This window comes from Heloderma suspectum, chromosome 5, assembly GCF_057233095.1.
Source record: "Heloderma suspectum isolate Gila_16-S chromosome 5, 16-S_ref, whole genome shotgun sequence".
Lineage (NCBI taxonomy): Eukaryota > Metazoa > Chordata > Lepidosauria > Squamata > Helodermatidae > Heloderma > Heloderma suspectum.
In genome coordinates this window covers 68239048-68363347 of record NC_139462.1, presented here as the reverse complement: position 1 = coordinate 68363347, position 124300 = coordinate 68239048, and the positions used below count along the sequence as shown (strand labels likewise).

Genomic DNA, 124300 nt, shown 5'->3' with positions numbered 1-124300 from the left:
ATTGGTGGCACCAAACTCCAAAACTCCGGACAACCTTTCCCAGTGGTCTCATGTAGATATTAAATAGCATGGGGGACAGAACAGAACCCTGAGGGACCCCACAAGCTAACAGCCACGGAGTTGAACAGGCATCCCCCAACACCACCTTCTGAGTTCACCCCATTAGGAAGGAATGGAGCCACTGTAAAACATACCTCCAAATCCCATCCCAGTGAGGCATCCCAGAAGAGTACCATGGTTGATGGCATCGAACACCACTGAGAGGTCCAGCAGGACTAACAGGGACACACTCCTCCTGTCCAGTTCCCGACGTAGGTCATCCACCAAGGTGACCAAAGCTGTCTCCATCCCATACCCAGGCCTGAAACCAGATTGAAATGGATCAATATAATCCGTTTCATCCAGGAACCCCTGGAGCTGGGAGGCCACCACATGCTCTAATACTTTGACTCAAAATGGTACGTTAGAGACTGGACAATAGTTATCTAGTATGGTGGGATTCAGGGAAGGCTTCTTCAACAGAGGTCTCACAACTGCCTCTTTTAAACATAATGGAACAACGCCTTGTTCCAGAGAGGCATTAACCACTCCCGTTGTCCACTCAGCCAGTCCTCCTCTGGCCTCTTTAATAAGCCAGGAGGGGCAAGGATCCAGCATACATGCTGTGGCTCTCACCGCTCCAAGGATCCTGTCCACATCCTCGGGCTGCACAAACTGAAAAGAATCCATCAACACTGAACAAGCAGGAGCCAAAGTGACATCCACAGGATCTGCATCAACTACAGCATCCAAGTCAGAATGGATCTGAGCAATTTTATCAGCGAAGTGCTGGGTAGATTGTTCACAGCGGGCTGTCGAGTGGTCAGAATTTTCATCACATGGGCCAGGATGTAGAAGGCCCCTGGCCACTCGAAACCACTCCGCTGGCCGGCTCCCTGCAGATGCAATTGGCAGAAACGAAAGACTTCTTTGCTGCCCTTGCTGCCATGGAGTAGGCTTTCAGATAAGCTCTAGCCCGTGTTCGATCGGACTCATTCCGAGTTTTCCGCCAACGTCGCTCTAGTCTCCGTCTCATTCATCGCCGCCAGTTCCCTAGAGAACCGGGGTGCTGGTCTGGCTCCACTCCGTGAAAGGGGGCGCTCAGGAGCAATTGTGTCCACTGCCGTAGCCATTTCCCTATTCCAGAGATCAGCCAGGGCTTCGGCAGAATTGCCTGCGGAGGCAGCAGGAAAATCCCCAAGAGCCATCAGGAAACCATCCGGATCCATCAGCCTGGGGCAGACCAACTAAATCTGTCCAACATAATCTCCATAGTCCTGATCTCCCTGTTTTCTCCCTCTAACACACACACACACACACACACACACACACACAGTGTCTGCAGCCCATCCCAACCCTGCTCTCTGCCCTGTGCAGTCCCCCCCCCCAGTCCCAATCTACCTGTATGTATGTGTGCAACCTCTGACCCACTGCCCATTGCCACGTGATGTGGCACTCGGGGGCAAAACAATTGCTCATCCCTGTTCTAAGGAATCTAATCCTAGTAGCTTCATGCATTTTACCACATTAGGAAGAGATTGTGTGAGTGTGACTCTCCTACTCCTTCAACAGCTAGAAAAGAAAACCTCGATGGGTAGTGTCCCATTGCTTATATCCATAATATAGTGAGCTTCTTGAAAATCCAGGCATTAATTGTTGGCTCTCACTCAAGTGCACATTTCCTGTACATAACCACAAGTAAGCAGCCATGAGCAATAAAATAAAATAAAATAAATGATATGCCTGGACTATCGCATGTAAAGGGGAATATATATATATATATGTATGTATGTATGTATGTATGTATGTATGTTGTTGTTCAGTCGTTCAGTCATGTCCGACTCTTCGTGATCCCATGGCCCATAGCACGCCAGGCCTTCCTGTCCTCCGCTCTCTCCCGGAGCATGCTCAAGTCCATATTCATTTCCTCGGTGATGCTATCTAGCCACCTCATCCTCTGTCATCCCCTTCTCCTTTTGCCTTCAGTTTTTCCCAGCATCAGGGTCTTTTCCAGTGACTTTTCTCTTCGCATGAGGTGGCCAAAATATTTGAGCTTCAGCTTCAGTATCTGTCCTTCCAAGGAGCAGTCAGGGTTGATTTCCTTTAGGATTGACTGATTTGACCTCCTTGCAGTCCAGGGGACTCCTAAGGGTCTTCTCCAGCACCACAGTTCGAAAGCATCAGTTCTTCGGTGCTCAGCCTTCCTTATAGTCCAGCTCTCACAGCCATACATTACTACTGGGAAAACCATAGCTTTGATTAGATGGACCTTTGTGGGCAAGGTGATGTCTCTGCTTCTTACTATGCTGTGTAGGTTTGCCATATCTTTCCTCCCAAGGAGCAAGCATCTTTTAATTTCATGGCTACATTACCGTCTGCGGTGATCTTGGAGCCCAAGAAAGTAAAATCTGTCACTGCTTCCATTTCTTCCCCTTCTATATGCCAGGAAGTGATGGGGCCAGATGCCATGATCTTCGTTTTTTTAATGTCGAGTTTCAAACCAGCTTTTGCACTCTCCTCTTTCACCCTCAACAAGAGGCTCTTGAGATCCTCTTCGCTTTCTGCCATTAGGGTGGTACCGTCTGCATATGTGAGGTTGTTGATAATTCTCCCGGCAATCTTAATTCCAACCTGTGATTCATCCAACCTGGCGTTTCTCATGATGTACTCTGCATATAAGTTAAATAAGCAGGGCGACAATATACAGCCTTGTCGTACTCCTTTCCCAATTTTGAACCACTCGGTTGTTCCATGTCTGGTTCTTACTGTTGCTTCTTGACCCTCGTACAGGTTTCTCAGGAGACAGGTAAGGTGGTCTGGTACCCCCATCTCTTTCAGAATTTGCCACAGTTTGTTATGATCCACACAATCAAAGGCTTTAGCATAGTCAATGAAGCAGAAATAGACGTTTTTCTGGAATTCTCTTGCTTTCTCCAGGATCCAGCGAATGTTGGCGATTTGATATCTAGTTCCTCTGCCTCTTCAAAACCCAGCTTGTACTTCCGGTAGTTCTCGGTTCGCATACTGCTGAAGCCTAGCTTGTAGGATTTTGAGCATCACCTTGCTGGCATGTGAAATGAGCGCAATTGTACAGTAGTTTGAATACTCTTTGGCGTTGCCCTTCTTTGGAATTGGAATGTAAACTGACCTTTTCTAGTCTTGTGGCCATTGTTGAGTGTTCCAAATGTGTTGGCATATTGAGTGCAGCACTTTAACAGCATCATCTTTTAGGATCTTAAATAGCTCAGCTGGAATACTGTCATCTCCACTAGCTTTGTTGTTAGTAATGCTTCCTAAGGCCCACTTGACTTCACTCTCTAGGATGTCCAGCTCAAGTTCAGTGACCGCACTATCATGGCTATCAGGGACATTCAGATCTTTCCTGGATAGCTCTTCTGTGTATTCTTTCCACCTCTTCTTCATCTCATCTGCTTCTGTTAGGTCCCTGCCTTCTTTGTCCTTTATCATGCCCGTCTTTGAACAAAACGTTCCCTTGAGATCTCCGATTTTCTTGAAGAGATCTCTAGTCTTTCCCATTCTGTTGTTTTCCTCGATTTCTTTGCATTGTTCATTTAAGAAGGCCTTCTTGTCTCTCCTTGCTATTCTCTGGAACTCTGCATTCAGTTGGATATATCTTCCCCTTTCTCCCTTGCTTTTTACTTCCCTTCTTTCCTCAGCTACTTGTAAAGCCTCATCAGACAGCCACTTGGCTTTCTTGCATTTCTTTTTCTTTGGGATGGATTGAGTTGCTGCCTTCTGAACAATGTTACGGACCTCCGTCCATAGTTCCTCAGGCACTCTGTCTAGCAGGTCTAATCCCTTCAATCTATTCCTCACCTCCACTGTATATTCATAAGGGATATGATTTAGGTCATACCTGAATGGTTTAGTGGTTTTCCCTATGTTCTTCAATTTCAGCCGAAATTTTGCAACAAGCAGCTCATGATCTGAGCCACAGTCAGCTCCAGGTCTTGTTTTTACTGACTGTATAGAGCTTCTCCATCTTTGGCTGCAAAGGACATAATCAATCTGATTTCGATATTGACCATTTGGTGATGTCCATGTGTAGAGTAACCTCTTGTGCTTTTGGAAAAGAGTGTTTGCTATGATCAGTGTGTTCTCTTGGCAAAACTCGATTAGCCTTTGTCCTGCTTCATTTTGTACACCAAGGCCATGCTTGCCTGTTATCCTGGTGATTTCTTGACTTCCTACTTTAGCATTCCAATCCCCCATGATGAAGAGGACATCTTTTTTTGGTGTTAGTTCTAGAAGGTGTTGTAGGTCTTCATAGAACCGATCAACCTCAGCTTCTTCAGCCTCAGTGGTTGGGGCATAGACTTGAATTACTGTGATGTTGAATGGTTTGCCTTGGATTTGTACTGAGATCATTCTGTCTCAGAATTTTTGAGATTGTACCCCAGTACTGCTTTTCCCACCCTTTTGTTGACTATGAGTGCTACTCCATTTCTTCTAAGGGATTCTTGCCCACAGTAGTAGATATGATGGTCACCTGAATTAAATTCGCCCATGCTTGTCCATTTTAGTTCACTGATTCCCAAGATGTCGATGTTCAATCTTGCCATCTCATGTTTGACCACCTCCAGCTTACCTTGATTCATTGATCTGACATTCCAGGTTCCCAAACAATATTGTTCTTTACAGCATCGGATTTTCTTTTCACCACCAGACACATCCACAGCTGAGTGTCCTTTCGGCTTTGGCCCAGCTGCTTCACTCTTTCTGGCACTACTTGGAAATTCCCTCTGCTCTTCCCCAGTAGTATATTGGACACCTTCCGACCTGAGGGGCTCATCTTCCGGCATCATCTCTTTTAGCCTTGTGATACGTTCCATGGGGTTATCTTGGCAAGAATACTGGAGTGGGTTGCCATTTCCTTCTCCAGTGGACCACCTTTTGTCAGAACTCTCTGCCATGACCTGTCTGTCTTAGGTGGCCCTGCACAGCATAGCTTATGGCTTCACTGAGTTAGGCAAGCCCCTTCGCCACAACAAGGCAGTGATCCATGAAGGGGATCTCTCTCTCTCTCTCTCTCTCTCTCTCTATATATATATATATATATATATATTAATTATATATATATATATAATTAATATATATTAATTATATATATATAATTTTTTTTTAAAGGAATAGCCATGAGCAAACAGACACCTAACTTGCATCCAGGGTGCATTGGAGGGTCAAGGGCCTTTCCAAATGGACATCAGTGTCTGTCAGACTTCTTCAAAATGCTAACAGCAAAGTCCTTGTGTCTATTATCACCTTATTGAAAGTACTTTCCATCTTTCCATCTTTATTTATTTCTTGAGAGCCATTAACAGTGAAGTGAAAATTACATTGTACAATTTGCCTCCTACAAATCCATTTATCAGCACACTCGCTTATCTTCTGATGTTTTTTGCCACATTCTTTAAAATAAATTAATATCATTAAACCTAGCCATTCCATGATGTCTCTTTTCCTAACAGGGGCTACTTAAACATATCTGTTATCTTTGAAATTTGAATTGGAAGGAAGGAAAGAATATTTGAAATTATGTCCTGTCATAAAATATTAACATATATACGCAGTTAAGTTTAAATGCTTCCTGTGTTCCCAGAGTATTTTGTAATTTCCGCAGACACAGTGCCCTTTACACTTAACCTCCATTTGCAATTAATAGCCTGCTTGAAGCAAATGGGAAATCCAATAACTCAAGGTTAGGCAAATATGGATAACAGTTGATGCAATATTAATAATCCAATCAGAAAGTCATCCTCAGTGGGAGGAATAAAGTTCAAGGTTTTACAAATAACAAACTGATTTGTAGCAAAGAAAGACAGCAGCAGGACAATTTTTGAAATGGCACTCCTGACTTAACAACCAAAAATGTATCTACATGGCATGGCCTCAGTCCTTCAGAAAGGGAGACCTCTTTGTTGCCTAGCTGTAACTGCCATGATTACTGGCTCCAGCAGACACAGCCTCAGCACAGTGCTGTGTCTGCTGGAGCCACATTCTCCCCAGAGATCTCTCCTGAACATGGTTCCATATTCGATCCTCTCAAAGCAGAAAAATCCCTGAACACCATAAGCCTCAGAAGATCAATTTTCACTTTGCATTTTGAACTCAGATAGGTCAAATACAAAAACACATGGGCCTCTCACCAAACACCAGCATGCAGCTAAGGCATGGGTTACCACTGGCGAGGTCATTTTAAGTAATTATTTTCCCTTATTTCCTTTGGAGGTCCGTAGAGTGGGGCAGAGAAAATAACTAAGCAAGATGGAGAGATCTGAACTTCAAAGGAACAGGACATTTTAGGGTTGTGGTGTGTGAAACAAAGGGCATTGTTGCTGGACTTTGATATTTTGAAATAAAAGAGAATAGGGTATGTCCTAAATATTAAGTAAGCTATGGCTAGGGGTGTATGAACCCCACTCACCCGTCCGGTCTGGGGCATCTGCTGGGGAGGGAGAGGCAATCTGTCCTTCCCCCCAGAATCCTTCCGGGCTGGCTCTGCTCTGCGGCAAGTCCGCAGAGCCGGCAGCCGGGCCCGTCCGCAGCCGGACTTCCAGCTAGTGCCATGCAAATGGCGTCTGGCATAGTGGACACCATTTGCATCCCTGCCCTTGGCTGTGATAGGCTACGTAAATATTTACATAGCCAATCACAGCCAAGGGCAGGGACACAAATGGCGTCCGCTACACCGGATGCCTTTTGCATCCGCAGCCCGGCAGTGGATGGCTGCAGACGGCAGCGGATGGACCTGGACTGGCTGGCTCCAGGTAGGGTCCGTCCCTACCAGACTTCACGGGGTGGCGGGGGGAGCAGTCTGTTCCACCACAGACTCCGGGGATCCGGATTCTAAAGAATCCAGCCTCACTGGAGTCCGTGGCAGATTTCTCTGCCATCCCTAGCTATGGCTGGGTTGATATACAGTGGCAACAGCAGAAAGACAGAAAGCCCATACAGCTAGCTACACTACCTTAGGGACCAATCCTAGGCATGTTTAGATAGAAAAAGAGTCCTACAACTCCCAGCATTCCCTAGCCAGCCTTACCGGCTGGAGAATGCTGGGAGTTGTAGGCCTTTTTTTCTGTCTAGATATGCATAAGACTGCACCCTTAGTGTAAGTTCTCTTACCCATGGCAACTGCAGCATCTAGAGGGCTTTTACCACACATTTGCTGAAAAACTGCAGTAAATAATCATCTGTGCAGGCTCACAGTTCTACCAAGGTCTGGGCATCAGTGTAAAACAATTTCACAAATACCAGGTAAAGTGTTCAGTAGAATGAAGCATTCACTAATTCATGAGTTTAATCAACACTTTTTTTCCTCTGTTATTTGCCTCTATTACAAAACAGAGATCCAGTTTGCCAGTGGATAGCTACTGTGCTCCCTCTAGTGTTTTCCATAGAAATCAGCTTTAATGTTTTATTTACTTTCTGGGAATTTTCTAAAGCAAATCAAAAGGAAGCCAACTGGATCCATTAGATACAAAGTATGCAGAGCAAATAGCAAATATTGATTAAAGTAGATCTCACTCCGAAGTAACTCTGATGGACTATGACCATATTGACTATATTTGGGGTAGGGGCTTTAGGGGGTGAACAGTATAGCCCCTCTCCCCTTTCCACTCCATGTGTTTATTTTATGCATGGATGGGAATAAGGAAAGAGGACTTATGTGATCCCTGATTGGATGGGATTGCCAATGTGACTAGTCCAGGAAGCTCTGTCACCACTCTGAATTGGCCTCATTTGTTCTCAGTTACATTAGCATGAAGCCAAATGCAATTAGCATTATATCCACTACATGATATCTGATTGACTGTCATACATCTAGGAAGGTTCTAAATAAAGTTGGGGTGGTGGTGCAAAGGAGCACAATACAGTCCAGTACCCATGTATACAATGGCAGTGAACAGCTTTGAAAAACAGCAGTTGTTTTGCACATTTAAGGGGGTCTGAACAACAACAACAATGCCTCACTGGGTTCCCACATAAGGAACACTAGATTGCAGTTTAAGAGCCTTTTTGCAATGCTAAACTCCTACATCCATATGAACGATAATATTACTGACCGTAATGATAATAATGACCATAATACTGCATATGTATGACTATACCTATTTACACAACATAATCAAGGCTGCTGTCTCGTCCACCCCCAAACTCTGTGCATTCACACGGAGGTCTGGAGCCCACATACACACAGCTGTATGCCTGTAAGTTCCCTCCATATGCTCAGCCAATCGGACATACAGTTTGTTCATGCATAAGCTCTATTCTGACTTTCATAGGAATGCATGGAGGGCAGAAATGGGGGGGGCAGTGAGCATTCCTATCCCCAAGTCTCTATTGGACTGATATGTCACATGGGGCTCTCATGGAGAAAGATTGATATGAATCAGGTTGTAAACATGGGTGGTCTCTGTGATCATACTGTACTGTTTTCAGCAGCTGCAAATTCTGGGCAGTATCCTGTTGTGCCCGTGCACCAGTGGGAGCAGCCGCTTGCACAACAGGGAACAATTGGTTCTAAAGGCAACCTGGAATGAGTGGAAATGCTCATTTCCAGAACACGGCAGGTCAGTGGAGCTTGCAGAAGGGAGCTCCACTGACCTGTCCCGACCTGGATATGAGCATTTCTGGGGTTACTTTTAGAAATGATCATTTTCCACTGCACTAGAGGTCACTCCTGCTGGCACAACACCATCAGCAGCAGTGCAGCAGTCCTGTTGGATACTGCCCTTTGTATTCACAGAAATGGCTGCCAGCATGTGCAGCCCAGGTCACGCAAGCGTTTCTGCACATGATAGACAATAACATGGAGGAGTCGATCATGGTGGTCTGTTGTTAAAAGAGAGAAAACTATTTTTAAAACCCCACTGGCTGGTCTAGAGTGTCCAGTTGCACCTAAAATACCCCATTGCATCCTGGCCTGACACTTCAGGAATTGACATTTTTATGTCTTGATTAGTTTTCAATTCTAGTAACTCCCACTTTTATCTACCATGCTTTATGTATAGTTAAGCTCCTGCATTTGGTCCTGTTGTTTACTTTTTTAAAAAAAAAATGCTATGAGTATAGCAACAGAGGCAGGCAAATTGCCCCTTTGATGTGTATTTAATATAATCTCCACCCCTTCCCTTTTTTATAAAAGCATCAACAGCCAGTGTTCTGTAGCTGAATCTTCTAATACATGCCCAATGGAGAAGCTCAGAAAATTAAATGGATTTCATGGCAGAGGTAGGTAACAATAGCTATCATAATGCCTTGACTTTTCTTTTTATTTGTCATAAGTGGAACTGTTCTGGAACTGATGGTTCTGATTTTATTCATTTTCTACAGACAAATTGAAAAGGATGTATGAATCTTTTGAGCATACATTCAAAAGTATAAATAGACTACAGCTTCAGTCCTAGACACACTTCCATTGAGGTGCTCAGCAATACTCAGTGGAACTTACATCTGACTAATCATGCAGAGGACTGGGCTGTAGAAGCAGAAGCAAACAATGATGCAAGATATTGTACATTCAGTCAGCCTTCCCCAACTTGGTGCCCTCTAGATGGTTTGGACTTCAGCTCCCATCAGCCCCAGCCAACATGGCCAATGGTCAAAAACGGTGGGAGTTGTAGTCCAAAACAACTGGACTATAGACTGGGGGCACTAGGTTGGGGAAGTGTGCTTTAAATAACTAGAGTAATAGGAAAATGTATCTTAGTGCTACTTCTAGTAAGATTTTGATTCGTAAACGCTAACATGTATTATTACTGTTTTAAGTCAATCAAAACTGAAGACCATCATGAGACAATCTTCCACAAGGGTCACAGTTTGTTTGCACAACAAATGCTCAGTTGTTACTAATTTTTTGCATGGGGTCCAGATACCTTCTCTCAAGTCTGTGCTTCTTTTGTTCCTCATATATGCTTTAGAAACATGTGCCAAATATGTAAACGCTTGTAGCAATAGAAAGAAATTTGGCAACACTACATCTTGAGACAATTGTATTAAAGGGATAGTATCTTAGATTATACAGAATCCACCCTGAAGGATTCTTTTCCTTTGGTTTTGTAGGAAACATATTTGCCAATAATTTTTCTTCTTGTTAAATGTTAAGGATTGTTGGAAAAAGCCAGGCTCTATTTAACAAGGAAACCACTGCCATCTTTGGAAGAAAGGAAGAAGTACGATTATGAATTTGCAACTTCTACCTCATTCCACGGGGTTCACAATATTGTTCGTACAAAGAGCAAGACACATAAGACATTATGGATGTTAGTTGTCATGGGCTCCATTATCCTTGTTGCCTGGCAAATCTGCAATCGCTTCATCAATTATTTCAGCTGGCCCACCACAACATCGGTGGTAGTTCAATATGTGGAAAAAATTGAGTTTCCTGCTGTGACTTTTTGTAATCTGAACAGGTAAGGGACCCTTCATGTCCTTGTGCCATATTATCTTTTAGGATACAGAGAAAATGCATTACTCTTCCATACAATTTATGCAGTGAAATGTTATGGCCAGATAATCTGCACTGGGTCCCTTAATCTATTATTTTCATAAATTTTAAGAGCTGTCTTGGGACTATACCTAAGAATTCAAAGCTTACACTGCATTTCTGGTTTGTGCTGACAGGTTCCAAACCCAAGCTGTAGCTAACCTGAGCATCATTTTCTTCCTATGGAGCATAGTGTCTGGAGTTCTTCATTTGTTTGATATTGGTAACAAGTTTGGCCAGGAGCTAACCAATTTCCTTCATGGGAATCAAAATTTCAGCATTAAAGAATTTACAAGGAATAATGGCTTCTATCTCAACAACAGCACATTGCTGAATTGTGAATATTTTGGGAAGCCATGTTCTCCAAAGGTAATTTTTTTTGTTTTTTTGTGAACCGCCCAGAGAGCTTCGGCTATTGGGCAGTATAGAAATGAAATGAAAGAAAATAGAAATGAAAATGAAATAAAAATAATATTTTTGCTTTTATTGTAAGAGAAAATTTAGACATTGTGGTGTATAAGGGGCGGGGATGGGTCTGGAATAAACATTTAGAAGGATACTGGAACAATACAATACATCCATTATTCCATCTGGGGAGGGAAATGCATATGTGGTTCTCAAAATATGAAGTTTGAAGTAGAGCTGTGTGGAAATGGTCTCAAAATTTTCCACCGTATTTGTGGGCAGAGAGAAACTGGGGAAGCAATTTAACTAAACTGAAGTTGACTGAAGCTGGTGTTTTATCCTGAAAGTTTCACATTTTAAAATCTGTATATATATTTATAAATTTCTAAAGCTATATAAAAATAAAAAAATAATTTTTTAATCTATAAAATTTATAAACTTGATGCATTACTGGTGGTCATTTGTTTTGTTTTTGGCATGCTGTATTATGTGCATCGGATCGCCTGCATATCAGTTGATTCAGAATTCATTGAATTTTTCCAGGGATATAAGACATTCTCCAAAAGTTTATCTCAGGTAGGGCTCACAATTGGCAGGGGTTGTAGCCACCCCCCTCCCTAAAAAAAAAAACCATTAGAAAAAAAGAAGCTGTGCTACAACCCCTACCACCTTAATAAACAGTGTCCTTAATATGGGAAAAATAAATAGAAATGCTTCTAAAATTCTCCTTATTTGAATTTCTTCCCAAATTTAAGAGTTATTAATTATGTACCTTCTCCAAGAAAGTACCTTCTCCAAGAAAGAGGTATTCACAAGTAGGTGATAGTTGTCAAATACCATTGGTTCCAGAGTGGATTTCTTCAGGAGTGGTTGCACTACTGCCTCCTTAAGGGCAGCAGGAACCACCCCTTTAGAGATGCATTTTCCACTCCCTGGACCCACCAAGTCATATCCCACCCCCCACCCCAGCTAGTTCTTATTAGCAGGAGGGACAAAGATAGAGAGGGGCCATGGTCAGACACATCGCTGCAAGCACTTTGTCCATGCCATCAGGCCACAACAACTGAAACTGACCCCACAAAGTCAGATAGAGGGTGGATTAAAACTTTTAATAGAAATGCAAATGATCTTACAAAGAAGTATAGCCATTTAAACAGCTTGTGTGAAATAGGATCTCCATCGATGGAAATGCTTGACTATTTTCCTTATTCTTTTACTTCCTCCATGCTAATCCATCGCAAAGAAGAGTAAAACTTGAAATCCTCATTATCACCTCATTCACTTGCCAGAACGAGGAGGGACCATCAATTACTCTGGGGTTCTGGCAGATGACCTCATTGTTCCTGCTTTGGGAAAAAAAGTCCCAGAGCTGCACTCCCCTGTGTCCCTCCTCCACTACAGCACTGGCTACAATTGTCTGTGAGTACAAAAGTTCAATTTTCCATTTTCTTTTGTTTTCTTCATTGAAGGACTTTGAGCACGTCTTCACTGAATATGGAAACTGCTTTACTTTCAATCATATTAACATTCCCGCAAAAAGAAGAGTGAGCCTTTCTGGAAGGGGCTTGAGCTTGCTGTTTGATGTCAAACAGGTATACATATCACAATAAAGTGTGGCCTTTACCATCCAATTAAAATATTTCTGAAATGTGACCATGAAATCTTGATGGCAAAGAACAGAGCCTGTGAGTGACCATAATGCTACAAGGTCTTCTTTTCTTAAATTTGTCTCAAATCTTTACTATCCTCTCATATATAAAAATAGACTTGATCTTTGTCTTCACTCTCTCACTGGCTTCACTCACCAGAAAATGTCAGTGACTGTAGTGCAGGGCTGGGGAACAGATGTTTGTGGACTGCAACTCCCATCAGCCCTAGCCATCATAGCCAGTGGTGATGAATGAAGGGAGTTGCAGGCCAACAACATCTGGAGCATGACACATTCCCCACCTCTGCCATAGCACATAGCAAAGACTCTATTAGAAATTGTGATTTACATACATGGAATTGATTTAGGCCCTAAAAAGAAGTAAGGGACAAGATATAAGAGCTCCACTTAATTCCAACATTTGTAAATTGGGAACTTAGCAATAAAAGTGCAAGGGGATCAGCTGGTAACTAGAAATGTAACTAGTTTGGGGAAAATCTTAGTACAGCCAAGTACAACATATTCAGGCCTTCCTGACACTCTTCAAGATTGTGGAGAGGCTGGATGACCCACCTCCCGCTACTAGCAAGGGCTCCAGAATAGCACATGTTGGGCAGGAACAGTCAGTAGGTGATACTAGTGCCCCACCCTGCTGACTGTGGTGGCCAAGCAGGCTGGCACATGGGGCACAAGGGGAAGTTATGACTTGGCCATGCCTGTGGCAGGTATATGACTACCTGGACACCAGAAGTCTCACAAGAGGGAGCTTCCAAAGGACACATGCAAATTGCAGTGCTCTGTTTGAGCAAGACAAGGGTGGGAAGAAGCTGAGGAAGATTAGATCCACAGCCCAGCTAGCTGGTGGTAGAGAGGCCATGTGTCTTATTTTACAGTCCTCTATCTGAAGGGCTGTCCAGTCCAAATTCAGCGTAAAGATAAAGAACTATAAGGAGAGAGAACAAGGCCCTTGAAATTGTTCATCAGCAGTTAGCAGCTGAACAGCACACTGAGCAGCCACACAGGTCACTTGCCCATATTCTTTCTCATTATAGTGAGATGTATTGTTTTCCTAAGTTATGGTAATGTTTTATACATTTGTATCTGCATCTGCAATGTTTATACACACCTGTCCTCTTTCACTTAAATATTCCTGTTTAGGCTATGTGTTAAATCCCCCCTCCCACTTGTTGGGAACCAGACACGGAGAACAGAAGGGGGAGAGAAGCTCACCCGCCTTCTGCAGATAAGGTTCTGGTGACATGCTAAGAGGACCTGAAATCATGGACTGGACCCAGGCAGGCAAGATCCACCACAGGGCCCCTTATCAACGTTTTACAGTATATGGATGTTTGTGCAGTCTTGGGGTGATAACTCTAGAAAGCAGTGGGAAATGTTCTGCTGCTCCATCACAAATTCTGCTGCCGTGGGCAGGCAGCAGCTCAGGCACGAGGGCAAGAGACAAGGTTGGAAGCTGGTGCTGGCCTGAAGTGGGGGCATGGTCAGGACCCTGGACAGGTGCTGATTTGGAGACCAGCAGCTAAACAGCAGGACTAGAACTAAAGCAAGGAGATAAGTTACCTCAGCAATGGTCTGGAACAACTGCTAGGGCTTTAGAGTCTGCCCAAGAGAGTCACTCTGAAAGCTCCACCCCTCCACTAGAAACCCCTTCTGGTGCTTCATCTGGCCATCTTAAAGGGCACATGCCCTTTTATTCAGTTGTTGGCTTCTTCTAGGGGGAGAGATGTGGAGCAGTGGAGACTTGGTTGGGGCATGTCCTTCAGGGTCTTCCTGCTCCTTGGAGTCTGATGGTAGCAGTACTTTCCAAGGGTTCAGTGGATGGGTTGCATGAACTAGGGCAAAGCGCCGTACACAGGAAGGCCTGGGGAACAAGCCCGACTCCTTCTCAGTGTTGCTGCTCGATGACTCAACCTCTGGAGGTTCACAGTCTTGGGCCATGACAGCAGACAAACTTAAATATTCCTCTCGAACAATTGTATTTGTATTTGTATGACAAGCAGTTCAACTTCAATTAGCCTAGCAATCAAAGGAAATGTTTATTAAAATGTTTCTAGCGTGCTACCATTCAGCCACATGAAGGGGAAAAAATATTGTGGATAGATCCTTCTTAGCAAGATGTTTGGCTTTTGCTTTTGCCAAAACTCCTGACTGTCATAACCACAAGAAATGCTGCATTAATGTTATTTAGGCTGGCATATATGCTACTATCAGTAGGGGTAGGGTATCTGAACACAGCCCCTTCTTTCCTGCTTGAAAAAGCAAAATCAGAGACCTGGCATTTTCAGTTTTTGAGAGCCTTACCTGGAGCTCTTCTTGCTTTAAACAAAAAGTTCTATTTGTCACTTCTGAGTGAAAGGAGACAGAGATCCACTATTCCCCACCCCACCCCCAGGAGCAATGCAAAGATGACAGGAAAGGAAAAAAAAATCCTTGATAACACAAGGGCAACAACCTCTTTCTGTTCAGACTCTCTGCAGGGAAATCAATAGAAGTGTCTTTCAAGATGTGGCAGTCTTTCATGTTCACATTAGACTCACATCACCTCTTGTGACTTGGAAGAGCACTAAAAATCATGGCCTACATTCCCCCTTTCCCCTTCTCTTTCTATTTAATGATCCAGTAGTGAAATAGTTACATCTGAAGGCATGACATTTAGTCACCCCAAACCAAATTCAGTTTCTCTACAATAGGGGTGGTCAACTTGTGGCCTTCAGATGTTTGGGCCTACAACTTCCATCAGCCCTAGCCAGCATACCCAAAGGTGAGGGATAATGGGACTTGTAGAACAAAACATATGGAGAGCCACAAGTTGACCACCCTGTTCTACAACATAAGAAAACAAGAAAACCAACAAGACAACAATGGCTCAGACCACTGATTTCCACTTGGGATGGTGTTTCATATGACCTTCCATTCAAGTTGCTAATATGCTGAGAACAGTGTCATTTATCATGTTAGAATTCAAATATAAGGAAGTCTGAATTCTATGAAAGATTCTGTGTTTCTTTAAAGGCAGTCGCTCAACTGTTACTGTATTTCTAGATGTCACTTCTGATCACTTTAATGGTTAGGTCACCTAAGGCAAAAGCGATAAACACAGAGTCATGTGGCTGTCAGGCATTAAAGTTTTCTCCAGAAAGAACCAATATAGTCAACAATCACTCCTATGCCTCTCAGTTAAACATTTACCACACCCACAGAAGAGAGGTCAAAAGGAGAGGAGAGACAAATGACCTTCTATGATGGGTTGGTAGGGTACCTTTTAATAACAAAGGTAGCAGGTGGACAATGCGTGTTATCCTGGTTTTAAAAGGGAGCACTTTGCCCCTTAGGAAATGTGTTTTTTTCTATTAATGGTATGAAACAGGGTTCAAATTATGGATATAAGAAAGATTTGCAGCATCTATACCAATAATACAGAATTATCTATAGGAGAACTGAAATGAATATGGAGAAAACTGTATTTGCTTGGAAATATTTGAACGATATTCCCCATCACTAGGATATCCATCAACATTCCCATTTATGGATGCTGTTGAATTTAAGAATTGTGAGGAAAAATCAAGGAGCTAAGTTCTTTGAATCTGATAAATTAGTTGGTATTTAGTAGCATTTCTTAAAGCTCATCGACAAGGCTTACAATTTCAATTTTTACAGGTTTTGCTCAGAGTAAATTTCACAAGCAAAGCTGAACATTTATGAAATTCACAATTTTAATTTGCATTATGCAATGTAATTTGTACTATCAAATTTGAATTAGTATGAAATATTTTTTCAGCTTTACAGTGCAATCCTGTGCATGTCTACTCAGATGTAGTTCGACTTACTCAGAGATGTGTGTATACTGCAACCTTAATCTATGTTATCACTGGATGATGAGTAACATGAGTGGATTACAAAACAAAGACGCTGCATAAATAATTCCATTCTTTGCTTCATGTTAATTACCATTGTAGATAATTTTTCATCATGGCCATGATCAGTGGGACTGCTCCTTTGAAACTGAGCTGGGCTCGCACTGGCAGGGCTTTGTATGTCTTAGAGGCTGTAATGTTGGGCTCTCCAGAGTGGCCTATAGCACTGCCCTGAAAGGCTAACAATCCTATGTACAATTGAAAGAGTCCACTCGCGGGTTACCTTGGGTTGGATCCAGAGCAAGTTAGTTTGCACTTGTACTTAAATCAGTCATTGATTTCAATGGGCAGTATCCTATACTGCACCCATGCTAGCAGAATGGACCACTAGTGCAGCAGGAAATAGTCATTCCCGAAAAAACAGGAAATGAGCAGCAACACTCATTTCTGGAATGGTGCAGGTCAGCGGAACTCACAGAAGGGAGCTCTGCTGATCAGCAATGATCTGAAAACAAGGGTTTCCATTTGTTTCCATGCTTATTTCAGGAACCTCTTGTTCCTGTTGCGCTAGAAGCAGTATAGGATACTGCCCAATGGAAACTGGTACAACTAATTTGTATTGGGTCCAACCCATTGGGTACACATATGAATTATGAAAATGGGGGCAGGAGGGCGGGACTGGCCAAAGCATGTATTTTCATTCTAAATTGCACTGACTTTTATTTATTTATTTATTTATTATTAAATTTATTAATCACCCATCTGGCTGGTCACCCAGCCACTCTGGGCGATGTACAACATACAATAAAAACAGTTTAAAACAATAAAATTCTACAATAAAAACATTTTCTAAAATACCCTAACCCACCCCAAAGGCCTGCCTGAACAACAACGTTTTTAATGCACGACGGAAGCTCATTAAAGAGGGGGCATGACGGAGTTCCCTAGGGAGGGAGTTCCACAGAGTGGGGGCCACCACAGAAAAGGCCCTCTCCCTCGTCCCCACCAGTCTAGCTGTCCTGGCTGATGGGACAGAGAGAAGGCCATCCGAGGCTGATCTTGTTAAGCGGCCTGTCTGGTGCTGCTGGAGGCGCTCCTTAAGATAGGCTGGGCCGGAACCATATAGGGTTTTAAAGGTCAAAACCAACACCTTGAATTTGGCCCGGAAAACAATGGGTAACTGGTGCAACTCCTTCAGCACTGGAGTGATGTGATCTCACTGGCGGCTGCCTTTAATCAGGCGAGCTGCCGCTTTCTGTACCAGCTGCAGTTTCCGAACCGTCTTCAAGGGTAACCCCACGTAGAGCGCATTACAGTAGTCTAAACGAGAGGAGACCAGGGCATGTACTACCGATGGGAGCAGATGGTCGGGAAGGAAGGGACGCAGCCGCCGTATCAGATGGAGTTGATACAGCGCTGTCCGGCTCACAGCTGACACCTGAGCCTCCATGGACAGCTGGGAGTCCAAAATGACCCCCAGGCTGCAGAACTTCAGCAGAATACCCTGTAAAAGTGAGTTCAATGCTATAGTCCTATATACATTTACTTAGAACTAAATTGTACTGATTTCAAAGGAACTCCCGTCCACATAAAGATGCACAGAACCACAGTTGTTGTTTTATTGCCAGACTGATGTCTTTGTTTCTCTCATTGCAGCTGATATTGGTGGTCAATTTCAGTTTTTTGGTTGAACCAGTATGCTTATAATCATAGAGATGGTTGAATATATTTTCACCAACTTCTGTTGGATGTGTGTCTTCTCCTGAAAACACCAGAAGTGCCCAACTGGAATACATCAGATCACAGGTTGCCCACCCCTGCTCTACAACATAAGAAAGCAAGAAAACTAAAACAAGATAGCAATGGCTCAGGCCACTGATTTCCCTTGGGCTGATGTTTTATATAACTTTTCATTCAAGTTGCTTCCATGCTGAGCACAGTGTCATTTATAGTGTCACAGTTCAGATTTATGGAAGTCTGAATTCTATGAAAATTTCTGTGTTTCTTGGAAGATAGTCCCTCAACTGTAACTGTATTTCTAAATGCCTTCTCTGATCACTTCAATGGTTAGGTCACCTAAGGCAAAAAGCAATAAACACAGCTTGCGTGGCCATTAATCATTGATGTTTAACTCCAGAAAGGACCGATATAATCAACTATTATTCCTACCCCTCTCAGTTAATCATTTGCCACACCCACAGAGGGAAGGTTAAAAGGAGGAGACAAATGACCTTTTTATGATGGGTCAGTAGGGTACCTTTTAATAACAAAGGTAGTAGGTGGACAATGCGTGTTATCCTGGCTTTTAAAGGGAGCACTTTGCCCCTTAGGAAATGTGTTTTTCTTAGGGATGGCGGAGAATTCCACCACGGATTTCAGTGAGGCTGAATGCACTGGCATTCGGTCCCCCAAAATCCATGGCAGAATGGCCTGCCCCCCCTGCCCCCCCCTTGGATTCCCCCTGGGACAAGGCTTACCTGGGGCGGATGTTTCGGATGGCAGCGGCGGGTGTGGCGGTGGCAGCTGGTTTTGACCGGCTGCCGCAGCCGCCATTGCCATCTGCTCTTTGCCATGATAGGCTACGTAAGTATTTACGTAGCCTATCATGGCAAGCCAAGAAAAAAAACCCGCGTACGCAAATGGCGGCGGCTATGGCAGCCGCCATTTACATTCCCTTTTTTTCGCAGTTTTAGCCTACATAAATATTTACGTAGGCTATTATGGCAAAAAAAAAGGGCAAAGCAAATAGCCACTACACCATTTGCGTTGCCGTTTTTTTTCGCCGTAATAGCTTACGTAAATATTTACATAAGCTAAAACTGCGGAAAAAGGGGAACACAAATTGTGGCTGCCGTAGCTGCCATTTGCATACGTGGGTGTTTTTTTTTTCTTCTGGAAGGAAGGCTGCACAGCGGCCGGATTTCCGGCTGCAGGCGGCCCCGGCCAGTGGCTCTGTGGAATCTCTGCAGAGCGGAGCCGGCCAGAGAAGGATTTCGGTGCGAATTGCCTCATCGAAAAGGTAAGTGACTTTCATACATCCCTAGTTTTTCTATTCATGGTATGAAACAGGGCTCAAATTATGGAATCAGATTTATCTGTAGGAGAACTGAAATGAATGTGGAACAAACTGAATTTGTTTCATAAGGACAATTCAGAGTTCAGTGGGACTACTCTTTTGAAACAGACCTGGAATTTATCCCATCTGTTCTTCTGTATCTCTTTAATGCTTTTTTGTATTAGGACAAATTTACTGATGACCCTGCTTTTGGTTTTGTTGATGCCGGCATAACGTTTGCTATCCATTCACCAAAAGAACCTCCCCGATTTGATGGTTTAGGTGTATCTACACCAGTAGGGATGCATGCTCATGCTGCTATCCGACAGGTGAAGGTAAGCATTCATGTAAAGATATGAAGAAATAGGAGTAAACATATTTCTGTTTATTTAGAAATGATCCAGGAACCAATGTTCTCACCACTTGAGGCCACTAATCATCACCACCACCACTATCACCATCACCTCTACCAATCTATCAATTTATATGGCACCTTAAAATATTAGGCTGCAATCCTATGTTTCCTGGGAGGGTGTTCCAGGATCCATTGGATTTTTCAGAACTTATCCCCTGAGGATGGAGAGAGCAGTCCACCCTTGAATTCCCCCATACCAGCCTCTGTGGTAACAGAGCCCTTACCTCCCTGACAGTGTTGGAGCTCCAACAGTGGGAGAGGGGGAAAGGGGGAGGATCAGGGGTGTGGCATGGGCAGATCAGGAGACTCTCCACTCATGCCCCCAACATAGGGGGAGATTTATACCAGCCCTGGAGCTGGCATAAATAGAATCATAGAATCATAGAATAGTAGGGTTGGAAGGGGCCTACAAGGCCATCGAGTCCAACCCCCTGCTCAGTGCAGGAATCCAAGTCAGAGCATCCCTGACAGATGGCTGTCCAGCCTCGTCTTAAAGGCCTCCAGTGTGGGAGGCCTTCATTCATTTTTAACTGCCCAATAAGCCAAGTTCTCTGTTTTATGTGTTGTTAAATGAGTCAGGTATTCCCCCACACACACACTTTTTTTTAAAGGAAAATATCAACAGAAAATTTAGATTATGTTTTGGATTGTGTGCATATTTGCATCTACAGGTAAAGAATTGTGAGAAATGTAGCTTTCTCACATTATGTTGTTTCCACATATCATAGAATCATAGAATAGTAGGGTTGGAAGGGGCCCACAAGGCCATCAAGTCCAACCCCCTGCTCAATGCAGGAATCCAAGTCAGAGCATCCCCGACAAATGGCTGTCCAGCCTCGCCTTGAAGGCCTCCAGTGTGGGAGAGCCCACCACCTCCCCAGGTAATTGGTTCCATTGTCTTATTGCTCTGACACTCAGGAAGTTTTTCCTGATGTTCAGCTGGAATCTGGCTTCCTGTAACTTGAGCCCATTATTCCGTGTCCTGCACTCTGGGATGATCAAGAAGAGATCCTGGCCTTCTTCTCTGTGACAACCTTTCAAGTACTTGAAGAGTGCTATCCTATCTCCCCTCAGTCTTCTCTTCTCAAGGCTAAACATGCCCAGTTCTTTCAGTCTCTCTTCATAGGGCTTTGTTTCCAGTCCCCTGATCATCTTTGTTGCCCTCCTCTGAACCATCTCCAGTTTGTCTGCATCCTTCTTAAAGTGTGGTGCCCAGAACTGGACACAGTACTCCAGATGAGGCCTAACCAGTGCTGAGTAGAGGGGAACTAGTACTTCCTGGGATTTGGAAGCGATGCTTCTATTAATGCAGCCCAAAATAGCATTTGCCTTTTTTGCAGCCACATCACATTGTTGGCTCATATTCAGCTTGGGATCGACAACAATTCCAAGATCCTTCTCGCTCGTAGTGTGGTTGAGCCACGTATCCCCCATCTTGTAACTGTGCATTTGGTTTCTTTTTCCTAGGTGCAGAACTTGGCATTTGTCCCTATTAAATGCCATTCTGTTGTTTTCTGCCCAGCGCTCCAGTCTATCCAGATCACTTTGAATTTTGTTTCTGTCTTTCAAAGTATTAGCTATCCCGCCCAATTTTGTGTCATCTGCAAATTTGATCAGCATTCCCTGCACCTCCTCCTCCAAGTCATTAATAAAAATGTTGAAGAGCACTGGGCCCAGGACTGAGCCCTGCGGTACCCCACTCATTACCTCTCCCCAGCTTGAGAAGGTCCCAGTGATAAGCACTCTTTGAGTCCGATTCTGTAGCCAACTGTGGATCCACCGGATTGTTGTTTCATCTAGCCCACTTTTAGCTAGTTTGCTCATCAGGATATCATGGGGCACTTTGTCGAAAGCTTTGCTGAAGTCGAGGTATATGATGTCTACAGCACTCCCACGGTCTACAAGGGAGGTTACTTGATCAAAAAATGAGATCAGATTTGTCTGGCAGGACTTGTTTTTGACAAATCCATGTTGGCTTCGAGTAATCACGGCATTGTTGTCAAGGTGCTCCCAGATGGATTGCTTTATGATCTGCTCCAGAATTTTCCCAGGGATTGATGTCAGACTGACTGGTCTGTAGTTCCCAGGTTCCTCCTTTTTACCCTTTTTGAAGATAGGGACAATGTTAGCCCTCCTCCAGTCATCTGGCACTTCCCCCGTCCTCCATGATTTCTCAAAGAGAATAGACAGCGGTTCTGAGAGTTCTTCTGCCAGTTCCTTTATGACTCTAGGATGCAGTTCATCTGGCCCTGGAGATTTGAACTCATTCAAAGTAATGAGGTGTTCCTTGACCATATGCCTGTCGATCTCAAGCTGCAATCCTGCCCCTTCAGCCTGTACTTCGCCTTTGCCAGGGGGGTCATAGACCCTCTTTTGGGAGAAGACTGAGCCAAAGTAGGAATTGAGCACCTCTGCCTTTTCTTTGTCATCTGTTATCATTTTTCCATCCTTATTTAATAGCTGAACCACCATTTCTTTCCTCTGCCTTTTACTATGCACGTAGCTGAAGAAAGCCTTTTTGTTGTTTTTAACATCCCTTGCTAACCTCAGCTCATTCTCAGCTTTAGCCTTCCTGACGCCATCCCTGCAATTCTGTGCTATCTACCTGTACTCTTCCTTTGTTACTTGGCCTTATAATTTTACTCCCATTGCTGGCAGTGGGAAATTATCTAACCATCTATCCATCTGAACTACTGAGGAGGAAGTGGGAGGAAAAAACTTTCTCTTCTGCCCTGCTGGGTTCATGTGGGCAGGAATGTGGATGTGAGAGGCTCCAGCAGTGAAGTTCTCCACAGTGGCATATAGGATTGCCCTGTAGGTTGCAATTGAAAGTCCCATTGAAACAAAAGAGCTTGAGTGTGTAGGCTTAAGATCATATTTTTAATTATTCAATTTACATTATTAAATCAAATCCCTGACAATAGACAATTTTAAAATAAAGCTAAGAGGGGAAATGGCAAGGAGAAGAGGAGAGATGGGGAAAAACCAAAGAGTAAAAATCAGTTTGAGGTAGGATTCCTGTTCAGCTGTCTGTTCTAAGTGCAAAACTCCCATGCAGGGGTGCAGAACCTCTTTCAACCTAAGGGCCAAATTCCATCTCAGAGACGCTCTTGGGGGCCACATTCCAGTGATGGGTGGGTCTGGAGGAAAAAGTGGTGGGGCCAAAAAAAACCCAAATACCAGCATATTTTAGTTTAAAGGTCTTACTGCCAGTAACTGAGCCTTAGGAGAGGCATCTCACCCTTTTCGAATGGGTGAAAAACTGCCCCAAAGCCGCAAAACCACCAAATGACTTGGTGGATGAGGGAAATGGGGTGGGGACAGGAGAAGGGGAACTCTGGAGGGCCAGATTTGGCCCCCAGGCCTGAGGTTCTGCAATCCTGCTTAAGTGTATATCCAGAGCTTCCTACCCAGAATGGCTTTCCCATTTGTTTTAACAAAAGGAATCCACACATGCATTCAGTTGCACTTCTGAGCACACACCTTGAATCAGGACAGTTGTAATTATTCCAGAAGAAGAATGTGTTGTGGGTCAGGCTGTCTTCCAGGGGCTGACTCACCTGCAGCCCAACAAGAATGTCTGTTGAGAGGCTTTGCACTGATTTCAGTTTGGTTTGTAGTGCAAATGTTTGTTTTACAGCAGTCATTCTTGTGAGGTATTTTTGTTTTAAGAAAATGTTTGTTCAGTCTAAACTTGACCGTAGCAATGGCTGTCATTTTCTACAAATATCATGGGTCATCCACTTTCTTTCACTCAAGACAATTATCCAAGAACACCCTTGGGGAGAATGCAACCCAAACATCAAGCTTCAGCACCACAAGATCTATAGCACCTATGGATGTCTACAAGAGTGCAAGGCACAGCATATACAAAAGCAGTGTGGATGCCTGCCATTCATGTTACCAGGTATAACTTGTCAGATGCTGGACTTGCTTTACAATGGTGTCCAAAGACATCCAGTGAGATGGTAGGAATCACAGTTTGGGTAAAATCTGTTTTTACCCAAAAGACAGATTTTGGTAAACTTCAATCACTTCAAGACAGCCTTCCCAAACCTAGTGCTATGGCTGGCTGAGGGTCATGATCCAGGTTGAAGAAGGCTACTTTAGGCACCAGGACAGAAGCATAGATTTGGAAGGGACTTTAGAAATGATCTAGTCAAACCCCTGCTCAGTTAGGGCTCTGTACTGCATCCCTGACAGGTGGATATCCAGCCTCTGCTTAAATACCTCCAGCAAAGGAGAACTCACCACCTCCTGAGACAATCTATTCCACTGCTGGACAGCAACCACTGTGAGGAAGTTTCTCCTAACACTTAACTGAAATCTGCTTCCCTGCAATTTCCACCCATTCATTCTCTGGAGAAACAGAGAACAAGTTTGCTCCACCTTCTGCATGACAGCCCTTCGGGTGGATATATGAAGACTGTTATCATATGAACTGCCCACAGAGCTTTGCCTATTGGGGAAATAAAATGAATGAATGAATAAATAAATAAATAAATAAAGTAAGTCTCCTCTTAACCTTCTCCTCTTCAGGCTAAACATACCCAGCTCTTTAAACCATTCCTCATAGGACTTGGTTCCCAGATCACTCACCTTCCTGGTGGTTGCTCTTCTCTGGATGTGCTCCAGCTTGTCAATGCCCTTCTTAAAATGGGGTGCCCAGAAGTGATAAATTAACATGCAAATGCATGTTACATAAAATAGTAAATAAATAAATGATCAATACATAAAACAAATGATAAATAAAATGCAAATAAATTAAAATGCAAATAAATGCAAATAACTATTCTTCAAAATTGCAATATTTTGATTATCAAGATAGTTGCAGAAAGTTGCCCCCTTCCCATCCAATGTGCACTATTTCCCATATTCTTCTGAAGGGTCCCCAGCCCTCCAGAGCAGATTTGGGGGGCAAGGAGGGCTGCAGGGCAGAATTTCTGGAAATCATTTCCTCCCCATTGCACTGGTGGATGCCTTCCATCAGCAGAGACACACCAATGGCAAATCATCCTTAAGAAATAACACCATACAGAAATCACAGTTGAAGAAACCATTGCTTAGAATGGTGTTTCTACATGAAATATATCTATATAGCTCAGACTATATAGATATGTCAGAGAAATCTGCAATGAATTCAAATGAGATCAAATTTCTGTGAATCTGACTTGTGGATTTTGCATTGGGCCAGCTTTTTTCTGAATCACATGGACTCTGCAGCCTTGCAGACCTGTGTTGTTGTTTTTTACTTTGGGGGAGGGGATTTTCACAAGTGCAGAAATATACATTTGCAAATGAACAAAACTCTCATACAAAAAATGCAGTTCCTTCAATGAGTAGACGACAGAATGAAAGATGCCTGACAATCCATGCAACAGAGATGGAACAGATTTAACAAAATCAGTATATCCGTAGCTCAGACTCAGAGGAGATGTTTGATGAATTTTATGCTAGGTGGACATGGATATTCAAATCTTTTTGTTATGCCATACACTGTTTGTGGAAATACAAGTAATATTACCAAATACTTAGATTAATAGTTTTCTTACCAAATTAGTGAAGATAAGTGAAGAAGTAGACTCATATCTGTGTTTTTTATACCTTTGTCTTTCTTTTTCTCTCACTCACTAACCCCATCTTCCACATCCCTGTTGAAAAGGAAATGGCTCAGAATGTGACTTGGAAAAGTTTTACAACTGTGTGTCTCCTCTGTTGTGTGAGTAAAACCAAACAAAAGCAATCAGATGACTAGAGACCAATTTGTAGGCACCACTGAGGCATGACCACAGTTTCTACATGGTCAAGGCACGTGGGTGCAGCGGTAATGTCTGCAACTGGCAAGCAACCAGATGCATCCACTGGCTCATGTATTTAGCTCCTACACTGGTGTTTCTGAGCACTAGTGAGATGTGGAGCTCAAATGTAGCACAAGATTTCCCCAACTTGTGGGATCCCACAGCAGCATCTACAGCAAGACAAGAGTGTCAATCTGGATTAGGCTAGAAGTTAATCAGGGCCTGGTATGTCCTGCTGATGGGAACCAAGGTGGAATAAGTCTGGATAGATGCCTTCTGCAAGGACTTAATGCGGGGAGGAAGGGACTTGGTTTTCCAAACATACTTGCAATGCTCCTAGCTGAAAGCTACTATAATGCTAGATCAGCCTTCCCCAACCTAGTGCCTTCCAGATGTATCAAACTACAACTCCCATGACATGTGGGATAATGGCAGTTGTAGTCCAACACATCTGGAAGGTACCAGACTGGGGAAGGCTGCTCTATATGAACTATACATAAGTAACCCCAAGTGTATCTTTCTAAATGTATGGTTTCATCAATGTCATGGGTTGATTTTGATTTCAGAAGTTCCAAATACTCTAGAGAATTCAGTGAGAAAACTGGCACATTGTTCTACTAGAAATCACATGCTAAACTCTCCCTGTGATTTATCCCTTTCATTATGTAACGCTGCTGATATATATTCAGCTTTTCCCAAAATCCTGCAGTCAATAAAATTTCCTAGCCAAAGGATATGCTTTATTAAATCTGTGATTTGGGAAGATAAACCCAATCCTAATTTTTGTGTTACCATTCTTTGTGAAGGGGGGGGAAGCTAAAGTTGAATTTTCTTCTGAGCAGGCATTTATTTATGAAATTGTTTCCTGTTTTAGATAACATAGAAGTCATGGGATCATGTACAGTAGGAACACATAATTCTACTTGTCCAGTACCTTGTGAGGAAACAGCTTACCCAACCACCATTTCCTATTCAACATTTGCAAGTGAAAAGGCTTTGAAATTTCTTTCCACAAAGCTGAAGAAAAGTCCAGAATATATCAGGTACTTTTATTCATAATTGTTATGTGGTCAAACAATGGGCTGGTTCCAGATTCAATTATACTCAGAGCAGACCCATTGAAATTAAGTGGACTTAAGTTAATCATGACCAATTTCAATGGGTCTACTGTAAGTATAAATAAATCTGGAACCAACTCATTTTCACATGTATGTGAACAACCTTCATTACACTGACTGAAACCACTGACATTCAGGAGACGCTGGCTGCCATGTTGGTTCCTAAAGGACAGAAGATACAAAATAGATAGCAATACATGTTTAACTAGACCAATTTAGCTTGGTGTAAGATCACACTTATTCTTACACCAACCTAAGTAGCCCAATCAAAGGTATTTTGGTCTGTATAACATCTAAATTAAAGGTTTAATGTGGTATTCCCTAAGGGTGCAATCCTATGCATGTTTGATGAAAAAAAGTCCTACATCTCCCAGCATGCTGGAGCTGGCATGGGATGCTGGGAGTTGCAGGAATTTTTTTCTGTCTAAAAGTGCATAGGATTGCACCCTAAATATTCTACATTTGTAGAAAATATAATTACAATGCAATCCTTTACATGTTTACTCACTGTATTAGATGGGACTTACTCTCAGGTAAGTATGCATAGGATTCCAGTTTAAATTCACTAGACCAAATGTAAAGACACTGATTTACTTCCAGGAAATTGATTAGGAAATATTTGAAAATATCTCTAAGACATTTAAGCATACATGGCTATTTCATAAATCTGTGTTAATTTTCAACAAGAAAAGGGGCTCAAAATATTTATATGAGGCCTCAATTTGTTTATGGTTCTCCAGACAAAACATTTCAAGTGCTTTTGCTCTTGCCACATATTTCAAGCTTTTGAGCTCTTTCAAGAAATATCTCCAACACCTTTAATGCTAACAGACTTCTGACTCAGATCATTGCCTAAACAGTTATTCTAGTTTTATGACCAATTGCTTCTCCCTATAGAGCAGGGTTAGATAGCCAGTGGTGAGGGGTGCAGCTCAATGGTGACTTGTAGGCCAAAATACCTGAAGGGGCACAAGTCCCCTCCCCACTTGCTATAAAGCAGGGGTGCTGAACCTCTTTAAGCCTGAGGGCCAAATACCATTTCAGAGAAGCTCTCGGGGGCCGCATTCCAGTGGTGGGAAGGGCCAAAGGCAAAAGGGACAGGGCCAAAAAACACATTTTGACTTAACGCTCTCACTGCCAGTCATTAACCTTTAGGGGAGGCATCTCAATGTTTTAGAATGGGGAGAAGCCTGTACACAGTCTGGGAAACCACCAAATGATTGGTGATTGGGGGAAGGGGTGGGGCCATGGATAAAGTATCTGGCCATCTGTGGAACTTCAGAGGACCAGATTTGGTCCCTGGGCCTGGGGTTCTGCACTCCTGCTATAGAGAATCCTTTTCCATTTGCCTTTATTGAAAGCATGCAGCATTGGTGAATGCAAAAAGGAGAATGTCGTGTTCTTGTGCAAGCCCTTTTAATGGGAGGCAAAGGCTTCCAGTCGCTCTTGGGACAAGTACCTTCATATTTGAACAGAGGAGTGACTCAAGCAGGCTTACTTTAAAATGCACACACAGCTTATCGTTCATTATCTTTACACAGCAGATGGTAGCTGTGGTTAAGTCCATTCAGTACAGGAGCACACACTTTTTTCCCCCAGCACACACATTGCATTAGCTTTCTTGCTAAGCTAATGCAATCCTCCGCTTGAGCCAACCTTCCAATTTCAATTATACAGACTCACCAGTCTTGCCACAGGAATTTCCCAGGAATAGCCAGTTCATGGTTTCCAGTGGGCAGGCCCACGGGGGTGAGTGACTTAAGGTTTATCTTCTTCAGCTTCTGCTTCTTTCCGACCCAGTCCAGGCCTTCTTGTAAGCATAAACAGCTTGTGCTTATGAGCAATACATGTGGTTTGTGTTTAAGGTGCCACAAAGTTCTTTGTTGCTTAAAATATAATAAGCATCACTTTAAGCTTAAAGCACCACTTCTGTATAGATGATGATCACCCCTTAGATCAGGGGTGGTCAACTTGTGGCCCTCCAGATGTTTTGGCTCATAGCACCCCTCTCACCATCGACTATGCTGGCCAGGGATGATGAGAGTTGTAGACCAAAACATCTGGAGAGCTACAAGTTGACCACCCCTGCCTGAGATAATCTCAGTTATAATTGGAATGGGGTCTGAGTTAATCAACATTAACAGCAGTTTTATTACTGATCATGTTATATTTATCCTCTGGTGGCCAAATTACATGAGAAGTGGAAGATCTTATCTCCCAACATTTCTAATTTTGCTGTAAGGCAGTTGTGGCAGACTCCAGTTTTTATTAGAACGTGGGGAGAAGGTGGGGTTAACTCTTTCCCCCTGTGCCAAAACAGCCATGACTTTAAATCTGTGTCTAGCAGCTACATCTTTTTTGTTTTTATTTTTACTCTAGAGTAGATGTGGGACCTGATCCAGATCTTAAAAGCCCTCCTACCCACCATGCTAGGGTCTCAGTTCAGATCAGGGGCCCTGCAACTACTGTAGGGTAAACATCTTAAAAAGACATACCTGCTAGACACAAATCAGACCCCCAAACCTATTTGCTCTCCTGGGATGGGAATAGAGGCAATATGCAGGTAGCTATATATGTTTTCCTCACAGGGTCACATAGCAGCTTTAGTATGGGAGGATTTAGACTCTTAAAGTGATGGGAGGAAGGGTCCTGCAGAACCACTGCTCTGATCAAAATTGCAGCTGTTTTTTTAAGTAAGAATAGAAATGTCATGGATCTAGTGAAGTTTGGCTTTCATAACAACATTTTTATTTAGCTCCTTTGGACAATTGATTATTGTTCACAAATGGGGTGCTATCTAGCAATTTACTCAGTGAAGCATGGCAAAGTACAGGAAAATCTTTCTGTTCCCAAGTGATTAACCAATAGGAATCAAGCAAACATATTAATGCGTGTACATCATAAATTACATGATAGTGTCAACTCATTTTTCAAAAATGTAAAAGGGCAGACATAACTATTTACAACTATATTCCAAAGATGTATAATAGTAGCATCTCACTTATGTCAGGAAACCTAAACAAAGGGGTCCATTAGCATGGTTATTAAGGTAATTATAATCCAAAGTGTCCTGAAAGGAAAATGTCCTTGAAGAACAGAGTGGTCACATCAATTAATCCTTCATTTTCGGAGGTAGGTAAAAATTAGACAAGTTTGTGTTGTCTAACAGGGTTCAATAACTAATGTGTAATACTAAATTAAATTAAACATGGATAGGAATGGCTAAAGTGACATCAAATAATTAATAATGATGACAATGTAATTAAAGTGTCTATTATCCCTAGGAATAACCTGGTATATATTGACATAAAGTATCATGATTTGAATTACAAAATGACCCAACAGCAGAAGGCATTGAGTGTGTCTGAGTTGCTTGGTAAGTGATCGCCAATTAACGTTTTTTTTTAAGCCGCTTTTCTGGATCATGACAAAATTACTGAATGTCCTGCATCATGCTGATCCTCACTCTTCGTCAGATAAGCATAAGTTGGATCATGATGTCATGATGAAAGCCAGTGTAGTGTAGTGGTGAGAGTGATGGACTGGGAGCCAGGAGATCCGGGTTCTAGTCCCTACTTGGCCATGGAAGCTCACTGGGTGACTTTGGGCCAGTCACAGACTCTCAGCCCAACCTACCTCACAGGGTTGTTGTTGTGAGGATAAAACGGAGAGGAGGATAATGTAAGCTGCCTTGGGTTCCTTGCAAGAGGAAAAAAGGCGGGATATAAATGCAATAGATAGATAGATAGATAGATAGATAGATAGATAGATAGATAGATAGATAATGGAGGGAGCAACCCTATGGCCTCTAGTCAGTGGCTAGATGGCCATAGGATATGTGGGTTTCTGGGAACTGACCTTGGAGCCCGCGCTCCGAAGTCAGTTTCTGGAGAACTGACCTTCCCTCCCTTCCGGGCTGCCTTGCACCCTGCGCTCTGCACTTGGAAGAGGAGTGCAGAGCGGCCAAAATGGGATGTTCCAGAGGGCGTTCGAGGGCAGGGAAGGCAGAAATGCCAGTATGACACATATAATGTGTCATCCGGCAGCCTCCTCCCCCGCTCCGCCTTCCCATAGCTAGACAGCTGAAATTGGTTGTCTAGGCACAAATGAAGGCAGGAGAAGTGCGGAGGGAATGATCCCCTCCATGCTTCTCCTGCCCTGCACTGGATGGGCGGTCGCCTCCGAGTTCAGAGGCGGCCGCCTACCCCCATAGGATTGCACCCTTACTATATTATTGTTTCTATATAGTACATTTCCATTTGCTAATTAAAGAGTCAACTCATGTGTGTTAGCTTCGGTTGGGTCCAGAGCAAGTTAGTTGCACTTGGACTTAAATTTGTCACTGATTTCAGTGAGACCTGGGTGCCACTAACTTGCACTGGATCCAACCTATTGTGTACACATGTAAAGTATGAACACATAGAGGAAATGGCCGGCACATATTTTCATTCTAAATCATACATAGCACTGCATTCAGTGGAATACCCCATGCAAGTGACTTCAAGACTGAAGTCCAGCATCCCAGTCGCAAAGGGATTTCTTTCCAAGTAAAGATACATAGAATTACAGCTTTTTTAAAAAAAAAAAAATTGCCAGACTGATGCGTTTATTTCTTTCATTGCAGCTGATGTTGGTGGTCAACTTGGTTTATTTTGTGGAGCCAGTATGATTACAATCATAGAGATTGTTGAGTATGTTTTCACCAACTTATGTTGGATGTGTGTCTTTCTTTTACTGAAAGCACCAGAGATGCCAAACTGGAATACATCAGATCAGAATCAACAAACACACAAGAGAAGAATACAAGAATGTTAAGGGCTTGCAGAAAGAAAATGAAAGATGAACTGTTCTTGTCCGTAAATGACATTGATTTTTAAAGATTGTGCAGGGGAATGTAGCATTCAGTTCTCTTGCATCATTCCAAAGAGCAGTTACTAGAGAATGCAGATTTTTTATGGTGAATCAAGGATTTGCTCATCTTGGAAAGGTACTTCTGGAGGGGGTGGGGAGGGGGGAAGGTGAAGAACTGTGCAAATCAGGCCTCTAGTGCTTTGCATTGAGCACTAGCCTCAGCTGTTGTGCTACTTACATGGCAGAGGGACAGCGCATGCATTCACTCCTCTGACCATGCCTGGAGGGACACTGCCCAGAAAGTGAGTGAACTGGGCCACAGGGTGACCACAGTTGCAATCATCCCCACCAAATCTGGGACTAATAGGTGGTTTTGAAGTTGGAGGGCAGACACAAGGCCCACACCTTTTGTTTTAGACATGAATTACTACACTTTTTCTTGCATGAGCCTTGCCATTATCAGTGTAGATTGGTGCAATATATATAATTAAAAGTGGTTCTGCTTTCTTTTTTTTCCTGCCTCAGGACAGAAATACAAACAGATCAATATATGTATGCATGCAAAATAAATAAATAAATTCCAGGCACTTTGGTATACACAAAATTAATGAGAAGTATGGCATGCCATTTCAATGCATTTTCCCATTTATAACATTATATTACACTTCTAAATAAAATGATATTATATTTCATAAGTCCCACTAAAATCAACTGAACTTACTCCCAAGTATAGAACTGCAGCATTAGTGCTCTCCATAATCACTGTCAATCATTACTGTATTTGTACACTCTTTTGCACAATGGTTTTGGCAGGGAACTGTGTATTCCACTACATAACATCCACATTTCCAACTCATGACACTGCAGCATTAATTATGCAGCTGTGGTGGGCTCTGTTCAGTACCCTTCCAGTGCATGAATCGTATCAGGGACTAATTGCTTGAGTTCTCCATTCACCCTGCTCCATCTCCAGATTGTAGATTCAGAAACATTGCCATGTTTCAAGTGCATTTGATACCCAATTTCTTAAGCCTTGCTTGCTCAGACCAACCAGAGCAGTGTGTGTGTGTGTGTGTGTGTGTGTGTGTGTATGTAGGGACAGGGGATGGACAGATTTCCTGTTTCACATTTTTTCCCATTCTGCCTTTTTAAAATTGTGGTTCCTCCACTACAGAATCTCCCACCATCTTAGGTGGTACTCCATCAAGACATCTGAAAATATGCTTGATTTTGGCCATGCCAGTCTTTGAAGTAATGCATCACTATTAAGAACAGAACACATTTCTTCATGTAAACTAGATCTCACATGGGCTCACAATCATTTCAGTGGGCCTCAGGCATGCTGAATTTTCACTGTGTTGTGCTCCATGATATTTTTCCATCCTATCTCGTAGTCACAATTGTCTCCGTCTTTCCAAATTTTGGAGAGCTCACAGAGAAAATGGAGGGATGGTGGTGTTGTCTTAGAATTTTCCTAAACTTATTTTATTTATTATTAACATGTATGTACTGCCTCACCTGCTAAAAAGCCATCAGGGCAGTATACAACTATGTAAAACAATAAAACCTTGAAGCATTAAAAAGAACAAGAACATTAAAAACAGTTAAAACTACACATTGTGGAATGCCAAATTAAAAAGTTGAGTCTTTATATTCTTACTAAAGGCCAAGAGAATGGGGGCCAGTCATAGTTCTTGGGGGAGCATATTCCACAGTTTGGGGGCAATGCAGGGGAAAACCCTTTCACACATGTTCAATAAATGGGCTTCTGCAGGTAATGGCGACCTCAAAGGGGTCTCTCCTGCAAATCTCAATACCCCAATTAGTTGCTAGCAAGACAGGCGCCTCCCCCCCGCAATATCTGGGTCCTAAGCTATTTAAGACTTTAAAGATTAAAACCAACACCTGGAATTGTGCTTGGAAAGCAACTGGCAACTCACACAGGTCTTCCAGGACAGGTCTAATACGGTCCCGACATGGAGCTTGCTGCGTTTTTCTCTGCCCTCCCTCATAGCTGAATAGCTCATTACATCCAGTTTTGGAAGGCTTTAGTTGCCCTATTCCCCCTCACAGTGAGGGCAGCAAATCCACACAAAAAAAACCTTCCCAGGCAGAGTCATCCTATGGTGGTGGTGGGAGATACTGTGGCAGAGAAGCCACCATTGCCTAAGCCTTGCTGGCTCAAATCAAACCAGCCAGGGCAGAATGTGTGTGTCTCTGTGTGTGTTTCCTGTTCCTTAGATTTTCTAAGGGCGCAATCCTAAGGCCACTAGACAGTGACTAGACGGCCATAGGATTGTTTGGCTTCTGGGAACCAACTTCGGGGCCCGCACACTGAGGTCAGTTCCAGGAAAACAGCTTCCCTGCCCCCTCCCTCGCTGCCTTGTAGGTGGCGTGGATCATCCCTGGGCTCCGTGTTTGGATGAGCAGCATGGAGCGGGGCAAAAGGGGGCGTTCCTGGGGGCAGGGAGGGGAGTGTGGAAGTGCAGATATGCATCGTCCAGCCTCCCTGCCCCCTGATCTGAGGTCCCATAGTTAGACAGCCAAAATCAGCAATCTAGCTGCGAATGCAGGGTGGCCGGAGCACGGAGTAAAAGATCCCTTCCACGCTCTGCCCATCCTGCATTGGATAGGTGGTTGCCTCCAAGTCTGGAGGCGGCCACTTATCCCGATTCCCAACAGGATTGCGCCCTTAGTGTACAGAGACTGGGGTTGGGGGCAGGATCTCCAGGTCAACAGGTATTGCTTCAAAGCAGGTTTCGGCTCTAGGGTAGTCCTTTAAAAAAATAAATAATAGGAAAGGAATCCTTAAACCAAGTGCATAAATTACTTTAGATTTTATAAATTAATGATATTTTCAAAGGGAAAAAATAGGAGAGGGCTAACACATTTCACATGATGACAAGGCAGTTTTATTAAATATTTAAACATAGACACAATGGCGAGAGGGAAATATTTAACAAAAATATTGCTCTAGATTTGGGTATCACTCATTGCAATTCATCACCAGCAGATGTCCTGCTTACCTTTCTCTTTGTCCTGTAATATTTTCAGACAGAGAAAGCCAAAGCTGTCAGAATGATCTTTAAAACTTACAATATCCATGAATAGTTTCATTTGCTCACTGCTATGGGCCCAATCTAGTGGAGCCAAAGTTACACTGTTCAGCAAGGGAAGAGGGGGGAAATAAACCCACTCCCCTTTCTGAATGACTGATAGGCACAATTGCTACTTTTTGAAGAGGCCACAATCCTGCTGGCTGGACCTTAGAACGGAACCTGAACCATTCAAAGCACCTATTTGTGCCTGTGGTTTCTCATCCAGGGATCAGGTTGCATGTGTTGCAGTGGAAGACAAATGAGCTCATGAATAAATCCATAGGCTCTTAAAGCAAACACGCCCCACTGACTTTGGCAGAAGAGAGTTAAACACAGGCTTAACTCTTCCAATGAAACCAATGGGACTTGAAGTGCTTAACTTTGACTAGGGATTATTAGGAAAGAGATTAAAAATAAGTGATGGCCAGTATTGTAGTGCAGTGGTATAAATTGATGGTGCAGCCACATTGAAATGCTCACCTGGCTATTGCCCCATCTCAAAAAGGAGATTGGAGAGCTGGAAAAGGTGCAAAAATGCCATGAACAAAATGATCCAGTTGGAATATCTTCCTTGGAAGAAAGACCCAAAGCATCTGGGGCTTTTTAAGTTCAGAAAAAAGGCAATTAAGGAGGGACATGCCAGAAGCTTATACAATCATGCAGTCTGGAGAAAGTGGATAGAGAAAATTGTTTTCTCCCTCTCTCATCACACTAGAACTCATAATCACCCAGCAAAATGGATTGGCAGTAGATTTAGAACAAAGAAATGACCTCTTCATACAATGTGTGGAGACCAGGATTTCCTCATAACAAAGGTGCTTCAGTCCCTTGATCATTATTACACACTGGAATTCATGGGTTGGATTCAGTGCTGGCAGTTTGCCAGCAAAATGGAACCCACTGGCAGAATGGATTTCCCCACCTCCCAGCAGCCCCTCATGCATTCCCCCAATCTGCATCTGGAGCAGATTTGGGATGTGCAGGGGGGGGGAGGACTGCATGTGGGAGGAGAACAAGGTGAAGTCCACTTGCACAATGTTGGATTGAACCCCATGGAGCTCAGTGGTACAAAATATAGTAATAGTCACTACCTGAGATGGCTTCTTCATGGAGGATATGTCTGTCTGTGGCTGCTGTGTCATAACTGAAAAGAAATTCCATTCTCAGAGGCAGTATGCTGGGAAGGGGCAGCAACAGCAGGTGACTCTTGTCTTCGTGCCCTGCTTGTAGGCTTCCCAGAAGGATCTAGTTGGCCACTGTGGAAAGAGAATGCTGGAGTAGATGGAAACGTTGGTCCAGTCTAACATGGCTCTTCTTACATTGTAATTTTGAAAGCCTTAACTGGATAGTTTAAATGAGCAATAAAAACACATTAATGATTCAGAGTTGTCAGCATTTTTTTTGTAAATAAAGTTTTGGAGATCTCGTGCTCTGCTCTGTGGGTAGGTGATAAGTCATTTGTGTGTGCTATATTTCCCAGGGAAAAAAATCCCATTACACTAATTAAGTAGTCTCAGACTATTATATGTAATGATATACTGCAGTGTTTATTTAAACCGATTAAGACTAATGAATGAAAAAATTAATGGGTTCATCTTGTACTTCATAATTTTGTTAGACAGGAACACTGAAAGCTCTAGGGATGTCAGAGAATTCCGCCACAGATCTCGGTGAGGCCGAATGCCAGTGCATTCTGCCCCCCGAACTCCGTGGCGGAACGGCCTGCCACCCCCCGCCCCCCGCGGATCCCCTCCGGGACGAGACTTACCTGGGACGCATGTTCCAGATGGCGGCGGCTCCAGCAGCGGCTTCAGCAGAGGTGGCGGCGGCAGCGGGTCTTCCGACTGGCTGCCACCACCGTCGCCATTTGCAATCTTCCCCCCCCCATTCGTGATAGGCTACATAAAGACTTACATAGCCTATCACGTCTGGGTTAAAAAGAAAAAAAAACATGTACGCAAATGGTGGCGGCTACGGCCGCTGCCATTTGCGTTCTCTATTTTTGGTTGTCTTAGTCTATGTAAATATTTACGTAGACTAAGACGGTGAAAATAAAGGGGAATGCAAATAGGGTCTGCTACGCTACTTGCGTTCCCCCTTAGTTTCGCTGTCTTAGTCTATGTAAATATTTACGTAGACTAAGACAGCGAAAAATAAGGAACACAAATGGCGGTGGCCATAGCTGCCGCCATTTGCGTACGCATTGTTTTTTTAACCCAGACGTGATAGGCTACGTAAGCCTTTATGTAGCCTATCTCGGCTGAATATAGGGACGCAAAAGGCAACGGCTACGGCTGCCGCCATTTGCATCCCTGCTAGCCAGCGGCCGGATGTCCGGCTGCTGGCGGAGCTGGCCAGCGGCTCCGCGGAATCCCTGCAGAGCGGAGCCAGCTGGCCAGGATTCCAGGGGGAGGGACAGAGCGCCTCCCCCCCAGCAGAACCCAGCAGAGCCAGGTAAGTGGGGTTTCGTACATCCCTAGAAAGCTCCCTTATACTGAGTCAGATCCTGGGTCCATCTTGCCCAGTAATGTCAACACTAACTGGCAGCAGCGGCTTTCCGGGGTTTCAGCTTTCAGGCAGGTTTCTTTCCTAGCCTTACCTGGAAATGCCAAGGATTGGACTTGGGACCTTCCGCATGCAAAGCGGGTGCTTTACCACTGAGCTATGGCTCCTCCCTGATCTTTTCAGCTCATTCAAATATTATCACTTTTCTTTTTTAAAGGCAACCCTGAGGAAAACTACAGGCCTGCTTGCACATCAGTTTTAGCTGAGTTAATAACCTTTACTAAACTAAGGACTTTAAATCCCCGAAAGGTAAGTACCTTTCGTACATCCCTACTTTACACATCCAAGGGCATAAGGAGACAGTGGTGGCAATTACAGACATTCTTGGAGGGTACTGTTTATTTTGACCCATTTCAGTCTGGGTTCAGGCCTGGTATGGGACAGAGTTGGTTGCCCTGATGGATAACCTCTTGTAGGAGAGAGACAGAGAGAGTGCAACTCCGTTGATCCTGCTTGATCTTAGTGGCATTTGATACTGTTGATCGCAGAATTCTTTTGGATTGCCTCTCCGAGTTGGGAATTGGAGGCATGGTGCTGTGGTGGCTCTACTCCTAGTTGGAGGGATGGAGCCAGAAAGTAGCATTAGGGGACTGTGCCTTTGCTCCCTGGCAATTATGCTGTGCGGCGCCACGGGGTACCATCTCATCCCCCATGCTATTTAACATCTGTATGAAGCCATTGGCGGCAGTCATTCGAAGTTTTGGGACAAGGTGATGACACCCTGCTTTGTTTCTCTGTCACATCTGAATCTGGAGAGGCCATGCACATTCTGAACTGGGGCCTGGATGCAGTGATGGGTTGGATGAGGGCCAACAAACTGAGACTTGAATCCTGACAAAATGGAGACTCTATGGGTGGGTGGTTCCCACTTTGCCTGTTCTAGATGGGGTTGCACTCCCTCAAAAGAACAGGTATGTAGTTTGCGGGTGCTCCTGGACTCATCTTTCTCATTAGAAGCCCAAGTGGCTTCTGTGGTGAACGTCTATTACCAACTCAGGTTGGTATGTCAGCTATGCCCTTTCCTGAATAGACATAGCCTGGCTACTGTAGCCCATGCACTGGCAACCTCACGTTTAGATTACTGTAATGATCTTTATGTGGGGCTACCCTTGTACTTGGTCCAGAAGCTGCAGCTGGAGCAGAATTCAGCAGCCAATTTCCTGAGTGGAGCACCTGGCCTGCACATATTACACCGCTGCTGAAGCAACTGCCCTGGCTACCTATTAGCTACCGAGCCAAGTACAAGTTCTTGCTACTGGGATAAAAAGCCACGAACAGCTTGGGGCCAGATTGCCTTCCCCAATACAGACCTGTGAGATCGTTACGATCCCCGGAGCAGGTCTTGCTCACTGCAACATGGTCTGCAGATTGCCATCATGCAGCAATACAGAAGCGGGTCTTCTCCATGGTGGTACCGGTCTTATGGAATGACCTCCCCGCTGGTGCTTGGGAGGGGCCAACCGCAGCCTGCTTTAAGTGTCCATTGAGAAGAGCCATCTCTTCACCCAGGCCTTCCCTGTGTGAGTGTGCTGCCCAGTTTGTTACGTATGGGGTTGTTTTCGGTTTTAATGCTTTTATCAATGTTTTATATAGAAGTTTTAGTAATTATTATATATTTTAATTGTGTTTTAGTGTACATTATAATATATTTTAATGTATTCAACAATTTTGTAAACCCCTTAGAGATATTTTTTAAAATGTGATAAGTGGTATAAAAATCTATTAAATAAAAAAATAATAAAATGATTGCAGTTAATTGAAAAATGCTCAACAGCTGGCATAAATGGGGTCACAGACCTCCCTCTCATGCAGTCATTTGCCGTGTGTGTGGGTTTGCAAGCTGCACCGCTTAGCTGCCACCCCTAAACAGCAACCAGGAGTACTGACAGCAGAAAGGGGGCAGGCCAGGCACTACTGAGATGACATCACATTGCCACTGGAGACACCTGCACTGCCCACCTTGGCCCACCCTCTTTCCTCTGCAGCTTTCCAGTGGCAGCACTAATACAATCAAGCTCATTTCCCCTCGCCATCACCAGTGGTTGTGAGGCAGAGTTTCTTGCACCTCCATCTTTCTCCTCGAGAACAACAGTTCTACGACTGTTTATATCAGGGGTGGGCGACCTGTGGCTCTCCATGTGTTTTGGCCCACAACTCCCATCATCCCTCAGCATTGGTTATGCTGGCTAGGGCTGATGGAGGGGCACACACTGTGATGTAAACAGTAGAATTGTCTGGGTTTTTGCAGCGGGGGGGGGGGAGAGAATGATGGAGGTCACTTTTCTTCAGAGAATTATCTGTAAATGATCCAATGCAGTCAATGAGGTTGTGTGAATTAACAGCCAGAGCTTCCTTGTTCGTGTTGACAGGGATTCTCAGTTCAACACTCAGATCATTGTAAATCTCTGATGTGTTAACAAATTGCATTAATAACATCTTGCTCTTTAGATCCACATGAAGCTGCAGATACAGTGTATGGGTTTCACCGGTGCCATCACTTCATATACATACAAACTTTATATATAGTTTCCATTTTATGTACCATTGGCTATGCTGGCTAGGGCTGATGAGAGTTGTAGGCCAAAACATCTGGAGGGCCACAAGTTTCCCACCCCTGGTTTAAACAAAGCTGTCTGAGGTTCATAAAAGAAACCGTGGTGTGGGCGTTGGTTCTTGTGTTCTCAGATGGTGGTGTTTTCTTAAATTGGCATTTCCTATTTCCTGTTCTGTGGTTCTGATTATATATTAATGAGAGAGGCAGGGAGCAAGAGAGTTGCAATATCTTTAAACTCAGGGACAGTTCAAACATTCAGAATGGATTCCTTATCCAAGAGTTCCTATATAATGTCCAACCCAGATTATTCATCAACCTTTCTACATCTACCTGGAAGCATTTCTGATACCTTTAATTATGATAGCTGAAAAATACAGTGCTGTTACAATAACACAAAGAGCCACTGGAAAACTGTGGCTGTATCCTTGGACGGTCCAGGCAACACCCTACATTTTCCACATGAATGGATCCCAGGGATTATCAGAACATACAATGTGGAGATTTTGTATGATCAGATTGGCTCTCAACACTGGGTGATTCATATCTTGCTGCTGCTGTATGTACTACTGACAAACTATTTTAGAAACTGGCTGTTTTCAAACATGACCACCATCAGATTTCCCCACACAAAGGGAATCTTGATTTAGAATCAACTTTGAATTGGAGTACAGCGTTTTCTCCCCTTCATGGATCACTGCCTTGTTGTGGCGAAGGGGCTTGCGTAACTCATTGAAGCCATAAACTATGCCATGCAGGGCCACCCAAGACGGACAGGTCATGGTGGAGACTTCTGACAAAGTGTGGTCCAGTGGAGAAGGAAATGGCAACCCACTCCAGTATTCTTGCCAAGAAAACCCTTTTATCACAAGGCTAAAAGATATGATGCCGGAAGATGAGCCCCTCAGGTCGGAAGGTGTCCTATATACTACTGGGGAAGAGCAGAGGGTATTTCCAAGTAGCGCCAGAAAGAGTGAAGCGGCTGGGCCAAAGCCGAAAGGACACTCAGCTGTGGATGTGCCTGGTGGTGAAAAGAAAGTCCAATGCTGTAAAGAACAATATTGTTTAGGAACCTGGAATGTCAGATCAATAAATCAAGGTAAGCTGGAGGTGGTCAAACATGAGATGGCAAGATTGAACATTGACATCTTGGGAATCAGCGAACTAAAATGGACAAGCATGGGCGAATTTAAATCAGGTGACCATCATATCTACTACTGTGGGCAAGAATCTCTTAGAAGAAATGGAGTAGCACTCATAGTCAACAAAAGGGTGGGAAAAGCAGTACTGGGGTACAATCTCAAAAACGACAGAATGATCTCAGTACGAATCCAAGGCAAACGATTCAACATCACAGTAATTCAAGTCTATGCCCCAAAGAAGAAGAAGCTTCTGAGGCCGAAGAAGCTGAGGTTGATTGGTTCTATGAAGACCTCCAACACCTTCTAGAACTAACACCAAAAAAAGATGTCCTCTTCATCATAGGGGATTGGAATGCTAAAGTAGGAAGTCAAGAAATCACCAGGATAACAGGCAAGCATGGCCTTGGTGTACAAAATGAAGCAGGACAAAGGCTAATTGAGTTTTGCCAAGAGAACACGCTGATCATAGCAAACACTCTTTTCCAAAAGCACAAGAGGTTACTCTACACATGGACATCACCAGATGGTCAATATAGAAATCAGATTGATTATGTCCATTGCAGCCAAAGATGGAGAAGCTCTATACAGTCAGTAAAAACAAGACCTGGAGCTGACTAGGGATGGGGGAGAATTTCTCCCCGAAACTTTGGGGGGCCGAGTGCCAACGCATTCAGTCCTCTGAAGGTTGTTCGGGGAGAAATTCTCCACCCCCCCGACCCCCGACCCCCCCCCCCCCGGGATGGGACTTACCTTTCACGAATGTCCCTCCCGGCGGCGGGTCCTGGCGGCGGTTCGGCAGGTCTTCGTCAGGGGCGGGGGCGGCAGCCAGTCTTTTGACCGGCTGCCGCCGCCGCCATTACAAGAAAAGTGAAAAACAAAAACAAAAACGCCCCTGTGATAGGCTACGTAACGATTAACGTAGCCTATCACGGCTAGATTTGCAAAGTCAGCCGTGATAGGCTACGTTAATTGTCACGTAGCCTTTCACGGGTGAATTAAAAAAAAAAAAGTGCGTACGGCTAATGGCGGCCCCCATAGGGAGCCGCCATTCGCGTTCCTTATTTGGTCCCTGTAGTCTATGTAATCTTTACGTAGACTACAGCGACCAAATAAGGAACGCGAATTTACGTAGACTACGGCGAAAATAAGGGAACGCTATTTGCGTTGTCCTTATTTTCGCCGTAGTTTACGTAAATCTTTACGTAGACTACAGGGACCAAATAAGGAACGTGAATGGCGGCTCCCTGTAGGGGCCGCCATTTGCGTACGTGCTTTTTTTTTTTTTCAAAGTCACCCGTGATAGGCTACGTGACGATTAACGTAGCCTATCACGGCTGACTTTGCAGATCTAGCTGTGATAGGCTACGTTAATCGTTATGTAGCCTATCACAGGGGTGTTTTGTTTTTTTTCTTTTGAAGTTCGCGGCCGGGGAGACGGGGCGCTTCTCCCCGGCCTGAATTTCGGCCGGGCGAGGCAGGAAGCCTCCCCCCCGGCTTGAATTTCGGCCGGGCGAGGCGGGAAGCCTCCCCCCCCGGCCTGAACTTCGGAGGGAGCAGCGAAGCACCTTCCCCCCACCGCGAAGCAAGCTGTGAGACCAGGTAAGTGACTTTCGTACACTCCTAGAGCTGACTGTGGCTCAGATCATGAGCTTCTTGTTGCAAAATTTTGGCTTAAATTGAAGAACGTAGGGAAAACCACTAAACCATTCAGGTATGACCTAAATCATATCCCTTATGAATATACAGTGGAGGTGAGGGATAGATTTAAGGGATTAGACCTGATAGACAGAGTGCCTGAGGAACTATGGATGGAGGTCCATAACATTGTTCAGGAGGCAGCAACAAAATCCATCCCAAAGAAAAAGAAATGCAAGAAAGCAAAGTGGCTGTCTGAAGAGGCTTTACAAGTAGCTGAGGAAAGAAGGGAAGCGAAAAGCAAGGGAGAAAGGGGAAGATATATCCAACTGAATGCAGATTTCCAGAGAATAGCAAGGAGAGACAAGAAGGCCTTCTTAAATGAACAATGTAAAGAAATCAAAGAAAACAATAGAATGGGAAAGACTAGAGATCTCTTCAAGAAAATCGGAGATATCAAGGGAATATTTTGTGCAAAGATGGGCATGATAAAGTACAAAGAAGGCAGGGACCTAAGTCACCTAACAGAAGCAGATGAGATGAAGAAGAGGTGGAAAGAATACACAGAAGAACTATACAGGAAAGATCTTAATGTCCCTGATAGCCATGATAGTGCAGTCACTGAACTGGAGCCGGACATCCTAGAGAGTAAAGTCAAGTGGGCCTTAGGAAGCATTACTAACAACAAAGCTAGCGGAGATGACAGTATTCCAGCTGAGCTATTTAAAATCCTAAAAGATGATGCTGTTGAAGTGCTGCACTCAATATGCCAACAAATTTGGAACACTCAACAATGGCCACAAGACTGGAAAAGGTCAGTTTACATTCCAATTCCAAAGAAGGGCAATGCCAAAGAGTGTTCAAACTACCGTACAATTGTGCTCATTTCACATGCCAGCAAGGTGATGCTCAAAATCCTACAAACTAGGCTTCAGCAGCATGTGAACCGAGAACTACCAGAAGTACAAGCTGGGTTTTGAAGAGGCAGAGGAACTAGAGATCAAATCGCCAACATTCGTTGGATCATGGAGAAAGCAAGAGAATTCCAGAAAAACATCTATTTCTGCTTCATTGACTATGCTAAAGCCTTTGACTGTGTGGATCACAACAAACTGTGGCAAATTCTGAAAGAGATGGGAGTGCCAGACCACCTTACTTGTCCCCTGAGAAACCTGTACAAGGGCCAAGAAGCAACAGTAAGAACCAGTCATGGAACAACCAATTGGTTCAAAATTGGGAAAGGAGTACGGCAAGGCTGTATATTGTCGCCCTGCTTATTTAATTTATATGCAGAGTACATTATGAGAAATGCTGGGTTGGATGAATCACAGGTCGGAATTAAGGTTGCTGGGAGAATTATCAACAACCTCAGATACGCAGACGATACCACCCTAATGGCAGAAAGCGAAGAGGATCTCAGGAGCCTCTTGTTGAGGGTGAAAGTGGAGAGCAAAAGCTGGTTTGAAATTTAACATTAAGAAAACGAAGATCATGGGATCTGGCCCCATCACTTCCTGGCATATAGAAGGGGAAGAAATGGAAGCAGTGGCAGATTTTACTTTCTTGGACTCCAAGATCACTGCAGACGGTGACTGTAGCCATGAAATTAAAAGATGCTTGCTCCTTGGGAGGAAAGCTATGGCAAACCTAGACAGCATAGTAAGAAGCAGAGACATTTATTTATTTTTTCATTCATTCATTCATTCATTTCATTTCTATACCGCCCAATAGCCGAAGCTCTCTGGGCGGTTCACAAAAAACATCACCTTGCCGACAAAGGTTCGTATAATCAAAGCTATTGTTTTCCCAGTAGTAACATATGGCTGTGAGAGCTGGACTATAAGGAAGGCTGAGCACCGAAGAATCGATGCTTTCGAACTGTGGTGCTGGAGGAGACTCTTACAAGTCCCCTGGACTGCAAGGAGGTCAAATCAGTCCATCCTAAAGGAAATCAACCCTGACTGCTCATTGGAAGGACAGATACTGAAGCTGAAGCTCAAATACTTTGGCCACCTCATGCAAAGAGAAAACTCACTGGAAAAGACCCTGATGCTGGGAAAGATTGACGGCAAAAGGAGAAGGGGACGGCAGAGTATGAGATGGCCAGATAGCATCACCAATGCAATGAATATGGACTTGAGCACACTCTGGGAGAGAGCACAGGACAGGAAGGCCTGGCGTGCTATGGTCCATGGGGTCACGAAGAGTCGGACATGACTGAATGACTGAACAACAACAACACAGTGTTTTCTGTCTAAAGCGACAATTTTCCAAGAGGAAAAAGTTTACCAACCCCTGCTGTCCTCATAACTAATAAAAGTCTTGAAGTATGAAATGTTGATCACAAAGCATTTCATGCTGTCAGGATTCAGCCATGTTTAGAGGAATTTCATCTATTTGCCAATCACTGGGATTCTCGTTGATGCAGATGATTAATGCCTCTTAGCTATGACTGTTTTGGAGGCTCTGGTGTTGCGACTCCCTTTTGCTCTTTTAATCCTCTCCATTCACTTTCTTCCAAAACCCCTGTGTTTGCTCTGTCCCTCCCAAATGCTCTCACAATTCCAGAAGCAGTTTGTTCCTCCCCATTCTACTTATCCTAGGCTAAAACTTTTTCTTCCTCCCTCTCTTTCCCCTTCTCCATGGTCAGCTTCATACACACTCATACCTTGGTAGAAATTAAAACTGTTCTCTTTAAAGCGGCACACTTCCATCACACCTTTTAAAATACACACATACACACAATTTCCTATGTATCCCATTGCTCCTAGCTTTACTACTGATTTTTAAACATTATCTTTTAATCTTCTCAATGTTAATGTCATTTGGGTATATGGTTCTAATTCCCCTGATGTTTGATTTTAATTCATTAATAAAACAAAGAATTGCTTTCCAGGAGCTTATCTGTGGTATCTGACATTCGCAGCTTTTGGGGTATCAGGTTTTCCTAAACACCCAGAGTGCATTGCCAAAAGATCCTTCACATGTGTACTTTGTTTACATAATATGCACATTCATATTATGGTTGGGGACCCTCCAGAGCAAATTTGGGGCATGGGGGCTGCAGGGGAGAGGAGGGCAATGGGAGGTCCTGCTAGACAAGTGGAAGTGGAAGTCCACTCATACAACGCTGGATTTAACCTAGAGAGTGGAACAGGAAAATGGCACACACACACCCTGTAGAATCTACAGGCTTGTTTGGCTATGAATTAAAAATGCTTCGTGCTTTGGTGGCCACAAATGGGTAGTCATGTTGGTCAAATAGACCACTACCACCACCCCACACAAACTCAGCATATGTATCTACAAGTTTGTTAATATATTCCCACCATTTGGTGGATATCTTGCTAACTATAAATATGTTTCCTGTCATTTTATTTACTGGAAATACTGCAGTTCTAAAATATTTGCATGATTCAGATTTCACTGGAAGTGTCTGTGAGACTATTAGGGAATACTTATAAGAACACAGTGTTTGACTGTGGGTGACATTTCAACTGTTTTGAATTGTATCCTAAACTATACTACGTTCAGTTAAGAATACCAAGTTATACCACATCCTTGCCAGAAGCCACACATACAGAGAAAGTGAAAAAGCTGTTGAGGAGGGGGCAGGGTGAATTAACCATTCTCTTTGAGCAGGAACAAAACAGCAGTTTTTATTTCCCTTAACCTTACAGATATGCAGAACATGTTATCTGATTTTACTAATATCAGTCCTTTCCACTGTGATCAATGTTGTTGAATATCTACCAGAAAACAGGCAGCTGCTGGAGGAAGCTATTTAAAAATAACTTCCTACAGTTTCAGTGATGCCACAAGACAATCAGCAAAGAAGAGGTTTTTAAAAATTAGAACCCTGGCTGGATAATGCAGTGTAAATAGTAGGATGTTTAGCATACCATTCATCCACCTCTAAAAGAAGCAATTTTTGTTGAATTCATAATCAAGAGAGGTTTAAGCTGCAAGATGTATGAAGGAAATTCCAGAAAGCATAGAGACAGTGTGTTTATTAACATTTACCATATGTGATTTGGAAGATGGCACTGTTCCTCAAACTGAGCAAGAACCAATTTCAATTCTTATGGACTATTTTACTGCATTTCCTAAAGAGATATTTCTTTGCTCAGAACCACTTAGCTTCAGAGATAGAATTAAATCAGGCCTTATTCTCAGTCAGATGAGTGGTCCAGTTAGTTCAGTGTTGTCATTGGCAATGGCACTGCAGCTTTTCAGATAAGTCTTTCCCAACTCTACCTGGAGTTGTGAGAGTCTGAGCCTACAATCTTTTGTATGCAAAGCAGGCTACATTCCCTTCCAATCATTATTTGTGGATAATGGCATGTGAGATGTGTGACATGTTTCATATTAGTAACCTGTATGGCCTTGTTTTCCAACTAAGCTATATCTGGGACAATTAAGGACTGGATGGTAAAGGTGAGCACTCATCATGATACCATAAAACAAAAGGTCTTAACCTGTGGAGTATACCCCAGCTCTTAAACATTTAAGGCATCCTGACTTTCTATGTCAGTTTAGCTAACTCAAGAATTCACACAAACACAAGCAGTAGGGAAGGGTTCTTATTGTTCAGTATTCAAGTTTTTAAAAGCTTAATAGACTGGCATCCAAAGGGCTACAGACAAGCTTCTACCTGAGACTTTTCAAGGTTCCCTTCTCACAGAAGCTGTTTTGTTGTTGTTCAGTCATGTCCAACTCTTCATGACCCCATGGACCATAGCACGCCAGGCCTTCTTGTCCTGCACTCTCTCCTGGAGCATGCTCAAGTTCATATTCATTGCATCGGTGATGCTATCTAGCCATCTCATCCTCTGCTGTCCCCTTTTCCTTTTGCCTTCAGTCTTTCCCAGCATCAGGGTCTTTTCCAGAGAGTTTTCTCTTTGCATTAGGTGGCCAAAATATTTCAGCTTCAGCTTCAGTATCTGTCCTTCCAATGAGCAGTCAGGGTTGATTTCCTTTAGGATTGACTGATTTGACCTCCTTGCAGTCCAGGGGACTCATAAGAGTCTTCTCCAGCACCACAGTTCGAAAGCATCAATTCTTTGGCGCTCAGCCTTCCTTATAGTCCAGCTCTCACAGCCATACATTACTACTGGGAAAACCATAGCTTTGATTAGACAGACCTTTGTCGTCAAGGTGATGTCTCTGCTTCTTACTATGCTGTGTAGGTTTGCCATAGCTTTCTTCCCAAGGAGCAAGCGTCTTTTAATTTCATGGCTACAGTCACCGTCTGTGGTGATCTCGGAGCCCAAGAAAATAAAATCTGTCACTGCTTCCATTTCTTCCACTTCTATATGCCAGGAAGTGATGGGGCCAGATGCCATGATCTTCGTTTTTTTAATGTTGAGTTTCAAACCAGCTTTTGCACTCTCCTCTTTCACCCTCAACAAGAGGCTCTTGAGATCCTCTTCACTTTCTGCCATTAGGGTGGTATCGTCTGCATATCAGAGGTTGTTGATAATTCTCCCAGCAATCTTAATTCCGACCTGTGATTCATCCAACCCGGCGTTTCTCATGATGTACTCTGCATATAAGTTAAATAAGCAGGGTGACAATATGCAGCCTTGTCGTACTCCTTTCCCAATTTTGAACCAATCGGTTGTTCCATGTCTGGTTCTTACTGTTGCTTCTTGACCCTCGTACAGGTTTCTCAGGAGACAGGTAAGGTGGTCTGGTACCCCCATCTCTTTCAGAATTTGCCACAGTTTGTTGTGATCCACACAATCAAAGGCTTTAGCGTAGTCAATGAAGCAGAAATAGACATTTTTCTGGAATTCTCTTGCTTTCTCCATGATCCAGCGAAAGTTGGCGATTTGATCTCTAGTTCCTCTGCCTCTTCGAAACCCAGCTTGTACTTCCGGTAGTTCTCGGTTCACATACTGCTGAAGCCTAGCTTGTAGGATTTTGAGCATCACCTTGCTGGCATGTGAAATGAGAGCAATTGTGCGGTAGTTTGAACACTCTTTGGCGTTGCCCTTCTTTGGAATTGGAATGTAAACTGACCTTTTCCAGTCTTGCAGCCACTGTTGAGTGTTCCAAATGTGTTGGCATATGGAGTGCAGCACTTTAACAGCATCATCTTTTAGGATTTTAAATAGCTCAGCTGGAATACTGTCATCTCCGCTAGCATTGTTGTTACTAATGCTTCCTAAGGCCCACTTGACTTCACTCTCTAGGATGTTCGGCTCAAGTTCAAGAAGCTGTTTACATCGCCTGAAATGTTAGTTGTACCAGTATCATATGTGCCTTTTATTTTTTTTAAGGCTCACCACTTCAAAATAGCAGGACATTATTTTATGACAATTTTGCAGTGCAAAAAATGCATGCAAGAACTGGGTATTTCGGAACACCAATGCACATCACCTAACAATGACAAAACTATAATGATAGCTCAAATTGATCAGCTGGAGTGTGAGATGACAAGAGCCAGCATGCCTGATCCAATATGTTTTGATTTCCCCCCTTTCTATGTTGACCCTGGACTTTAAGTAGAGTGCCTCCGTGGTGTTGAGCTATTATATAACGTTATGGGATCAGGTAAATATTTCCCTATTTGGAAATGAACATTAAGAACTGGGAGATACTGTGGGGGGGGGTGTTTGTTTTGGGGTTGAGTCAGTAGTAAGCATTACAATCCTCTTCATTCCTCTACTTGTGCCTGGTATCTTCAGAACATCTGCTGTTGAACATATGGCTTAATGTGGTTTTTAATGTTTTTCCTTTAAAAGGAAATGACCTTTTAAAATAAAACGTAGTGGGTAAGTGCTATTACCAGCTTTCAGTATCAAGCTTCCCCTCTAAACTTAACTTGCATTTTCATATCAGCAAGTAATGATTCCTGCAGACTTGCATATCCTCCAATTAAATGTTTGTAAAAGATGACAAGCTATCCCCATTTCCTGTACCGCATATCATTTTTTAACCATTTCCGTTGTGTTAACCAAATACATGAAATCCCAGTGTCTTGACATCACACTTTATAAAACACGCGCACACATGCACACACCTGGAAGTAACCCATTATCTTTTATTTCATATTTATTTTCTAAAATTTATACCCCCCTCTTCAATTGTTAATCAGCATTCTCAAGGCAGCTATTGATGCGCCCAGAAGAAGCTACTTGTGAAATTTTGCAGAAATGCGGAAAGAAAATCCCCTTTTGATGCTGCTTCAGCTGAATAATGCTTACAAGCTGTAGTATCAGTGGAATGAGGTGGCTGCTGTTGGTGGGGGACGTGGTCGCTCCCTTTGGCTGTTCCTCCTGAGGTCTCCTTCCAGTCATTCCTGAGCTGGTGCTCTGGTGGCAATTCTTGTCTGTTGCTGGCCTGAGCTGGCTGGCTTGTTTCACGCAGACAAGTTCTCCTTATGCATTATAGACAGCATGCTGGGAAAGGACCCTTACTGAGCAAGCAGGCAGATAGGCAGCCAGCTCAGGCTATGCGCTCTAGCGGGTATTAACATACCTGTGTTACTTTGCTCCTGTGATGCATGCTGGACTGTGAGATGTTGGAGGACACAGACAGCCCAACATCCTCTGCTGCAGCAGGGGATGCTGTCCAATTGCCAGTGTTGGAGTAAGATTCAAATGCTTTTGTATATGGAATGGAGAGGCAACCATCTTGTTCTTTGCCTCAGCCAGCCATAGATCTTGGGCTGGCCCTGCGCACAACCCCATACAATAAGCAAGTCATTTCGGAGGATTTATTTTTTTATTGTGGCTAGGACATGATTGTTACAGATAGAACGATGCAGCTCCTATGGTGACCAGATAGCCCGGTTAGCATCCCAATTATGCCATGTTAGGATAATTATTCTAAGGTGTAATTAACCTGATTGCCAGTAGAGTTCTATGTACTAAGGAATAAGCCTCATTCAACAAACAATGATTTACTTCTAAGTAAAAATGCAGAGGATTGTGCCGTTACCCCTATTGATTTCCTGGTTCTCTCTGTTGTAAAAAAAGAAAGAAAAAATGTTCAGGATAGAGAGAGCTCTGGCCATCTCTTTTCCAAGAGTAATGTACTGACTGCAGGGGCACAGTCATAAGAAAATGTGTAAATTGGCTTGTAACACATACTAGGTGTGCCCCAATGTTAATGGAACCATGTTGGCCAAAAACCCCTTGGATAGCACGTACTTCAGGATTCCACATCATGTACCCACCATGTTCTGTCTCCAGTAGCCACCCATTTCTGTGCCATTCAAAGCCACAGCTTATTTCTTGATGGCAGCTACTGCTGGCATTAATCTGTTCTGTATTATTGGTGTGCTGTGCCAACAGTACATAATATGATATATGTATAGAAACCAATGTTATGTGTATGGCAGGTTGTTGTAGGTGTAGCAGATTGTAGGATTAGGTTATAGTAACATTTGGAATAGAAAACCCCATCCAGGCATAATTAAAAGTGGTGGGACATACCATGCAGGAATGGGGCCACACCAAGTAGCCACACCCATCAATATCACATCATGATGAAGCTCCTCCCATAGGTGTGCAGATGATGTACAGAGAGAGCACCTGCAGTGAGGAGGCCTTTCCACATACAGCTGTACGTGCATAAACTTCCCCCCAATTTGGAACCGTAATCATGCAGGGTTCCAAATCAATACAAATATGAACTTTATCCAATATGCTATATTGAATACAGCATGCAAATGATCATATCATTTCCCCCTTCAAACAGAAACTGAAGTGAAATCCTATGTCCCACTGTGTCCAATGGAATTTATTCCCAAACGTGGTTAGGCTTTCAGCCAAAATACAGAGCAAAGTAAAACGACGAAACTCAAATTTGTATTGTCATAGTGCATGTTATAAATGGAGGATGACTTTGAATGTTCTACTAAAGTGATGGAGGAGGAAGCTTCTCCTTCACTAGGAGAGACAGAAGCAGGAATGCAGAAAGCGTAGGTCATATGTATTTCCTTCATCCAAACCTAGCCTGAAACAAACTGGATATGATGCAGTGAAGGCTGGTAACTCTGATGTCAGTGGGCTGGTGACCTTGGATAGCTCCTTTAGAGTTCTGACTCATTCCGACTGAAACCTGGAACGGATTCACTGCCCCACTGACATCAGAGCCACCAGCTTCCACTGATATGATGTATACTCCCTTGCTGTCAATTGGTCCACATAATTCATCAGATTGCTTGGGTGCACGATCCACAGATTTCTGTCATTTGGACAGCATCTATTAAAACCTCAGGTCTACCTTATGCAAAAATGCACAGTCTACAGAGTTAGTAGTTTTGAGATAAAGCCCTGGGTTACAAAATACTTAAACATGCTAGACTGTATATGGAATAGTAGGGATAAAGTGTATTTATTATAACATTTCCAAAATTAAGATACAATTTTTCATTGGGAAAAAAACCCTTCCAAAGATCAGTGAGAAAGGGCCCATAATTTAAAAACCTTCCTTGTACACATAAAACATTTATACATATATTTTGTGTTGATTACATATCTATAAACTAGATACTGACAAATTTTATACATAACATTTATATTTATGTATATATACATATATGTACACATTTATATCTTATAAACAGATTTTTTTTAAAAAAAATGAATTGATGCATTTTTCTTACAATATATCTAAGCCAAACTCATTAGTTCTGACATGTTTAGAGTACAGGATAGATAATCAGAAGTTCATAAAAATACAAGTGCTGTTTACACAGCAGTTACATTTATACAGGTCTATATATATGAACACATTATGAATCTGGATAATCAAGTTTCTTCATAAAATGGTGGAACTTTTTGCTTCTTCCCCTAAGCAATTTTTTAAATTAGGATAAACAAAGGTTTTGTTTAATATGCATTTCACTTATGGAGAAATAGTAGAAAATGATATTTTTGCCCCTGAAATTCACCCCAGGCAGCATTCAGAACAGATTTTGGGATTCCTCTCAGGAGGAATTTGAAACAGATTTCCAGGGGATCTTATAAGAATCCACAGCAAATTTTGGTAATTCTTGCCACTACGGTACACATTGCTAGGCTTGGATAGAGGTCTCTGGTCACTGGCATGCTTCAATGTCATATGTGGTATGCCATGGACGACAGTTTAGAAATCTTATTTTCGCAGTGCGGCTTTGAGTACCCTACCACTACTGAGGTCATCCAGTGGGATAGGGCACATTTGCTTATTCTTGGATTCTTTATTTTTCAGCTATTTGATCCCCCTTCTTGTCTTGACGTGGATAGGGCCCTTTCAAATTGCATTCAGGGCACAGCCTTTGCCAATGCCTCTCTATAGGCCTAGCAAAGTCCAGCATGGTGGAGACCTGTGACCTGTGGACCTTCATAGGTCCCTTGGTTTTAGGATAAATCTAGTCAGAGGTCCAGAAATTTCCCATTATTCTGGCAATCAAAGTTGACCAAATTTTTCTTTGGAACTCCACACACACCCTACACATACATACACATCAACATTATGCATGATATAAAAAGTTGTCTGGCAACATATTATGCATGACTTTACCACTAGAAATCAGTAAGAGAAACAGGAGAGAATATTTAGGAGTAGAAACTGGCACATATTTCCCACTAACCTAGCATTAAACAACCTACTCTTCTCTTCCATTTAGAAAATGTACATGTTGCATCAGGCGACAGTCAATACACAGTAAAAGAACAACCAACAGTGCACTGAAGCTAGCTTCTAGAACAAACTGCAATATTTCACAACAGCAGATTGGAGGGAAGCAGATGGATTACTGTAATAAGCTTTACAGCAAAATGCCAAATCATTGTTATAAAAATATCTGTTCTCTGAGCTCATGGTTCTTGCTATCAATTAGAATGTCTTTCCTTGCAGAAACAATTTTGAGTCACACCACCATAAAGATCATGGTGATTAGTCACTAGAGATGGAGATGAAAAGCACATGTATGAAGCACTAGATTCCTTATGGTTAGCTAGACCACATGTGGCTTAATGTTCATCATTACGTTAGGCTTTAAGATACAGAAAGAGAGACAAAAGATCTTGGGATACACATAACCACAGCAGAAATACTATCATATCAAAAGCTGAGTGAACAAAAAGCAGCCAGAAGAGAGCCCAGGGAAGCCTGGTGAAAATGTTACTGTTCAGCACAGATCGAATGAGTAAATGGAAGAGGTACAACATGTAGCAACAGCAGTCACATCTAATTACTACCAGACTACATTAGTGGCAGGACACAGTGTTCCACTCTGTTCCTTGTCCTCTTGCGTTTTGCCCGGCTCAGTTAGCATCATGTGTTACTTCCTTGAAGGCATGCAAGAAAAGTTTGAAAAGTAAGGAGTTGAGCTTATGATAAGAATGTGCAATAAGCAAGAAATATTCTTATATGGGTGAATCGCAAAGACACAAAAAACTGTTTTGTGTTTAAGGATGCATGTCTTATTATTGCTAGATCATCATCAAACATTTTATATAACATGGTAGTATAAAGATGACATGAACCACATGGTTCAGCTAGGAGCCCATAGTTAGCACTGAGAGTTACTCTCCCCATTCCCATAAACCTGGAATTACTTACTCCACAGTAGTACTGTGAGATAAGATAAGGATTGTAAAGCTCTTTAAAGATATGGGATGCTATGTATTTTTAATTGTTTCAGGATGTTGACAAGAGAACTGAGAAAAACTATGAGTTATTCAGTGATGGTGGTGATCCTATCATTGTGTTTTTAAAGCAGTTTGAAAATGCCAAGCATGTAAAAGAGCCAAGATGTTGGGACCACAACTTAAAATTGCCAGACCAATAGGTAAATTCAGATTCTTTGAAAGAGGAAGTAGGAAAGTAGTGTACAGTGTCCATGCAATTCAGTCTAATATTGGTCCTTGGGAAGAATCTTTATTTAAATCAGAGTGCACTAATGTCAGAAGACAACACTGCAGCAGCCAAAACATGAGTATTGAAGAGTCAATACAGTTCCATTTCTGTACTGCATGGCCCAAAACCTCTTCTTGATTGTTCTTAACACTCCTGTGGGCTTATTACAAACATTTAACTCTCACCCTGATTTGCTGCAGCCTGCTGTAGAACATATACTGATAATATAATGTAGTACAGACTTGAGTGCTGTCTCAGTGGATGAGGGGTGTATTAACAAATTGAATTAATCCTAGTTCATAAAGCATGTATCAAAGCATTAGGACTCCATTTATTGATAAGACTTAGCTAATCTTTTTTAACCTTTCAATGTGATCTTTTGGATTTACCCCTTTCAAGAACGATGCCAGCATGAGAGCTATTTTGCAGCTTCCTGTATTTACTGAGCAATCCTATACATGTCTACTCAGAAGGAAGCCCCACTGAATCCCAAGTAAATGTGTATAGAATTGCAGCCTTACTATAGTATAATTTAGCTGAGAAAATATCTTTAAGATTCACCTGCCTACATACTCATCGTGTTTCTTGAAAATAAGGAGATCGTGGCTGAAAAAAAATGTTCATTTTTGAGGGCTGAGAGGTGCATCACCCACATAAAATTGCTACATTCCGAAAGCAATTAGTTAAGTGCACTTTGGTATAAATACTGTTATTAACAGAAATTTAAAATTTGTTTGTTAGAAGAACCTAAATATATTTGCCCATTGTAAACTCTGTTTATTAGAAACTATAATTAGTTTCTAATAAATTTGAAAGTAAGTAATTCGAAGTGAAGAGCTTTTAATGTTAGGGCTACGACAAATAGTGGCTTCTAATGCTATGTCAGGCCAAAGTGCAAATATGCTTTGGCAAATGAAGCTGTTTCTGAAAACAAACCTTACTAAAGAGAGGCAGTGTCTAGAGCCCACTGATTGCAGAGCTGTAATCAGTAAACAGAAGCAAGGCTGGAAGATTCAAATAGTATCTATTGTATGCTATGGCTACGCACAGACAAGACCTGGTCCAAACTATCATCGTTAGCAAAACAAGCCACAGTGGATGCGATTTGCATAATCACCTGCCTGGCTGCAGCTTGTCATCTCATCTGAACCTGGGCAGCATGGCTTATTTGAGGGGCAACAGCCCTCAAATAACCTAACATGACAATCCATGGTCAGGCAAGTGATTATGCAAATCGTACTGGGTACACGCCAGCACGCACTGCAGATTAAACAAGCCACCGTGGCTTCTTTAGCTGACGATAATCATGCAAACTGGCCCACTGTATAAATCCCAATTCTAGTACAGTAGGGAAAGAGTGTGAGATTAATATTTAATCACTTGGTACTCCCTCAAGGACTTCCTGAAATACACAAACTAGTATCTAAGAAATGCATAAACACCAGGGACAAATAACAGACAGTATTCTGTTCTCAAGATAGCAAATATATGATACAAAAATGTTTTTTAAATGGTTCCTTTTTGCTAAGGGACATTCAGTTTTGCAAGTAAAAATGGTCCTCATGGTTTAGACTGTTCATATATATGCCTTGTTTCTTTTTTTTTAACGGGCACTTTTTGATTGGTCATACCTCTGTCTCTGTGCTCTTTCTGGACAAAAACCAAACTTGCATTGGTTCTTTTTTACCCTTCATGGAAACAGGGCCTCTGTGTTCCAAGTGAAATTGTGGGTCTGAATTTTCTGGAGTCATCAGACATCTGCAATTAAAGACAAACTATTAACAAAAAAATGACATTTTTGCAAAGAGCATCATGGGCCAGACTTTCATGGGTTAGGAAACATCTTAAAGAGTCTATCACATCCAGAGTATTTGCAACTGATTGCATTTCACCACCACGACCACAACAGAATGCTGCTGTAGTATGCTTTGCCAGTATGCTTTCATCCAAACTCCATATATAAGGAGCTGTATTAAAATGAATGAAAGAATGAACTCATTGCTATAAAAAAACAGTTTAAAAGTTGTTACTTAGAAGTTAATATAATCAATCAGCAAACTCAATTTCTCACCTGTAAGTGTATTCAGAAACATTGATCTTCCCTTTCTCCCCAGTGGTTTCTGTTCTGCTTGTTAGATTAACAGTGTTTCCAAACAGACAATAACGGGGCATTCTTTGGCCAATGACACCTGTGACTACTTCTCCTGTGTGAATACCTATTGTTATCTTTTTTTATTTTAAAAATAGAAAATAAAATGTTACCACGTTGGTTAGGATTTAAATGCAGTGTATGTAGCATTGCAGTTCACAGCTTAGGCTGGTATAAACAAGCTAATAAACCATTCATTTCCTTACCCAGATGATTAATAAAACACATAACATTCAGCATATTTATTTTTATTTATTTAAAAAATTAGTATGAAGGCTTGAAAAACAACTGTTAGTTGAATTTATAAAACCAAACCAGAGGAAATGTAACATATTTTAATGGTAACTCTCCGATGGTCATTCATAAAACAATTATGCTCTCTCGATATATTAGGACAGCCCTTGCCCATTCAGCAGCTTAGACAGTTGCCTAAAAATGCTTAGGAGGGGGTCACAGAACAGAAAAGTAGGATTTTAAAAAATGGTAAATACACAAACTGGCCTTGTTCAAACCACAGTCTGCACAGATAAGTGGTCTCATGGCACTCTAGCCTAGCAAAATACTCTGTTTTAAAACAATGGCAAAAAAAATCACATGGAGATCATGGTCACTTGTTCCATCTTTTTTCAGAGTACCAAACATAGGGGAATATGGAAGCATGTTACCGTGCATAAAATTGCTTTTCCCCCACTACCAGTTTTGCAAATGTACCATCTCCATTTCAGGGACCATTTTATCCATATAGCCAACCAGGAATAATTATGTAAGTAGCGGGTAGATTGCTTACCATTTGCAGAAGTTAAATTTAGCCATTATAGCTATTTAACCAGTGCTTAAGTGGTGAATGAGCAAAGGGGTTCCCATAGAGACCAAGGCCTGGTTCACACATAACTAGAAGCCACAGTTGGTGAATGCAGGGCTTCTTGTAATGGCGGCAGCTGCCATTTTGAATATTCAAGCTGTAGCAGAGACACACCATAGCTTGTCATTACATGGGAACCAGGTGAGGGTGGGTTGTTGGGGTGGTTAACAAGCCACCTGCAACCGTAAAACTGCTCATGGGTTCTTAAACCACTCTAAAATTCACCCACAGTGGCTTCTTGTTACATGTGAACCAGGTCAGAGTATCCCATGAGAGAGGCTGGAGCAATGTTGTACTTGAGAACACGTGGTTTCCATAGGTAGCATCCCTTGGCCATTCACCTTTCTGCATCAGTGCCCAAGAATGGTTTTGTACGTTACTACAATCTTGCCCCTGTAGTTTAGACTTTACACATTTGCAAGTTAGCCCTGAGATATGTTGAGAAAATCTTTGGCTGAATTTTCATGATATAAAAACTCCCTGAGTTCCAGTAAAACATTATCAATTACTAACCTGTACAGACTCTCCATCAACTTGAACCTGTCCAGCTATTTCCATCATATCCAATGCTAAGTGGCAAATAGAACGTGCATGATGAATGCATGGCTCTGGCAAGCCACTTACTGTCATATACTTGTCTCCAACTGTCTCAACCTAACAAAATATGAATTTGGCAATTATTCTACTTTCTTCATTACAGAGAAACACTGGTATTAGGAACAATACCATTACTTGATCAGAAAAAAACTATTATTAATTATATGAAAAGTATATAAGGAACATATTAACCTGCGTCCCACCACAGGACATTTTCCTCAAAGCAAGAAATTCGTATAAACATTAAGAAAGAAGGATAATACAAAAACTTGTATTTCCACACTGGTACCAAGGGTTTAGAGGTAGGATGGTTAATGTAGAAGAAGAAGAGGGGCAGCAATAGAAAAAAAAACAACCACACATAGAAACGCTGAGGCAAAACCACAGACCAGTCCTTAGAAAATATAATTTACTGTGACATATGATATGTCCAGCACATTTAGAAAACAATCTTCTTCAGGGGAAAAGAAAATCTTGATCTATCCTATTCTGACAGCAACAGCTAAAACACTTCACTGGGAGAATATTAAAGCCACTGTTGCATCAATAACAAAGAAGTCAAAATCACACCTCTTTTAATGACCCACAACTAGAATGGCTGAAGGTGAGGGCCAAACTAACTGTTCTGGTCACCACACATAGTGAAGATATGCACAATAGTTTTCTTTACCTTCATGTAAACATGTGTCCCCCCAATTCCAATCAGGCCAACATGGTCCTGATACAAATCAGAGCTGCACCCACTTACACAAAAGGAAGAAAACTATCATGCATAGCTCCTCTATGAATGATTACCAGATGTTTAGTTTAGTCCTCAGAAAATGGCATGCACATGCACAAACACAGCTCCAGCAATCTGTTGCCTAAAGTGTGTGGCTTCATCTTGCTTCATGACAAGATCACCTTGGGGTTCTATTATAGTTCAATTATTTACAGCACTATTCCTTGTGGACAGGCCCACCAAAAACGTCTGTAAGCACTATGCATAGCTCATTAAGTTGAACCATCGGTGTGAAGTCAATGCCATTGTATGATTTACATCTGAATTCAGAGTGAGACTTCAATAAAATGTTTTGGAGTCAGACACCTTTTTTCTGGTTTTTGTAGCTGTAATTCATGCAGCTACTTTGCCTTCAGAAAACATTTATTTCAGTGTGATTTTTTTTCTTGCCAAGAATTAAGCCATATTATGTGTAGGAAATTCTAATATTCATAGAACTGAAATGAGATAATATAAATCTTATAAAGCTTTTCATAATTTATCATTAAAGAATATTGTTTCTACATTAATTTTCAATTAAAACAGGAATATCTATAACACAAAGTTCAGAAATGGTGCAGATTACCTTATAAACAAAGGGATTCCTCCGTGAATCAGTCAGAATATCAAATCTTGTGTAAAGATCGTTTAAGAGATTGACAATTTTCATGGCTCCCTCTCCAGAGGCGTGTTTACTGCAGAAGGCATTAAACCCAACAATGCCACTAAAAAGGATGGTCACATTATCATATCTCTTTGCTGGCACCGGACGCTTGTGTCTCAGCTCATTGGCCACAGATGGAGGAAGCACAGAATACAACAATCTACACAATATTGGGCAGTAAGAGTAAAAAAAGAAAAGAAGTGGAGAAAAGAAGAGCGAAAGAGTCATTTTTATTTCAGTGAAGTTCCCATATGAAAGGTGATTTTATATATTATGGGCTTCCAACAGTAACTGATTCAAGATATTAAGGGTGGACTTAATAATCTTAAAGAGCAGGCATTGGTTTTCATGAGAAAGGTTTCTAAAGTAACTGAAGGATAAAACAAGCACATCAATAGGTATGAGAAATGGTAAATTACTCCACTTGTTTAAATTATTAGCTCAGTATAGCTTGCCCCGGAATGAAAAAGAAGAAAAATACAGGGGAATGCATGGTTTACAACTTTAATAAACCATAATCAGCTTTTATTGAAAGGTTAGCATGGTCATCACAAGAAGTCCAGCTCACAACAATGACTAGGCAAGTATTCAATATTCAAACCGTGTCCTGTGACCAACAGAGCCTAGCAACCAGCAGCTGTCTGGAACAGTCCCCTCCCACTAGCAGCTTCTTTCATTGCCACCTCTGCTCTAAGAGAGACAAAAGGACAGCCGCAGCCTTTGAAGGGTATGGCCACAGGATAGAAAAAGGCCATGGAAACTACCACAGGCCTGCAGGCTCACAAAGAATTGCTTTAAGAAAGAGAGCCAAGTCTTTGCATTCAGTACAAGTAGGACGTGCAACAAAAAGTTGCAGTGTGAAGTGCTCCTGTTCAGGTTTCCAACCTCTCCATTCCATTCCCCTCCCCGCTGGGTTTACTGTCTCCTCACTCCAACAGTTAGCCAGCATTCCCTACCCACTGAGCATGCTCAGTCCTCACTGCGCTGCTTTTAGGATCCCCACCTTAGATTTTTTTAACTTCTGCAAACCTGGGGATTCTCCAAGCCTGCTAATACTTCCCTCTTGTGGATAGTACCATTTTGGCTACATAAGGATCAGCATTCAGAGGATGAGTTCGCTGTTGCTATATATGATATATTCAGTTCCTAGCTATAAAACTTGTTTTGCTGAGGTTCACTGTTACTGACAGTAGTTTATATAGTGATTTTGATATACAAACAACAATGAAGGCTCTGGCTAAATTGCTACAAGCAAGGAAGACCCATTAATGATGGAATTGGAAAACAGTATTCTAAGAAAAACAAATAACTTCCCATAACCATAGAGAATCCAAACAGAAGGTTTTAATCATCAAACTGTCTTGGCTTCTAATATATTCTTGTTTATTTAACTCTAGTTTAGGCCTTTAACTTTTGTATTACACTGATGACATTTCCTATCATTTTCAAATTCAAATAATGAGAACGTTGACAGAACAAGGCTCCCTGGATAATATATTATTTTCTTTGGTGCAACTTCACATGATATGCCTTATGATTTCTCCACTGATCTTAACTGGACATATTATGTATGCCAGGGATGCAGGACTGTTTTGAGGCGGGACCGGATTGCCCTCCACCCTGCAGCCCAGATGTCATTGGGAGCATGACCCTGACATCACCCCCTCCCTTTTTCCTTTCTTCTTTGTGCTTGAAGCCCAAGCCACTACGCATCCCTGCTGCTATCTCCAATTGGATAGGACTGGAATGCAGTCACTCTCCCCATCATGGGCGAATCCCACCATGCTGCCCCCGCCACCCCCCCGCCCAGTATCTCTGATTTCAGATAGCTGTGGGGGGGGGGGGTAAATGAGTGCCATCAGGGGAATCTCAGAACAGAGATAGCAGTGAGGATCTTCTGAAGGGATCCCTTCAGGGAGTGGGGCTTGGAGCCTAAACCCCTCCCCGCCTCCTGAGAGGAACCCCATCGGCCAGATTGGGGTGCTCTATGGGCCAGTTTAGGTCTGCGGACTGGAGGTCCTTGTACAGTATATGCACTTCTTGTGTGTATATACTCTGTAAATGAAGTAGCCTGAAGTAGCTTCAGTAAGACGTTGTCCTGGCATGCAGCACCTTATTGCACAACAGCTTCAGTCTGCAGCATCTCTGCCTATGGCCAGCTCTCTGGTTTGACACATGTGAAATAATTTTAAAGTATGAAATGGAAGTGTGCATGTTAAGAAAGACCAATCCCTTTGCTTACAAAAGGAGAGTGTTCTTGGGAAAAAAAGAGGTTGTCCTGAATCAATAACAATGCAGCAGTTATTATAAGTAAGGTCCTAAAATATACGACCACTTCTTTGCAATTTGGCCTTGAATGTAGACAAGCATGGGCCTGTACATCTTGCTGAATCTTTCCTACTCACACTGAAATCAGAAACGGTACTCCTGTTATATAATTTTATATGGAGGAAGCACTGTTAGCTGGCTTTAGCTATTTTTTTACTTCAACAAGAAAGATTAGATCTCCAGTGTCTGGTAGCCACCTGACTTCAACTGCATAACTCAAAATCAGAGGTGTTTGTGAACCATTAAAATACAGGACAGTAAGACTAAAAAATCCCCTCACTATTTTCTTATACAGTTTCTTGCTTAAAGTTGGAGATTAAGTCTTACGTGTCTGTCTTTTTCTTTTCATCTTCCAATGCTCTTAATGTGTGCTGAAGCCTGTCTGTTAGTATTTCCAACTCTTGTGTCAGCTTGTATTCCTCTCTGAACTGCTCTCCCAAAAGGACCAAGTCACGGGTAGCATCATGCAGTGGAATATCGCTCAGGTATAACCCTCTTCTGGTTAAGTCATCCAAATTCATCACACTATAATACAGAGAAACAATCAAAGGCAAGATGAGGAAGTGGTGAGATATGATTTGTCTTGCATGGACATAAAACACACTGATTACTTTGTAATTATTTTTTAATTGCCAAAACTAACAATGCTTTCCTACCTCCGTATTTAAATGCACTGAATATTCCACCTTTTCTGCCTTGCCAGCACAGGATAAGAGATAACTACAGATAAAGCTCTATACACAGCTTTATCTAAAACAATTGAAGTTACTACAAAAGTATGCACGATGTAATGTTATTGCGCTGTGGGTTTATCTGCTAGCCAAAGAAATTAGATGAGTTATTTATTTTATTTTTAATCCACCCAATACCAAACGTTCTCTGGGCAGATTACAAACAGTTAAAAGACTAAAGTGCCATACAAACAGATAAAATATAAAATACAATGCAAATATTTAAAAGAATAAAATATAATACAAAAAACCCAGCCCAGGAATAGCTACAGATATGTAAGAACAGCCATAAAAATCTATAACTAGGTTTCTAAACTGCCTGGGAGAAAAGAAAGGTATTTTCCAGGTGCCAGAAGGATAACGATGTAGGTGAACCTCTTTGGGGAAAGCATTCCATAAGTGGGGTGCCACAACTGAGAAGGCCCTCTCTTTTATAGCCACCTGCCTAGCTTCCTTTGGCAGGGGCACCCACAGAAGGTCCTCTTGAGATGACCTAAGGGTCCAAGCAGGTACATACAGGAGGAGACATTCCTTTAGATATGGAATGGGAGGCACACATCACTTCATGGTTTATTTTGTAATAGACATTATTGGGCAAAAAGGAAGCAAAGAGACACAGAGCAGAGGCAGCTCAATGTATCTAATAACTACCAGTTCTACTCTCAGTGGGCCTACACTATTACGATAAAAGGATCTTGTCCAAAAATGTTTAAATCGAATGGCCAAAGCAGGTGTGATTTAGGAGACCAATGACTGGGTCACCCATGAGAGCGGAGGTGATGGGGGAGGCAGTTTAACCATTTTCCTCATGCCATTTCCCCAATCTAAATCACTTCCTGAAGCTGCTATTTTTGCCCACTGTGAAAAAAAATATTTAGGGCACTGATATTTTTCCCTAACAATCATGCTAATAGCAGCTTGAGAAGGGGATTTAGATCAGGGAGGTGGTGAAGAGGGAAGGGTTAAATATCTCCTCACCAAGTACCGCTACTCTGATCAAAACTGGATCCCCTAATATGGCTACTTTAAAGTAAAACAAACACATGCAACCATTTGCGTCATGGCTCTTTGGGCCCGAAGATCGTAATACTAGTTTTTCTAACAATGCAACTGTAATATACACAAATCTTGTTTGCTTACCTTGGAGAACAAAGAAACAGAATGCTATCTGCTTCAGGCAAGTAGATCATTTGACCCTTGAGGCGTAAGCAGCTAATTTCTGTACCAGTTAATTCATCTTCACACTCCAGCTTTTCCACATCCAAGAGCCCTTCCTTGTAAAGATAAAAGTCATAACTGCAACTAAAGATGACATAGTCATATGTATGTGCCTTCCTTTGAACCCGCAAACCACTTTAATGCAATCTGCAATCAAATGTAGGTTTTATTTCTGTTTTTCCACCCATAGCCCAAACAGAAATGTGTCAAGAATGTGTTAAAGAAAGGTCTCTCTCTCTCTCTCTCTCTCTCAAAATAATGTCAAATGAGAGTCTATTGTTCATCCAAGTAAAGCATGATTATCCACTGAAAAATGGCAGATGAATAGCATTTAGGTTACCTTGCTCCTCAACACAAAGACCGTGTTGATATGTGAGAGGATTCCATGGAAACTAATATCAATATGAGGCCGAACCAATGAAAACACTGACAATAGGTTGCAGTATCCTGGCTGGAGCTGAACGATAAATAAAAAAGGCAAATTTCATTTTAAATATCTTAAATTATTTATGATCAGTAACTGACATAGTGATTCCGATTCCCTACCCTGTACTGATCAGCTGTGCTAATTTATCAGTACAATATTGGGGTGTATTTTTCCTCTTTTTGATACCAGATGTTAGTATTGCGGGGTGGGGGAGGATAATTTAGAAGTCAGACTTCGGTAACATAATGAAAATGCACAGCTTTTTTATTTGAAGACTGCATGTTTCAAAAGTATCCCAAAGGAAGTTGCACTATCATACCTGTTCCCCTCCTTCCAAAAGCCATTTTCTTCATTGCTCAGTTCTAATCCACACTATCAACAGTTAAATCAATTAATACAATCCAAAAACATATTTTCATTTGTAAATCTTTGCAGAAGGATATTTACTTTACATTGGGGTAAGGGCTGCTCACACTGTCCAAAATTTTGGGATGAAGGAAATAATGTGATGTTCACAGACATTTGAGCGTGAATTGGCCTTTCAGTATCCCCAAGCTCAATGTAGTCCTCTGTCATTTGGGGCTGCAATCCAGGCAGCACTCCCAAGAGTATAATGACCTATAAAAGTACATGACTGTGAGAATGGCCTAGTTCATAGAGTTCAAGTCTACACTGACTCAGGCCAGCACAGGCTAATTATACACTCAAATATACTCAAATGTACATAAGATTAGGTGTTTCACCAAGGGAAGTTGCTCTGTTGCACCATCTTGACATATGCAAGATGCATTCCACATGGCTAGTCATACAATATGTAAGAGAATTTTGTTCTGGTTCATTTGTGGGCAGAACTTGGCCCATCTGCATGCCTGGATGTGTGTGCATTTTGTGGGCGGAGCCCGCATATTCCCAGGCTTACAATGCTGGTTTGAGAAATGTGTACTGTAGAAAATGCTGCACTTTAAAATTTTGCATTTTTAGAAAATGCACATTTCCACACGTCAGTGGGGAAAAAGCAAGCATTTGAGTTCACACTTCAAAAAATGTGTGCCCAAATAAGCACTTTTTCCATTTGAGCAATAACAAAAGATTGCGATTGGGAAGGGAAACATGGTCGAGCTTCAAGGTGGAACATGGAGAACTACAACGAGCTTGAGTTTCACTGATTCTCCCATCCCTAGTCATAGGCCTCAAATATAGCTCAGAAAGGTCCCATTTGGGGCCACACTGGTGGGAGAGGAGGAGAATAGAAACCTTTCAGGAAAAGGAAAATTCTCACCTGTGGAAGGACTCTGTATATTGCATTGCCACACTGGGTGACAACTAGATCTCTATCAAATATAATGTGGAAAGGGAAAGCTTTGCAAAAAGTATAAGGACTGATTCGAGACTCTTGAGTACCATTCTCTTCAAATCTGTCCAGATCTTCATAAAAATCCTCTTCCTTAGACTCCTTCTCTTCAATTAAAAACTGAATATGGTCACACTCTTCATTTCTTTGTTGAACAACCTTACAATAAAAAAGAAAACATTGTCAACAATTGTTAAAAATTTGACCCTCTTTGACTTGTGTTATGGTTATTTTTCTTTAGCAGGGAGCAAGAGTTGCTGTTGAATTTCATAATTAATTCCAAATTTTGATGCTGGGTTTGAGGGGCCATTGACCACCAATCTATTCTGGACCATCTGAAGTCCATGGCTGGCCTGAAATATTTTTGAATTTGAAGTCTTAGCAGTGCTACATCCATTCAGAAGCCTCTATGCCCTGACATGAAGTGCTGACCTCACTGTCATGCAGGACAGCCTGAAAGCCTGAAAACATAGTGTAGTCTTCTGAAGCCTCATCAGACCCTCCACCATTTCCTTCTCAGATCAGGTGACCTGCCAGAGGCTTACAATCAGTGAGAAGATCCAATCTACAGCACAGAAGGCCATAAGATGACACACCAAGTGCAACCTGGCAACATGGCAGTTGTGGTTCCCATGAGGCTCAGGTGCTCTGGATACACCTTGAATGCACAGGAGAATTCAAGACCTCTTCCTCAGTGCATTGCACAAAGCAGTGTGTGGGTGGAGGCAGTGGGGAGGACCTGAATCATAGTCTGCATTAGAGTCTAAGGCCTCTAAATCAATGGCTCGCTACTAAGGCACAATTAGGGACAATATGGCATGTGTGAAGTAGATAGTCAGCATACAGGCCATACTAACCACTTCTGCCACTTATATTCATGCCCAAATCAGATTTCTCTCCTTGGACCCATACGGGAAATACCAATAACACTTGAATTAAGGATTCATGGGTGGCATTTACTTGATCTGGTTGAGCATACAGTTCCATTTATGATGTTGAGGCAACTGAATCTTTTTACTGCCATTCTTGCTTATCTAGCTCACTGTGGCCAGTTGTATATTTATTTACATTATTTATGCACCACAATTCAACAAAATTTCTAAGGATGTTTATGCAGAACAAGAAGCAGAACCAAGGCACTGAATCATATGGTGTCGTTCAACAGAAAAAGCCCATTGCAGCTAACTGCCATAAAGTCAATAAATACGCTCAATACAGTTCTGGAAAAGAAGAGGAGAGGGAGAATTCTCATAGATGGGAATATTGGTAGTGCTTCTTGAAATGCAATTCTTGCTTTTCATTTCATTTCATTTCTTATATTCCTATACCACCCCACAGCCGAAATTCTCTGGGTAGTTTACAAAAATTAAAAAATAAAATAAAATCAATTATATAAAGTATAAAACCATTCACATAATCACATAGAACAAACAGCACACACAACAACATATATCTAAAACAATTTAATGCAACCAGCCAGAGACAATAAAAGAAACTCATTATATGCTGCCAAATGCCTGAGCAAAGAGGGCAGTTTTAACCTGGTGCTGAAAAGATGACAGTGTTGGTGCCAGGCAGGCCTCATCAGAGAGATCATTCCATAAATGAGATTTGAATAAGAGTGTATTCAAAGAACTTTTGCAGAAGAGTGTAAAAAACAACCACACAGAAAATAAAAACTCTGGCGTGGATCTAAACATCTGCCTCAGGGGGCAGAAACCCTTCTGCTCATGCATGGAGGCTTTCAGATGTCCCCTTTTCCCTCGCTGCACCCCCCTCTTATGCTGCATCACACATTGCTGTGCAGGGCCTTTCAACGCCTTGGAGTAGCTTTGGAGGTAGTATGAGGGCTGCATAAAGGGGAAAAAATTAATGGCACCCTCTGATGTGCTTTGGGATGTGCAAGCAGATATTTGGATCTAAGCTAGAGGTACTTTTATTGTTGTGGCTATTGTGTCTATGACAGAAGACAGAAAGGCAGGACTTTTAGAAATTAACTGACAAGGCCAGTTCTAAAATTAAATGAACTAGTTTTCCTGTGGCTCACTGGTGCTTAATGAAGAGAATTGTCAAGATAACACATGTTCATTCACATTTTTCACATTAACAGGACTGCAGAAAACCATACAAATGATCTTTTGACATCTAAGATATCTACATAAAAAAAATCATCTTCTAATAGTGTTGATAAATCACCAAATAACGAGATATAACTGTCTTAAGAAAGCTCCAGCAGACTTCTTCTTTGGACTGTTACCTGATCAATAAAATCTTAGATAATTCACTACATTAACTTTTTGATCAAATGATCAAATGATTAAATCTGCATAGATTTTCATGTTAATAAAATGCTACTGAAGATATAAGCATACATTTCCAGTTTTTAGGCAATCATGCACATGTCACAGTACACAATTTCTTAGAAGAGACTATAAGAATAAAAGAAGGGGATATCAGGCATTATCAGTCCATATGCCCATGTACACCAGTTGCTGGGGAACCTGGGTTGAAAGGTGCTGTTGCATTCAAGTCCTACTTGTGGGTTTCCAGTGGGCAGCTGGACTAGGTGGACCCTTGGTCTGATCCAGCATGGCGCTTCTTATGTTCTTATGATACTTCTTCTAAAATGGTACCTACCACCCACAATTCTTAATTATTTTAAAAGAACAGTTTTTAATATTCTGCTGCACCTTCTGAATTGATCAAAAAGGGTTTTAATCTATTAATCCATCCAATTAATTGACTAAATGTTGAAGCCCTAATTATAATCAGAACAATACAAATTTCAACGGGGCTGAAATGTTTAGCCTGAAAAGTTACCAAATATTGCTTATTGCTGATAGATGAATTAAGCTCTCTTTCCAGAGAGAGTCTGGGCTATTTTTGTCTGTTTGTTTGGGCACCATCACAGGTTAATGCAGAAAATGCAATGAAAGACAACAAGCAGGCTACAAAACATGAACATTATAAAAGCCTCTGCAGAAAAACAGCAGCATCTTAACTCATGAAAATGTTGAGCCCGTTCAAAAGGCAACACTATTACACTATAGCAAGTCTTCACAGTTTGAGAAAACCCTTTTTCATTCAAGTGCTCTGCTAGTCTCCTAACCTCAACAGAATTAGTATGTGTCAATAATAGCACAGTTGCAACTGTAATTCACAGAAGTGACTTAGAGTTGAAACGAATACTGGACAGTGCCAAGGAGGGCAACTGTGATAAACTAGGAGAGGGGAGTACATGAATCAGTCAGAAATCTGAGAAATAAGTGATTGAGCCAAGATGCAGCTGAAATCAACAGAAACATTTGCACTATGTGTTCAATGTATTCTGGATCAGTATAGAAAAAGAGAGTGAATTTAACTGTAAAGATGATAGAATTAGCTGCTAGAGGGTCAAAATGCATGAATGCATTCCGAAGCCAGATCTCTAAATCATTCTAAGTGCCCCCACAGAAAAACTAATATTTCCTCTTCAAAACCAGAGAACATCGGCTTCATTCTTTCCAACTTTCCAACAGGAATAAGTATTGTAGTGTTTATTTTTTTATTTATAAAATCTTCTAAAGCACCATACCACCTGACCTGGGCCTTATAGATAATGATGGGCTAAAAGCTTGGGAGTGCTTTTATGGGGAAGGGGCAAACGTGGACTATCTGCTCCTTCTTAGCTGCTGTTCTCTTTTATCTCTTTTATATTCTTTTAAACTGTTGTGTATTTTATATCTTAATATTTTAATATGTGCCTGGGAGGACTATTGGGCAACTCAGGGGGTGGGGGAGGTGCCACCATAACTGTGGTCACAGGCAGAGGGAGGTATGGCGTTGGGGGATTAACAGGCCAGCTGAGGAGAAGAGGGGCTAGACACCTTACAGCTGTCCCCTCTTCTGGTTCTTCCCCCAACCTGATGGTTCCTGGCAGCCTTACCAGTCTGCCCTCGGGTCTGGTGGTGCTGCTGCTAAATGCCAGGTCGGCCCAAAATAAGACCTCCCTCATCCATGATTTGATTGTGGATGAGGGGGCTGACCTGGCATGTATTACTGAGACCTGGGTGGGGGAACTGGGAGGGGTCACTCTCTCCCAGCTGTGCCCTCCTGGGTACTCGATGCAGCACCAACACCGACTTGAGGGTCGGGGAGGGGGGGTTGCCGTGGTCTATAGGAATTCAATCTCCCTCTCCAGGCTTCCTGCTCATTCGAGTGCAGATCTTGAGTGTTTGTACCTTGTGTTGGGTACCCGGGACAGATTAGGGATTCTGTTGGTGTACCGCCCACCCCGCTGCCCATCAGACTCCCTGCCTGAGCTGACGGAGGTGGTCTCGGACTTGGTGTTGAGGACTCCCAGGATGATGGTCCTGGGGGATCTCAACTTCCATGCCGAGGCCGCTGTATCCGGGGCGGCTCAGGACTTCATGGCCGCCATGACAACCATGGGGCTGTCCCAACATGTCATCGGCCCAACGCATATAAAAGGACACACGCTTGATCTGGTTTTCTCGACTGGGCAGGTGGATGGTGATCTGAAAGTGGAGGAATTAACATCTGTCCCTTTGTCATGGTCAGATCACTTCCTGCTGAGGTTTAGACTTCTGGCGGCCTTTCCCCTCTTCAAGGGTGGGGGACCTATTAAAATGGTCCGCCCCTGGAGATTAATGGATTCCGATGGATTCCAGAGGGCTCTGGGGGATTTTCCTGCTGGTATGGCTGGTGCTCCTGTCGAAGCCCAGGTCGCTCTGTGGAATGCAGAGATGACTCGGGCGGTTGACACAATCGCGCCCAAGCGCCCTCTCCCTCTAAGCAGAGCCCGGCCAGCTCCTTGGTATACACCTGAGCTGAGGGCAATGAAGCAAGAGGGGAGACAGCTAGAACGCAGGTGGAGGAAAACTTGTGCTGAGTCTGACCGAACACAGGTAAGAGCCCACTATCGAGCCTACTCTGTGGCGGTGAGGGTGGCAAAGAGGCAGTTCTTTTCCACCAGCATTGCATCTTCTCAGTGTCGTCCAGCGGAGCTTTTCCGAGTGGTTCGCGGCCTGTTACATTCTGGGCCAGGGAGGGAGATGGTGGAACCCTCGGTAGCACGCTGTGACAAGTTTGCGCGGCACTTTGAGGATAAAGTCGCTCAGATTCGTCATGAATTGGACACCACCATTAATGCAGTTCCATTGGTAGAGGCGTTCAGAGCACCGTCTGGTCCAGTTTTATTGGATGAGTTTCAGTTACTGAGGCCTGAGGATGCAGACAAGGTGCTTGGCCAAGTCCGATCGACCACTTGTGTGCTTGACCCTTGCCCTTCATGGCTTATTAAATCAAACAAGGAGGGGTTGTCCGGCTGGGTCCAGGAGGTTGTAAATTCCTCTGTGAGAGAGGGAGTGGTGCCTGCTGCTTTAAAAGAGGCAGTAATTAGACCACTCCTGAAAAAGCCTAACCTGGACCCAGAGGATGTTAACAATTATAGGCCAGTGGCCAACATCCCCTTCCTGGGCAAGGTGCTTGAGCGGGTGGTTGTAGGACAGCTCCAGGCACTCTTGAATGAAACGGATTATCTAGATCCATTTCAATCGGGCTTCAGGCCTGGTTTTGGAACGGAAACTGCCTTGGTCGCCTTGTGGGATGACCTCTGTCGGGAGAGGGACAGGGGGAGTGCGACCCTGTTGATTCTCCTGGACCTCTCAGCGGCGTTCGATACCATCGACCATGGTATCCTTCTGGATAGGGTGTCTGGGTTGGGAGTTGGAGGCACTGCACTACAGTGGTTCCGCTCCTACTTGGATGGCCGATTCCAGAAGGTGGTGCTGGGGGATTATTGCTCTGTGCCATGGCAATTGTGCCATGGGGTTCCACAGGGCTCTATTTTATCCCCCATGCTGTTTAACATCTACATGAAACCGCTGGGGGAGGTTATCCGGAGGTGTGGGCTGAGGTGCCATCAATATGCGGATGACACCCAGCTCTACCTCTCTTTCTCATCAAACCCAGGTGAGGCAGTGGCTGTTCTGAACCAGTGCCTGGGCACGGTAATGGACTGGATGAGGGCTAATAAACTGAAACTTAATCCAGACAAGACGGAGGTACTGTTAGTGGGTGGTTCGTCTGCCCAGCTAGGTAATATTCAACCTGTTCTGGAGGGGGTTGCACTCCCCCTAAAGGATCAGGTTCATAGTTTGGGGGTGCTCTTGGGTCCAGAACTGTCACTTGAGGCACAGGTGAACTCAGTGGCATGGAGCACTTTTTATCAGCTTAGGCTGGTATACCAACTACGCCCTTATCTGGACAGAGATAGCCTAGCTACAGTTATCCATGCTCTGATAACTTCTCGTCTGGATTACTGCAATGCGTTATACGTGGGGCTGCCTTTGAAAATGGTCCGGAAACTTCAGCTGGTCCAAAATAGGGCAGCAAGATTGTTAACAGGGACTGGCCTGCGAGCTCATATTACGCCAGTACTTTTCCAGCTGCACTGGCTGCCAGTCCATTTCCGGGCCCGATTCAAAGTGCTGGTGTTAACATTCAAAGCCCTTAACGGCTTGGGGCCAGGTTACCTGAAGGATCGCCTCCTCCCATATGTGCCTGCCCGGACCTTAAGATCATCATCAGCGGCCCTTCTCCGTGAGCCCCTGTCAAAGGAAGTGAGGCGGGTGGCTACTAGGAGGAGGGCTTTTTCTGTTGTGGCACCCTGGCTCTGGAATGAGCTCCCTAGTGAGGTTCGCCTGGCGCCTACATTGTACTCCTTTCGGCGCCAGGTGAAGAACTTTTTATTTTCCCAGGCATTTTAGCTTTCTAAATTTTTATCTTTGCTGTTTTAAATCTGTATTTTAAACTCCTGTACTGCTGCTAGGTTTTATTGTGGTTGTATTGTTATATTGTGGTTTTAATGTTCTATATATTTTAAATTGTTTTATTGTGTGTTGTTTGGTTTTAATTTTTGTGAACCGCCCAGAGAGCTTCGGCTATTGGGCGGTATAGAAATGAAATAAATAAATAAATAAATGTGCTACTTGATCCTTTGCAGTCCCTGGATTTCCAGGTGGCAAGAGAAAGCATTTGCACAATTATTCTTGGTGCACCAGCTATGACCCTGAGTCAGTCTGTCTTGGCAACAGTTACCCATGCCTTGGTTACATCATGCTTAGACTACTGCAATGTGCTCTGTGTGGGGCTACCCCTGAAGACAATCTGGAAGCTTCAATTGATGCAAAATGAGGCAGCTAGGCTGCTAACTGGTATGTGGCATCAAGACCATATTACACCTTTGTTTAAACACCAAGAATTACTGGAAGAACAAGCTGGGTTTCGAAGAGGCAGAGGAACTAGAGATCAAATCGCCAACATTCACTGGATCATGGAGAAAGCAAGAGCATTCCAGAAAAACATCTATTTCTGCTTCATTGACTATGCTAAAGCCTTTGATTGTGTGGATCACAACAAACTGTGGCAAATTCTGAAAGAGATGGGAGTACCAGACCACCTTACCTGTCTCCTAAGGAACCTGTACAAGGGTCAAGAAGCAACAGTAAGAACTGGACATGGAACAACCGATTGCTTCAAAATTGGGAAAGGAGTACGACAAGGCTGTATATTGTTGCCCTGCTTATTTAACTTATATGCAGAGTACATCATGAGAAACGCCGGGTTGGATGAATCACAGGTCGGAATTAAGATTGCTGGGAGAATTATCAACAACCTCAGATACGCAGACGATACCACCCTAATGGCAGAAAGCGAAGAGTATCTAAAGAGCCTCTTGTTGAGGGTGAAAGTGGAGAGTGCAAGAACTGGTTTGAAACTCAACATTAACAAAACTAAGATCATGGCATCTGGCCCCATTTCCTGGCATATAGAAGGGGAAGAAATGGAAGCAGTGACAGATTTTATTTTCTTGGGCTCCAAGATCACCGCAGACGGTGACTGTAGCCATGAAATTAAAAGACGCTTGCTCCTTGGGAGGAAAGCTATGGCAAACCTACACAGCATAGTAAGAAGCAGAGACATCACCTTGCCCACAAAGGTCTGTATAATCAAAGCTATGGTTTTCCCAGTAGTAACATATGGCTGTGAGAGGTGGACTATAAGGAAGGCTGAGCGCCAAAGAATTGATGATTTCAAACTGTGGTGCTGGAGAAGACTCTTACGAGTCCCCTGGACTGCAAGGAGGTCAAATCAGTGAATCCTACAGGAAATCAACCCTGAGTGCTCATTGGAAGGACAGATACTGAAGCTGAAGCTCAAATATTTTGGCCACCTAATGCGAAGAGAAAACTCCCTGGAAAAGACCCTGATGCTAGGAAAGACTGAAGGCAAAAGGAAAAGGGGACGGCAGAGGATGAGATGGCTAGATAGCATCACTGATGCAATGAATATGAACTTGAGCACACTCCAGGAGAGAGTGCAGGACAGGAAGGCCTGGCATGCTATGGTCCATGGGGTCACGAAGAGTCGGACATGACTTAATGACTGAACAACAACAAGAACAACTGGATGCCAATTGCTTTCTGGGCTCAGTTTAAGGTGTTGGTCTTAATCTTTAAAGCCCTAAATGGCTGAGGACCTGGCTAAGGCACGACCTGTCTCACTATAAAGAGACTATTAAGCTCTGCAGGACAGGCCCCTTTGAGGGCACCATTACCCACAGAGGCCCATTTGTTGGGCATGCATGAAAGGGCTTTTTCCTGTGTTGCCCCCAAAGTGTGGAATGCACTTCTGCAAGACCTTCATTTGGCCCCCACTCCCTTGGCACTTAAAATGGGGTGTGAAGACACATCTTCTAAACTTAGCCTTTTAAATTATGTAGCTAACTTTTTACTCTTTTTGATGTTCTGGGTTTTTTATTGTTTTAAAGTTTTGTTGTTTTAAATTGCTGTGCACTGCCTTGATAGCTTTTTAGCAAATAAAACAGTATATAAATGTTAATAATAAATAATCAGAAAGCATATTTAGATACCTCCCTTCTTTGAAAACAGGGTCAAACAGACAAGCCAGCTCCTGAGTTTCATATGCCTTTTAACATGATTATGTGTATGCAAAAGATCCTAGTGTAAAATACTTAGTAAATGAAAAGAGCATCACCTACAGTGACACAGCCAGGAATAAAGTTTGATTCTTGTTCCCCTCTGTGGATCTAACTAGCAAGTGACGTCAACCAGTCATGTCTACGAACTCCTTCACCATGGTAACGACACTAAAAATGAAGACAAATCACCCTTCAGGTTTCAAAGAGATATCGAGCAGATTCTCCCTCCTGTGATTTGCAGCAAAATGGATGTTCCTGCTCAGCTATATGACAAGTGATTTCAATAAGGAATGGAGAGAGAATTTTGAAAATGCTTTCATACTGCTATATATATAGGAACTCAAAACACTCCTGCTTAGGTTTTTAAGGAACTGGAATAATTTTATATTGTTTGTATCATATTAAAGTTGCTTTTTCAAAATTCAAGGTATGTCATAATATATTCAATGTTTTCACCTTTTCTAAGGCGAACATTAAGTATGGCAAGGGTGGGCAGAAGGCAGAACTGGATCTGTTAGTAGATATCTGGGTGATTTGCAGGAAGGTTTCTGTCTCTCTATTGTCTAATAATAGCAGTGACTAAAAGACTTCCCCCACCTCTAAAATTTTATTTTTTATTATTACATTAAATTTATATCCCACCTTTTCCCTCCTGCAAGGGACCCAAGGCGACTTACATGGCCCTCCTCCTCTCCATTTTATCCTCACAACAACCCTGTGAGGTAGGTTAGGCTGAGAGTCAGTGATTAGCCCAAAGTCACCTGGTGAGCTTCACAGCTGATTGGGGACTAGAACCTAGATCTCCTGAGTCCCAGTCCAACACTCTAACCACTACACCACACTAGCTCTCAGTTAGGTTGCTGACAAGGAGTCTGATGAAAATCAGAAATGGGTTTTTGTATGAGAGGACTTACGAGCTTGGTTTGGTTCCCAAATTCTTGGGCTAAATATATGTTCAGAGGCACCCTGTTCCTTAAAGATTGTCAACCTGAGCCAGTATTTAACACTTAGCTCCAGTTGATGAATCTCAGTGTTCTAGTAAAAAAAGTAGATCCTAAAAGGCCGAAGTCTGGCCATCCCTGCAATTTGGTGGAAGTACAATAAGTATGTGATTGTTTACCACAATAGCACTGGAGAGATAAGCAGGAGGAATGGACATCTGCTATGCAACATTTTCACAGTACATGCAAGTGCTTTTGGTATGAGAAAAAGAAATCACCTGCAAGAAGTAGGCCTGAACAGAGCAGTTATTTTAATTGATTAAATATTAATTAAAATAGTATCCCACTTCTCCTCAAAATGGTCCAAGGCAACTAAAAAATTATTATTATTAGTTTGCTGTTGTTGTTTTATAGTTTAAAAGTATAAAAGCCAATTCGATTTGAAAAAGACTTTATGCCTCTGGCTTGTACAACTGGAAGTTCTGGAACAAAGCTCCCAAGCTAAATTTAACTCAGTGTTCAATTACAGTCATTTAGATCAATGGCGGCATTCACAGAGACGTAACAATAATGTCTTCACAAAAATGGATGCCCTTTGAGGAGACAAAAACAATAAAAAGTTTTATGGGACCTTACAGACTAATTTATTACAGATGTAACACTTCATCAAACTAACTGGTCTCTAGTCCACAACCACGTATAATGCCTCAAGATTCCATTGTTTTTGCTGTAACAGATAAACATGGGCTACTCCTCTGGAATTTGATGAGATAGAGACTGCATTTGGATAAAACATTAAACTATAGTTTATCATTATGTAAATGAGCCTGGGCAAACCTTTCATCTTCCAGTGTGGCCATGAGGAGATTAGAAGTTTTACTAACTGCAGTTTACCATTATGTCCGAACCCAGACAAATTGTGGTTAGCCTTAACTATGGTTTACTAAAACAAACCAATTTCAAACCTTGATTTTTGAAGCTACCTTGTTTCAATAAACCAAGTAAAGATTGCTGACAGGTTAAGTCCCAACCCTAAACTGTGCTAATTGAAAATAGAACTATAACATCCCATGTTCCCCCTGCAGCCATGCTAGAGGAGCAGAGGAGAGTGCATGATACTTTATCATTGCTTCCAAAAAAGATCCAATGCTATAAAGAAAGTTAAAACTACTATAAATATTATGGCCATTTAACTAAATTTAGCATTTATAGAAAAGCTGGACTGACATGTCTGGACAAATTATAACAGCGCCACCAAACTTATGTTTGCTTGAGTCAAACTGTGCCATTTCTTAGGTGAGACAGTGACTGCAGTCATGCTTTTATTGTGCCAGTCTATCCTTTTGCCCTTGCTTGTCTCTCCGTCAAGCAGTTGCCCTTCCTTATTCTACCTGGAGTTAAATGTGATGCGTCAAACACCATGACTTCCAGCTGTATTGGCAGGGGTGTTTTTCTTAGGACAGCCACACATTTTTATATGAAAATTATCTGAGTGTGCTGCTATTGCATATTTTCCATGAGATTTATTAAATCAGAACAAACACCTTTAGAAGAGCAATTTATGAAGGTGGCCGACAAATAACTCCCTTGTCAGTTGTGTGAAAGAATAAGATGAAACCAACAAAGACAGGCACTACTTTGAGGGACAGGGTGGTGTATATTCAGCAAAAAGTCTTGATCAGATACAGCCTAATTTTTTTCCATTCCTTTAACTTCTTATCCTCTCAAATTATTGGAAATTTGAAGAAATATGCCTTCAGATAAAATGGTTAGACGTTTTCCATTTCCCACAGCACATGTCACAACTTTCTGGCTTGACATATTAAGCATATGCTGACTTCCACACATCCTCTGTTTGTGGCAGATTATAATTTGATTTAATCACAGGGGTCTGCTATGATATATGATTAATCTAGTGAGGAAAATTTGGACCTTGTGTTCCTACAAGTTCCTCTGCAGTAGTGCATCATGTTCTCCACTAGATCTCTCTTGTTTATGATACACTATGATTTGACTATAGACAGAATTATGTTATATTATTTGACTATAGAGAAAATTATGTTAAATATATTAAGCTGTTGAAAATCATTGGAAATTCAAATGTGTACCTCCTTCCCCATTATCTGCAGCATTAATACTACATTTTGTGAAAAAACAAAACAATAAAATATTAACTATGAATACATATGTGAGGCAACAAACCAATTACTATCAATAGGTAAAATGGTGTAGGGGAGAACGCTTAGGGAACAACATATTGCTATTTATTTTCCTGTTTTCAGCAGACCCCTCAAGATTATTCTAACAAATATGTAGACTTGGTAGTAACACAATCAGTGTCTTTGAGTTGGGGGAAGGGAACGCAGCAGGACCCTGTATATGGCGAATAGATAGCATTCTTGAACTGGTAATGAGACATGGGAACCACAGTATTCTATATCATATGGAAGGTTTTTCTATAGGAGACACGTCCACAATAAACAAAAGCAGGGGGCATTATCTGTGACATTTTTATTGAATTTCAGTGTGGGTTACTCATTCCCCCTGATAGCAAACTAAAGTGGTTGAGCACCTATCAGTTTGGAAGCAAAACAGAACCAGCCCAAAATAAGGTAGTCCCTTCTACATACACAAAGGACACCCTAGGTATGCAGAAGGATGTACATTGGTGAGGGATACATGCCACGGCACCTTTTTATGTCTAACAGTGGGAAAACAGCACCTTGGGAATGTGGTGTTTTTTTAAAAAAAATTAAGAGTAATTCCTGTAGAAAAATAATACTTTTAAGATAAGCTGTATCTCCAACATATTTGTGGTATGTCAACCATTCCTGAAACTTTATTTTAAAACTTACCTTCATATCTATTTCTGTGCCATGGATTTGTTGAGCAACTGTTTTGATTATTCCAATGACAATGTCTTGGAGGCCTTCTCTCTCTGAATAGTAATGCAGAATGAGTCCTTTCCCCTTTTCTGCATCAGTGCATCTAAAGGAAGGGGCACGCATACCAGGGTATATTGTAGCAAGATGGTCGTGCAAAGCATCAAGGTTCTGCAAGGAGATTATTTAACAATCGTTTAGAAAGTTAGAATCTACATTTCCAGCATTTCTACTACATAACTTATTCCTATTTTGAGCCCAAGGGTGAAATCCAATGAGGTTCCATTGCGGGAACTGTTTCTGTCAGCAGAACCAGAAGGGAGGCAAACCCCCACTTCCTTGTAGCCTACTACACATCCTCAAAATCTGCTCTGGAGGGTTGAGGGCCAGGATTTTTTTGTGGGTGCAGGGGTGAGGAGCTAGTCCCATTGCATGAGCAGACTTCCACTCATGCAATATTGACTTCTGCCCCAATACTTCCACTTCCAAAATATAGCTGGTGCCTATAACTCCTTTCATATATTATGAAGTGTAGCCCAGCAGCCTAAAAACTGAGAGTGTTGGAGAATTAATAAATTTGGATCTAGAAAGATATGATAAGGAAGCAAACCAAGAAAATCACATTGGACTGCAAAACGATTAATTCCCACAGATTCATTTCACTACTTTCATTAAAATATCTAAAAGGAAAAGAAAGCAACATCATAACTGCATGAAGAATATTTGTACCAAATTTGACTTTCCATACAATAGGTCAAGCTTGCTACATTTTCCTTATTCCTTTTGCATTTTCTAATGCCATATTTTGTTACTGATTGTTTTGGTGTCATTTCTGTTTTTAAATATACCAAGGAATGAAGATGTTTTATAATTGCAAGTTGTATCATGCCTTTACTTCAAAACTTCAGAAATATTTTGGACTCTGTATCCCATGAATTATAAAAACCCTCTTTTCTTGGGAGGTCTCCAAAGGAAATGAATGCTTTGTAAATTAATTCTTTAGGTTGAACCTGGTCTAGAACTTACTCCTTCACTTATCTGCTTGTTTGAAATTTACATTTTGATTAAGATGGTGTGCTCCTCATAGAATTTTATTTTATTTTGAAATGAAAATATATACAACAACAACAACAAAAAGAACACGTATGACAATACAAAAGATCACTAAAGACATTACTATGGTTACTGCGCTCCCCTGACATTTTTAAAAAAGAGCAGGGAAAATAATAACCATTTAAAAATTATGAACACGTGTGTGTACTACAGAAGCACTGAAACTTGTTTCTAAAAAGGTGGTGAAGAAGTGATGGTCCCTCTGAAGTGCCATTTGAGCATTGGTGGAGGGGCAGTCATTGGCAAGGGAGGCTGGAGCTGGCACTGGTGAGATCGCAAAGAGCAGCACAGGCTTTTTTGCCACTCTTGCCAAGCAGCTCTGGAGCCAATCCTGGCAACCCACGATAAAATCACTGTCCCAAGTTCAGACAACATGAGAACCTGCCATTGTTATGACCAGCCCTGCAACAAGCCATGGATTCTCAGGGTGGTTGTTCACAAAAATTAACCCACCCTGTAGAAAACATGCCAGATTCAGACAACATGACAGCCTACCATGGCCGGCTGCCCATGGTGGATTGTCATGTTGTGCAAACCCAGTCACTTGTAACAAGTGAAGAAGACAAACAGTAAATTCAGACAAACGGCTGAGGTAGTAATGGAGGCAATGAAGTGACTACAAGATAGCATTTGGACACAATTCTCAATCAACACGTGGCAGCTGGTGAGATGGAATAGAAAAGGGGGACATTCCATGGTCTCATTGGCAGGCATCGCACAGAAGCAGCAGAGGCAGGGAGTAGCTGGAACTTCACCAGGCACATACATGGCTGCTAAAATTCTGCCAAAATAACTCCGAAATGGTACTACTCAGTTGCTGCTGAGTAGTATTAGCCTCTTGCTACCCTTCACACAACTCAGCAGAACAAATGAGAAGAAACACAAATATTACTTTTGTTATCAGCCATTAGTGAAAAGTATGAAGAGATGTCTCCTTTACAATCTCTCTGTCTCTCTCTCTGTCTCTCCTGTGTATCTTCTTTTAAAATAACAGAAAGCATGAACCCAGGCAGAAATGATCTTGGGGATCCCATTCCATGACCATCGAAGCACTTTTCAAACATTCATCACATGTACAATGAACATGTATAATTCATGGCTGGAGCTTGCCACATGATGTTTCCCCCACCCCTAAATGTTCCTTTATGCACAGCAAACCTCTCAAAGTGCTAGTGTGCTACAAAAGTGGGAGAGCAAGATATCCAAAACACATAAACGCATATCATCATTCAATAGATGGTAGGCGTGGGATCCCTGTAGGTTGGCCAGATGCAAAAGGGGACAGAGTTCTTGCACCTTTAATTATTGTGTAGAAGAGTGGACTTAAGCAGTCCTCTTTTGCATTTGGCTACCCTAGGTCCCAGTGCGTTTCCTGAGTAGATGAGTCAGGGTGGGGTGTATGTAGCTTTAAAGATAAGCTGTTGGGCATATTGATGGACATACAAGTTAACCTACAATTTGTTGTTGCATTAACGCTGGGTTGTTTAACCCCTAAACAACCCAGAGTTTCTGGGTTCAGACATCATGCTAACAACCTATTAATGAGGCTATTGTAGGTTGTTAACTGAAAGTGGAAGTGACAAGTGCATCAGAGGCAGTGGGCTTACTCGCTCCCAGTAGATTTTGACAATTTCAGGGTTAATTAATACACGATAACTTTTACGTGCAAACTGGATCATTCTGTATGCGGTACTTTTGAGTGCTGTAAAATGCCAGAGCATATATACTATGCTGCTATTTTTAAAATATGAGTTGATAAATAGATTACTCCCTAAAGTATCATAGATTTACCACCACTTTGTGTCTGATTGATTTTTCTTTGGTGGTTTTAATGTAAAAACACCCTTGGGATTTCTCAAATTGCATTTAACTACTAGCTTCCTTTCTTTCACATGCTGTTTTGCATTGCATTAGCAATATTTTCAGCCTCACATTTTATAGAAAGGAGAAATTACATCTTTTAGAAATACTATTTTTAATTATCTTTTTTTCTTGCCTTTTAAATAGGTTTCACATGTTTGTATCCTTGAAATAAAGGCATATTCTTTAAATAAATATATTTCCAACACTTTTTAGAAGTTGAAAAAGTATAGGTATATATGCCTGCTATATTTTTTAAATGTTTCTTCAATTCATATGTAGGTATCAACCTGAACGTGTAAACTGAAACTCTGTAATCCGCATATGTATTTTCATAAAGAAAATGGGATTCTAGTCAGCTTGGAGCCTTTAAGCAAATTTGTCTTATGAATGCATCAGTAACATTTATCACCCTGTCTACAAGAATATAGAACAATATATACTGGATAGTTAGAACACCAGATTGTGATTCTTTGAAATCTCATCAATAGTAATAAAGACAATTCCACCTCCTCTGGCCCCCAGATTAATGAAAGTATTGAATGCATAATGAAATCAGCTTAAATTGGATTTTAAAATAGTTCCCTGTATCTATTTTATGTGTCCTTAGTGTCATTAAAATTATTCGGCTTACCGTAACTCAGTATCAGTGTACAACTGTAGCCTTAATGCCAACTGATAGGTAGGTTTTTCTGAATGACAGCACAATATTATACATATCTACTCAGAAGCAAGTCTCAGAAGCAAGTCTCATTGTGTTCAGTGGGGCTTACACCTAGGTGAGTGGGCATAGGGCTGAAGCTTGAGTGTGTTACTTTTGTTCTTACAGACAATTTATGTATGATATAGGTAGTAAATACGGCAAACCACAAATTGTTGTCCAAGAGGATAGTCACAATCAAGAGATTTCAGATTCTGAATCCAGAGGTTTCTTAGCTTGCAATCCTGTACACACTTGTGTGAGAATACGTCCCACTGAACACAGTGAGACTTAATTCTGGGTAAACATCCATTAGATTGTCTCTCATGTTAAAATTGCATTGGAGCTTACCCATTGAGGATTTGCCAAAGGTCACTTACCTGCAAAAATTCTCTGACATTTGAGCCCAAGACACGCAAGATGGTATCATAACCAGATTCTTGGCAAAACACGAAAAACATCTTCCCAAACATCTGAAGAATTTCACCAGCATTAAGGTCTACAGAAAACATAAAGAATTTTATGTTATTTAAAGGCATCAAGGCTCCTTCTCTCTTACTGAGCCAAGAAGCTAAATCTAATATTTTCTAAAGATATAAGTTCAGCATCAGAGGAAGGAAGTGGTGCAAAAACTGACAAGAAATGCACAGGTGCATGTTCTGCGAAGGACTTGGCAGATTACAGACCAGAGGGTCACAAACGCATCCGTTTTTTTCTTAGACATTCCTTCTCAGAGGCTGATGCCACAGATCCAAACTGCTCTTTATATTTTTTCCATGTTCTTAGAAGTATTCTAGATATTTGACTTAAGAACTAGCACACACATGTGGCCCAATTTTTGTTTTAAAATCCATTCATGTCAAATCCCACTTTTCATTCAGAGTATTTTAAGGATCCTTCCCTTACATTTCCACGAAACATTAATGAAAACCAAGGAAGGCAATAGCCTAACTGCCTGAGCTTCAGTTTTTACTTAATTGTTAACCAATGCTGAAGAAAACCAAGATGTACTTACTAAGGACTTTGCTTGCCGCCGCAACCAAATCATATGTTTTGGAATCATCGTAAATAATTCTGACTAGAAATTGCCCTTCTTCATCAAGTTGTGCCTCTCGCCTACAAAAAAGCACAGCAAACACACAAAACAAAGATGCATATGTGGTGGACATTCCAAAAAGTCAGCATTATTTGCACTTAACAGTTAAGAAGATCAAGAACATGCTAGGTGTAAAGGTACCATATGATTCTGAGGTTATTTGAAGTACATAAGGAACAAAATTCTAGTGGTGCTATTTCATTTGACAGCAACAGCTAAAATATTAATTGCTCAAAAGTGGACATAGCTGGAAGTTCTCAAATTGCATTATGGGAAATTAAATAGTGTTCTATGGGCAATATCCAATGCTGCTCAAGTGCCACCAGGATCCACCACTTGTGCAACGGTTTGGATAGGAACAGGAAAGAAATGCAAATACTTATTTTGGAATGTGGCAGGTCAGCAGAGCTTGCAAAATGGAGCTCCGCCTTCCTATCCTGATAATCTAATGAGTGTTTCCGCTCATTTCAGGGCTTGCTTTATAAAGTGCTAAATCCCTGTTGCACATGTTAACAATATTTTTTATTAAAATGTATGTATTTATAACAATTAAAGTTAATATGAAACAAAATTAATTGTTAGGTACAACCAGAGGTACAAATCAATCACCTCTCATTTGGAATATGCCTGGCTTTTTATACATTCAGTTAAGCTACTGGCTATTCTCTTTGAGAAGCTGAGTTATAGTTACATTACCCTTTGGAGTATATGTGAAGCAAGTTTATACTGCTTTTTTTTAAGGTTCTGTTGTGGTGATAACTGATTTATCATGACAACAATTTGCTGCCAGAAAACACCACAGATAGGATGAGGTATACATATATATAGGATAAGTATGTAGGTTTTGGGTTGAAATTCTAGTTTATCTGATCATGCTAAAAATATATGTATATAAAAGATGAGAGTTCTTGTTACTTCATGTTATTTACATAACATTGAAGCAACCGTGAGATAAGAGTAATATATATCACACACATACATATTCCATTATTGCAGAACAGTATTATTGAAGAATAACCTCAAAAAGTTGGATCCAGTGGAAACAGGTTCAAAGTGTTCCTAGTTTTCTTTAATATAACACACAAGCGCAGCAGTATCTCTTTTAGTTGTGGTAGAAGAGTACAGAAGGCCCCATTGGGCTATGAAGGCTGATCTGATGTCATGATCGTGCCACCATCACTCCAAGGATTAATACTTTTGGATTAATATTTTGGGGTTTGGCCATCCAGCAAATTGATGTTTATTTTGAATTATTTCTAGATTTGGACTTAGAGGAGTCCACCCATCCCTAGCAGGTATACATGATAGTGTGGGACACCAAAGCACACCTCCTCTGAAAATTAGGGAGAGCCCCCAGCACAACCTAACTAGTAGATTTGAAATTTTCTAGAAGATTCTCCAGACCTAACTTAGCTTACATAACCTAGCCTGTTTAAGAAACCAGGATGGCCATCTTTAGCATCCCCATTTGCGGTATGTGGTTAAATAAGAAGGGAGCAGTCTAATTCCTTTGAGGGTCTTTTCAAATGACACCCTCCTCTACACACACACGCGCACACACACACACATACACAAAGTTGAGCACTATGTTAGTGCAAGTGAGTCACAGTCCTCCAGCAGATCACAACATCCTTTATCCCCACACATCGGACAGAAAGTAGATTTTTTGTAGAAGAAAGGCAGTAGTATAGGATTGTTTTTTGCCACCTATTATTATCAAACAGGGAGGCTGTGTGTTCAAGCACTTGAGAAGGGAAACATCCAGGGCTCATACAACTAGGGGGAATGGAAGTGAAATAAAGTATTGAACTGGGAGAACATTATTGTGGGTACCCCAATTTATGTATTTATTTAATGCATTTCTTAGTCAGCTTTCAAGAGTGCAACCTTCCCATTTCTCTCTCTATTTCATTGCGAAGGGCCTTCCTCCTACCACACACACTCAAGTGCTACAACAGAATAGCATTCAGTCTCAGTGTTAAGATACATTATGAAGATAATGCCATTTAAAAGTTCCACAAAATTACATTGAGGAGTTGTTTTCCTCATCAACTGTGATACCACAGACATCAAGATGCACCTTGGATGTTCCACATTCACATCTCACACACTACTATAACTGATGCATCAGCCAAGTAAGGGGAGAGACGTTTTTTCTAGCAACAGAATATTGTTGCTGGACTAGAAATGCCAGGAAAATACTTCTGTTGAATAACAGTATTATGTTGGGAAAATATATTTTACCTCCTTTCTTATCTGCTTTAAGAAATTATTTAATCCACAAACTATATCATTTTGAACAGAATTAACCTTTTTTTTTTTCTGAAACAGACTTTCTCCATTACTGAATTTCTTACTTTTTGAAAAAGCAACCCTTAAAAACAATGGTCAGAGTATGTGGAGTTAATTATTAAGCTAGCTATTTTTGCAGGCTTCCACAACTGCCTCCATTGTAAATCAGAACACAGAAGTACTGTGGCATGAAATGCCACTGCTTTATTTATGCAAGAGCTGAGGGTGAGGCAGGACAGCAGTGAACCTGCAAAACATGCCACTCCCAATGGAAAGCAATCAATTGTAATCACAGCAGCAATGTGTTGATTCATGTCTCTTCCTCCAAACATGATGCCCTTTGGCTGGGAAACCTAATATGCTCCGATCATTGATTTCATATGACTCACATCCCTGTACATGAATACTAGAGAATTCTCATGAGTCATGCAAAAAGCTGTATTGTTGGAAAGTGTTCATCAAAAAAGAAAGGATTGTTCCAGGTTTTGGGGGGACAAAATTGCTAGCCACCAAAAAGAAGGTGTGCTAGTTTTTATAGCTAATTGTTGTATATCCTTCCAGCACATGACCACCTTCCCAGCTGCACCTGCAGTCTGAGCTAAGGAATGTGGCCAACTGACAAGCATAATTTAGCATACAAGAAGCACAACCTACTTCTGGGCACACATTAGCAACAAAGCTAACTGTGCATGACATGAAGAGCAAGCTATGCAACAGTCCTTTTGGGGAGACAGCAAACACCCCTAAACTAATTGGTACACCCTAACATTGTGTGTCTGCCATACACTGAAAAGCATGGGTTTTTTTTAATGCTATGCTTTTAATACTATGCTTTTAAAATGTAAATGTGTGTTTACATTTCTGTTACATGAAAAATGTCATTATGAATGTCTGTCTTCTAAACTTTGAAGTGACATCTAGACGTACAGCAGTGAAAATATGGCCAAAAAGCTAACTCTGGAGTTAAAAATAAAGCTAGTCACTTGAAGGACCCATCCTGTTGAATATGTGCTTAATGTTTCCTCCCTGTGCAAAAACTGTAGCAAAGGTTACTGCTTATTTCCTTTGTTTATTTGGCCATTATCAAACTCTATATAGAGCAAGGCAGAAAAGCTCAAGGGTTTTTAAATGCTTTTCTTACATAATGTGTCCAGATTATATTACAATATGAAGTTATAAAATGTGAAATATAAATTGGTTCTCTCTTTCTTTCTTTGCTCCCTTTTAATCTAAACATGTCTCAGATTTAACATTTTCCATTGGAAAATAAGAGCATAACATTAGAGGAAACTATCTAGCTGAAACTGAAATACTAAAATTCAATTAATCTCAGAAGCGTTACGCACATGCTTTTGACATCTACCATTGACATATATGCAACTTTTACCCGTATGGAACATGCCTATAATGGGTACTTTGTATCCAATATTCTCTGTAGTTTAAGTCCGGTGCTCCTAGTAAGCTGCCACCATCTTACCCATTTTTGTTTCTTATCCCTTTCCTTTTCTCCCCTGCCTTTTGTAGGAAAACTAGAATGGTTTTGTATTTAGTTTTTAGAATAATTATCTTGGGCTTTGGCAAGTAGCAATTGCTTCCAGTTTTGGAGAGCTGATGCAAACCTATTATAACTATAAATAAGCAGGATATGTCATATGGTGTGAAAGATGGAACATCTGCATGGCTTCAAATCTGGAGACTGGTTTAACATCAACTGTGCACCAAAGGGACTGCACTCTCCATAGCACCACTGGGTATTCTTTGGCTGATATATAATGTGCACTATGCACTAATGTAATCACTGGTGCAATTGTTGTGCTGCTGGTATGGAGCCAAATCTGGTATTAGCTAGCAGCAAGCACCAACCAGAAGATTCAGTTTGGACCCCACTTTGGTGATTCAAAAAGCAGTTCAACTCAGACTCTTTCAGAGGCAGCCTCATTCAACCTGGGTCTAAATTAGAACCTTGCTTTGAGAAATCCAAAGCTTCATGCATCCCCATTGGCTATTATTGGGAAATCAATAAATGGCTATAATGTTTTTTCACTTCTCCAAAAAATTGGATAAATGTTGCAGGTGTAGTTGCCCCTTCTGAGGGGATGAAGCTTGCCAAATTTTTGTGCAATTACAGCCTTTACAGCCTTTATACCCCTGTGGTTTTTGTGGCCAATTTGTATGGAAACATACACCACAGACATGTCCCTATAGAAGAAACCTGCAACATTTCAGAATGATAGCCTGCGGGGGGCGGGGGCTTTGTTCTTCCTGGTGCTGGTCAAATGGCTTTGCGCAGCACCTGCCACCCCCAGGGGAATGATGTGTGCTGTGCAATTCCAAGCAGTGGGGGGATCAGCTGCTTATCCCAGTACTGGCCAAGTCCCTTCCTCCATGCTGAGAGGGACATGGAACTCCATTCCTCTTTCAGCATGGAAAAAGGCAATATGAGTACGGTGATGTCACTGGGCGTGGCTATCCTCACTGATGTCTTCTGGGCTGCAGGAAACCTGGTGCAGGACAATTCATCCCCACCCGCAATAGAATCCATTTCTGCGCCCCTGTCTTACAGCAAAACATTCATTTACAGAAAAATATGCCCTCGTAGTGGGTAACTTGCTTCCTCTGTGCCTTTTATATTGCTCTCACAAGGCAAGCTCACATCCTACTCCTTCGATTATAAGCTTGCAAGCAAGTTTGTTCTTTTTAAAAACTCAATCACTGTCCAGGACCTACTTCTCAAGGCATTTAATAATAATATATTTTTTTAAAAAAATAATTGTTACTCTAAGCTTATATACGTGCTTACATCGCTTTTTGAAAGAAACTTCTATTGGTGCATAGGCTACTGAAATTATTTCTTCTGTAGCACAATATGAAATTGTACAGTATCTTAAAAAAGTAATGGCCCTTTGAGAAAATACAATGAAATAAATTTCAGAACCAAGTCCTAGTGTACATTTTCTAGAAAGATGAAATCTAAAGTAAAATAGTAGCCCTTTACATAAGAAAAAGAGGCACTGGAGAAAGCAATCATAAACTAGACCTTCATCTTAGGCAGTCCTAAAAGACGGGAAAATGCATTTGTCTGAAGGGAAAAGCTGCAAGATACAAGCTCATAAACTGAATGACAATGAAAAATACTATTAAAGCTTAGCAGCCACAATGCTTGGGGTGGGGGAATCTTTAAAGCAATCCTTAGGCAGCGGAAATTGTGTTAATCTATAGAGTATTATTCTATTCTCACATCATTCTAATAAAACATTTTATCTAATAAAAGTTAGTGTACTCTTGGTCTACTTTACTTGTATGATGGATTTGTTTTTCTTCCTACTCTCAGCCTCTTGTTTGTTACATACAGACTGTACTGGCATAATCTCAGAGTCTGAAATAAACTAACACATCCATCTGTGTCCTGAGAAAAGAAGAAAATGATAAAACAGAATTATTTTTTCAGCGTTGGTATCGGTACTCCTTGAAACATTACAAGTACCTGTGGCTTTGTGGTTAATAACAGCTTTGGGAGAGGGAGGATGACTTAAGTTGATAAAACAGCCCCATGCACCTGATCCAAACTGGCATAGACACACACACACAAGCCATGACTGCTTTTATACAAAGGAAGAGGCACAGGGAGATCCAATCACAGATGTCCCATGCCTTGTTGTCTGGTTTGGCCCCAACTTGCTTGCCGCAAGCAGTAGATACAGTTTGCACCCACTGACATACTATTTCAATGAAGCCTGAGTAACGGAATACAGAAGGCCTTTTCAGTGTTGGTACACAATTTGTGGAATGCCCTCCCCAGAGAGGCTTGCCTGGTGCCTATGCTATGGCCTTTTCAGCACCTTCTCAGCACCAGGTGAAGAAGACCTTTTTATTTTGCCAGGCTATTCAATCTTTCTTTGTTAGCACTTCTTAGATGTGTGATACGGATATTACCGGCTGCTGTTTATATTGCATTGCTTGCTTTGTTCTGGTTCAGATTTTATTTTCATGTTGTTTTTATGTATTTTTATGGTTTTGATTTTTAACTTAAGACCATGCAGACATTTTTGTTATTAGGCAGTATATAAATATTGAAAATAAAGAAATTGCATCTGCTTAAACAAATGAATGACAACCACAAGCTGAGAAGTTATGACTATCCTCTCTGTGGTTCCTAAACCTTAACAGACTGTAGACTTTGCAATCACCCATTTTTTTCATTAAAAATATATAGAGCTACCATACCCTTTAGTGTCTGGTAATGTCTGGCCAACATCTTTAGCCTAGCTATTTACTGCCATTCATAGTGGTGCTGAAATGAAGATGAGCAAAATGGGACTTCACCTTGTTAGACTTTATACAGTGACTGAAGGTTTTCTCTCCCAATCTCCACTTCTTTAACTTAAAAGAATTCCCTTCTGATCACTCATAACAGCAGAAGAGGGACAGGGGGATTGTGACCCTGTTGATTCTCCTGGATCTCTCAGCAGCTTTCGATACCATTGACCATGGTATCCTTCTGGACAGTTGTCTGGGTTGGGAGTTGGAGGCACTGCACTGCAGTGGTTCCGCTCCTACTTGGATGGCCGATTCCAGAAGGTGGTTCTGGGGGATTATTGCTCTGTGCCATGGCAATTATGCCATGGGGTTCCACAGGGCTGTATTTTATCCCTCATGCTGTTTAACACCTACATGAAACTGCTGGGAGGTTATCCGAAGGTGTGGGCTGAGGTGCCATCAATATGCGGATGACGCCCAGCTCTACCTCTCTTTCTCATCAAACCCAGGTGAGGCAGTGGCTGTTCTGAATCAGTGCCTGGGCACGGTAATGGACTGGATGACGGCCAATAAACTGAAACTCAAACCAGACGAGACAGAGGTACTGTTAGTGGGTGGTTCATCTGCCCAGCTATGTGATATTCAACCTGTTCTGGAGGGGCTTGCACTCCCCCTAAAGGATCAGGTTCATAGTTTGGGGGTGCTCTTGGATCCAGAACTGTCACTTGAGGCACAGGTGAACTCAGTGGAGATCAACATGGCCTACACCTGCAACAAGTGCAAGTTGATCACACTGCTGTAAGAAAAAGTAAGTGGACTGGAGCGGCGACTGTCGACCCTCCAGGGAATAAGAGATCATGAAGAGTTATTGGACAGAATGGGGCAACTATAGCAACAAAGGGAAGACCGGAAGCTTGAAGAGCAACAGCAAGATGAGGCAGAAGTGGGAAATGCTGAGGAGAAGAAAAATGGAGTAGAGGATACTCCTTGGGAAAGGGTGACAGTTAGGAGGAGAAGAACTAAACGCCTCTCTGCACCAGTGGAAGCAGTGGAGCTGTGGAACCAATTCCAGGTACTTGCAGATGAGACTGGAGGACAGCCTGCAGAGGAAGAATCACAGGGGAACCTGCATGAGAGCAAGCAAGAAGCTGAAGGTCAGTCAAACAGAGGCAATGAAACCCAGGCCTACAACAAGAAGAAGAGAAGAGTGGTAGTAGTGGGAGACTCCTTGCTGCGTGGGATCGAGACCCAAGTATGTCGCAAAGACCCATGGACTCACCAGGTATGCTGTCTCCCGGGAGGACAGATTAGAGATGTGACTGAAAGGTTGCCTGCACTCATAAGGCCCACTGACAGGTATCCCTTTCTTCTCATCCATGTGGGAACAAATGATACCGCCAAGCGGCACTATGAAGAAATCACGTCAGACTTTGAAGCTTTGGGAAAGAAACTCAAGAACTTTGGGGCCCAGATAGTTTTCTCATCCATAATTCCAGTAGTTAGAAGAGGGATAGAAAGGGAATGAAAAATACTCTGGGTGATTGACTGGCTATGAAGGTGGTGCCGACGAGAGAGATTTGGATTCTGGGACCATGGGCTATACTTCCTGGAAGATGGGCTGTTGAAAAGGGACGGGTTGCACCTCACAAAGGATGGGAAGAATGTGTTTGGCCACAGCATGAAGAACTTCATCAGGAGGGCTTTAAACTGAATCCTACGGTGAAGGGAGATGTAAAGTTGGGGGTAACAATGGACATAGGCTCATGCACTGCAACGGAGAGAACAGCTCTAAAGGTAAAAAAGTGTCCCCAACCAGTCGTGCGGCCGGCATGACTGAACACCGAGGTGCACAGAACACTGTTACCTTTCCTGCCGAAGCGGTACCTATTTATCTATTTGCAATTTCTTGCTTTCGAACTGCTAGGTTGGCAGAAGCTGGGACTGAAGATGGGAGCTCACTCCGTCACGCAGCACTCGGGTCTCGAACTGCTGTCCTGCCAACCTTCCAGTCTGCAGTTCAGCGTCTTAACCACTAAGCCACCGTGGCCCCAAAAGTGCCCAATAATAGTCTTCAGACACATGTAGGAAGAAAGCCAGACTATGAAGCACATGGTCTTCGATGTCTATATACTAATGCCCAGAGTATGGGAATCAAACAGAACGAACTTGAACTCCTAATACAAGAGGGAAATTATGACTTGATAGGTATAACTGAGACTTGGTGGGATGATTCTCATGACTGGAATACAGCAATTAAAGGATATAATTTGTTCAAAAAGAACAGGAGGAACAGAAAGGGAGGTGGGGTTGCACTATATGTGAAAAATACATATCTCTGCACAGAAATACAGGAGGATGAGCTTGGTAGTCCCATTGAGAGCATCTGGATCAAAATAAATGGAGCAAAGAATAAAAGGAACCTGGTGGTCGGAGTCTACTACCAGCCACCCAATCAAGGAGAAGACGAGGATGAAACTTTTGAAAAGCAAATAGCCAATGTTTTAAGGAAGCATGATGTAGTAGTAATGGGCGACTTCAATTTCCCCGATATTTGTTGGGAGACAAATTCTGCAAACATGGCCCCTCCAGGAAATTCCTGACTTGTGTGGCGGATAACTTCCTCCTACAGAAAGTAGAGGAAGGAACTAGAGGATTGGCTATCCTTGACTTGATCCTAACCAACAGAGATGACTTAGTGGATAACGTAGCAGTTACAGGAACTCTGGGGGGAAGCAACCATGTTACATTTGAGTTCTTGGTTCTAAGGGAAACAAAAGCTGAGTGTAGTCAAACACGTACCCTGGATTTTAGGAAAGTTGATTTTAATAAACTCATAAGGTCCCATGGCAAGCGACTCTAACGAGAAAAGGAGTCCAAGATGGGTGGGAGCTTTTAAAAAAAGAAATTCTCAAGGCACAATCACAAACAATTCCAACAAGAAGAAAAGGTGGAAGACAACAGAAGAAGCCAATGTGGCTTCACAAAAGCTTAGAGATGACCTAAAAACAAAAAAGGACACATATAGGAAGTGGAAAGAAGGCCAAGCAACAAAGGAAGAGTACAGGCAGGTAGCACAGAATTGCAGGGATGGCGTTAGGAAGGCTAAAGCTGAGAACGAGCTGAGGTTAGTGAGGGACGCTAAAAACTACAAAAAGGCTTTCTTCAGCTACGTGCATATTAAAAGGCAGTGGAAAGAAATGGTTGTTCATCTATTAAATAAGGATGGCAAAATGATAACAGATGACAAAGAAAAGGCAGAGGTGCTCAATTCCTACTTTGGCTCAGTCTTCTCCCAAAAGAGGGTCTATGACACCCCTCCCCGGCAAAGGTGAAGTACAGGCTGAAGGGGCAGGATTGCAGCTTGAGATCGATAGGCATATGGTCAAGGAACACCTAATTACTTTGAATGAGTTCAAATCTCCAGGGCCAGATTAACCGCATCCTAGAGTAATAAAGGAACTGGCAGAAGAACTCTCAGAACTGCTGTCTATTCTCTTTGAGAAATTCTGGAGGACGGGTGAAGTGCCAGATGACTGGAGGAGGGCTAATGTTGTCGCTATCTTCAAAAAGGGTAAAAAGGAGGAACCTGGGAACTACAGACCAGTCAGTCTGACATCAATCTCTGGGAAAATTCTGGAGCAGATTATAAAGCAATCCATCTGGGAGCACTTTGAAAACAATGCAGTGATTACTCAAAGCCAACATGGATTTGTCAAGAACAAATCCTGCCAGACGAATCTGATCTCATTTTTTGATCAAGTAACCTCCCTTGTGGACCGTGGGAATGCTGTATACATAATATACCTCAACTTCAGCAAAGCTTTCCACGAAGTGCCCCATGATATCCTGATGAGCAAACTAGCTCAAAGTGGGCTAGATGAAACAACGATCTGGTGGATCCACAGTTGGCTACAGAATCGGACTCAAAGAGTGCTTATCAATGGGACCTTCTCAACCTGGGGAGAGGTAACAAGTGGGGTACCGCAGGGCTCAGTCCTGGGCCCAGTGCTCTTCAACATTTTTATTAATGACTTGGAGGAGGAGGTGCAGGGAATGCTGATCAAATTTGCAGATGACACAAAATTGGGTGGGATAGCTAATACTTTGAAAGACAGAAACAAAATTCAAAGTGATCTGGATAGACTGGAGCGCTGGGCAGGAAACAACAGAATGACATTTAATAGGGATAAATGCCAAGTTCTGCACCTAGGAAAAAGAAACCAAATGCACAGTTACAAGATGGGGGATACGTGGCTCAACAACACTACAAGCGAGAAGGATCTTGGAATTGTTGTCGATCACAAGCTGAATATGAGCCAACAATGTGATGTGGCTGCAAAAAAGGCAAATGCTATTTTGGGCTGCATTAATAGAAGCATAGCTTCCAAATCCCAGGAAGTACTAGTTCCCCTCTACTCAGCACTGGTTAGGCCTCATCTAGAGTACTGTGCCCAGTTCTGGGCACCACACTTTAAGAAGGATGCAGACAAACTGGAGAGGGTTCAGAGGAGGGCTACAAAGACAATCAGGGGACTGGAAACAAAGCCCTATGAAGAGAGACTGAAAGAACTGGGCATGTTTAGCCTTGAGAAAACTGAGGGGAGATATGATAGCGCTCTTCAAGTACTTGAAAGGTTGTCACAGAGAGGAAGGCCAGGATCTCTTCTCGATCATCCCAGAGTGCGGGACACGGAATAATGGGCTCAAGTTACAGGAAGCCAGATTCCGGCTGAACATCAGGAGAAACTTCCTGACTATTAGAGCAATATGACAATGGAACCAATTCCCTAGGGAGGTGGTGGGCTCTCCCACACTGGAGGCCTTTAAGATGAGGCTGGACAGCCATCTGTCAGGGATGCTCTGACTTGGATTGCTGCATTGAGCAGGGGGTTGGACTCGATGGCCTTGTAGGCCCCTTCCAACCCTACTATTCTATGATTCTATGATTCTCGTCTGGATTACTGCAATGTGTTATACGTGGAGCTGCCTTTGAAAACGGTCCGGAAACTTCAGCTGGTCCAAAATAGGGCAGCAAGACTGTTAACAGGAACTGGCCAGCGAGCTCATATTACGCCAGTACTTTTTCAATTGCACTGGCTGCCAGTCCATTTCCGGGCCTGATTCAAAGTGCTGGTATTAACATTTAAAGCCCTTAACTGTTTGGGGCCAGGTTATCTGAAGGATCGCCTCCTCCCATATGTGCCTGCCCGGACCTTAAGATCATCCTCGGCGGCCCTTCTCTATGAGCCCCTGCCAAAGGAAATGAGGCGGGTGGTTACTAGGAGGTGGGCTTTTTCTGCTGTGGCACCCCGGCTGTGGAATAAGCTCCCTAGTGAGGTTTGCCTGGCACCTACATTTTATTCCTTCCAGTGCCAAGTGAAGACCTTTTTATTTTCCCAGGCATCTTAGCATTTTGGCTTTCTAGACTTTTATCTTTGCCGTTTTAAATCTGTATTTTAAATTCCTGCACTGCTGCTAGGTTTTATCGTGGTTGTATTGTTATATTGTTTTAATGTTCTATATATTTTAAATTGTTTTATTGTGAGCCATTTAGTTTTAATTTTTGTGAACTGCCCAGAGACCTTCAGCTATTGGGTGGTACAGAAATGAAATGAATGAATGAATGAATGAATGAATATGAGTGCCACCCAAGCAGGGAGAACAGTCCGAAAGTGCGGATCGTGTCAACCAGTACGACTGTGTAGATGCGCTTTCGAAGTACTCCCACTACTGCTTTAAGAATGCCTCTAGGAAACATGCTAAATAGTTCCCAAGTGCATTCTGGCTTTGACCCCAGGAAAGCAGCCTCACCTCATATTGCTATGACTTGGTCACAAAGCAAAGGCAAGTGGAGGGGAACCTCAGCTACCCCATGAAGTTAAGTATGGCCTAACCTACTGTAGTTAGTTTGACACCGGAAGAACTGGCAAGGAGTAAGCTGTGTCCTATATGCTATTTTGTAACTGTATAGAGACCTGCATACCCTAACATAGTGGGCAGATTTTAGTAACCAAATAGGCCTGTATAATGGCCAGCTTTTTAGTGGGCCTCTTACACAGGCTGGTAACTTACAGCTTCACCCTGAAGCTGTTTTGGCAAGCTGTGTGAACTCATCCTGTGAGACAAGATAAGTTTCACTTCCCATGGGAAGGAAAGCCCCCTTTCTTCTGACTGGGGAGAGGTGTGTGTGCCAGCTTGTCAACTCCTGAACTAGGGAGTGTCACCTATAAAATCCAGAAGGCCAGTTTTGCACTTTGATCTCACTCCAAGGGGGAATACCCTTGCACTACCATGTGCTACCAGCATGGAGAACAGTTGCTGGTACTAGAGGAATTTCTCATATGCTGTGGGGACCCACCCGCCAAGGTACAATCAGCTGTGACGAAGGTATGCTTTGTCAACTGAAAGGACATGAGCTTTCTTTGCATATTCTTTCTGCCTCCATTTATCATCTGTGTATACTCACTAAACTGTTAAACTGATCCATTTGTGACTTTGTCTCACTTGGCACCCATGAATCTTTTTGGGGGAACATTTTTGGGGAAATTTCTCCCGTCCTCCAAAAGCAATTGAAAACTCTCCCCATATTCACACGGAGCAGGCAAATGGCCCTGTGAAAAAGGGAGGGAATTGCAGCCCACCATGAGTGTCTAGAACTGCTGCAGCTGTGTGTGGCTGCTTTGTGTGATGGACCACTGAACTGCAGGTGGCCTTCTCAATGAAGAACCTTCCATTTAGATCTGGATCAGCATAGAAATGTTGTAAATCAATAATAAAATAAATAACCTTCTGACATTGGACTGACTCCGCCCACCTAGGATGGCCACTGGATCCTTCTTGGCAGGAAGGAGTATTCTAGGGCTTCCTATTCCAGGTGAACCTTGCTTGACCAACATAGTTTTCCTGAGTTCTGGAGCTCCTGTGTCCTTGGTTATTCTTTGGCCCCAGCTTCTGGCTTGCCCTTCAGTTCTGACTTGCTCTTTGGTTCTGACTACTGGCTTTTCTCTGCAGGTTTTGCCTACAGGCTCACCTCAGATTGTTGCCCATGAGCCCACCCTGATGTTTAGTCATCCCTTCATATCACTGGGGTCTCCTTTAGAACAACAGTAGGAGTTCAGTAAATAGAGGCCATCATTTCTCAAGTAGATGCACACTGTCTAAATATTTTTAAATTGTAAAAACATGCACAGGGACAACAGATGTTAACTGTCTGCAGAAAGAGAGCAGGTTTTGTACATTTTCCACAAAGCAGAGGGTGCATATCTCTCACTTTCACGATCTCTCTCTCTCTCTCACACACACACACACACACACACACACTCACTCACTCACCTTTCTTTTCATCCCTCTTATCTTAGAAGTGCCTGAAAACTCATAATACTCAGGTGAAAGCAACATGGACACAACCCACTATGAATGATTGCTTCCACTCACTCTGAATGCTATTGTCAACAAGAGCTTGGTCCTACACTGCAGCTCACAAGTTAAAAGAATACTTTGGGGATTTATCTACAGAAGGCATTCCTGAGCATACCTTGGTATTTACAAAAATGGCAAGAAGTATTAGTTCTGTGCTTAGATGTAGAGTTGTCTATAAGCCAAGACCAGATGCGAAACCCAGCAAACCCTTTTAACTTTTATTTCATGTACTGTCTGCTTGTTGCCTTTCCATGGGAAAAGGATTTTTGTTTGTTTTGAAATACACTGCACACTACAAATTTAAAAAAGCAATTGTTTTTGAAAGGCTACTCTTGGGAACATGGTGCAATTCCCACTGATTACAACAGTGAGATCACGTGATCCTGTTGTTATTAATACATTAGCACAGTTAAGGGTAGGTATTTCATAAACAGTGTAGGCTACAATCCTATGCTCACTTACCTGGAAGTAAGTCCCAAGGTGGAGGGAATGGTTTCAAAATTTCTAGAAATTATTTTATATCTTTACCTAAACAATTATTTGCTAGATGAATGGCCCTTGGCTTGGGCCCATACGCTCCCAGCCATCAGTACCATGAAACAAAGCTCCATACAATTCAACTCGTTCTATTGGCTTCATTAGATATGGGATTAGGGTTGTTCTTGTTTTGTATTAAAGCATAACTAAATTCTGTTGCTACTTCTGCAGACCTGCTTTCTAACCTTCTGAATGGCAGTCAAAATTCCATGATAACTGTGCTGAAGTATCGAAATTCTTGTGCAAATTCTAGGATCTAACCACAAAGGTATTAACATCAGTAACTGTGTGGTAATTTTCTTAACATGCTGGTTGGAAACTAGCCTGGGGCAGCAATCTTTGGAAAACTCCCATCTGCAGCTGGGGCTGACTTCTTATGAGGTTCATGTAGTATAGTAGCAAGCTTTTAATATCTACATGTGGGAGGTTTTCTTTGAAAATGACTGCCAAGTCAAACAAACAGAAAAACCAATGTGATTTCTGACTGACACCATCTTTATACTTTTCTTCTCAAAATAGGGTATGCTTCAGTCCTAACTAGATTAATGTATAGAAAGCCAATTTATAGGGGCGGGGGGAGAAGGAACCTTAACTACAGCTCACTCTGCATAATCCACAACTTGTCTTTTGAAAATGCACCTATTTTTGAGAAAATACCATATTATTATATATGTCAAATGATAACTGTGCAGTAAATAAATGCTTTGTATAGTACCTCTACCATGCGCTAAATCCCTGCCAAGTATTTGAAAATATATATTCCTATGAAGTCATCGGTAGTTGAGATAATAATGGATAACAGTGAATAAATGCTTGACAACTCTTTTCATGTGCTAAGCTGTTTTTTTTAATATATCACCAGAACATGAGAATGAAAGAAGCATAAAAAGAAAAAAAGTAACAGATCAATCCTATAATTGTGCCCTGTAGTTTGCAGAATAATTCTTCCAACGTGCCTCGGCAGAAATTGGCCATTAACAGGATTGGCTAGGCAAGGAGTAGGCAAATTGCAGGACACATCTGGTGAATCTAGGCTTTTTCCCATGGCCCACACAGCCCCGGCTTCTCTTCCCTCCCCAGCAGGAAAAATGAGTCATTAATCCACCTCTGAGGATTTGAGAGGACAGCAGAGTTCAGATATAAGTTTGGGAATGCAACATTATTTCACTCTTGGAAAGATGGATGACTTTCTATTACAATCGTAAGCACATGCACTAGGAAATAATTCCCATTAGGTTTGTCTAAACCCTGTGTGGTCGCAGCATGCTGGTGTATGCTGCCTGATCTCTCCCACTACAAGTCACAGCAGCTAAACCACCCAGAGATGCTCCGTCCTTGGGTTGTTTAGTGTGACATGTGAATCAGGAACTTTGGCTTGTCACCCACTCATTCCCATGAACCCTGAGTTTTAAAAAAAAAACACCTGGCTGGTTGTGACATGCGACCCAGACCACTGAGATATACTTCTTTTCCTAGTCATTTGCTTAACACCCAACAAACTTTTCTTCCAGTGTCAAGTAATTTTGCTCCTTAAGCAGAGAACCAAATGGAACCACTCTCCCCCATGCTAGTGCAAATAGTTATAAACTCTTCTAGTAACAGACATTATCTCCTGCCTTCATCTATTCCCCTAAATTCTACCACCTAAAGCAGCCTGCTTTACTTTACTGAATGGAAGTCCTGGCCCTATTTTCTTCCAATTACATCTTGTTAACCTCACCTACCTCCATTTGAAATTGGTTTTCCCCTTCTCTTTGGTTTACTCTGTAAAAGGCAAAAAGAGCATGAGGATGTGTTTACTTAGTAGGACTTAAATCAGACCGATGAAGAACTGGGTGCTGAACTCAGTTCAAGCTTTGGGGGAAAAGAGGGGGAGTGCTATGCAGATAAATAACTTTACAGAGGAGAGCTAGCAATGCTCCTGATCACACACATTGGGTTAGGGACAGAAGGTGGGTTGCAGGACACACAGGGATCACAACTCAAGCAATGGACATGATCCAGACAATGTGAAGCACATTTAAGCCCCATTAAAGTCAGAGGGAAAGATTTAAATATGTGATTCATTCTCCAACCATAAACAATGGGACTTAAAAGTTCTTAACCTTGGTAGAAAGCATCATGCAGGAGTATTCTTTAAACTAGACTTCTTTGATGATAAAAGTGATACAAATACAAACTGTAGAGTGTGAGCACTGGCATCTCAACAAATCCAATGAAAAGTCTAACTACCATTTCCAGCTCAGATCAAGCCAGTCTGGATTGTTGCTGTTTTTTACCATTTACATAAGACCGGTGTCTAAGCATTAGACTGGTAGCCATAGATGACCAGAAATTGCATGCAGGTGAGTAAGCAAGCTGGCAGAGGAGGGATGGAGTGCTTTTCTGTGGCTGGAACAGAAAAAAAGCAGTCCACTAGAGGAGGGAAGCCTCCTCCTCTGTGCCCAGCACAGAAATGCAGCTCTCCATCCCTCTTCTGCCAGCCCCCAACAGGCTAGTAAAAAATGTTGCATGCTTATGGGCTTATTTACAGGACTGCTTTTCATATGCAAATATCCAAATAAAAAGCAGACACCGATATATTTTTGTTGTTGTTGTGTGATGGTTGAACTTTAGAGTTAGTTAGCTGTGTTTCTCCCCACTCTGATTTATGGTCATGTTACAAGCCTTTCAATCTTGTGACATAAAACCTTGACATTTTATCTAGATAATGCATTTCCTATTCACTATGCAATAAAATTGAACTATAAAGAGGAAGAGCTCATTTGTAGGAATGCTCTCAAGAGAACAATGACAAAGTAGAATGGATACAATCTGAGAGGTGAAAAATAAAGTGCCTCAAATCTTCACAGATGTAAATAGCGCTCCAGCCACCCTGGGACAAGCTATGTGCAATGCTGTCATGAACAATTAAAGCTGTATCCCCTTGTAATTAAACTTTTCCTGTGTGGTTACCACTTTAAACACATCCCATTATTTAAAAAAAAAAAAATCTAAGGCTGCTCCTGTATGGTAAGCATTGTTTCTGTTGGGCTTTTTGCCACTATTGTGTATAAGTAGCCCTGCTGTTCAATGAATACTGTCATGCAGCCATTTCTAAGGCATTTTTAAAGTCACCTCAGTTCAGAGTAATGTTCATCTCAGAACAAACCCCAATGTATCTCAGATAGCAGCGTTGACATTGTAGGTCTGATTTCCCTTGCGTCCTGGCATACAAACCAAGAACATAATACATAGATACACAATATGCATTCAAGGGTCATCAACTTTGGAAGCGATGGATTTGGAACAGCCTTAACAAATGTTGGTGATTGAAAGTCTTTCTGGGTTCACTTTTAAAACATCTGGTGATCTCTTTATACACTCTGTAAATGTCCTTAATTAGGAAACAGACAGTGTTCTGGAATACCTCGGGTGCTTCCAATCTGGCACTACCTATCAAAAAGCATTGTTCAGCTATTCCATAACTTCTTCCTTAATGTTTTTTTTTTTTTCTGGTAAGAAAACAAGACGGAAGATGTGGTGGGAAAGCACAGACAGGTACAAATTGAAGATGACATTGTCCGGAACCCCTATTAAATTCTGTGACTGAGGCAGTGCGATTGCAAATAAAAACCTCATCTGGAAGCACCACATATCTCTAGTGTAAATACCGACCCATAAGAACAACCACCAGACCCAAGTCCCACTCTGAAATAAAATGGTACAAACAAAGGGTGCTCTTTCCCTGCTACTCACACACAGTTTTTCCAGACCTTCCCCTAGGGTAGTTCATCCCCACTTGAAGTTCGCTCGGTGTCCTTGGGCAAATCACTCTCAGCCTAACTGAGCTCACAGTGCTGTTGTGAGATCTCTGAGGTCCTTAGATGAAACCTTCCCCAACCCAGTACCCTCCAGATGTGTTGGACTACAACCCCCATAATCCCCAGCTGTCATTGGCCATGCTGGCTGAGAATTATGGGAGTTGCAGTCCAACACATCTGGAACACACCAAATTAAGGAAGGCTGCCTGAGATTTATTTATTTATTTATTTATTTATTTAGTCATTCATTTCATTTCTATACCGCCCTATAGCCGAAGCTCTCTGGGCGGTTCACAAAAATTAAAACCAAATGGCACACAATAAAACAATTTAAAATATATAGAACATTAAAACCACAATATAACAATAAAACCACAATAAAACCACAATATGGTTTGATTGATGAAGGATAGAATACAAACATGATCTAGAATATAGTTAAAAACCAGCTCTTGACATTTCATCACACTTTAGCATCACCAAGAAACCCAGTGAAGACAGGGTTGTGCAGATTGGAGCAGGATTGATCCTCAATGGCTGGGGTCACCAGGGACAGAAAACAGCTCCACTCCTGAAAGGTGCCACCCTTTTACTTAGCAGTCATTTACTGTAATCATGACAGTGGAAAAAGACTGCACTTAGGGATACTTTTGTGGTGATGGCCAAACCTGACCATTGCTCAAAATCAATGTGTAGTCCTTTCCTTCCGTTGCATTTCTTCCTCCATGCATTCTCCATGCACCAGAATGGCAGGCATTTTGTTAGTAACAAAAATCTGAGAACAAAATCTGAATTGCCCATGGGAAACACATGTAGTGTGGTTCACAGTTTAGTCGCAGGTCAAAGCCATGGGCCACTCTCCACAGATACCACTTAGGCAGGTGTGATGATCAGGGGCAAAAGAGGAGAGCAATCCCATACCTGTCATGTTATGTAGGAGAGGAGATTCCAGACTCTCTCACTCCTGCATGATAAGATTCACCTGCCAAACTGCCCTCTTTTACACAGTTATTCTTAGAGCTATAGGAGTCCTGTTCTCCTTTGCTTCCAATTTTGCCATCAGGGAAACAGAAGGCCACATGTGCTTGATAAGCTGGGTGAATTGCCTGCCTCATTCCTAAAGGTTCTGCAAATATTGTAAACATTCAGTTAGTGGAAAAAATTATCATGAGTAACAAAATTAAACAAAATGGGAATCTGTTCAAGGAACTGACTTTCTGCATAAAGTAAACAGATCTATTTATAGGATTCAGAATGCATAGCTATTTTTTGCCAATTCTCTGGACAGTGGATGAATGTTTTTAATGTAGGCTTTCAAAATCATATAACCTTCTGAAGATAAAATCAGATGTAATATATATAAAGATGTTAATATTCCAAATACACTTTTGTTTCCTTTACAAGACAAAATAATTCATGTGAAGGCTACATGGAAAAAGCATTCACGTTCCTTTTGTAATAATAATTTGTTTACAAACATGTAACATTTTATGCAGTTCAATGTCGAAAAAATCCAAAGTTTGGAGATTACAATGAAACCCACAAATTGTAGCCAATACGTACTGCCCTTGTACAAAGCTTGTTTAAAATTAATGGAAGGTATTGCACTAGTCTGACACAAAGCTATTTCCCTATTCCAGTATGTCTATGTTAGTGTAGAACACTTAAAGAATCATTAATTCTCTTTGGGGTGAAGGAAGAGTAGAACAATGGAGTAAAATGTTCCACGTTTACTATGACAAACAATGAATAACTGTGCCTGAGCCATGACAAACTTTAAAAACAAACATTCCTTTATTGTGTTAAAGGGGAAGGGGATGTTGAGAGGGTGCTGGAAAGTAGACTCTGCAGTCTCATGAACCTGCCTCCCAAATTCTTTAGAGCCAATTGCCCAGATACAGAGGTCCATAGGCACTGCTGTGAGCATATGTAACTGCTGTGGGTGTGGGTTGTTCCATTTACTTAAATAGAGGGATACAGCTGGAAAAAACATCCACCTTGTTATCCAGGTGCTTAAAAATCTGGTGATATCACCTAAGAATTGCAGTAGGTTTTCTCCTCCTACATGAGGCCTGATGCCTAACTTTTGAATGCCAGCTCTTTATAAAAAGCCAAACTAATCTCAGAAGCAGGGAAGTGTAAACAAAATTTCCAGCTCTGTGGGAAATACCACTCGATAAATCAATCGCTCACTTCTGTGCCCACAGTAAACTTCTAAATCTAGATAAATAGTTGACCTTTAGTTGTAATGTAACATAGCATTAATCTATACAATAAGCTGTTTGACTCAATGTTGAACTAAAACTTAGGAGAATTACAATTGTGCTCAAGTGGTGGGATTTATTTTCTAATTAATTTCCAGGCTACCTTTGTGCCATATATAATTTAGATGGCTTAGAATCAATTCAAATTTAAAGCAATAAAAAGAACCTTCAGATACCAGTTGTAAAAAAGGTTTTGTTATCTTTCTAAAATGATGGGATTAGAAGTTCCTCTCCAGGGAGGGATTTTCATAACTGCAATGCCACTATAGAAGAGGTTCAATCCATGCATTTACAGATCTGATCTTACTGGGTAGGAACATGGAAAGCCTAACTGCTGACCTGAACAAAGAGGAGAACTTAGAAGATACCTTCTGTCACATGATATGCTAGGCCAAGACTAGTTTGGCCAGATGTTAACCAGCAGCCAATATAGTCAAACGAGGACATATTTATTATGCTCTCTGCAGCCTGCACTTGTTAAAAAGTAGGGCTGTGCAAAATGTTTACATACAAACACTTTTACATCCATTCACAGAGTCTCTGCTTAGGGTACCCATGTGTCCTCTTTTACAGAGGACAGTCCTCTATTCTGAAGGCCTCCTGTTTGACCATAGTATCTTCCTGGACCACCTCTGTGAGTTGGGAGTTGGAGGCACTGTTCTACAGTGGTTCAACCTGTACTTGTGGGGTCGGTTCCAGAAAATGGCATTGGGTGACTGCATTTCAGCCCCATGGCAACTGAACTGTGGGATACCACAGGGCACCATTCTGTCCCCAATGTTATTTAATATCTGTATGAAGCCACTGGGAGCAGTCATCAGGAGATTTGGAGAAAGCTGTCACCAATATGCTGACAACACCCAGCTCTATTTCTCTGTGATATCTGAATCGGGAGAGGCCGTACACATTCTGAACCAGTACCTGAATGCAGTTATGGCTTGGATGAGGGCCAATAAATTGAAGCTGAATCCTGATAAGATAGAGACTTTATGGGTTGGCAGTTCCCAGGTCCAGGAACTGGGGTGTTTGCCTTTTCTGGATGGGGTTGCACTCCCTCTGAAAGATGGAGTGCTCCTGGCTCCATCTTTGTCACTGGAGGCCCAGGTGGCCTTGGTGGCCTCAAGCACCCATTACCGACTTCGGTTAGTATGCCATCTACACCCATTCCTGGATAGGGACATCCTAGCCACAGTGATCCATGCCCTGGTAACCTCACGATCAGACTACTGCAATGTGCTTTCTATGTGGGTCTACCCATGTGCAGGGTTCAGAAGCTGAAGCTAGTGCAGAATGCAGCAGCTAGGGTGCTCACTGGGACACCTAGCTATGCTCACATAACACCTGTGTTAAAAGAACTGCACTGACTGCCTATTAGCTACTGAGCCACATACAACGTTATGTTGTTATCAAATAAACCCCAAAACAACTTGGGACCAGGATACCTAGCAGACCGCCTTCCCTTATATATACCCAGGCGACATTTAAGATCTTCAGAGGAGGTCCTGCTGGTCATTCCAATATGAATGGAATGTTTGGGTTTTCTCTGTAGCAGCACCCACCCTCTGGAAAACCCTCCCTCGTCCAGCCCGGGAGGCAGAAAATGTGACATCTTTTAAATGCCTCCTGAAAGCGCAGCTTTTCACCCAGGCTTTCTCTGGGCTATAACTGCTGCTGGGTTTTACTTTGGTTTTACATGGTACTTTTAAAAGTTTTATATTGTGTTTTGTCATGTAGTATTTTATGTTTGTTTAATTGTTTGTTCGTTTATTTATTTATTTCATTTCTATGCCGCATAATAGCTGAAGCTCTCTGGGCGGTTCACAAAAATTAAAACCAAATGGCACACAACAAAAAAAAAATCTAAAATATATAGAACATTAAAACCATAATATAACAATACAACCACAATAAAACCTAGCAGCAGTGCAGGAATTTAAAATACAGATTTAAAACAGCAAAACTAAAAGTCTAGAAAGCTAAAATGCTAGCGAAAATAAAAAGGTCTTCACCTGGTGCTGAAAGGAATAAAATGTAGGTGCCAAGCGAAGCTCACTAGAGAGCTCATTCCACAGCTGGGGTGCCACAGCAGAAAAAGCCCTCCTCCTAGTAGCCACCCACCTCACTTCCATTGGCAGGGGCTCACGGAGAAGGGCAGCTGAGGAAGATCTTAAGGTCTGGGCAGGCACATATGGGAGAAGGCGATCCTTCAGATAACCTGGCCCCAAACTGTTAAGGGCTTTAAATGTTAATACCAGCACTTTGAATTGGGCCGGGAAATGAACTGGCAGCCAGTGCAGCTGAAAAAGCTCGCTGGCCAGTCCCTGTTAACAATCTTGCTGCCCTATTTTGGACCAGCTGAAGTTTCTGGACCGTTTTCAATGGCAGCCCCACGTATAACACATTGCAGTAGTCCAGACAAGAAGTTATCAGAGCATGGATAACTGTAGCTAGGCTATCTCTGTCCAGATAAGGGCTTAGTTGGTATACCAGCCTAAGCTGATAAAAAGTGCTCCGTGCCACTGAGTTCACCTGTGCCTCAAGTGACAGTTCTGGATCCAAGAGCACTCCCAAACTACAAACGTGATCCTTTAGGGGGAGTGCAACCCCCTCCAGAACAGGCTGAATATCACCTAGCCGGGCAGATGAACCACCCACTAACAGTACCTCCGTCTTGTCTGGATTGAGTTTCAGTTTATTGGCTGTCATCCAGTCCATTACCGTGCCCAGGCACTGATTCAGAACAGCCACTGCCTCACCTGGGTTTGATGAGAAAGAGAGGTAGAGCTGGGTGTCATCTGCATATTGATGGCACCTCAGCCCACACCTCCGGATAACCTCCCAGCAGTTTCATGTAGGTGTTAAACAGCATGGGGGATAAAGTATAGCCCTGTGGAACCCCATGGCACAATTGCCATGGCACAGAGCAATAATCCCCCAGCACCACCTTCTGGAATCAGCCATCCAAGCAGGAGCGGAACCACTGCAGTGCAGTGCCTCCAACTCCCAACCAGACAACCTATCCAGAAGGATAACATGGTCGATGGTATCGAAAGCCGCTGAGAGGTCCAGGAACGGACCTCTTTAAAACATTAAAAACACATTATGGTTTTAATTGTTGTGAACTGCCCAGAGAGCCTCAGCCATTGGGCAGCATCGAAATGCAATAAATAAATATTTTAAGGGCTGTCCCAGCCCAAGTCCAGTAGAAAGAAGCATCAGAAAGAAGAGATGGAGCTTGAAGTTGCCCATCAGCAACACCGGGACAGTAGACTGAGCAAGGCTCAGTGGTTGCAGTGTTCCACACTGTAGTGAGGTGTCTTGTATATCTATTTAAATAATAATTTCTAATTTGCATCTATACGTATACATTACCATATGCAAATTTTATGCAAATAGGTGCCCTCTTTTGACCTCTTTTTGGGGTCACTTCCTTTTTTTGGCATTTCACAAGTGCCACCCTATCTCCCGAAGATCAGAAGATCAGGTTGGACATTCGAGTGTGTGGGGGGGAAACTTACAAAGGCTTTTACAAGGTGTTTTGATTTTATTTTCTTTCTTTTTTACTTTTAAAATAAGCTGTGGCTCAGCGGCAGAGCACCTGACAGCTGTATGCTTGGGAAATGGGGCTGCTAATGCCTCTGGGGATGATGCTACATGATGATGCAGCATGGTTAACAGGGATGCTATAGGAAAAAAAGATGGCTGCTCCCATGCCACATCATCATGTAGCGGTGTTCCCTGGGACAACCCAATTTCCCCAAGTGTACAGTAACCTCATTGCCAGGGACAATGAGGCTGCTTTTTAAAAGTTTTAAAAAAAAATGAAATAAAATAAAAATGCCAGCCCCCAGACCACTTCATAAAAAAACAATACTACAATCCCACCCACCCAAAGGGTAGATAACCCTCACTCCCCACCCCTGAACTGCTCTCCCACCTTCATTTATGTGCAAAGGTCTGGCAAATGAGAAGGTTTTGTACAGCCTTAGTTAAAAGCTGGATGGCCATGTTCTGTATAATCTGCACCTTCTTAAGAGTTCTCAAGGTTAGCCCACATGTAGAATTCATTACAGCAGTCAGTCCAGAAGGCTGCCAAAGCTTGGATAACTGCGGCATGATCCTCGTGTCCTACAGGATGAAGTGCAATCAGCAAACATGACACAGCTGCAAAAAAAAGAAATCCTAGCCACAGTCATGCTCTGAAAGCACCTTCGGGTCAACTGTTGTTGTTCAGTCGTTAAGTTGTGTCGGACTCTTTGTGACCCCATGGACCATAGCACACCAGGCCTTCCTGTCCTCTGCTCTCTCCCGGAGTGTGCTCAAGTTCATATTCATTGCATCGGTGATGCTATCTAGCCATCTCATCCTCTGCCATCCCCTTCTCCTTTTGCCTTCAATCTTTCCCAGCATCAGGGTCTTTTCCAGGGAGTTTTCTCTTTGCATTAGGTGGCCAAAATATTTGAGCTTCAGCTTCAGTATCTGTCCTTCCAAGGAGCACTCAGGGTTGATTTCCTTTAGGACTGACTGATTTGACCTCCTTGCAGTCCAGGGGACTCCTAAGAGTCTTCTCCAGCACCACAGTTTGAAGGCATCAATTCTTCGGCGCCCAGCCTTCCTTATAGTCCAGCTCTCACAGCCATACATTGCTACTGGGAAAACCACAGCATTGATTATACGAATCTTTGTCGGCAAGGTGATGTCTCTGCTTCTTACTATGCTGTCTAGGTTGGCCATAGCTTTCCTCCCAAAGAGCAAGCGTCTTTTAATTTCATGGCTACAGTCACTGTCTGCGGTGATCTTGGAGCCCAAGAAAATAAAATCTGTCACTGCTTCCATTTCTTCCCCTTCTGTATGCCAGGAAATGATGGGGCCAGATGCCACAATCTTAGTTTTGTTAATGTTGAGTTTCAAACCAGCTTTTGCACTCTCCACTTTCACCCTCAGCAAGAGGCTCTTTAGATCCTCTTCGCTTTCTGCCATTAGGGTGGTATCGTCTGCGTATCTGAGGTTGTTGATAATTCTCCCGGCAATCTTAATTCCTACCTGTGATATATCCAACCTGGTGTTTCTCATGATGTACTCTGCATATAAATTAAATAAGCAGGGTGACAATATGCAGCCTTGTCGTACTCCTTTCCCAATTTTGAACCAATCGGTTGTTCCATGTCCGGTTCTTACTGTTGCTTCTTGACCCTCGTACAGGTTCCTCAGGAGACAGGTAAGGTGGTCTGGTACTCCCATCTCTTTCAGAATTTGCCACAGTTTGTTGTGATCCACACAATCAAAGGCTTTAGCGTAGTCAATGAAGCAGAAATAGACATTTTTCTGGAATTCTCTTGCTTTCTCCATGATCCAGCGAATGTTGGCGATTTGATCTCTAGTTCCTCTGCCTCTTCGAAACCCCGCTTGTACTTCCGGTAGTTCTCGGTTCGCATACTGCTGAAGCCTAGCTTGTAGGATTTTGAGCATCACCTTGCTGGCATGTGAAATGAGCGCAATTGTACGGTAGTTTGAACACTCTTTGGCATTGCCCTTCTTTGGAATTGGAATGTAAACTGACCTTTTCCAGTCTTGTGGCCACTGTTGAGTGTTCCAATTTTGCTGGCATATTGAGTGCAGCACTTCAACAGCATCATCTTTTAGGATTTTAAATAGCTCAGCTGGAATACTGGCATCTCCGCTAGCTTTGTTGTTAGTAATGCTTCCTAAGGCCCACTTGACTTCACTCTCTAGGATGTCTGGCTCAAGTTCAGTGAGCGCACTATCATGGCTATCAGGGACATTCAGATCTTTCCTGTATAGTTCTTCTGTGTATTCTTTCCACCTCTTCTTCATCTCATCTGCTTCTGTTAGGTCCCTGCCTTCTTTGTCCTTGATCATGCCCGTCTTTGCACAAAACGTTCCCTTGAGATCTCTGATTTTCTTGAAGAGATCTCTAGTCTTTCCCATTCTATTGTTTTCCTCGATTTCTTTGCATTGTTCATTTAAGAAGGCCTTCTTGTCTCTCCTTGCTATTCTCTGGAACTCTGCATTCAGTTGGATATATCTTCCCCTTTCTCCCTTGCTTTTCGCTTCCCTTCTTTCCTCAGCTACTTGTAAAGCCTCCTCAGACAGCCACTTTGCTTTCTTGCATTTCTTTTTCTTTGGGATGGATTGAGTTGCTGCCTCCTGAACAACGTTACGGACCTCCGTCCATAGTTCCTCAGGCACTCTGTCTATCAGGTCTAATCCCTTCAATCTATTCCTCACCTCCACTGTATATTCATAAGGGATGATTTAGGTCATACCTGAATGGTTTAGTGGTTTTCCCTACGTTCTTCAATTTAAGCTGGAATTTTGCAAGAAGCAGCTCATGATCTGAGCCACAGTCAGCTCCAGGTCTTGTTTTTACTGACTGTATGGAGCTTCTCCATCTTTGGCTGTAAAGGATATAATCAATCTGATTTCGATATTGACCATCTGGTGATGTCCATGTGTAGAGCTGCCTCTTGTGCTGTTGGAAAAGAGTGTTTGCTATGATCAGTGTGTTCTCTTGGCAAAACTCGATTAGCCTTTGTCCTGCTTCATTTTGTACACCAAGGCCATGCCTGCCTGTTATCCCGGTGATTTCTGGACTTCCTACTTTAGCATTCCAATCCCCTATGATGAAGAGGACATATTTTTTTGGTGTAAGTTCTAGAAGGTGTTGTAGGTCTTCATAGAACCGATCGACCTCAGCTCTTCGGCCTCAGTGGTTGGGGCATAGACTTGAATTACTGTGATGTTGAATCGTTTGCCTTGGATTCGTACTGAGATCATTCTATCATTTTTCAAATTGTACCCCAGTACTGCTTTTCCCACCCTTTTGTTGACTATGAATGCTACTGCATTTCTTCTAAGGGATTCTTGCCCACAGTAGTAGATATGATGGTCACCTGAATTAAATTCGCCCATGCTTGTCCATTTTAGTTCGCTGATTCCCAAGATGTCGATGTTCAGTCTTGCCATCTCATGTTTGACCACCTCCAGCTTACCTTGATTCATTGATCTTACATTCCAGGTTCCTAAACAATATTGTTCTTTACAGCATCGGATTTTCTTTTCACCACCAGACACATCCACAGCTGAGTGTCCTTTCGGCTTTGGCCCAGCCGCTTCACTCTTTCTGGCGCTACTTGGAAATACCCTCTGCTCTTCCCCAGTAGTATATTGGACACCTTCCGACCTGAGGGGCTCATCTTCCGGCGTCATATCTTTTAGCCTTGTGATACGTTCCATGGGGTTTTCTTGGCAAGAATACTGGAGTGGGTTGCCATTTCCTTCTCCAGTGGACCACATTTTGTCAGAAGTCTCCACCATGACCTGTCCGTCTTGGGTGGCCCTGCACGGCATAGCTTATGGCTTCACTGAGTTACGCAAGCCCCTTTGCCACAACAAGGCAGTGATCCATGAAGAGATTGGGGTCAATAGGCACCTCTAAATTGTGAATGAACGTAATCCTTCAAGGAGAGTGTGACCCATCCAGAACAGGCAATCCCACTTTTCCAAGGCTGCATGTTAACCTAATGTTGAATATGTTTGAATTGCCATCAGCAACTTCATCTTCTTTGGATTCATCTTCTATTTGTTAAACCACATTCAGCTCATAATAGCCTCCAGATACTGGTTCAGAACCAGCTTCTGGATCGGAAGAAAGAAAATAACCTGGGTGACATAAGCAGACTGACAACACCACATTCCACATTTCTGAATTATCCTTCCCAGTTGCTTCATATGAATGTTAAACAATAGAAACAGAAATGCTCCTAATGTTCCTTCAGGTTAAATCTCTAGAGGTAGAACAGAAGTTACCCAACAGTACTTTAAGACTCACCTGTTGGGAAAAAGCAGAATCCTTAAATGTAGTGCCCCCAAAGTTCTTTTCAGACCTTCAAATATCATGTAGAACCAATGCATGGAGGAAGACAGGACTGCACCCACTGTCCCTGTCCCCTACTTTCACATTTTGTGATTCTACTTGGAACTTGAAGGTCTGAAACGCTTAACCATTGAACATAGTTCAGAAATGGTATCCACAACCCCTGAGCTCTTTGTTAAACTTCTGAGTAGACATGTGTAGTTTTGCACTGCAAACCTTTGAATTGAGAAAAACTAATTAAAAGTTTAAAGGGGATGGTGGAATTAAGCAAATGAATTCTATCACTGAGGATTTTATCCTGAATTATATTTTTATAAACATCAAAAATTAGTGGCTTGGTGGCTCCTTTGTTATACCCTTGAAATGTTTCTAAAATCATTATGAACATGACTGATATATCTGTTTTGTGAAAAAACATCATAAATCAGACAAAGAAAAAATAACTTTTCTAAAGACACTCATTATATTATGCCTAGATATATACAGTTTGGGTTTTTTTTATTAATTGCTAAAATCAAATGCAATTTAAAGTGACTTTCTGTGTTTTTGTTGACGATTATTCATACCCATTAAAACTGCATATACGTTGTGCCTTTCAGTGCAAGAGAATACAAAGGACAATACAACAGGCAAATGTCCTACCTACTCCCTCTCTCAGTGCATGCAGATAATATTTGGGAGTAGCAAATAGAGCGTATTTCTTTACAATTTAATTGGAGCAAAATAAGAGAAAGCACTGACAACTGCAATGATCCAAGAGTCCATCAGTGTTCTCATTCTCTCTCTCTCCCTCAGACACACACTTTATAGATGTGAGTATAAAAGTAGTAAGAGCATTAGAAATTAGTAGGCTCAGACTAACTTTACATCTTGGAAAAGGAGTCGTTTTTAGTATCACGAGTTTCCACTCCTTTGCATCATGCACATTGATTTCCTCACTACGTGGATGAAATGCTATACTTTTTTAAAATGTACAAAGCAAGTCAAAATGTCCCTGATCTTGCAAGGATTACTGGATTTATTTCAAGTTACCTCTTGAATGAATAAACAAATCAAAAGCTGAAGTGAGCACAAGGGGTGTTATCCAGAATAACTGGTCATACAAACAGGATCGCCCATGGTAAAATTCATCTACTGATGACAAAGAATACTTTGCCTTTGAACAGTATATGCCTGCAATTAAGTGCTGATTGTGTCTGTTCCAAGCCTATTCCTAAGACAGCAACATACAAATGAATAAGTGCTGACCGCAGAAAAGTAGGGGGAGAGAGAAAAAACAATGTGCAGACTGTGGAAGGAAAGGTGGCAGTCTCCCGTATAGTTTAAAAGGCTGGTGCATTCACAGTACCACATTGGTCTGCTAAGGTAATGAGTCCTAAGGTCTCCTAGTAATTGCAAGGCTACTGAGCTCAGAGAGAAGAAGCAGAATTAAGGCAGAAGATGGCAACTGGGGCCTCTCTAAAGATCCAGGGCACAGCTCTAAAGATCCGGGGCTGTGCCCAAGAGGACCTATTTTAACAACACCCACATCTAGAGCTGTTTTGTGTTTTCAGCAAAAGCAAAATATTTTCTATATATAGAAGCCCAAACCTACACACTGCTACAAATTTATGTATGAAGTTCTCTGCCCGGCTTCCTGAATACTAAAGATTGCTACTCTGAAAAGGTGCAAAAATATATTTTCCTTTGCAAAATCCTACTATGTATAGAGCTCTGTTAATTATTTTGGGAACGGGGCAGAGCTTAAATAACTTTGTCATTGCATTGGATCCAGACTTCATCACGGTTAGAATAGACCCACTGGAATCAATAGGACTTACATTAGTCATGACAAACTTGTCCCATGGATTTCAGTGGGTCTACTCTAAGCATGACTAAGTCTGAATCCAACCCATTATACTTTCACTGAATTTTTTAAATGAAGAAAATGGGTTTTGCACTGCTCACTCATAAACTTTTGAAACAAAGTTTAACAAATATTATGCTAATTGTTAAATTAAACTGTTAATTAGGCCAATTACATTTAAGGAATTGACGGATGCTTTGCAACTTAAAGCAAACCTGCACAGATACAGATACCAAGTAGTGAACAACCTGGTCAATTCACTTGGGAACAAGACCCTTCCTATGCATACTATTATGAGTTTACCATCTACTTTTCAGATAAAATGATTCAGATTCAAATTCAAATAAATTCTGGAACTTAATTTAAATACTGAAATAGACTTCAAGTCTTGCCTTGTTTATTTAAATCTATTTTAGATGGTGTCATCAATGCATATGGCAGATGTGTCAAGAGAGGGCAAATGATCAGCACTTGCTGGTGAAAGCCAATTAGGACAAGGTAGAATCTTTTCTGTATGGTTGTTGATGCATTGTTTAAGAACAGCCGGGCACCAAAAGAACCCAAATATTCAGGGTTTGGATACTGTTATGAAACCAAACTTGATGCTGCCTTCCTAGCCAGATAGTAAATTATTCCCAACCTTCCTTTTTGAAAAAGTTTGTTGAGATAATGATTTTCTGTGATTTCAGTTATCTGGATGCTACCCATTTTCTGGACCTAGTATGGCTTTCATCAGCATCTTTCACTTCTTGACCGTGGTCAGCAATCTCCAACTAGAAATCAGTAAGGGAAATTTTACCCCAAGTTCCCACTACATATTTCTGCTGTGAGATCAAGTGGATTACAAATATAAACACATAACCAATAAATGCAATTTTGTAATGAATGTCCATATATAACAATAGGCAAATATAAAGACAGAAATATGCTGGCTCTTCTCCTTAACAAAAAAAACTAATTACTCAAGGATTTTTTTTTTTTTGAAATGACAGATTAACCTTGAAGTGAGTCACTTGTCCCATACATAGTCAACTTTTCCAGAATAAATTAATTACTTCAATAGTATAAAATTTCAACCATGGCACTGAGCAGATGACTTGTTGGTAGGCAAAATATTACACAGTCATGTCCTTAATATACTTTAGGAAAAATAGACTAGAGTACTGTCAATCATCTTTAGAGATCTCACCATGTATGGAAACTACTGCTCCACAATCATAGAACCAGCCAAATTGCAGAACTATCACATTATTTAAAGGCTTTAAGACAGTAGAACGACATGTTCCCATTTTTTAAAGGGGGAATATTGATAAAACTATAATTCTGAATTTCAAGAGGGAAATAAAATGAATGTTTGATAGAGGGGACTGAATTAACCTCCAGAGTAGATGAGAAAACGTAATGCCTTGGAGTCACGTTTTTCAGACATATTTATACACTTGGTTTCAGCTCTGACTCAATCTGCTATCATTGTGTTGGTAGGTGGTGGGTTTTTTCCCCCTTAACTTGTCTTTATTGTCAGGATTTTTATAATTTTACATTCATTGTTCTAGAAAATCAAGAGTTACTGTGTGAAACTGTTACATGACAGCTACCAAGACTGCCTTAGCGTTAGGTAAACAATCAAGCTGGCATGTAGCAGGGAATAATGTCTAATGGTGCTATTCTCACCGGTGGCAACTGGTCACATAGTCACCTTGCCATGATCAATTATTCTTCTTGAATCCTGTCCCAGTTGTCAGGTAAAACTTATTAAGAACTGGAACCATGATTAATATGAATGAGCGATACATTAGGGGAATTATCCACATAGAATGTTTCTCTCTTACCTTAAATGGGGATGATGTTGCCAGCTATTGCCCGATTTTCCCATATGCCATTCTAGTCAGGGTAATAAGAGTGGGTGGTTTCCCAACTTTAGGCATTCCTGAATTAAGCTAATTTATCTATAACAATCTGATTTCTGCTCTAGCCATAGCATCAGGAAGGATTACTTAATGGGACAATTTTCACAGTGACAGGGGAAATCTGTACCTATTGGGTACTTTTTTTGCATTTTCAGTGCAGTAGATCATAATATTATATCAACCCACATATAGGTTTTGACAGAAATGAGAGCTACAGTATTATACTGGCTTCTGATATGGTTGGGTTTGAAGGCTCATTTGGGATAAATATGATTTATTCTGTAGAATTCTACCCTCCTTTTTAGTGTAAAAGTGTGGGTTCATTGTGGGTGGGTTACAGCTGTTATTCAATTAAAAATATCTATTAGTTGATTAATCAGACAGAACTCTGATGACCGATCACTTAATAATTAAATTTTAATTGATAAAATTTGCAAATGCAAGAAATCACGATTTCTGATGAAAAATGACATACTTTGAGTGAACACACTTGGTCTTATAACCATCTCCACACTGCAAATCAAGTTATTATTTGCTGTATTACAGCGACTGCTGTCATTTCCTATTGTTGTCAGCAGCAGGTGTGTTACAGCTATAACTGGAGACTAATGTTCTTTAAAAGAACCTAACAGTCTTGCTGGATCATTCCACAAGTCCACCTTATACAGCATTCTATTTCCAACTGTAGCCAGGTAGATCTGCTAAGCTCTCCCCTCCCCCTTTTCCTGCTCCACAATGATTCCATCTGGGTTGGGAAAGGAAGGATAGTATCCAACTCCAACCACCTAGATCAGGAGTCTTCAATCTTTTCAGACCTTGAACCCATCTTTAGCCCACATATGCATTAGGAGATACATTTAATTTTTTACCATGTATTTGTGTGGTGGTAATGCTGCTGCTGTGATCCACTTTAGGTCAACTGTGACCCAGTAGTGAGTCCCAGCTCCACCTGTTGAACACCTATGAGAAGCTTTAGATGCAGAGATGAGGATGAAGGAAGGATGGTTCAGTCCTTCCATGCATCTTTCCCCTCCTCTTCATGCCTGGCCATCTGCTTGCTGACCAAGTTGCAGGGAAGTTCTCTGTTTCTGATCTCCATACTCCTGATCTCCATACTGAATGTCTCTCACAAGACATCCAGGTCACCTTCTGCTGAAAGCATATTTCCATCACCAGGACAATGAAACTGTGGCTCCTTTCTCAGCCCAAAATGCTACCACTGCATCTCCAGGGCTTTAACAGCAAGGCAGCTGGTGTTATGCTGTGGACTATTTGATCCTTTGAACCTCTTCACCCCAGCTTCAGAATCTGTGCACTGCTACGTCAGGGTTCACACTCCTTCCATGCTGATATAGATTTTAACCAAGGAGCTCATGTCATGGTGCAAGCTTCTGCTACATTAGCTACTGCCTCTTCCACTGGGAGTGGAATTTCACTTTAATTCGACACACATATTTCCAAACGCATATCTGCCATGGTAAGGCAAGGTATTTGCAAGGGAGACCCAGTGGTCATTAGGGGAGCAGGTAATCCATTCTACACACACCAGTTCTTTCCACCAACCATTTTACCCTCATCAGTCTTATTTAGAGGAGAGAGGTCACATGAATGGGCCTCCACACAAGCAACCATTCAACTAGCTCACACAGGAGAGGGATGTGTGCTGCTCCCGCACACTATTTTAGCACTGCTCCCTAGTATGCCTATGAACTAAGCACCTCAGGCAGCTAATTCTGTATGTCCTGAAAAGTCAGCAAATCATTATTTAATTTATGGTTGTATTTTTACTGCCAGGGAGAGGGAGATGTGTTGATGCGATTTTCTGCTACAGGCACCCAAATAACTTGGCTGGGCTTGGGTACTATGCACGTTGACTTGCCGGGGGTGGGGGGGACCATGTGTTGCTCTGACTCAGTTAGCAAATTCTTTTGTGCCAGTCCTGAGATCATCACATGACAAACAGTTTCAACTGTTAAGGTGTTTTCCAAATCTTGGAAAGGTGTCAAGGTAACACACTCCAGTCAAAGCATAGCTTTCCCCAACCTGGTGCCCTCTGGATGTTTTGGACTACAACTCCCAAGATTCTTGACTACTGGCCAACTAGGTGGGCCTGATGGGACTTGAAGTCTAAAAGGTGTACTAGCAGGGAAAGGTGTACTAGCAGCTCAGTCAAGCTTGGAGTACAAATATGTATCATATGGTTTAAAGTTTTGACAAGATAAGCAAGGGAAAATTTGGACAACCATATTACTTAGCCTGCAGTACCAAAACTGCGAACAACTCCTAGAAGAATAGGATGTTGTGAGCCTGACTGAGTTATAAAAGGGGGAAAAAACAGCTCACCAGGTCATTTGTACGCACTGATAGCTGATAGGAGATGATAGATATTTATACAAAATCCCCTGTTATGAAGATACTCAGAATTACTATGGTCACAACAGAAGCAGTGTCATTCTGGAACAGATTTAAGGTGGACTTGGAGGCGTTGGAATATGATGGGCAAAAAAATATGGGATCTTTATCTACTCTGGAATACAGAGGGGCTTACAGACGGTTGGGGTATAAGGAGGAGGAATGCTGTCTCACAATATCTAAGGTAACATGTGGTTTTACCTTGTTCACAGTGCAATCCTATGAATGTCTATTCAGAAGTAAGTCTACTTGAGTCCAATGGGACTTACTCTCAGGTAAGTGTATATAGGATTGAAACATTAAGAGCCTGAGCTTTCACAGGCAGGAACAACTTCGTTTTCTACAATACTGTAATCTACCTTACACCCTTAGGAAATGGTGGACCATAAATCAATAAAGTACACATATAAAATATAAGGAGGTATGTATCACTTTGCATTACTAACATTGTTTCGTAATTTTAAATAAATATGTTTATAGGTTTTGTTAAAAATGTTTATAGGAAACAAATTCCAACATCATCATCTGTCTAAATTAGCAAGAAAAAATATCTGTTCTACTGAATGGCTTTATCAGCCTTCCTAGGAAATAACTCTGGGATCACATAAGCCCTATTTGGAAGCTAAAGCAGGAGGTCAAGCTAGACTTGAGAAAGCTCAAAACAAACACCTTGATCAATTTAGAACAGGACGTATAAGGTGTGGCGAGTCATGTTATACAGGTATGTGTGTGCATTATTTCTGCCTTAGAAATAAAATAAATCCATTAATGACACTCGACTAGAAAATGTTTTAAAAATAAGAAAGGATGCTTCGGCAAGCAGTGTCAGTCCTGGTGGGCTCCAGTATGCTCATGCCAGCCAAGATGCTGAGCTGAGTGTGTCTGCTGCTTCCCTCATCACCTGCCCTATTCTAAGTGGTCATTTGGGGCCTGCCTCAGCTATGGGGCCCTGGACTTCAACACCACTTCTATCTCCTTTAATTCCACCCACCCACCCAATCTGGCCTTAGCTTCGTTGTCAGGGGCCTGACAGGACAAATGTGACAGGTAGTAACTTAGTATGTCTGACTTTAGCAGGGAAGGTTCTGATAATACTCCCAACTTCATCATATGCGATGGGCAGGCCTGGCAGGATCAGGTGAATGTGTGTATACAGGAGCAGGTTCCAGAACACCCATCTGTTCCTTCCCTTCTCTGAAGAGAGCAGCTTTTTGGCGGAACCAGCAATACTGAGTTAAACCAAAGTCCCTAGGCACTTCCTATTTGTTTTTTTCTCCCCATCCCTAAACTGTTTTTTGCAAATGTATTTATTTAAAGCATTTTTATCCTGCTCCTCAGCCAAAAAGGCTCCCAGAGCGGTTTACATACTGATAATAAAAATAAGACACTTGCACGATCTTGACCGCTAACATGGATGCATGCTGAGATTCTGGGAAGCAATTCTGGGGTGGGGTCCCTGTTCTTTTCTCCCTTTTCCCCAACCCTTTGGATGAAGGGAAAGTGAATGTCAGCCGAGTATATTTGAGAGCAGGTATATTAGTCAATGGGTCCCTTCTCCTTCGTACACCTCCACTGCATGTTTAAAGCATGCTGAGATTTTGTAAAGCAAGAGAGACAGTGTGGTGTAGGGGTTAGAGGGTTGGACTGGGAAGACCTCGATTCTGCCATGAAGCTCACGGGGTGACTCTGGGGCAGTTACTGACTCTCAGCCTCACCTACCTTACAGGGTTGTTGTGAGGATAAAACTGAGAGGAGGAGGATCATGTACACCACCTTAGGCTCCTTGGAGGAAAGATGGGATATAAATGTAAGGAAGGAGGGAAGGAAGGTTGGTTTGCCTGACTGGTTTGGTTGGGCTCTGTTTACTCACTGGTGTGAGTCATGCATTCTGCATATGACCAGAGGCATTGATCAAATTAAGCCCTATGAAGCAGTGATGCTGAGAAACTAGATAAAATGTAGTCTCATGCATGCACAGACAGGATACTCAATGGCACCACAAGGAAAACAGTATGTTCAAATGCAGGTAATGCTAAAGAAAACTGTAGCAAACATGTGTGAAGATATAGGATAACAAAATATGACGTGTGTGTTTGTATTTCTGTTAACAAAAGGCATCTGGTTGTGGCAAAGGAGAAGGAAGTGTGACTTATAGATTGAAGTGATGCTGAGAAGCTAAAAAAATATGGCAAGGGAAGGTGTGCACATGTGTTATGCGTGCAAGGGAAAATTATAGAACAAAGCAAGTTTGTATTACTGTGTTGGTGTTGTTTTAAGGTCACAGAAGAAGTGCATAGAGGAATATAAGTGATAAAAACCAGGATGATGCAGCATATGAAGAGTGTGGTGTTCTGTGTTTATTCATATGGAGTAAATACCAGCCCCTAGTTTTGTACTTACAGTCACTGAGGGTCTTATCCAAGAGCATCTTATTTAAAGCTTACCCCTTAACATCATTTAACCAACCTATCATATTTTCAACCAACATATTACAAGGGTGTATTTTTTCCACTGTATGCTTCTGGATGATTGTGGAATTCTACTTTGTGTTGTTTATTTTAAGTAATGGGACAGTGATGAACATTCTTGTGTGTTAATTAACACAGAACAAGACCATAACCTTAGCATAGTGCAGATAAGAATATCTCTGGACCTGTATGTATTCATACTATGTTCACTCTTACAATCATTTGCCTCACATTAAAAGCCATTTTTATATTTCCCAGATATGCAATTATAATGTAAAACCTATGTTGGCAAGAATGCATGTTGGATTAAAAAGTACTTACTTCTGCTTCAACTCCTGGCCCATATCAACAATGTTTGCAAAATAGGAGTCATTTACTGTCAAATTCTATGTATAGCCCACAGTAGGGTAATACTTTTGTTAGGACCAACTTAAATGTTATCCAGCAAAAAAAAAATTTCAAGTTCTCCAGAACAGCGAGCATGGGAGAGAGGAAGCTGGGTATGCATGATGTTGAAGGCCAACTCTCCCCCTCCCCCCTTTCACTTAACATCTAAACCCAAATAACGGCTCTGGGGAACCTAAAAACTTGTTCACTATTTGGCAACATGTTATTTGGTCCTAATAAAACTATGACTCCACTGCACCTATTGATGTTTTTTTTTTCCTGATTGAACCAAGAGGGCTAACTGATGGGGCTGTATGCAATGGTAGTTTTACTTAGAGAAGACTCAATAAAATGAATGGAACTTGGGTCAGACTTGCATTGGATACACCCCGAAGACCTTTGTGAATTCAAGGCATGTTTGCTGAGAGGCGAAGTCCAGCTGAGCAGAAGGGGGCTTACTCCCAGCCGAGGGAGCATTAGATGGCAGCCTTAATTTGGGGTCTAGGCGCTGGGCCTTCTCGCCCTCGAGGCGAAGCTCGGGAGTTGGGAGGTCAACGGCCTCCTCTCCTGGAAGCAACCAACCGTGGGAAGTGTTGAAAGCTCGGGTCTGGTCCTCCTCCTCTCCCACCCTTGGAAGCCGCGGCCCGTTTGGTTTTCCCACCAGCTGCGCAGCCGGAGCCCGGGATGGAGACGGCCGGATTCGTCTCTTCCCACGCGCGCGGGGCCGGCTGCAAGGGCCCGGGAGGCCGGCGCTGCCCCGGTGGCTTCTGTCCCGCGGGGAGGCCCTCGGCCTTCCGCCGGCGCTTCTCTGCCTCCTGCGCTCCTCGGGGCGTGAGAACCAAGCGAGAGGCTGCGCCAGAGCTGGGCTGGGAAAGAATCCCCCAGGCGGAAGACGGCGCTTCCCACCTCGGCCCAACTGGCCAAGGAGGGAGGGCTCCGCCGCGGGGGAGCTTTCGGCCGGGTCCCCGCTCAAGGAAGAGGCGAGCAGAGCGATTCCCGCAGGTGAAGCCGGAGGCCGACGGCGGGGCTCCCACTTACTTGATGTCCTCCCAGACTTCGGGGCCGTAATTCCGGATCACCAGCAGCTCCAGGGCGTGATTGACGAAGCCGTACTGTCGGGGGGGGGGGGGGAGAGAGAGCGAGCGAAAAAGCCTCATTAGTGCTGGAAACGGGCAGGGGGAGAAACTCTGAACGAGCGCAGCCGAGGGCAGGGGGCGAGACCAGCGGGGGCATTTGGGGGAGGGCGCGGCTGCGTGTCCGGAAACACATCTGGGTTGGGCTCGGGGGAGGCGAGAGGAAGGGGAGCGCCAATGACAGCGGACCCCCCCCCCCATTCTTCACCTGCTCCAGGTGGATTATGCTGACGGCGGAACCAGCAACCCTTCAGCCAAAGGGGGTGGCGAGTGGCGAACCTTAAATGCCAGGGAGGCGGATATTATTTGAGATGGGGGCCAACCCAGGCTGGGGCAGACAGGAAGGAGAAGGACGTCAATCCCCCTCCCCGCGCCTTCCAGGTGGATCGTGCCCAGTAGAGGTCAAATCCCATACAGCTGGCTGGGCGTCCATCCACCCCCGCTCTTCTGCCGCGCCGCGCCGCTTTCTCCTCCAAGATGCGCCCCCCTCCCCTCTAATTTTCGCGCATCTTTCCCTTCGGTATCTTCCCCTCCACGCTCGAGCCGTTCCCGCCCGCCCGCCCCCCGGGCTATACTGCGAAGAGGCGACCCAGCATCCTTCCTGGGGGATGGGGGGGCGCCTGTGGAGCCTTTGCCGTCGCACTCACCATCTCGCGCGCAGCCCCCCCTTCCCCGACTGCGCGGAGACACCGCGTCCGCAGCTCCGCGAGGCAAAAGAGGCTGGCGACGGAGCAGGCGAGCGGCAGCCTCTCGCGCCGGCCACCCCCGCCGCGCCCGCTGATTGTCACCGGAGCGCAGCCAATCGCGAACGCAGCCCGGAGGGCAGCTTCCAATCGCAAGCAGAGGAGGGAATTCGGATGCTTGCTCGAGCTCCGGCCGGGGGGAAAGGCGGCGGGGGAATGGATTGATTGGGGAGGCAGGACGGCGCGGGCAGAAGTGTGCGGCGCTTGCGAAGACGCGACTGCCTTGGCACTGGCAATGGGGAAGAGGGGATGCTGCAGCAAATCCGGCCGCCACAGGGCGTCATCATGTGTGATGAACATGTGCGCTGACGATAGGCTAGGCTCCCCCACGCGCACACGCCATATTTTTAGCTGCTTCTCGGGCGCCCAGTTACCTGTTTGCTTTTTTGTGATTAATACGTAGACTCACCTTCTAGCGATTGGTTTTCCGGAGTCTTGCTGCTGGGTAAATATTGAACGAGCGAGCATGACTGCACTTCGCAGCGTTTCCAGAAACCTCATCATTTTGGTCCATCCATCACCTATTTCTGATTAAGCAGCTTATGTGTATATCCCGCTTCCGAGTTTTATTCCATTTCCCAGCAATAACTAAATCAGGAAGGATTTCTGGAGGGTATTGCAGTAAAAACAACGAAGAGTCGTGTGCCATCTTAAAGACCAACACGTTTAGGGTGCAATCCTATCCATGTCTAGACAAAAAAAAGTCCTACAACTCCTCCTCATGGCTGGCTGGGGAATGTTGGGAGTTGTAGGACTTTTTTTCTGTCTAAACATGCATAGGATTGCACTCTTGGTCTTTAAGGTGCCACAATCCAGAATATTTTTGTCATTATTTCAGTTTTCCAGATAGGGTGACAGTGGCTTGCCCAAGGTCACCCAATTAATCTATGGACATGCTGCAATGTATCCATAAACCTCTTAAGCTGCAATCTTCCACACACCTGTAAGTGCCATTCAACTCCGTGGGACTTCCCAGCTAGAAGACAACATGCATAGGATTGCACAGTCAGTCAACTGTTTTTCCCCCAGCTTTTTATTTGAATAAATTGTGAATCCCATCAAAGACTGCTGTTGCACATATTCTTCTCATCTCAATGGAGTACCACTCCCCACCCCGGCCATCTTTCTCCAGTTCCAGGTCCAACAGGCTCATACTTACAATACCTGCTGGTATTCTCCCCCCATCTCAAACTGAACATTATGCATTATGATCATTATTAGTATCTCTTTCCACCCAAATTCTTCCTCAAGCCCTCTCAGTTCACTTCTGTCACCATGAAAGATGCTGGATCGTTTCATCCCCAAGTGACAACTCTAGAAGAGGAGCTGCATTAGAATTAATTCAGAAATAGTCAGCGTCTGGGGCTACAGCGGGCGAACTAGCCTGGCACAAATCCTTATGTGAAATGGAAAAGAGTGTGGTTTTCCAGTCAATGACCATTAAACAACCATTAAACATTGAGAATAATAACCGTTCAATTCCAAAACTAGCTAACTATACTCAGAAAAAAAGCGAGACTTTCTTAAATTCCCACTTGAAAGAAGAAAAGTCTTCTGAGACAATGCAAAACAGGATGCTCATTAACCAAGTCCAACATTTAAAGCAAGGAATTAATTAGTGTTTCCTTGCAATACATACCCCCCCCCCTCCGAGGTTTTCATGATTACAGGAAGATACCAATTGGGAAATG

The 124300-nt window shown here is 42.4% G+C and overlaps 2 protein-coding genes across 2 annotated transcripts; one reads left to right on the top strand and one right to left on the bottom strand.

Annotated features, from left to right (window-relative positions):
- The first annotated feature begins 9254 nt into the window (after positions 1-9254).
- Positions 9255-32297, top strand: ASIC5 (acid sensing ion channel subunit family member 5). The gene is made up of 10 exons (XM_084859768.1): positions 9255-9294; positions 10169-10475; positions 10687-10918; positions 12424-12546; positions 19715-19864; positions 23704-23851; positions 25607-25663; positions 26617-26785; positions 30145-30236; positions 31485-32297. Exons 1-10 carry the CDS (start codon positions 9255-9257, stop codon positions 31673-31675), a joined length of 1509 nt encoding a protein of 502 aa, XP_084715894.1. The 3' UTR covers positions 31676-32297.
- A 19726-nt stretch (positions 32298-52023) lies between these two features.
- GUCY1B1 (guanylate cyclase 1 soluble subunit beta 1) lies at positions 52024-122639 on the bottom strand. The gene is made up of 14 exons (XM_084856344.1): positions 122514-122639; positions 121772-121845; positions 83164-83264; positions 82529-82647; positions 78449-78646; positions 65577-65807; positions 64211-64327; positions 63793-63926; positions 62249-62446; positions 59516-59753; positions 58086-58226; positions 56633-56787; positions 56193-56319; positions 52024-53990 (listed from the first exon to the last, which is right to left on the bottom strand). The coding sequence occupies exons 1-14, from the start codon at positions 122514-122516 to the stop codon at positions 53967-53969; spliced, it is 1860 nt and encodes a 619-aa protein (XP_084712470.1). The 5' UTR covers positions 122517-122639; the 3' UTR covers positions 52024-53966.
- Between the last annotated feature and the right edge of the window lie 1661 nt (positions 122640-124300).

Coding starts and splice junctions, on each gene's coding strand:
- ASIC5 (XM_084859768.1), top strand. CDS start 9,255: ATGGAGAAGCTCAGAAAATTAAATGGATTTCATGGCAGAG. Junction 10,919..12,423: donor GGAAGCCATGTTCTCCAAAG/GTAATTTTTTTT, acceptor TCTTCATTGAAG/GACTTTGAGCACGTCTTCAC. Junction 25,664..26,616: donor CTGTGTGTCTCCTCTGTTGT/GTGAGTAAAACC, acceptor TTCCTGTTTTAG/ATAACATAGAAGTCATGGGA.
- GUCY1B1 (XM_084856344.1), bottom strand. Junction 64,328..65,576: donor TATACAGAGTCCTTCCACAG/GTGAGAATTTTC, acceptor TTTATCGTTCAG/CTCCAGCCAGGATACTGCAA. Junction 62,447..63,792: donor CTGTTTCTTTGTTCTCCAAG/GTAAGCAAACAA, acceptor TCTGTATTATAG/TGTGATGAATTTGGATGACT.